Source organism: Sinohyriopsis cumingii, chromosome 1 (genome assembly GCF_028554795.1).
Source record: "Sinohyriopsis cumingii isolate HCF-2022 chromosome 1, ASM2855479v2, whole genome shotgun sequence".
NCBI classification, from domain to species: Eukaryota; Metazoa; Mollusca; class Bivalvia; order Unionida; family Unionidae; genus Sinohyriopsis; species Sinohyriopsis cumingii.
In genome coordinates this window covers 166,191,093-166,325,669 of record NC_142961.1, presented here as the reverse complement: position 1 = coordinate 166,325,669, position 134,577 = coordinate 166,191,093, and the positions used below count along the sequence as shown (strand labels likewise).

At 35.9% G+C, this 134,577-nt stretch overlaps 2 protein-coding genes across 2 annotated transcripts; both read left to right on the top strand.

Annotated features, from left to right (window-relative positions):
* Window positions 1-16,087: 16,087 nt before the first annotated feature.
* On the top strand, window positions 16,088-58,053 carry LOC149808319 (protocadherin Fat 4-like). Its single transcript, XM_089967103.1, has 24 exons — window positions 16,088-16,225; window positions 17,089-17,502; window positions 18,161-18,409; window positions 20,877-21,032; window positions 22,823-22,990; window positions 23,498-23,662; window positions 24,237-24,383; window positions 26,656-26,809; window positions 27,300-27,520; window positions 28,128-28,358; window positions 29,096-29,266; window positions 30,098-30,291; window positions 30,952-31,075; window positions 31,326-31,478; window positions 34,526-34,777; window positions 35,370-35,543; window positions 36,304-36,467; window positions 37,974-38,208; window positions 38,653-38,766; window positions 39,680-39,754; window positions 47,391-47,576; window positions 56,036-56,203; window positions 56,764-56,923; window positions 57,478-58,053. Exons 1-24 carry the CDS (start codon window positions 16,088-16,090, stop codon window positions 57,681-57,683), a joined length of 4,419 nt encoding a protein of 1,472 aa, XP_089823229.1. The 3' UTR covers window positions 57,684-58,053.
* A 322-nt stretch (window positions 58,054-58,375) lies between these two features.
* LOC149808318 (uncharacterized) lies at window positions 58,376-78,046 on the top strand. Its single transcript, XM_089975871.1, has 6 exons — window positions 58,376-58,694; window positions 59,400-59,582; window positions 60,974-62,387; window positions 62,770-62,889; window positions 64,522-64,610; window positions 75,997-78,046. Exons 1-6 carry the CDS (start codon window positions 58,581-58,583, stop codon window positions 76,081-76,083), a joined length of 2,007 nt encoding a protein of 668 aa, XP_089831997.1. The 5' UTR covers window positions 58,376-58,580; the 3' UTR covers window positions 76,084-78,046.
* The last annotated feature ends 56,531 nt before the right edge of the window (window positions 78,047-134,577 follow it).

The window sequence follows — 134,577 nt, the reverse complement described above, 5'->3', positions numbered from 1 at the left end:
AAGGAATATTATTGGTTGAATATTATTAAGGAATATTATTGGTTGAATATTATTAAGGAATATATTGGTTGAATATTATTAAGGAATATATTGGTTGAATATTATTAAGGAATATTATTGGTTGAATATTATTAAGGAATATATTGGTTGAATATTATTAAGGAATATTATTGGTTGAATATTATTAAGGAATATATTGGTTGAATATTATTAAGGAATATATTGGTTGAATATTATTAAGGAATATTATTGGTTGAATATTGTTAAGGAATATATTGGTTGAATATTATTAAGGAATATATTGGTTGAATATTATTAAGGAATATTATTGGTTGAATATTATTAAGGAATATTATTGGTTGAATAAAGGAATATATTGGTTGAATATTATTAAGGAATATTATTGGTTGAATATTATTAAGGAATATATTGGTTGAATATTATTAAGGAATATTATTGGTTGAATATTGTTAAGGAATATTATTGGTTGAATATTGTTAAGGAATATATTGGTTGAATATTATTAAGGAATATATTGGTTGAATATTATTAAGGAATATATTGGTTGAATATTATTAAGGAATATATTGGTTGAATATTATTAAGGAATATTATTGGTTGAATATTATTAAGGAATATATTGGTTGAATATTATTAAGCAATATATTGGTTGAATATTATTAAGGAATATATTGGTTGAATATTGTTAAGGAATATTATTGGTTGAATATTGTTAAGGAATATTATTGGTTGAATAAAGGAATATATTGGTTGAATATTATTAAGGAATATTATTGGTTGAATATTATTAAGGAATATATTGGTTGAATATTATTAAGGAATATTATTGGTTGAATATTATTAAGGAATATATTGGTTGAATATTATTAAGGAATATTATTGGTTGAATATTATTAAGGAATATATTGGTTGAATATTATTAAGGAATATATTGGTTGAATATTATTAAGGAATATATTGGTTGAATATTATTAAGGAATATATTGGTTGAATATTATTAAGGAATATTATTGGTTGAATATTATTAAGGAATATATTGGTTGAATATTATTAAGGAATATATTGGTTGAATATTATTAAGCAATATATTGGTTGAATATTATTAAGGAATATATTGGTTGAATATTATTAAGGAATATTATTGGTTGAATATTATTAAGGAATATATTGGTTGAATATTGTTAAGGAATATTATTGGTTGAATATTGTTAAGGAATATTATTGGTTGAATAAAGGAATATATTGGTTGAATATTATTAAGGAATATTATTGGTTGAATATTATTAAGGAATATATTGGTTGAATATTATTAAGGAATATTATTGGTTGAATATTATTAAGGAATATATTGGTTGAATATTATTAAGGAATATTATTGGTTGAATATTATTAAGGAATATATTGGTTGAATATTATTAAGGAATATATTGGTTGAATATTATTAAGGAATATATTGGTTGAATATTATTAAGGAATATATTGGTTGAATATTATTAAGGAATATTATTGGTTGAATATTATTAAGGAATATATTGGTTGAATATTATTAAGGAATATATTGGTTGAATATTATTAAGCAATATATTGGTTGAATATTATTAAGGAATATTATTGGTTGAATATTATTAAGGAATATTATTGGTTGAATAAAGGAATATATTGGTTGAATATTATTAAGGAATATTATTGGTTGAATATTATTAAGGAATATATTGGTTGAATATTATTAAGGAATATTATTGGTTGAATATTATTAAGGAATATATTGGTTGAATATTATTAAGGAATATTATTGGTTGAATATTATTAAGGAATATATTGGTTGAATATTATTAAGGAATATATTGGTTGAATATTATTAAGGAATATATTGGTTGAATATTATTAAGGAATATATTGGTTGAATATTATTAAGGAATATTATTGGTTGAATATTATTAAGGAATACATTGGTTGAATATTATTAAGGAATATATTGGTTGAATATTATTAAGGAATATTATTGGTTGAATATTATTAAGGAATATATTGGTTGAATATTATTAAGGAATATATTGGTTGAATATTATTAAGGAATATTATTGGTTGAATATTATTAAGGAATATATTGGTTGAATATTATTAAGGAATATATTGGTTGAATATTATTAAGGAATATATTGGTTGAATATTATTAAGGAATATATTGGTTGAATATTATTAAGGAATATTATTGGTTGAATATTATTAAGGAATATTATTGGTTGAATATTATTAAGGAATATATTGGTTGAATATTATTAAGGAATATATTGGTTGAATATTATTAAGGAATATATTGGTTGAATATTATTAAGGAATATTATTGGTTGAATATTATTAAGGAATATATTGGTTGAATATTATTAAGGAATATTATTGGTTGAATATTATTAAGGAATATTATTGGTTGAATATTATTAAGGAATATTATTGGTTGAATATTATTAAGGAATATATTGGTTGAATATTATTAAGGAATATTATTGGTTGAATATTATTAAGGAATATATTGGTTGAATATTATTAAGCAATATATTGGTTGAATATTATTAAGGAATATATTGGTTGAATATTATTAAGGAATATATTGGTTGAATATTATTAAGGAATATATTGGTTGAATATTATTAAGGAATATATTGGTTGAATATTATTAAGGAATATATTGGTTGAATATTATTAAGGAATATTATTGGTTGAATATTATTAAGGAATATATTGGTTGAATATTATTAAGCAATATATTGGTTGAATATTATTAAGGAATATTATTGGTTGAATATTATTAAGGAATATATTGGTTGAATATTATTAAGGAATATATTGGTTGAATATTATTAAGGAATATATTGGTTGAATATTATTAAGGAATATATTGGTTGAATATTATTAAGGAATATATTGGTTGAATATTATTAAGGAATATATTGGTTGAATATTATTAAGGAATATATTGGTTGAATATTATTAAGGAATATTATTGGTTGAATATTATTAAGGAATATATTGGTTGAATATTATTAAGGAATATATTGGTTGAATATTATTAAGGAATATATTGGTTGAATATTATTAAGGAATATTATTGGTTGAATATTATTAAGGAATATATTGGTTGAATATTATTAAGGAATATTATTGGTTGAATATTATTAAGGAATATTATTGGTTGAATATTATTAAGGAATATATTGGTTGAATATTATTAAGGAATATATTGGTTGAATATTATTAAGGAATATATTGGTTGAATATTATTAAGCAATATATTGGTTGAATATTATTAAGGAATATTATTGGTTGAATATTATTAAGGAATATATTGGTTGAATATTATTAAGCAATATATTGGTTGAATATTATTAAGGAATATATTGGTTGAATATTATTAAGGAATATATTGGTTGAATATTATTAAGCAATATATTGGTTGAATATTATTAAGGAATATATTGGTTGAATATTATTAAGCAATATATTGGTTGAATATTATTAAGGAATATATTGGTTGAATATTATTAAGCAATATATTGGTTGAATATTATTAAGGAATATATTGGTTGAATATTATTAAGCAATATATTGGTTGAATATTATTAAGGAATATATTGGTTGAATATTATTAAGGAATATATTGGTTGAATATTATTAAGCAATATATTGGTTGAATATTATTAAGGAATATATTGGTTGAATATTATTAAGCAATATATTGGTTGAATATTATTAAGGAATATTATTGGTTGAATATTATTAAGGAATATATTGGTTGAATATTATTAAGCAATATATTGGTTGAATATTATTAAGGAATATATTGGTTGAATATTATTAAGGAATATATTGGTTGAATATTATTAAGGAATATATTGGTTGAATATTATTAAGGAATATATTGGTTGAATATTATTAAGCAATATATTGGTTGAATATTATTAAGGAATATATTGGTTGAATATTATTAAGGAATATTATTGGTTGAATATTATTAAGGAATATTATTGGTTGAATATTATTAAGGAATATTATTGGTTGAATATTATTAAGCAATATATTGGTTGAATATTATTAAGGAATATATTGGTTGAATATTATTAAGGAATATATTGGTTGAATATTATTAAGGAATATTATTGGTTGAATATTATTAAGCAATATATTGGTTGAATATTATTAAGGAATATATTGGTTGAATATTATTAAGGAATATATTGGTTGAATATTATTAAGGAATATATTGGTTGAATATTATTAAGGAATATTATTGGTTGAATATTATTAAGGAATATATTGGTTGAATATTATTAAGCAATATATTGGTTGAATATTATTAAGGAATATATTGGTTGAATATTATTAAGGAATATTATATAAGATCGTGACCAGTCTTTTCATCTTGTCAAGTACATGTTGAGATCAACAAATAGTTAAAATCAAATACAAAATAATTGTCCCCATTGTTAGCCTAAAGTTTACGTTAGAAAGTACGAACATGAGAGACATAATTTAAATTTCTGCCACCTAAATTTATTTTACCTTCGGACACACGTTATTAACTTATTGTACCTTTTGAAACGTCATAAAATTAAGTAAATAACGCTGAAGGTTTTAGAATAATGTGGCATAATTACAAATGACTGTTACTTAGAACGAACAGACGGTCTCCTCCTTCAACTGAAGTGAGACATGTATCCATTTTCACCTATTGCCTTTCTGTGTGTAAATAATTATCTGGAAAGTTTTACTGCAGGTGCCGGAAAATTCACCTCCTGACACAGTTGTCGGAAGACTGATTTCACAGGATCCAGACAATGTTGTTTCAATAGTTCAGCAGTTTAATTATTCAATTATGAACGATGTCAAAGGAAGGTTCAAGATAGAAAACGATACTCTAAAGGTTGGTTTTGTCGATATACAATCTCAGTCGTATCTATATAAGTAAGATAGTGTTCATTGATATCTTATGAAAGTGTATAGTGTTTATTTATATAGTATGAAAGTGTATAGTGTTTATTTATATAGTATGAAAGTGTATAGTGTTTATTTATATAGTATGAAAGTGTATAGTGTTTATTTATATCGTATGAAAGTGACAGAGTGTTCATTGATATAGTATGAAAGTATATAGAGTATAGAGTTAATATAGAGTTATATAGAGTTAATATCGTTTCAAATTGTAAAGAGTGTTCATTGATATCGTATGAAATTATTTTGTGACACGCTATAATTCTGTCTTCATATCCACCATACATGCATGTTCGGAATATTTCAATTATGATGATGACAACGACGACAACGATGATGATGACAAGGCGCATTTCGTACCTTTTAGAGTACTTTACTAGAATATACTGTGTTTTTTGTAGGATTGGTAGTTTCAAAAGGATAAATATTTACAGGTCGCACGGTCTACACAAATGTGCGGCTCCAGGCAATGTACTCTAGACTTCGAAACGGAAAAAGAAATGAGGATCAGAATGCTAACAACGGACAGTGGTCAGCCTTCATTGTCGCGAGAGGACGAATTTGTCGTAAAAGTTAACAACATGAATGACCCACCTCGTGACATAAGACTGTCTAGCACTTCGGTGCGGGAAAATGAACCCGTTGGAACTGTAATAGGTGTGTATTTGTTCAGAAAACAGTGACTGCCAGAAATTACGTCGACGGATAACTGCTTCTCAGTATGTACGATGGATTGAAAGGTAGTTTGGTAATATTCGTACAAAAATCAATGGCAGAAGAAAAGTTGCTAAATTATGCTAATTGGAGAGACAATTAAGAGGTCAGCTTAATGGTATACTTTTTACATGACGAATAAAAAACTCTTGAGTGGAAGATAAACTTTGAAACAATATTACCTTAGATGCATGATTAATTCTCTTTCTTGAACACAACTTCAGTAGCAAAAGAGCTGAGGAGAGTATATATGTGCATTCTATCAGTAACGTCAAATGCAAGGCATTATCTATGCCTTGCTATTGAAAGTTTAGTTGAAGTTATATGTAGCACATCCAGATGATAAATAACTTCCAATCGTTGCAGGGTATCTATCAGCCGAAGATGATGAAGTTGGTCAGACCTTACTCTTTAGTCTAATAGATGGGGCAGATAAGTTTGCCATTGAGAAAGGAGTCACATTTGCAACAAAAATAATCTTTGACTATGAAGCTGGTGGCAAATATAATGTTACAATGCAGGTAGCTGACGATGGCTCTCCACCTGAAAAGGTGATTATTTGTTTTCATAGAGTTTATGTTTTAAGCAATGTTTCGAGTATAATTATGAAAGAATCCTTTTGTGTAAGGACACATTTTATAGAATTACTGTGGTTTCTCAAATGTTGAGGTTTACATAATACAGCTTTCCCATCTTTAACACAAATATGGGTACTGATTAAATTAGAATAGCTAAATTTCTTTTTCTCATTGCTATTTAATTTATTTCATTTAATTAAATGTTTTTGTTTTCTAATGACAATTCTAACTTAAAAGTAGTTTACACTGTTAAATAACTTAATTTTTGTTGTCTTTCTTTCTGTGCCATAATGACACGGACTTCCGCAAATGGTATCGCTCCACTAATTGAATCAGTCAGTTGCTAGATCATTGTCTGTATTATAGACCTCTCATTTTCTGATCTTCTTCAAGAAAGAATTGCTTACAATTGTGAAGAAGATCTACTTCTTATTGTTTTCAGACTGAAGTAGTTTTGGAAATAAATGTGTTGGACATAAATGAAAAACCAAGGCTAAATATGGACGCGGACATAATCGTTCCAGAAGATTCCGATGTTGGGACGGCTGTCGTCACTGTGGAAGCAATAGACGAAGACAACGAGTCACAACTGATCATCAGCCTGTCTGGAGAGTCGAGTCCATTCAGACTTTCTCAGACCTTTTGTAACAATCGGGTAATGTATACCACTCGGGGGAAAATGTAAAATCTGAAGCTCAACATGTTTAGCTTCCGTTAGGTGAATCATATAAAAACAGTTGTTTCTTGGGGGATATGGGAGTTTCTTTGGGGAAAAGGGATTGGCTCATTAGGAGTTTAAAAGAGTTTATGAAAGATCAAAGGATGAATCACAGTAAGACCGCTAAGCTGACATTTAAATGTAATCACTGTAAGCGTTGAAGTTCATTGCCATAAGCACAAAAGGTATTGACAATATTAAAATTGATGATTTTCAAAATATATTATTAAATAATGGCATTGTAACAACAAATCGTACATAACATCTTGTTCATGGTTAATGTTATATAGTTTGGTCAAGAACTTTGTCTTGTTATAGAATCGCGGTGGTACCAGATGCAATGCAGACGTAATTTTAAACGACGAGCTGGATTTCAACAGGGTGAAGAAGTATACTTTGCAAGTCAGTGTGTACGATTCCAAAGGACTAGGAGATCAAAAGGAACTATCTGTCATTGTGCTAGATACGAACAATAAACCAAAGGTAAAATTAATCACCATTTACAATACTAAAGTTTTATTTTGGTTCTATTCAATTATTCAGCGCCATTATTCAAAGACATAAAGTAGATTATGGGATTCAGATAGCTTTTCATAGGTAAACAGCTGATCTTCGTGTGAATCAATATTATTTAAAGTATATGACGTTGCATTTAACTGTGAATTTTATATTTCATTCCTTGCTTATTCCTTTTCAATAATAATAATAATAATAATAATAATAATAATAGTTTCTCATTTATGCAGAAATGGCGTTTGAATTCCAGTGTAAATTTAATTACAATCCTGTTTCCAAAACAATATATATATATATATATATATATATATATATATATATATATATATATATATATATATATATATATATATATATATATATATGAGAGTTCAGAAAAATTAATTTGTTTTTCCAAACTACGTTCGGTTTTACAAAATTTCATTTCGTATTAATTTCAAGGATATTTTTTTCAACGGCCTGGCATTGTCTGTTTTGGAAGTAGATGAGAATTCACGAGATTTGATTTTGGCAACTTTGACGGTAGTGGACCCTGATATTAACCAGACGCATGTGTTTGCCGTGATGGACGAAGGGCAGTCAATCTTTGAGATAATTGATGACAAATTAATGGTAAGTCAAGTAACCAACTTGAGAGAAATAGACAAGAGAGAGCGAGAGCGAGAGAGACAGAGACAGAGACAGACAGACAGAGAGACAGACAGACAGATAGAGACGCTTAATATTCGAAGAGGCATCATTATATCAATGTTAACCCTTTAGTCGTATGATGGTTTGCTAGCGAATATTTATTTTGTCGTTTATCTGAATGCTTTAAAAAAATGTCATTTAAAGATCTTAAAATTCTTTGCTCTTTAAAGAGTTGTTAATTGTAGACTTGAATATATTCTCAACAGCATAAAGTTACAATTTGAGAATATAGCCTTTTCATACGTGCTGATCGTATATAAACAACAATATTTTCAGGTGTCAGCGACTGCAAATATTAACTACGAGTCAACAAGAAAAGTTAATATTATTCTCACAGCGACAGACGATGGAGTGCCATCCCTTTCTCTGAATAAATCTCTTACAGTTATTATCCGAGATGTCAACGAACCTCCCGAGTCAATAAGACTGATCAATAATCAAGTACGTTTTGGTAGTACTCTTCGCATTAACAAGAGTCTTTGATGCTTTCATGATTACCTGCAGTACGAAAAAAGTTCATTGTTTGCTTCGTCGTACAAATAAAATGGTAGTCATTTTGTTGTAAGATTTTGATATGAATTCGTCAAAACATATTTTAAACATCTGCGTATTCTCTTTCATTTTATGAACAGTTTTTTGAAGTTAGTGTTTCTTTGTTGAACTAGACGAATACAATTTTTAAAAATGCATTAAGTGTGGTACTTAAAATGATTACGTTTTAATGCGCTGACATACTAACGTTTAGCAAATTTTTTTGTTAGATAGTGTACATTAGATAATCAATGGAATATAATAATTAATAATATCCAGAAATAAAAATAATTGATTTATTAAGATTAAAATTGCCCCATTATTTCTAGGTTCCAGAAAATAGTGGAGAAGACACAGTTGTCGGAGGTTTTGAAATAATAGACCCTGACAATGAAGTTACAAAGACGCAGACGTTTAATATAAGCTTGAAAGACAGTGCTGGCGAAATTTTTAAAACTGTGGATAACAATTTGAAGGTATCATTAGCCTCTATTGAAGCTTTCTTCGCATAAATGTTATTCCCACTTTATGTTATTAGCTTCTCTGGACATCTATTTTTCTCGTCCTGTCGGTAGCTTGCGAATGAACAACATACAAGTTTTGCTTTGACGTTAATGTTGACGTACATTTCACTGTGCATTCTAATAAGTAATTAATTATTCAGATACTGATGATGTTTAATAAATTACATATTTAATCTATGCAAATCATTTCATGTGAATTATTAAAAATAACCTTCCTTGTCTGAGATTAAGAGTATAATTTTATTGTCCTATTTGTATTGCGAATTTATAACGCCTGCTAAAGGTATATCAAAATATATACATAATATTTTGTGAGATTTCAAATATAATATAATCTAAACTGCATTATCTCTGCTGTCATCTAACGAAATAGGTGGCCAAATCGAACTCTCAGTGTCTGTTACAAGGCGGCAAGATGTGTGCGCTAAACTACGAAGAACAACAGAAATACGTACTCCAGGTGGTCGTGACCGACAATGGGGTGCCCCCAGCTTCAGCCGAATTTCCAGTGGAAGTTTACGTCATAGATCGAAATGACCCCCCACGAAATTTACAGTTAGATGGTAGTTCAAACATACAAATTCACACAAACACAATATAAATGAATACGCTAAGGACAAACGTGAAACAAGAAAACTACTATAGAACAAACGTTCCAATGAATGATGAAAAAATATGTTCTTCCACTTCAGATGTGTCTATAAGTTAAGTTATTATATTTTCTTTAATATCTCTGAGGAAAATGCAACGAAGTTGTATTTTATCGGATATTAATGTTAAACAATACCACTTAATAATATGCAGACGAACACTATAAAACGTAAGTTTGGAACGAAAGTCACGTTTTCAAGTACAGATTGAATTATGGGTATATAACAAGAAGACAGGAGGCAGTCTAAAGAGTAGCCCTATATTATTTACTTAGCACTTAACTGAATATTGACCTTTTGAATCGTAAATAGGTCACGTGGTAAAAGTAAGCGACCCAGCCGGTACGCGCATAGGAGTATTATCAGTCGATGACGAAGACGCAGGCCAGCCACATGTATACGAGTTACTTTTCGACACAAGCGGCTCTTTTGCTTTGAGCGAAACTGGAAACCTCACGACAAGGACAGAAATCAATCTAAAAGCCGGCAGTCTATATACGATAGAAGTCAAAGTTACAGACAGCAATAGAGGTGAACATTCAAGTGTGAGTAGCGTCTTTACTTTTTAATTTATACATATAAACGAAATCTCAAATGTTTCCTGTCCACGTATGGTAAGACCAGGAGGTTGATTTTGCTGAACACGATCAGAAATTAAAAGTGCTCAGTTAATTTATTAATGCTTTTGCATTTTCTTCATAGCATGATACCATTAAAACGCTACTGTTATTACCAACTTGCTGCTGCTTCTACAACATTCGCTTTTCCTGCCATATGAAGACAAAGAATGAACTACTACTGCTACTACTACTATTTCTAATTCTGCTAAAATACTGCTTCTTGTACTACTACTACTACTACTAATTCTGTTTCTAATTCTACTAAGAATATTGCAACTTGTACTACTACTACCACATCATTTTCTGTTTCTACTGCCACTGCTATTTCTGCTACTACTACTACTACTACTACTACCAGGCCCCGTCAGAGGTTGCGAGAGGCCTGGATCACGTAGAGAGTTTAAGGCCAAAAGGCCCTGATTATATTGATGATTTGGAAATGAATCGAAGGCCAAAACAAGCCCATATAATTTACTATATACAGATTTAAACGACAACTGAGTTCACAACGACGTATATTAATTATTTTCTGAATTGTTTAGGAGCTGTGGCCCGTGGCCATATTTAACCCCTGCCACACCCTCTGATTGGGCCAGACTACTATTACTACTACTACTACTACTACAACGAGTACAATTAGTACTGTTACATGTGCTATTACTGCAATTACTATTACTACTGCTGTTTGTACCTCTTACGATCTATATTGAAAATTCAGGAAAGTTTTCTTTAGCTCCTGAGATGATAAACTTCAAAGCCTGTCGATAAAATAAATAAAAAAATACAGAAATATTATATCTTTCCAATAAATTCAATGTTTTCGTTCTATATGCTCAAAAACTCTTAGTTTCTATAAGGAATGACATAAGCGACGGCTGTAATAAAATAATTTTTATGCTTTTGAGAAACGAATCACCAAAAAAACATCAATGCAGTTGCAATATAATTACATAAAAATATTGGACGATACACACTAGAAAAGAGCAAACGTTAAATTAACAAGAAGCTGCTGAGTACTGGAAAACATAAACTTTAACACTATGTGTTTTTCACATCCTAATGTCATTTGGTTCCGAGAAAATTTGGATCAGTTGATCAGATATTACGTATAATTGTCTGTATGCCACTATCTTTATGAATAGGTCCAAAAGAAATTCACGATTTCTGTCATCGGAGAAGTAACACCGACGTTCATATTAACATCGAAGGGGGCCGACATTAAATATGAAGACAACAACGCTATCGTGAGAGAAAACTCCCCAGTAAACAGTGTAGTCGGCACGTTGACCATTGCATATGATGTGCCAAATACTGAGATGGAATTCAGCTTAAATCAAGAAAACATCAATAAAACATTTGGCATAGACCCCAGTGGAGTTTGCAGCACAATGGTGAGTGTACTTTTTCTTTCCGGATTTTGCGTTCGCGAATTGTGTTGTTAGTTTCTTCACACACAGCACTTTCCATAATCATTATTGCCAGATATAAACTTTTACCTAGTGAGCCTACTTATAAATACCTACTCTACAAAATCTACATAAGCAGGTTAAATGCTCATTTAATTTAATTATCCTAAACATTGAATCCCCTTTCAGGGTTGACGATAGTGACTCTAGTTGATGCATCCAAGTGTATGAAGTCCAAGACAGCTACTGGAGGCAACCTTTGGCCGCGTCCTTTAATGACGCTTACGCTTAGATGGCCTTGGACTGATTAAAAATGCTTGCTATATAACCAAACATTGATTTTGTATTTTAAGGTGTTTACCCTTTATTACCTTTTTCTAAGTTTTTATTCCTTTTTGTTGATGTCTATACTTAGAAGGCACCGTATACCCAGGAGTGTACTGTTGTGCCATTTAACCCCACACATTCACGCTAAATTTTGAAATCAAAATACGATACGATGTGCAGATTTATAGGGAGTCTTTACTTTTCCATCTGAAACCTAATCATGCTGCTCGTCCGTTTATTTCAATTACATCTCATATTCCAAAAATTACTCTTGTATTAACGTGGTAATGGTTTGCTTGGAGGTCGTATTTGTTTCACGTTGTGGTTACAAAAATGAGTATTCAACAAACGCTTTTCACAGATTGATATATCAAGATGCTGCATTGCCGGATCAAGGTCTACGCTGTTTAAGTTTAGTCAATAATTTAAGCGAACTTCGTAGCGCATTACGCGATGGTAGATACAAGTTCATGCTGTTTGCAATTGGTGCGTGTTATACAGTGTGATATTTAGTATCAATTTGAATATTTCCAGAGTCAAACTACAACATGCAAAGTGACTCTAAAAACGGCATCCACTGTAGATTTTGAAGCTAATCAAAGCTTTGATATCACCGTTCAAGTCGATACGAGCGACAGCAAGGAATTCACACACTATTTTACAGTAGCTGTTCAAGACGAAAACGAGCCACCCGTGGTTAGTATTATGAGTGTGCAGTATTCAACAAAAAAATCCAATCTATTTGTAATGTTTTCAAAACAACACTGGTTGCGTAATACTCGATCTACTGAAATTAAAACTTCAGTGATGCGTGTTAAGTATGGACGTATTTTCTTTGGTAAGAGGGTATTGAGTAGACGCAGTCGTATCCAGTTTGCAATTTGATACAATTTAAAAAGAAAAACAAGTCAAAACTCATGAAACTAGGAGTTTGAGTTTCAAACTTGATTACAACTCCAAGCCAATAACAAAGAGATTTTGACTTTTGTTAACATAAAGTTGAAAACTGAAACTCAGAATTAAAAATTTTGTCATCTCCAGCCCATACAACTATTTGATCGGCAGAACGCAAACCGATTAGTAATAAATCTTAAGAAAAAATAACTTTGAAAATATACAACAAATGGGATGGCGAACTGTGCAGGCAAACATGAACACATAAGTATACTATGTGCATGTTATTAATAATATAAAATGTTTGCATTTCACAGTCAACATATTTAAAAATAATTTACATTTTCTAAACACTATATATCATGATGAAGTATGACTGAAATAAGCAGAACATAAAATTGTTTAATAGTGTAAAATACCTTTGGAGTCCGGAAGTATAATAAATAAGACCATTCTTCATTTATTGGAGACCATCTGTTTTAGCACTGTGAATTCTTTCTTAAGTAGTTATGTTTCTCTTGAACACAGGATGTGCTATACAGCGCAGATCGTATATCTGTAATAGAAAACAAGAGATCTCAAGTTTTAGAATCGTTCTTTGCCGCGGATCCTGATTCTGGAGACATATTGACCTTCAGCTTGAAGGACAATGCAGGTGGAAGTTTCCATGTATCAAGCAATGGAGTTTTGTCCACCAGTGCAGGTAATGGGAGATAGACGAAATCTCATGATCATGTTTAAAACTAGAAAATAGCAGTATGTTAGTTGAAGATTTGAGGATGTTACTGATGGTTTGACTGTATTACACTGAACGTGTTTGGAGACACGTCAGCGGAACAGGTAAAATAGATATGGGGACTAAAACCACCGTCTGCATCCTCTAATTTAAGAACATTATACCCTTTCTATTACACTTTAAAAGGTTCTCTTTAAACAACGAATAATGAATGCAAGTATCAGAGGCACCACGTGACGGGGTTAATTATGACGTCACAGTGGTGATACAATTTCCGACAGTTAATCTTTTACTTTACTGCAGCAATTTTTAACCCTTCGGCGAATCAGAAAGCGCGTTAAAGTCGCAGACGTATGAATGCTGAGACTCCATATCTCGACATATTAACATAAGTATATCTGTCTCGTTTTCTGCCTGCACTTATACATTTAGTCTTCGTGTCCTTTTTTTTCCACGCTTGATTATATGAAGTCATTTTTAGTTTTCATATGTCGCACACCAGGCAATATACATGTCCAGCATCATTTGTCTGTTTTTAAGATTTATCGACTGTTATCCAAAACTGCTCCTTCTGGGCTTATAGGTTTGTATAAAATGATGTCGATGCGCCATTTAATATGGTTGTCCTTAACGGTTACAAAATGTTTCATATTTCTTGTAGTCAGTCTCCTGCATAACTAAGGTATGTCATTATGAAGTCCATTAACAAACGTAAGTGTGAATTTGATCTTAAAGTTACGCTTATCTCATTTCCCTAAATGTGATAAACTATTAAAACATTGGATACAAAAATGTCACCAAGTTTTGATAGGAAAATTGCGACATCAGGGTCTCTCAGTTTCATTCAACGTTGAAGTCGATCTGAATGAATCACTGCTAGAATATCAACAAGATTACGAGCTTTTGAACATTTTTAAGAGACTTATGAATTTGGACCCATTTTTATGCGACATTTCTTATTTTGTTAGCCTTTGAAATATAATATAATATAATATAATATAATATAATATAATATAATATAATATAATATAATATAACATATTATAATATAATATAATATAATATTGGCCATTTAATATAGACTCAATCCTCAACTGTACTTAGAATGCATATCCACACACAGCAGGAAAAAATGCTCTTGCATTATGCTGAAATCCTCTACGTGAACAAAATGCTTTTGTTGGCCAGGTTCCTTGCAATGACTTTAAAGACAATCGTTATCAACGAAAAAGAATATTTAACGATCATATAGTGATAATGGCAACGTTCAAAATTAAAATATTTATTTTCTAATAAGAGAGGGACTTGTTATATTAAGCATTATCTATCAAACTGTGTTTAATATTGCCATGTGCCCAAAACATCGCTCAGTTTCAGTTATGGCATCATGTCTTATTAGTTGCTTCCATTAATAATAGGCCTTTAATAAGAAATAATGTGCAAATTTTCACAAAATGGACTCCACAATTTACGTAGATAAATGTCTTTAAAGGTAAAATTTACTTTGCAAACATTAGTTGTTTTCTCAAAACTCACCTTTTATCGACCAAACATTTTTCCTCTCTGAGTTGAACCGTTTATTATTCTTATAAGGAACCCCATTTCACTGTCAATAAAGTATATTGATTTACGTATCTTGTAAATAAAAAAAAGATAACATAAAGTATGATCGATGATATTGTGCCATATTCACGAAATCTACTGAAATAAATAGGTACAACATTCAACTACGAGAGCGATGAGAAATATGCGATAACTGTGACGGTTGCAGACAAAGGTATGCTGGAATTCCAAAAGACTTTCTCTGTTGATATCGTAGATGTTAATGAAGTTCCCGGAGAAGCCACGCTCACTTCAAATGAGGTACACATAAATCTTTAACTTCAAGCAACTTTAAAGAAAATTTATCCGCCCGCTCTATTTATATTTAATGTACAAAATATTTACACCAGTAAGTCAATACTATATCTTGTACAGTTACAATCATGTATTTATAATGGACATCGTATTCAAAACGAATTTATTTAATAAACTAGTCATGCAATTATGTCTTTTTATTTATATGTATTTAACCGAAAGTGAGTAAGTACAATGCGTACATATTGTACACGTTTTATGTATGGTATATAACTGGATTCATTTTTTTCTCCCTTTTCTTCCTTTTAAGGTTGTGGAAATGTCACGGGAGGGAGAAATAATTGGATACATTTCCGCTGAGGACCCAGATAACCTGAGAACCGAAATTCAGACCCTGTCCTATTTGTTACTGGATGATGCGGGCGGTCGATTTGAACTTATTGGAAATGTTCTTAAGGTAACGGGACTACTATATTATTGTTTTATTTGTAAGGCACAGCCAAAAATGCTCAAATCATGGATACAGACATGCCCCCACCTAATGATCTGAACTATCTGAGTTTACGCTATTCACTTTAATTTACGGCAGAATGAAAAGTTTAGACTCAGATCTGCTGGCGCATTATACAACGGGAGATCTGGGTTTTGCTGTTTGCAGATTGGTTCGCATTGTACACGGTTAAATATACCGGGTCATTTAACTTGAGTTGTAATTATTCGTGCCATAAGTAAATTACATCTTTGGACATGCATTGGGTAATTTAAATAATAAAAAATGATGGAGATATTGAAATGTATTCTGAACCTATCTAAAAGTTTGTATTTATATATGGTTGCCGATTACATCGGATGTTTAATATATTATTTAGTATTGCAGCAAATCTGCGAATATTGATAATATATTTGAAAAATGTGTCTACATTTTCTGCTCTATTTTCAACAGTAAAGGTTTATCTTTAAAAACTTTGACCAGTTAAAAGTATTGCCATGTTAATTTCTTTCGTGAAAGGTTGAATAGAAAAGGTGTATTTATAAAAATAATTTTCAATACAAAACTTCATCACTTTTGTACTGTTTAGTCGGACTCAGTAAGTTTTATTTATAAACATTATCCAGAATGTCTACGGAAAGAAGTACGTGTCTTTTTTAGGAGATTAAAAAGTTAAAATTGTATATATTTCTTAAAATTAACTTAAATTATTTGCAGAAAGGTGAAATTACTGGTATTTGTATTCTTCGAACTAGCATTGTTAATGCCGTTTTTGAAAATTTCCTTTGTATATGCATTTCTCATTCTTTTTAATTTGGGAATATTTCCAGGTGAATGCAGTTGGAGCAGGCTGTGTGGACAAAGGAGCGTCGTACTGTCTTCTGGATTATGAATCTCAGCCCAGCCATCAGATTGTAATAAAAGCTGTAGACGACGGGAAACCTGCTCTTAGCAGCACATCAAGGATAATAATTACAGTGAAAGATATCAACGAAAAACCAACTGATTTAGCCTTGTCCACTTTGTTGATTCCGGAAGACTTTCCTCCAGGAAAAGCGTTTAGTGTAATTACAGCAAGAGATGACGATCCAGGACAAGAAATTCTGTTCACTTTATTGACTGGTCATGAACAGTTTAACATACAAGGGGATAATTTAATTCTTGCTCAGAAACTTGATTACGAAGAAGTTCAGTCATATACACTGTCTATACTTGCATCTGATAATGGTACACCTTCGATGAATGTAAGTGAAAGCTGCATACATTATATTATAGTATGACCATTTGATGAACTAGTAAAATAAACCCTTCTCAAGCGTTTTAGGCAAAGTTGCTTTGTTGTTAAGAAATTTACTGCATCTTGTAGCAACTTGTCCTTAGATAATACGGTTGATATTTTACCTATTAACTGAGGTAACGAAAATGTTTTGATTAAGTATGATTTTTGCAAATGGTATATTTTCATGATTGAGATTAACAATATTTTTTGAAACATGTTTCTCATCAGAGTTTATTTTTCAAAATCATAAGTAGGAAAAAGACAGTGATATTTTGTTTCCAAGGATTAAGTTGACAAATCCAGTCCAATGAATGTGCACATTGCAAAATAGACATATAATAAAATTCTGGGTATACAAACACGTACAAAATTTACCTTCTCGACGCAAGGCGATGAAGCAGACTTGAAGCGGATATTGTATCAAATTGTACTATTTTCAGATTAATACAGCCTCATAACGAAATTTAGACCCTCCCATTATACCTAATTGTTTAAACGTATTATGTTTGTATTCCCAAAGATCGATCAAACGCCAATATGTGAAAATGAAAAAATGTGTCCAAGAACAAACTTGTCTGGCTCATTCAGATTTACGAACGCCAGTTTTAAATTTATATTTTCAGACAACAAAGGTGTTTATAATAAACGTTTTGAATGTGAACGAGGAGCCCTACAGTGTAAGCGTCCTTCCATACAACAAAAGTTCCTATTCATTTCTAGCTAACCAGCTAAATGTGTCAGAAAATCTTCCCGTAGCGACACTGGTGGGAGAACTTGTCGCTCTTGATTACGATTCCTCGGACATCATCTCCTTTGCTTCACAAAGTCGTGAAATTTCTATACACAACCAACAATGCTTTCCTGTTACAAAGGTTTGTTGAAATGTGTTAATATTTTTGGTAGAAATACAGTATCATAATGTTATACCTGGTTCATGTCCTTGACATTTCAGAAAAAGAGAAAACAATGAACTTTTGGATTCCATGAAAGTAACATATTCATGAACAATAATGCCTGGTTCTTCTGTGTTTTCTTTTCCCAGTAAAATAATAAGCAGGAAATTTCGAGCATATATTATTTCATACGTAAATAATGGTTATTCATAAACGTGATCTAACAAATACAAATAATAATAATAATAATAATAATAATAATAATAATGAGGACTTTGTATAGCGCCTAATCTTTAGAAGCTCTAAGCGCTTTACAACATTAGACAACACCAATAAGATAAGAAACATGATAATATTATTACAAAAACAAACAACATGAAATTAGAAAAATATTAAAAAATAAAAAACATGCTGAGAATATTTCAGGTAGGAAACATTATTAGGTCTTTAAGTTTGTTCTTGCAGTCGAAATAAGTAAGTTTTGAGAGCCCTCTTGAATGTGAATCACTGTCTCTTTGAGTCTAAGTTCAGTGGGCAATTCATTCCACGTTGCTGGGCCCTGGTATGCGAAAGAACGCTGTCCATATGACTTTGTTTTCATAGTGGAAATAATGAGGATACGATTGTCAGAACAGGAGCGTAAGTATCTTGCTGGTGTGTACACATGAGTGAGGTCAGATAGATATGTTGGACTAGAGTCCGACAGTGAAATGTAGCACAGAGAACAAATTTTGTGTTTGATTCTGGATCAAATGGATAGCCAGTGTAGGGTACAGAGCAGCGGGGAGGTGTGCTCTGATCATGGTACTCTAAGTATGATCCGAGCAGCTGTGTTTTGAACTTTTTGAAGTTTCTGGAGTAGATATTGAGATGAACCAGACAGAACTGAGTTACAATAGTCCAGTCTTGAAAGTACTAATGAACACACAAGTGTTGTAAAATTTAGTCAAAACTATTTTTGGTCTTAAACTATCTTACTTGTGGATAAATATTATAGCTCTCGGCGTCTATTACCAATTATCTTTCTTCATTAAAGATTTTTTCCCTAAACCATTTCTTACGTTAGCCACTAATTGGACAACATAGCTATTACTTCATGTATAAATTATTACGTTGTACACATTGCAAGCAGAATACATTTGCTTTCTTATGCATCACAATTGGAAAGAATCTTAAATCTATTTACTGTCTCTGACCTTTTACAATGTAATGGTGAATAGCAAAATGTACAGCAGACGGTGCAAAGCAAAGATTATAGCAGATGGTACAATGTACTGAATAATATCAAATTGTACGGCAGATGGTTCAATGTAATGGTGAATAGCAAAATGTACAGCAGACGGTACAATGCAAAGTGTATAGCAGATGGTACAATGTAATGGTGAATAGCAAAGTGTACAGCAGACGGTACAATGCAAAGTGTATAGCAGATGGTACAATGTAATGGTTAATAGCAACGTGTACATCAGATATTACAATGTAATGGTTAATATCAAATTGTACAGCAGATGGTTCAATGTAATGGTTAATAGCAAAGTGTACAGCAGACGGTACAATGCAAAGTGTATAGCAGATGGTACAATGTAATGGTTAATAGCAACGTGTACATCAGATATTACAATGTAATGGTTAATATCAAATTGTACAGCAGATGGTTCAATGTAATGGTTAATAGCAAAGTGTACAACAGATGGTACAAAGTAACGGTTAATATCAAGTGTACAGCATATTGGTACAATGTATTGGTTAATAGCAAAGTGTACACCAGAAGATACAATATAATGGTTAATATCAAACTGTACAGCTGATGTTACAATGTAATGGCTAATAGGAAAATGTACAGCAGATGGTACAATGTAATCGTTAATAGCGAATATACATCATAATGGTACAAATTAATGGTGAAGAGCAAAGTGTACAGCAGATGGTACAATGTAATGGTTAATAGTACACAGCAGATGGAAATGAGGATAAGTTAGTTTCCTCTTTTCACGTTCTGGCTTTCTGCCAATAAACATTCCGATCTTATATTTTATGTACTCTTAAATTATCTTTGAAAAATACTGAATACTGAGTATATCCTCTAACGAAGAACAAACCAAAGTAAACAGATGGGAGTAGTAAAGACATATATTTGATTCAGAGTGCTGGTAAAAGAAAGCGATTACAAAGTAAATTTTCGGTGCAATTTGTCTTTGATAAGTTAATTCCTCGATCTCTTTGTTTTACCATATAAAATAGATCTCTTTGTTTTACCATATAAAATAGATCTCTTTGTTTTACCATATAAAATAGATCTCTTTGTTTTACCATAGATACATTTTATTAGGCATTAATGTTGTTTTTCAGCTCACGCGTTTTCACCTTGGAGACCTTTCAGTCGTTTTGTAAATTAAGGATTTTTAAAATAAGTATTTACCTGTATTTTCATCTTTCTTTTTCCAAGGGAACTCGTTGTACAGCTGACGTCAGGACAGGAGAAGTGTATGACTTTGAGTCAGTGTCAGAACTACAGATACTGATTACGGTTACAGACAGAGAAGGGCTATCTATGTCAAAGGCGTTCAGTATTACAGTACAAGACTCAAATGACTATCCCACGGTAGGAATAAGCACAGACAAAAATCAAATATTGACCTCAAGGTATTCAAACGACTTTTGACTACTAAACAAAACAGACTCAAAATAAAGTTGTATCTGATAAGAAATGGAGACGGACAGTGAGATGAAAATCAACTGTTAAAGATGGAGGATGTTTTAGCAACTTAACGTACTATGGTGAAGTTTATTATTTGTTAGAAATTTTAGTTTTATTATAACTTCAAATTAATATTACAAAATACAGACAATTAAATTACAGTTTACAGACCCTGAAGGAAATCGTCAGAGGTTGTGTGTGTGTGTGTGTGTGTGTGTGTGATTTGGACTTTAACGTACCTTTAAAAATTTTTCAGTGGCATCACTACGATGTTGCAGTGTGGCAGTTTATAGTGATGTCTATCACTGGAGCATCATGCCGTAGACATGTAGCATGATGTCCCACCCAGACACATTATCCTGATACCAGGCCGACCAGTCCTAACACTAACAGCTGTTATTACCATTTTTATAAGTCTTTGGTATGACGGCAGGGTTCGAACCCACGAACTCCCGCATCCTACACGGACGCTCTAACCACTAGGTCACCAGTCATGTTACAAATGTTCACTGAAACAAAGTCACAGAAAAACTTGTAACTGATTTCAACTTTCTTCATCTAGCGTTGGCCACGTTAATGAACTTGAACAAACAATGGTTTTGCAATAACAGAATTGCATAAACTGAATTTACCCTTATTATCTCTGTATAAGGTAAATCCATTCAGGTTATTTCGTGTTACACACAAACACACACACACACACACTTATGACCGGTTGACCTGCTTTGGTCGAGAAGGGTTGGAAGAAAGTACATGCAAATCGAAAGTGAAGGTTAGTGTTTAAGATTGAAGGTAATTCCTACTTCTACTGGCGGGAATGTTTTTTTTTACTTCTTCCCTGAGTTGGACACTGCAATATTTCATGTTCTTTCGCTTAAAAAGACTGAAGGTTTTTAGTATTTTAAATTCGCGAATCTTACGTTTACGTTGCAGTACTTCTATATATATATATATATATATATATATATATATATATATATATATATATATATATATATATATATATGTTTGCACACTCGTACAAGCAGATAAATTTATAATGTATTCTAAATGCGTTCTCATTTCAAATGAAAATTGTGGAACAACTTTTTAAGTCGTGCACACCTTTTGATAGCATTAGATCAAAAATGTGAAATTATTCAAGAGGTTTTATACGTTTCATTCAAAATGAGAATAATACCATTCTGTTCATTACATGACGAAACAAAGTGATTTTTTTCTTCAAGGTTAGTATAGTAACGGATAGTGAAAATGTCCCTTAAGCGCCTCACACGTAACGTATTTTATGTACGAAAAACAGAATTGTGCGACGAAACAAATTTATATTAAACGGTTATGATACAAATGAGCACGTCTAAATTGTGTGCAGAAACTTGAATATTAAAGCACATTTTGTATGAAATGATCACATTTATCTATATATATACCTTCAAGTAAGATCTCGTAAGACAATATTGTTCTTTCAGTTGAAAAAAAATAATTTGCGTTGTCACAACATGTTATTATATGATTTATTAACGTAAATAAATGATATGGCTTTATTAATCTAGATAGTAGTGAGAAAAACATATATATATATATATATATATATATATATATATATATATATATATATATATATATATATATATATATATATATATATATATAAGCACGTGTATCAGCTTGTTACAGAAACTCTCTCTTTGATGCAGGGCATACTTTTGAATGGTACTGCAGTGGAGCGACTTTCTGTCTTTGAGAATTCCAGAAGTGGGGTTCTGGCAAGAATCTCAGCTGTCGACCCAGACAAAGGGCAGACACACATAATTTCCATTGCAGATAAAGATAGTTACTTCTACGTCGCAAACAATGAGCTGAGAGTAAGATGTTGAAACTTCCAAGTATAGATTGATTTTACTATAATCATATTAATAAATGGTCTAATATCTTCAGGATACTATATTTTGTTTCTCTTCTCTATTGGTTAAAGACAGGTGCGCATACAAAAGGAAGAGAGAAATAAACTTTAAACTTAAACCAGAATATCGTCTGGGAGTGGTAGTAGTTAATTAGGTAAAGCAGTCAAATGGAAGGAAGACAAAACACACTTTGGTGAATTACATATAGGACATGCCTGATCTTTACTTGTTTAGGAGGCAATTTTTATTATTTTAATTTTTTTAAAAATCGAGAACATTTTGTGACTAGATTCGGATGTAACATAATTCTTCTTTTTCAGGCATAAAATACATGGATGGTTTTTAAATAAATGGTAAATCCACTTTATATTCTTTACAATTCGTTCTTGTCAGGTTCGTATATGTCTAAAGAGCTTTATTTCTTTAAAATAGCATACATTAAAAAACGTTGCACCATTTTATTTCTAGATCTCAACTAATGCCTTCCTTGACTATGAAGCTGAGAAGATCCACGACGTAACGATACAGGTCATAGACAATGGCGATCCTTCACTCTCTTTTGAAAAAAACATTTCCATCGATATTTTAGATGTCAACGAAAAACCAACCGAGATTACACTATCTAACAATCAGGTAAGTAGTTCACTTAGATTTTACGAATAAGTAGTTTACTTAAGTTGTACCTAAATAATGCGATAAATTTAAATACAGGTAAGTATTCCACGTAGGGACAGTGTCATAACAAAAGGTTGCTAAATTGCAACCCAAGTTAAACTGCCTTCCTATTCTCCAGTAACATAATTATAAAAGATGTTTGTTCTGAAACTTTCTGTATCACTTAGTGAAATTTATTGCAAAACCAGTGGATATTTGAACAAGCGACTCGTATATTTTCATCTAAATGTCCTATTACGTATGAATTTTATAAATATGGAAAATATGTATGAAAACAAAAGCGGCTTCAGCGCTCTTCAATTATTGTTGTTGAATACGACGTTTTTTCTTTTCTTCACTTGACGTATGAATTTGCTCAATATTATGATTGGCACCAAATTAGTGTATTGATCCAGCAGGGAAAAGTGGGGGAAGGGGAGTCTTTTAACAAAAGGGTTTACTGAAACGCACAGGATTCCCTAATTTCATTAGAAAATGTGTATCGCGTCACTGCTTCGTGTTCTTTATTTTCTGTACTGTTTTGTTATTTAAGGTTGCAGAAAATGTAAAGCCAGACTTTCTTATTGGAACGCTAACCTCAACAGATCCAGATAATTTAAAAGCAGACGTACAAACCTTTACCTACAAATTAATGGATGACGCTGAAAAAAGGTTTAAAGTAGAAGGAAATAATATTATGGTGAGTGCTACATACAATTTATTTACTGCAAAATACACGCACGTGTCCCTTATATGTGATTTCCTCAGTGACACAAACGTCGTCAAACTTTTGACATTCATGATACCCCAGATTACTAACATCCTCTATCTTAGAGAAAGTACGGATTGCCATACTTTTTCCCCATGATGCACGACGCCAATTAGTCGCACGTTCCCCTCTAACGCGCTCTGCTGCATGCCTTTCAGGAGATACAAATTTTAATAGTTTCCACTCTATGATATTGGACTTGAATTCAACAAAATATGTTGCCCTGATCTTTTTCGCAAAAACGGACTCAAGTCGTGTTATTTAACTATACAGATTTGACCAGTTTTACTTGACGCTTTACCCTTTCAGTGGAATATTCAGGAAGTTTTGGTATACTCGAAAAAGAAAAAAAAAGAGAATATAGTGCAAGCATATTGTACGCGCGGTGCTATGTATGTTTAACCTGTGAACTTGACCTTTGCCGGTGAATGAGGGTTTAAGTTTTTCCTATCTGACTATTGTTATGTTATGTCTACCTGATTTTTGTCACAATTCTAAGTAGTAAACAAGACATTTACTTGACTTTAAGTTCAAGACCTGACCTTGTTTATGAAAATTAGTGATATTTTTGTATTAGAAATGATTGGTATTCCAGGGCATACTGTTGTGTCATAGGTCAGGTGACAGTTTGTATATCAATAGAGGTTTTGTAAACAAAGCCTTCATTCCTGTTTCTTATAAGTCTCTGGGAATCTATATTCAGAATTTGTAGTTAAATCATTCATTGGAACTACTAAATAGCTCATTGACTGGATTACCACTTTAATTTTGGGATTTTTGTGAATTCGCTGAAATACATTCTGGTTGCATAATTTACTTTCAATACTATTGGGACATCAAAACATTCAAGACTCCTGGCGCAACAGGACATTCAAGATATTTGGCATTCATTCAGAACATTTGATACTTTTGGACTTGTAATGGAGCATTTATTATTATTTGTTATTTAATTCACAATACTGTTAGTGTCTTTTGAAAATTTCACTGTGCATTATAGGAATATAAATCATTTGCTGAATTTTATTTAAATTGTTAGTTTCACGTTCTTTCTTTTTAGTTTGAGACCTAATGTCGTAGCATTAGTATGGAGGTTGTCATTTATATAAAGCTTTAGCAATTGTTGCACACTATCATCATATTTCTAGTGTGGACTGTGTCCCAATCATTGACCTTTCGGCTGAAGGTTGTGTCTATCAATCAAATAGTGCATTCCATTGATTCAAGCTGAACTCGGGTGTCAGCTAGGTGTGAACGCGTTCATAAAATGGTGGATGGATAATATCTTGTCCAACAAAGTCGGGGAATTCGATAGGATTTATATCAAGTTTGTACCCTTTATAATTTGACCATTTTTTTAAAAGAAAGTGTTTGTTCTAATCACTGAAAAAGTATTTTAAAAAATGCAAAACGCGCTGGTTGAAGAAATCGGTATGTACATATGCTAATAAATAGGCATAAGATTCTTCGTTTTTACAAAGGGATCAGTAATGCTAATGAAAGGTTACACTTGTAGGCCATGTTGGTCGAACCAAACTATCCAGTTATCGGTGCCACGACGACCTTGAATGGCTGTGTAATTTTTTTACCTTCATCCAGCCATTGACGGATTCTCTTTAGTTTTATAATATATTTAGGTTGCCGGATCTTTAAATTCTACACAAGAAAAGAACACAAAAAGGGAATGAACGTAAACCAAATATTTTCTTTTCTTTAACTTCTAAACAGATTGCAGAAGAGGCAAAAGTTTGGAAAACAATGCCACTAGTGGGTAAATGAACTTCCTAATCAACCAAAAACCGGCATCGATCCATAGAAGTTTTAAGCTCTGTTTACAAATTATGTAGACTTCCCTAGAATACTGTCTTCTCAAATCTCAGGTTGATAAGATTTATTCGCGGACATTTGATAATCATAAAATTGCATGCGTTTTGATGTTGTAAATTATATTTGTCTCGTATACTGCAGTTAGATTCAAACTTTCTTTTCAGAGATCAACATTCCGAAAACAAATGTAAGCAATCAGGATTTTTTAAGTGTAAATTATTACATTTTATTACATTGACATCTTCAATGTTTGATAAGTTAGTGTGAAAATAAATTAGTATTTTGCAAATACGTGATATTGAAATACCGATTCGCTCGCTGATTCTTTTCCAACTTTGTATGGATAACTGAGTCTTAATCATTTTCTTGATTCTAATAGGTGTCGGAACCCAGTTTCAATTTTGAGATCAAGAATGTATACCGCATCATTGTCCAGGTGACAGACAGCGGTCTGCCACCTCAGTCATATGCCACATGTTTGGACATAGTGATTTCAAATGTAAACGACCCTCCATATTCTCTCATTTATACAGGTAGGTACAATATTGTGACTTAGAAAGTTATACTTCAACATGATCAGATCCATGTTAGTAAAATGTAACCATCATCTGCAATACCAATATCGGAACATTATTGATTTCGAACGTTCAGGCAAAAAGGTAAACAAACCCATTTAGTTATTTTTTAACTACTATGAGAATATTTGACCTCTAAGTATTTCTTGGAATATAGATGAAAACATACACAAAAAGTGGTATTGTTTATATCACACTTTGAAAGTTTAGACATGTATCCCTTTAGAGTTTGCATCTCGCGAAATGTTTAAGTCTCTTGTAAATAGTAGTTTTCAATATGACTCAAAATAATGAAATAACGTATCGCTGAGCATATTTACAGAACTTAGCTTCATTGTAACATAAGTTAGAAAAGAATGAACCTTTTGCATTAACATACTAAATACACAATAAGGAAAGAAGTTTTTCTACTTAATTTTCGTATTTTGTCTTATTTTTAAATGTTAAGGAGCTCCAGCACCAGAATCTTTGCCAATTGGATCCTTGGTTGGAAAATTAGAAGCCTATGATGACGACAAAGGACAATCATTGGCGTACTTTCTTGATACCAACTCTTGTTTTGGTGTTGATGGAAATGATGTTATTGTTATAGCATCGTTGGATTTTGAGCGGGAAGCATCAATTACAGTTGAAGCCAGGGTGACTGATGATGGAGACCCACCTCTATCGGTACTTTTTATTCACTATCTCCAAAGTATTGAAAGAATCCATAGGATATAAGTAACTAAACTGCGTGTAGGATGCTGTTTTACCCTATCTTTGATTTACTATCCAAACTTAAATTTGAAATAGAATCTTAGAACAGAAAAATATGTTTTGGTTTAGAAGTAATGATACTTATACTGTTTTTAATGTACATCTTTCACTCATGCATTCAGTAACAGTATCTTTCAGAGGTCTAGATCTCAGTTAAATATGAATACATCAATGATCAGAAAATAAGGTATAATAAAGTATTTTCTGCCATTATGAGGGTGTCTGCAGTACCTGTAAGTTTGTACCATCAACATATGATGTCACTATGATACGACACAGGAATATACGACAAGGAATACAAAATCTACAAATCTGAGTAACATAGATGGGATTGTTTTGTTCTAGCATGCAAATTTTTACAATCTTTCCATCGCTCATTTAAAACAAAGTAATGTTCTGTACGTTCAGGCACTTCAATTTCCTATACGTTTGTATTTCGCTCCTTTTATGTTGTTACCAGTGTGCATTAGAATACACGCTCAGTTCAAAATTAAATCCAGCCACTCAACTTTTTTTGCAGACATCAAGAAATATTACAATCACCATAGAGGATGTGAATGAAGAACCAGTCTTTCTGGAGATGAAACCGACGAGGAACACATCGGCCATATCGGAAGATGACAAGATTAATGACATTATTGGAGTTGTAACGGTACTAGATCAGGATCGGTCTGAACTAATAACTATGCGCATTGGGAATTATTCGGATGATGTGTTTAAGTTAGACCCGACAGGCCCAGTTTGTAAACAGGTGAATGTAATATAATCTTAAGTATTGATTAACAAACCACATGATACATGTAATTAGACACATTTTCCTCAAAATAGTGCTTCCGATGAAATGGCTCATCTAATTAAAAGATGTTACTTTTAAACTTACGGTTATTAGCCTTACATATAATAATCCACGTAATGTGCTTTCATGTTTGACATGTATAGTAGCGGATGGAGGAAATTATACATGCCTTACTGTTCTTCCTATTTACGTTTACTCTAAGTACCAGGCTGTCATTTCTTCATGTGAAATATAAACCATCTTTAATTTCTATTTTTAATGATAAGTAAAATGATATACAAATTATTTTTCAAGTACGTTTTAGTACATATATCATGAAAATCGGTTCATTCAATAAAGAGATGAAATAAATTGAAAAGAGTATAACAAGATGCATTGGATTCAAAGGAAAGCATAAATGTATTTAATTAACAAACAAGCTTGAAGCATATAACCCGTGCATTTGCAAGATAAGCAAAACCACCTAAAGGAAACCTTATCTCACTGATGTATCTCGATTTCGAATACCATTGAACAAGGTCTTTTCTTGACGTGTTGCAACATTGATACTTAATTTTCACTTGACTATTTACACCACTGTAGAACCCTCTTAGAATGTTGTTAAGTTAGATAAATCAGGAAAAAGGGCAAATGTTACATCAAAACTCTTTTCAGAACGCCATGTACGCAGAGTTTATCTTACCATTTTTCAGAACGATGTGCTAGCTACACTTTGTACGATCGATGTTCTGCTTAACAAAGTGGTAGACTATGAGACGATGTCTGAACCTCGGAAACTTATAGTTGAAGTGGAAGACAAAGGCGGCCTCACCCTTTCAAGCAGTTGGTCATTTAGAATCATAAATGCTAATGAACCGCCTCGCGTAAGTGAACATGTCTTATAACAAATAGCCATTCACTGTAGCAATAACTACATAACTCAATAAATCAGAATGAGTTTGTATTTGTGACAATGATTGGTAATGATGCGAAAGGCGTTAGTACCAAGTTCTGTAGCACAGAAGAAGAAGGATTCAAAGAAAACACACACACACACACACACACACACACACACACACACACATATATATATATATATATATATATATATATATATATATATATATATATATATATATATAGAGAGAGAGAGAGAGAGAGAGAGAGAGAGAGAGAGAGATTGGGAGAAACGCTTTTCATATTCGAAGAAAACACATGAATTCACATCATCCTGGGGTATATCATTTCATTTCCACACTGGCTGATTTTAGGGATATTGTATGTGAAAGAATAATTTATTCTCCTAGTCGCTTGTTAAAGCAAGCGATTAGTGCGTGATATGTATTTTGTCAAATCGAGATTGTTTGGTATATCATTGAGGAAAAAAAATAGCATTTGTTGGTATTAGTCTCCGTTTAGTACAAAATGACTTTCGAGGACTTTGCACAGATTTGTAGTCATAAGATGAGTTGAGATTAATAATTTAGCTTCATATATATGCTATTTAGAGGTTTGTTGGCATTTCTGTACGCATACAACCTACTGAGAATAGCATAGTGCTCACGACGAAATAGCGTACTTTGGAGCAAAATCGGAGGTAAATGTACATTTAAGGTGCGATAAACATTTGAGATACTGTCTATTTTAAAGTTACCGATCATTTGTTACAGTAAATTGCATCGTATATTATTAGGCTTTTTGTATCATTTTGAAAGGATATAATGCTGGACAGTGATATAACCAGTATACCGGAAAATGAGGCCAGTTTAGTCATCGGAGCTCTATCAACTGTAGATGACGATACCGAGGATGTACATATCTATCAAGTCTTATCAAACTGGGACATATTTACAATCAACAATGGGACACTTATGACGAGAGCCGCCTTGGACTTCGAAAAGCACGACAGGTTCAGATTTATAAATTTATTCATATCCATTTGTCTCCGAAAGTCTAATTGGAGCAAATTGCTCAAAATGATTGGTGCTGCAGAATATTATAACTTATACCCATTCTCTTCTCGGATTATAAAATTTTATATACATGTACTTTCTGTCTGGATAGACCTAATGATGTGATAAAACTATGTCAACTGTGGCAATCACTTTGACTTGGGAAACATGCAAACATAAATAAAGTTCATGCTTCTTTATTAAATTTAAAACATGAATCTCAACCTCAAACATTATTTTTCAAATTTCGCTTTGTTTTTCACGAGACATTAGTACATAATGCTTGTTAGGTCTGTTGAAATGTTTTACAGTTTTGGTTTTAGCAACCTTTTTTCATTCGATTTGTCTCAACGTTTGCTTTGAAGTAAGTATAACTAATGAAAAATGTGTATTTTTGATCTCGTTCCGTATTCTGCATGAGCTTTTTCTTGCTCTTGATTCAGTTATTTTTGTTCAAAGCATTTACTTTATGCAGGGGCTTATTATTGCTAATGTCTTACTATGTTTCACCAGTAAAAGTTGGTTTGTACATAGAAGAAGAATTAGGATAATAGAGATGACATCATTTAGACAGATGCTACATAAACATTTTGCTAATTATTTACGTAATTTTGCAGATACTCTGTCACCATTCGATCTCAAGACAACGGTGAACCACCCATGTCATACACAAAGACGTTCGAATTCATTGTCACCGACGTGAACGAAGTGCCATATGACATTAAATTGTCACAAAACGAGGTACTTTGATACATTAAACAATACATATATTGCTTAGCTGATGAAATATATCGAACCCGAAATTTCTCATTTTTGTCTTTAAGTTAAATATCTGCTAATTTAAAGAAATATTTTAATATATGGTCAAGTTGTTAATCTAATCTGTTTCAAATAATAATAAAAAGTTGAGAAAGATGTTTTTCAAGATTTGCAAAAATAAGTTATTGTAGATGCTTACGATTCTAACAGTGTTATATTTGTTACAATTTAGATCGATAATTCAGCGGTGATAAATGATATTGTGGCTTTAGTTAGTGTGGAGGATCCAGACAATGCGAGAATCCATGGCAAAGGTCAGAAACATACGTGCAAATTATCTCCCGATGATCTCTTCCTCGTTGACCAGTATTTAATGGCAGTAAAGGTAAGGCAATAATACTTATCCAATCATTATGTCTTTAGTAACAGGTTTTGGAATACACTATTCGTTTTTCAAGATATTTACTAAAATTTGAGTTCAAGACCTGATCTGGTTCACGAGCTTAGAATAATAAGGAAGCGAACTTGATGATAATTTGGTGCAATTTTCCATCAGAAATTTGCGAATTCCAGAACTATCTATTGCGTTGCAGGTGACGGAATTATATATATATATATATATATATATATATATATATATATATATATATATATATATATATATATTATATAACATTTACACTATAATATAATTTGTGTTCAATGTTATTTTTATCTTCAGTAGGATGCCTTTTAAAAACAAATTCTTTTCAGTCAGTTACTTTTTTCGGCTTTACTTTGAAGTAACTGAAATTATTAACCTATATTTGAATGGCATCTTTGTAAATTATTTATGCCTAATATTTATGTTTATTTTATTTTTTCATAGCTATATATGGAACAGTAAAGCGACAAATCCATCGTTTAACTTGAGAAAATACCGGTAGCACATTCTTAGCAACAGTACTTGAGTCAAGAAGGTTTTTGTGTGCGCAGACTGTAGCATACTCATCACAAGATATATAAAATAAACAATTATATGAACAACGAACCTCATTTGCATTTTATAATTCTTATGAATATAAGTTTGAAAACTTTTAGAACAATAAAATTTCACGTAACGACCTCAGAGCTTTTGATGATGTTGCAAAAGAATTTAGCTCAACTGGTCAAAGACTAGAAGAATTTAGGCTATGGCCTGCCATGGTTCGTCCATTCATTCGCATAAGTTTGTGTCCCTATTATTTCTTCAACTACTGGGAGGAATTACTAAAATTGGAAACACATACACACGCACGCACGCACACACACACACACAGTCAGCAGGACTGCGGTCTTGAAAATCGCGTTTACCTACGAATGAAAATATCGACGTAGCATTTTCAATAAAAGACTTTGCATGTCTAGTTGGTTCTAATAAAACTTTTTACTGATCTAACCGCCATTATGGACAGTATGAAGGTTATTTTAAAAATCTTAGTATCACTTCTTCTTCTGAAGGAATAGTTGTGTTAATATAGGGTTTCAACTAAAGGGCCCCTTATTATGGTTGCTAAATGCAAATGAAACCGATCTGACTTCAAACATCGCCGCCATGGTGGTCATCTTGAAAATCGTGTTATCATTAATCCTCCTAAACAGATGGTCGTATCTACACGGGGATTTCACTAAAATATATCTTTAGTATTTAGTTGGTCCAAACTGTGCCACGTGATTGTCATGGTTCTTATTTTGCAAATCTTCCTTTCACTAGTCCTCCTGAACGGATAGTCATACGGATAGACAGATTAAATTAAAATACTTATTAGATATATTGTTGGTTTTGAAAAACGACGGTTCCGATCTGACCTCCAATGTCATGGTAGTCCTCTTGAAAATATTGTATTGCTACTTTTCTTTAACTGCTTGTCATATTGGCAAGAGATGTTTACTAAAACACTTTATACTAAATGTAGTTGATCCAAGTGCAGAATGATGTCGATTTAAGGTTACAAAATGGCTAACAGATCCTCCATCTAGATTTCTCGCTATGGCTATTCTTCCTGAAATAATGGTTTTATTCACATGTGGTTGGCACTAAAACACGTTTGATGATTTGATATGTAATTTGTCAAAAAATGATAATTGTAATGGTCTGATTTATGTTCAAAATCTTGTTGAACATATTATAGTATCAACATAGGGGTTCACTAAAGCACTTCATGCAATTTGTATTTTGTCCTAACTGAAAATTATATCTTTCTGGATTTTCAACATGGCCGACAAAACAGTCATTATGATGATATATTCATTGTTGCTCTGCATGACCGGATGGTAGTATCTAAATTGGGTTTTACTAAAACATTTTTTTTGTGTGGATACACTATATGTGTTTTATCCTAAATAATGCCAATCTGACCTAGAAGAATGGCAGGTTAGACGGCCATCTTAAAAATCACTTTATGCCACTTCTGAGCGGGTCGCCATGTTATTATTGGGTTGTCACGAAAACAAGATAACACTGTTTAGGTGGGTCTGAATGAAAATCATGCTGATTTCATCTCCAGCATCGCAGCTATATTAGCCATCTAAAAAAGTGTTCTTATCACTATTTGTCTTAATCGAATGGTGTCATTCACATTTGAGTTTGTCTTAAATATTCCCGTGGTATATAATTGATGTTGATTCAAAATGGCGTAGATATATGGCAACCAACTGTTGATTAAACCTACTGGATATTTTGGTCATGTCAAATGCCACTGTTTGGATTTTGTATTTCTTTTAGCATATGAACACAATGACTTGAAGATATACAAATGAATTTAACCATGCATTGTAAATAATTGTTTTCCAGTCCTTAGTCTGCACCATGTGATTCATTTTATTGTCAAAGGTCCTGATTTAGGTGTTATATGTAATGGTGTGTGAGCGCGATAACACCAACTTGTATACATTTATCTGTCATCGAACCCAGATTGTGAACCTATATGAAGAATACCTTGAATAATGCCTCCAATAACTTGTTTTCTTTTCTTTTCTCCAAGTAATTTTAATTACGGATTTAGTCAAACATAGTACGAGAGTTTTTCTTGGCCTTGTCTATGACATGTTCAGTGATCTTCTTATCAATGGTGTGAAAGTCAAAGGTCAAATGCCACGACATGATATTTTGTATGGCACTTATGTTGTGATCATGCTTTCTTAGAAAATACCATTGTTTTTTAAGTTCGTATATAGGTGCTTCCTGAGAATTTTTAAGATCGTTTTCAGTGATCAGCAATTGAACGAATATAATGACGGAAGAAACGGCCTTCTCGTGGTGTCATCTGCGTTCCTTTTGGTCAGCAGATCATTAGTCGAAATACTGTTCTTTTAAGATGTGTGTGAAAATGTCAGATCACCAATATCATACAAATAATGTATATTATTACAAATATATATCTAAATAAATGGTTTGACTCCTTTACATTCCAGGTGAAAGGAACAATACCCTTGGACAGTTTAGGATTCCACATTACCATTGAATGCACGGACAATGGGAAGCCATCACTCAGTCTGTCTAAAGATTTTTATATCAATGTCGTGGAGAGGATACATGTTCCAAAGGGCATAAGACTGGACTCAGGAAATGACCTCGAAGAAGTTCATGTTGACGAGAACCAGTATCCCGTTGACCTCGGTCAAATCGAAGTTATTAATCTTCTTTCAAAAAAAAGCATATCGGGGGTAAATAAATTTGTCACAAGTTTATATTTTTACCTGATCTGTTGAATTACTTAAAACATAATCTAAAATGAATCAAGACAAGGCAGTTTGACAAAAAATCACGTTTTGCGTCTGTTTATCTATTTTATAAATAAATGGAGAGAGAGAGAGAGAGAGAGAGAGAGAGATTCATATTGATTTAAGTCGGGCGAGGGTTCTCGTACCTTCAGTTTCTTTAATTTGCAGAATTTTCCACCAGGGGAATTTGTATTCTTTTGCTCCAAGTAAAACAGATCAGTGGGTGTTGTCAACTAATAATCTTGTGAGTTTCAGATAACCTTCTCTGATTATATATGGATCTAAATTCAATCATTAAAATTGACTCCAAGTTTAGGATTTCAGATTTTATAATCATGTGTCATTATATAAATCATCTGTGCGTAATACTACACCACTCGACGTTAAAGATTTAACTACTAGATATTTCCTTTATTCAATCGTTGAAAAGGCTTGACTACTGAGGTAATATTGGAGTCATTTATTTATTATTTTACTGAATTCAGTTCGAACATTTGAGTATGTAATCGATAAGATTGCTTTTGTTCCATTCCAGTCCTTCATTTTCATGCTACAAGGCATTCTTCCAACGCCGTTCTCGATACAGGACAATCGATTGGTAGCGTCTAAATCATTAGACTTTGAATTGCAAGCGGAGTGGATTCTTACAATCCAGGCGAAGGGAGTAGATTCGAATGAAAGAAGCATTGACATAGCTCAAAACATAACGGTATTTAAAAGCTTTTGTTACTGATAGTAACACTTATATTACTATTTTACAGTAACACTTATATTACTATTTTACAGTAACACTTATATTACTATTTTATAGTAACACTTATATTACTATTTTATAGTAACACTTATATTACTATTTTATAGTAACACTTATATTACTATTTTATAGTAACACTTATATTACTATTTTATAGTAACACTTATATTACTATTTTATAGTAACACTTATATTACTATTTTATAGTAACACTTATATTACTACTTTATAGTAACACTTATATTACTATTTTATAGTAACACTTATATTACTATTTTACTATTTGTTCATGTATTTGAAGAAGCTGATCTAAACATGAAAACTTCAGAGACAGCAATCTTAGTGCACCGGGCTAATAAGGAATATTGCTAACTGTTGTCAATTTTCTAAAGTACAGCATGCATTTGATTTAATAGCTATATCGTCATTGAACATTAACATTACTTTATTTGATCTATGATCTTAAGACATAAAAAATATTTGCTGCTGTGATGTGGATATAATCAATGTTGATTATAATATATATATATATATATATATATATATATATATATATATATATATATATATATATATATATATATATATATATATACGAGATCATGAAAAAATGTCAAACAAAATTTATGTGCGACCTTCGGCAACATTGACGCATTTTCTGTTTATGCTTTCGTCTTGATGTTGACATTGTTTAATATCTGTTTCGTCTTAAAAGGTGAAAGTTGACGATGTGAATGAGGCGCCAAACGGTGTTGGCATCTATGGAGGTGGAATTGTCGCAGAAAATAGCCCTGAAGGCACTGTAATAGGTGATCTTTTCACAGATGATTCGGAAAACTATCAAACGTATCAGTATACACTCTGGAATGCTGCCTATGGGTAAAATATGGTTTTAACGTAAAATATTTTTTTTTGCAAATTAGCCTTCAAAAAATAACAGGCCATAAAAAGATGAAGAAAATGTCAATTTTGATCATACCTTACAACTCGCTTATAAGCCGAGTCCAACTACAAACTGCACAGACCAAGATCTGTCGGCGCATCATGCACCGGCAGATCTGCTATCCATGCAGTTTTTTAGGAGTAATCAGTAGAACAAACGACTTATCCCTAATCTGCAGGTACATTTTGCTACGGCAGATCACCCTCGTTGTTGCTTGCAGTTTATCTCGGGTTACAAGAGAGCACAGAAGGTAGATATCTTCTAATAAGTAATACTGTTACCATATACCGCATAGTGAAATATTTTAGCGCTGGAGAAATTTGAGCGATATTGTGATCTTTTTTTGAGAGTGTGAAAATAAATCCCGTGAAAATATTTTATCCGTAGAAAAAAGTATTTTCAAGAATTTTTAACTGTATTAGATTTATGGGGAAAAAACTCCACTAAACATTCTCCGTTCTTAGTATACGAGATGTCCGAAGTAAATTTTTTGTTGTTGAGTTTAATTATAGTGGCGTGCGCACAATTGTGCATGTGCCACTTTTTTCTGACTGCACCGCAGCCTGCTAGTTGCTCCTGGGGAAGGGAATGGTGCCACCTCCCCCAGGCTTTTATGGATTCAAGGAACCCTGATAGTTCCGAAGTAAATATTTATTTTTTCCAAAAGTCATTCCACATAAGCGGAGTATTAATGGCTTTATGACTAATAAGTAAAACTGATGATGAGTATTATTGTTAAAAATTCCACTCAAATTAACATCATCCTACCTTTCTCTCGTCAGAAATTGAACATATTAGTGTGTCAGTTAAATTACACAATCCTACCTTTTGCTCTTCATGATTGTTTACACGATGACTGAATACAAGTCATTTTGACCTGTCCTCATTAGAATCTTGTGTACTGAAGGGTAATTCAACATAACACTAGTGGTATAAACTTCTATTGCTTCGTTCCCGCTAAAATAAAACATTGTTATATCTGCGATCGCTAATATAGAATGCGTTTAAATTAAAATCAGTCTTTTTTTATTACATAAAATTGCAGACTGTTTACGTCGGCAACACTTAACCATATTTAAATTATATTTATCATTTAGAACGCTGTGGAATATTTTAAATACCTTTTTTAAATTTCTTTCAGTGATTACATTTTGCTTTAGTAATCCTTCAAATTGCAATCAAGAGTATGAAGTTTTGAACAAGAAGGCGTCATATTTTTTTCCAGTGAAAATCTTTGATTAAGGCATTTTCATATCTATTATTATGTGTTACAATCATCATGAGGATAGGCCCATGGTCCAACATTGTGTTACAGCAAGTCAACCACCTCAGTTTGGTTTGTTTATGCTTGAACAATTTAATACATTGCACATGTTTGTGTTCATCTTTTCGCCTCTTTACGCAAAGTATTGTGTTTAACTTTAAAAATATGTTATCTTCAGATTGAGTTTAAAAACTGGCACAGAAGGCCTTGTCTTTGCCTTTTACTTGGACGGTCGGTCTCTTAAAGTCGGACCGAAGTTTACGATGATTAATCATGAAATATCAGACACAATAACGCTGCAAGTACAAACCACTGATTCTGGCACGCCACCATTAAGTACCAACGGGACCATACGCATCCGTGTGCTCGATGTAAACGACCCAGCCTCGGATATTCTGCTCAACAATGTAATGGTATGTCAGAGTTTCTTTGCAACATTTTAAGCTATTTAAAAACCAATTAAATGATGCGAGAAAAAATATCATACATACAGTTTAGATTCAGGATCGGGATGAGACTATATACACGCATGTGCTATTTCTTTGCATGAACCTATTCCAAGAACACTTGTATTTTTGTGAATTCTGTAACAAGAATGTTTATTTCACGTTCACTAGAAGTTTATCAGAAACATTTAATATATAGCGCGTAGATTTTTGAAAATTACCAATGCCATATCAAATGTGCAGTTAAATTTTAAAATAATGTACACAAATACAACAACGACAAGCAGAAAATCTAACGGATAATTTAACCACAATGTGATTGTGTGTCATACTACAAGACACCAGTGATTACTTTTTTAAACATGGCGAGGTTAATATACATACCTTACTTTAGACCCCTTTTCTTTCAAGATTGAAGAAAACAGTAGAGAGGGAACCATTGTTGGAACACTTTCCGTTATAGATGAAGATGTGAATCAAAACCACACCTGCGATTTACTTAATTTGAATGATGTACCATTCAAGGTAGTATATTATGTATATGAACTGTTATAGTACACCGTGTACATGAACTTATATAGAACTGTTTATGAGAACTCTTATTGTATTATGCGTGTATGAACTGCTGTAGCAGGGGTCGGCAACCTATTTTACATAGCGTGCCACTTTTTCCGGATTAATTACAAAATGAATGAGCGCGTGCCACTAGTAAGATAGTAACACTGTTAAAATAGAGATTTTTGGCTGCCCTTCGCGTGCTACACAAAACATCTTGATGTGCCATCCTTATGGTACGTGTGCTGTAGGTTGCCGACACCTGTGCTATAGTGTACTGCCTATGAACTGCTATAGTGTACTGTGTACATGAACTGCTATAGTGTACTGTGTACATGAACTGCTATAGTATACTATCAATATGAAATGCTATCACATGGTGCGTTCCTTTTGTGTATTTTACTCTTTTTCTATGAAAAATGTATTTTGAGCCAATTGCTGAACGGTTTTTGAAAAGCTCTAAATAGTCTTGCCTAAGTTATACTGATTTAAAGTTGTTGTTCAGTTCAGATGATGTAGCTGGTTTCTATAATTTTATACCTTAATTTAAAGCGATTTAAATATTTGATCAGGAACAATAGTAAGATATTACTTGAGATGAACAACAGTAAGATATTACTTGAGATGAGCAATAGTAAGATATTACCTGAGATGAACAATAGTAAGATATTACTTGAGATGAACATTAGTTTTAAAATGAAGTTATGCACATAAGCTTGTAATGACTCACTGCTTACGTGACCTACCTCTGGTGGCATGGATACCGGGGGATAAACTATGATCACACTACATTTCGTGAGAGTATGAATTTTAAGTTACATGTTTAATCATGTTCCTCTACACCAAATCATTTGCATTAGAGCTGTATATTTATTTCCGACAGATTGTGAATTCCACAACAATTGTTGTTGCAATGCCAACTCTGGACTTTGAAAAGCAACGTATATATACATTGCAGGTAAATATAAGTAGATATACAAAGCATCGATGATAAAGATAATATTTAAAATTACATCTTTAATTTTATATCCATTGAAATATATTCGACTGAATCAGTGAAATGACTCAAAGTAATTCTGAACGATACGATATCGGTTTGAAAAAAGAGCATAAACTTTTTTCGTTTTGTTGTCAATATTCAGATATATATATATATATATATATATATATATATATATATATATATATATATATATATATATATATATATATATGCTCATTTTTGTCCCCGTTAACTTTACATTGTCAGAATCGTGCAAAATTACCCGATACTGAACCCGCGCGCCAATACACATATAGTATTCACGTGCATAAAGGAACTACTTTCTATTGTAAACAAACCATGGACGCAGACGCCAGCACTTTTGATTTGTAAACAAATCATGTACACTCGCGTAAGAGGCGCTTTACGTTGTAGTGGTTTAAATTTGTTTCTGAATGACCTAAAACATGTTTTGTAGACTGCCACATCCCAGCTGCTTTAACACATTCCGCGTTGATATAATGTTTCGGATTTAGGCTAGCTACAGTATACAACAGACGCAAGAAAGGGTCCTTACAAATAACATACAAGTGGCAAGGCATAAACTGTCTTCTTTAGGTGGTGATAAGAATGGCAAAAAATATACTTACAGTTTTACAACCTGAATTTCCTAAATGAACTTTCTTAGTTCTGCAAATCCGAATTACATGAGCTATGTCATAGGTTTTCAATCTTGATTACACATTTCGAAATTGTACTGTGATTTCGATGATAAGTGCAATTACATCCTCCTTACTGCACTCAAAATGAAATAAGCATTAAATTCCATAGCGTCTTTTTGATAATTGCAATTGAAAGACTTCATATCCCCACATTATGATTTCAAACATTCAATGACAGAAACAGAAACACATTTGCGGATGTCAACACGCTTCTCTCTAGCTTCTTCAGTCCCATCTATTTCATGTGGAATTGTCACATACAAATCCAGTCCATAATCACAAAATTTCGTACAATCGAAAAAATACAAAAATCTATTCATTCCAGATCAAATGGAAAAGTTGCTGCAATGCACATTCATTTACAATATGACTCCAGATTTCACTTTTAACTAAACACGCCATTTTCTTTTGAAAGTTATGTCGAGCGCGCGACTAAGTTCAAATTTTACTGGGCGGAGTTATGTGCGCAGTAATAATGTTATTGTCATGTAATGATGAATATGCGTTTGTGCATTTAGTTTGGAATGCGGCATACATTCGGTTACTTTGTTTCGTCTAGTGTATTTTGTTAATATAATTAAGAATTAGGTAGAATTAAAAAAAATTAGCATTTAATAAAAAGGTTACTGCATTTGTATGGAAAAATATGAACTCATTTTGTCGGATGGATATGTTGCACTCCCAAGTTCGTGCAGTATTTCCATTTGAAAAACTCGTTCATATTTTCCCATACAAATGCAGTAATCTCTCTCTCTCTCTCTCTCTCTCTCTATATATATATATATATATATATATATATATATATATATATATATATATATATATATATATATTAAAAAATAAACAACATGAACATATAGAATGGGTGACCTTCTTTTTGGCGAAGTGGAAAACTACCACTCGGCTGGAAACAAGTAATTGTCACCCCAATCCCTAAACCAGGTAAAGACCCTAATAATAACTTGTATCGTCCCATCTCCCTCACTAATAACATATGTAAAATGATGGAAACAATCCTAGCCAACAGATTAAAACACCACCCAGAAAGTAACAAACTCCAATCAGAAAGCCAATGTGGCTTCCGTAACAGGCGCTCTACCACAGATCAACTTTTAAGACTAGAAGCGGATATCAAACTTGCTTTCAACTCCAAGAGAAAATCAGACAGACAACTTATTGCAGTCTTCCTTGACCTTGAAAAAGCGTTTGATCTTGTCTGGACCAAAGGATTGATTGCAAAACTCAACCACTTCGGAATTACTGGAAGCATGTTTAACTGGATCGAAGACTTCCTAACAGATCGCAGAATAATCACCAGAGTAGGAAACACCACCTCAAAAGAATACCCCCTTGCAAACGGTACCCCACAAGAGAGTGTACTCAGTCCTACGCTATTTAATAACATGATTATCGACCTTGCCCTCAACCTAGCGACAAAACGGGTTAACATTTCCCAGTTCGCTGATGACAGCGGTATCTGGAGGGCAGGAAACCCTGCTAGCAATCAAGTAGTCAAAGAAATCCAGAAAAGCCTAGATAACATAGGGAGATGGGCGGATAAATGGGGTTTTAAGATCTCACATGAAAAAACGATAGCAATAATCTTCTCCCCTAAACGCAATACCCAGATAATTTACCCCGACTTCTATATTCAAAACCAGTTAATCAATTATACTAAGGTAGTAAAATTCCTATTTATGTTCTTCGATAAGCATCTATTTTGGAAACACCAGATTGAACAACTAATTCAAAATTGCAATAAAGATATTAATCTCTTAAGAAATCTTAAAGGGACAACCTGGGGATCCTATCAAGAAACCCTATTAACCATCTATAGATCACTTATAAGGTCGTAGCTAGATTATGGATGCCAAGTTTACAACTCAGCGAAACAAACATTACTGAACAAACTGGATACCATCCAAAGGAAAGCATTATATGCTTGCACTGGCACTCTACCATCGACATCACTGGACGAACTTCAAGTCCTCACCGGTGAACTGCCATTAAAAATAAGAAGACAGGAAATACTCCTCCGATACTCCAATCGATTAACAAATCACCCCGACTCGCATGTTACAAAAGTAACCATTAGCAAATGCAACAAACCGTTTAGCCGCAAACTAGTTCCTAACTCACCCGGTGGCAAACAAATCCTAGAACTCAGGGAAAAGCTGCCAACACTTACTCTACAAGAAGAGTACACTCACTCCCCTGACCCCGTCCCTTGGACAAACCCTATCCCTAGGATCAACACTAAAGTCACCAATTATGGAAACAAATTGGAACAAGAATCTAAACTCAAAAGCATCGTAGCAATGGAAATACAAGACACCTACTCTGGCTTCGTAAAGATTTTCACTGACGGATCCAAAACAACCGAACCCCCCAGAACAGCAGCTGTAGTGGTTATTCCCGAATTCAACATACAAATGGGGTCCAGATTACCAGACCACTTCTCTACTTTCACCACAGAGTCCTGGGCAATAATATATTATTAAAATGGATTAAAGACCAAAAAGTTCCAAAAACAGTTATCATCAGTGACTCACTTAGTGTAATAGAAACTATCAAATCTCACAGCACCAAAGCAAGAGAACAATTCTTGGCTAGAGCTTTTTATATGCTTAAGGAATTATCCACAGCGGATCAGATAGTTGAATTCATGTGGATACCCTCGCATATATGAATCCCTGATAATGAGCTAGCCGACAAAGTCGCAAAAACATGTTTGGGAACCCTAACCCTGCCCCACTCAGATATAGCATAACAGAATCCCAAAGCATAACAAGAAACTATATTAACCAGAAATAGCAGGAGCACTGGAACTCCACTACCAAAGGCAGGATACTATACTCCATTATAAAAGAAACCAATTGGTCCATCAAACCACCCAAAGTGAACAGCCTGGAACAAAACAAAATATCAATCGCATCGTAACCGGAAAAAACCCCCCACAATTAGCAGGAAGTTTTGACAAACATCTAGGACCCAAGCCTGTTAATATCAATTGCTATCCACTGCAAAATCATTGAAGACAGACCTTCCACATATATTCAATAGCTGTTTAAAAAAAAAGGAAGCCAGAATGGAATTTCAAAAAGCTCAAAACAAAATTGGATCCTCTACCACTTACCCAGATTTCCTAAAAAATAACAACTCAAACATAAATATGACCTACCAAAACATATTTAAATTCCTAGACACATCCAAGCTAAAAGAAAAAAATATAAAACACCCTAAAATCATAAAATAAACAACCCGACCTCTCTTAAAATAAATTCCCACTAGCAGACGGGCACCTTTGACAGGTCCTGGTGGACCTGAGTACTCAGCAAGGGTGTCCCTCTAGCTTAAAAATAACAATCTGTAAAACATACATAACCCACCCAAATACTCTCTAAAACCAGTTAAATATACATAGACAGACGGGCGCTTTTATACTTCCCTAGGGACCTCAGTACCCAGCAAAGGTTCCCGTGTTCTTAAATCCCAAATATATCCTTAAATTTTTTTTATAAAAATAATATCTTAAACAAAAATCTTCTCTGCTCTCTTCCTAGCCCTAACATGAAAGACAGCCAAAGTAATACTGCGGCCTAATTCTGTGATACAGACCATACTAACAATAAAGCAGCAAAGAGTTTCCATCCAATGTAATCTAGCTCATCTTTAGAACAATTTCAGATACAAGAACCAAAACTCAAAATTCGTGCAAGTACATCCATTTAGACCAGTACCCTGGAATGAGCGGACTCCTTCCTGCAGATGGTCGCCTGCCCTCGTGGTCACTACCTCCTTTGCCTCAGTCGGACACAAATAAGCGTGCAATGCGCGCATGAAACACCTTACATAAATAAAAGCAATAATAAATGAATAGCGAGTGGCACTATGGTGTCAGAATCCTTACACAATTCTATCAAGAGGCCTACAAGAACTACCCAGTCCAGCAGCTAGTAGAAGCAGCTAAATACAATTTTACACTACACAGCTACCATTTCCCCGAAATTACCTGAAAGGAAAAAGGACTGTGGAGAAATGTAAAGAAGCAGAAGAAAAACGGGGAACTTCTGCTAAAAAAGACCTTCTAAGGGCTACCAATACTGCCTCTTATCCAGGAAACCATTTTGGCTTGGCATCCCGTTTCGATAAAACTATTATTTACACTAACTTGATCCGGTTTAAAATTCAAACCTTTTATGACCTAACAGAGACCAAACTTTTTATATGTCGCTCAGACATATTAGTTATTAAAAGTTTGTAGGGCATCTACAACGTACACTATGTACTAGAATTTTTACGATTGTTAGGACGTAGGAAAATTTTACAATTTGTTTTGATTTGTCCAAATTGCACAGGTGGCTAACACATTATTGGCATTTTGTATTGTCAATTAGTACAACTAGACTAAATTTGACTAAGTACGGACTAACGTTCTTGGGAGTGCACGACATCCATGGCTGGTTTGCCGAGTTCCTTGCTCTCTTGCCTCTCTCGGACATCGTATAACGTTGGAGATGTGGAACAATTTCCATCCGCCTAAAACTAGGTGTCCCAATGTGACGTCATCGTTGCGACCAATCGCAACGGGCGTTACATACTGCTTGGGTCGACACCTAGTACAGACTGAAATCAACTCATTGTTAACATGAGTGTGTGTTGGGCTCATTCCCACACATGAAAGCCCTTCATTCGAGTCGTTAGAGACATATAGTCCTACGTCCTGACGGCTAAATTAGCAGTGCTCCATGAGCACATAAACGCCTGGGGGATGTGGCACTAATTCCTTCCCCCAGGAACATTTAGCATTCCGCTGTGCGGGAATAAACTCGTCGCACATGCCCTTCTGGGCGCACGCGACGTAAATCCAATCAATCAATCAATTAATGTGTGACCGGTTTCGCTTGAATGCTTCATCAGACTGAATTCAATATCTTTGCTTACGTCATTAAATATGTTGTTTCTAAGTGATAAATGAAATAAACAATATGCCATAAACAGGATGACGTCATAGCTTACATTTTTAACCTAATTGTCTTATACTTTAACGAATAACTGACATGGAGATATGCATATACAGCACAGATTAATATTTTAATACATAAAAATACATAAAACTGGATCTTTAAGAAACATATATCTCTATTGATAACTTTATATAAAATTTTATGACTAAACAGAGATAAACAGTTTTATTAATATTTTTATTATGTATAATGCACACTTATTAAAGATACAGAAAATAAATAAATAAATAAATTTAAAAATAAATATATATTATATCTTGTTATATTATTGACGAATGTTCGAATGTTCGATATTTCATCAGAAACCAATTATATATCTTGTTATATTATTGACGAATGTTCGAATGTTCGATATTTCATCAGAAACCAATTTACATAATAAAAATTATGGCGTGCATAATACTTACTATCAAGTATTTTATAAATAATTAAGCATAATTTATTGAGAATTAATTTAAAATGCACTTTCATTTTTAAAGAATTAGTAAACTTATTTTTATGATATTAGTTTATACTTTCACCAATTAAGTTATTTTGCAAAATAGAATAATATAAAAATATTCGTAACTAAATGTAAACAGGGGATATAATTTAAAAAAATGTAAAAAAATATATATAAAAAAAAATAAAAAAATTAAAAAATAATAAAAAAACAACAACAGGATTAATGAATGTCATATAGTATTTTTGAATTTAGACCTTTTTGGATATACCGTATTTCCTTTAGCAGACGTTCCATCTCAAAATCAGCTTTAACAGTAGGTTGGAAAGAGAAATCTTGCAAAGTATGGGAAATTTTGTTAAAATGTGCGGCAACATGAGATGAAAATGATTGATCGATATACTTTTTTTTTATATCTGATCTATGTTGGTTCATACTTTTAGATATTTGTTGACTGGTTTGTCCAATATATTGAATGCCACATTGTTTGCATGTGATCAAAAAATAACATTTGATGTAGCACACTTAGTATCACAACGCATATTAAAAGTTTCTTTCGTTATATTACTATTGAAAGAAGTATTTTCATTAATAAAAGAACAGTGCGAACATCAAGGTCATTATAATAACAAGATATATATATAATTTATTTATTTTCTATATCTTTAATAAATGTGAATAATACATAATAAAATATTAACAATATATATATATATATATATATATATATATATATATATATATATATATATATATATATATATATATATATATATATATATATATATATATATATATATATATATATGTGTGTGTGTGTGTGGTTGTATTGCACATGAATTTGTAAATCGAATCAAAACAAAATAACCTGAATTTCATCCTCAGTTTGTTTGTTTTCATTCCAAAGTTTGTTTTTTTAATTTTCAAAATACAGATTTAAAAACGTCTGTTCACAAGCAGGACATACCTAAATACTCTATCGAAATGTTTGCTGATTGTATTAGTTATTAAAAAAACAGTTGGATTTAACTGTGGTGTTCTCAGTTATACTTGATAGTTGTAGATAAAAGGTATTTATTCAAATGTAACATAAAATATATTGCCACTAAGTCTTTCAAGACCAACAGAATAAAGCAAATAATAATGTAGTTATATAGGGCTTTCATTATCGACGGGCGGTGGGGTGGGGTGGGGTGGTGCACATTAATTTAAAAGGTGCTTGCACGGAAATTTTCTGTTTTTTTTGTGTTTGGTTATTATCAGTGGTTTATAGACCCCACCCCCACCCCACCTCGTAATTTTAACAGTTTTTCTGCATAGTGAAATCTCCATTTAAAATATACTAAGCAGGGGTGTAAAAGAACACATTATGAAATAAACATTGGGATGTTTTCTATTCTAATCATTTATTCCATTCGTAGGTGAGCTGCAAAGATAATGTTGATAAAGCCGTGCCATTACGTCTCAGTCGCACGTTTACGGTCAACGTCACGAACGTGAATGAAGCGCCCTTTAATATCTCTTTGAGCAATCTCGTTATCGAGGAAAACAATATGGTTGGACATGTGGTCGGTGAAATCAAATTTACTGATCCAGACAGTGGAAAGGTATTAACTTAAACATAATATTCCATGACGATGTATGCCACCGTCAGTTGATTTACTTGCTTGATGCTATTCAAGAATACAAAATAAAACCGCCTCACGTAATTTTATACTTATTTGTTTTGAAAAGGTTGTATAACACCTATAGTCACCTTAAGCTCTTCGACATTATACTTTATTTTCAAAGTCTTACATTCTCTACCTGTCATAATATTATAATTTATTTGTTTTAATATGGCTTTAAACAGGTGCAAATTTTCATAGAAGATGTGTTATTTTACATAATGCTTTAAAATAATTTACATGTTTCAAAACATTGATATCGATAAAGAAATGTTCACTACAATAAGAAACTTTAAGCGGTTGTCTATCTATATCTATATCTATCTATCTATCTATCTATCTATATATATATATATATATATATATATATATATATATATATATATATATATATATATATATATACAGCCATACTGTTTATTACAAACAAAGAAATAACAAATATTAAATACTATGATGTAATTGCATGTAGAGCTTGAATAAAGACATGAAGGCGCATGCGCTTTGCCACTTCAGCAGTGAATGAAATAACATAGAATTTAAAAGAAAACGGTGCTGTAACAGATTTACAGAATTTTAAACAATGAACAACACAACGCACTGTGAATGAGCCATTTTTGGAAGATTAATAAGATCCAAAACATTAAATATACTGTGAAATTGTATTCCTATATCCGTCGATTGTTGAACATTCCAGTCTTTATTGTCTTACAGTATTCAGTTGAAACTTTGGATACAAACGGATTGAAAGTTAATGTTTTCTTGTATGTTTCTTTTTCAAATACATTACCCAACCATAATACCTTATGAGAACTACTACTACCTCGCAATTCCAGCCCTTCCAGATAAGACTTTTACCTAAAGGGAGCTAAATGTTGTCTGCCGGCTATGTGTCCGTCTGCCAGAGTGATCTCCCCTTAGGTATAAGACTTGGCGGCGAGGCTTAAGAACCTACCAATTACTATTTTCGCTCATGCTAAGAAGCACGCTCTCGTCACGAGAGACCTCGCAAAACCCAGACGCTACGTGGATATATATCATTACAGGTCGGAGAAGTTTTTCACTTCTAAGGAAATCATACTCCATCTATATTTCCAACTTTTCTCTTTCTATCACGATAAAGTTACGTCTTTATATGTTGCTAACACCTTGGCATCGTCATAACTTTAGGTACTTGCATGGGGAACCTAAGCGACTTAACTTTCAGTTCGGGCTATACCTATTTTATACGTGCTAGTCTCTAACGCTTAAAAAAACTCCCATATCTGGGCGAGTTTTTTTTCCAAGGTATTCGTAGCGTCTGGGCGCCAACTTTAATATATTTATTTGTACCGCCGATCTCTGGACCTTTTTCCCTACAAGTATTGCCTCATACTGGATATTATCAAAGCTAATGTACACGTCTCTATAATGGTGCATCAGTTCCCTGTTAGGTTTTTGTGAGTAATGTAGACATTCGTATACATTTCTGTATTTCTTCCGCTTTGGTCGGACAAGCAGAGGACAGCGCACTATACATGGTTTATTCAGTCACCTCCATGGGTATGCATGTTTCTATAGACGAAACTTGAGTAATGTTTATCTGCATAAACTTCAACTCATATTTCTCGAGCATTTAGTCGCTCGCACGTAGAGCCTATGCGACTTCACAAGTTATGTTCTTGCTACATTATTTATATGCGTGCACGTCTTTACCCTCTTAAGAAACTCCTTATGTGTGTATAATTCCGTCTTTTCTGGTATATACAGATGATTTTCATTCACCACGGTATCTTTGGTCTAGGAATACCACGCTTCAGTGATTCTACCTGTACAGGCCGTCTTTGACCTTCCCTGCAGGTAACGTTTTAATTGAGATTGTCTGCTGTAACCAAGTTTTAGTCGTATGAGTTACTAAAAAGTCATGCAAATACACCCTTTCCTCGCGAGGTGTTGTGGTGGAGAGAAGAACGAAGATGGGAGAGAAGAACGAAGATTCCCTCACGTGACCGAAGGGTATCACGCTGCGGAAGCTTGCCACGCTTGAGGTACGTTTTGAATTACAGTGAACATGCTCTGTCTTGATATTACTATATTTAGTTACCTTAATGCATATATTCTTAAATATCAACGTATCTCTGTCATGATTCTTTGATTAACATGCTTAATTCTTGTAAACTCAGCTGCATTCAGACTCGCGATGTCATTTCAGTACCACACTCTCCAGTGTGCAGGGATGAAAATTACGTCACGAGGCGGGAAACGTTAACGCGTTTTCATTGGTTTACTGAGTTTCCATAAGCTACTGTATTTGTATACGTCTGCATCTACATATGAGAGCTGCTTTCACACAGTGAAACACCGACTTAAGCGGTTGTAATAAAAGAAACATCGCACTATACCATGAAGTTGGATTGAACCACCCATAACAGTATTAGACGAACTATAAACTAATCCTGTTTGGAAACGCATTCCAAATTACCATATTTCTCCATCTATGGAGACATTCTTCTAAAATGTTCTCTCCAATCTTGGCCAACAGTCTCAAAGCAAATATAATACATGTATGCGCAACAATGTAAAGTAAAGGAATTATTGACCTTACAAGCCACAAACATGACATGTTTTGTATTGGGGGCGCCAGAATCTAACCTTGCCTAGGGCGCCAGATAGTCTGGCCGGGTCTGGTGCCGGCCCTGGGTACGCACACACACACACACACACACACACACACACACACACACACACACACATATATATATATATATATATATATATATATATATATATATATATATATATATATATATATATATATATATATATATATATATATATATAATATGACTGTATTGTGTATGTATTTCAAAAATTGTGTAAAATAAATCTTCTATATTTTACTTATCCTGACAGTTTTCTTTTTGTCGAATGCTAGACTGGGACGAACCTTTTTTTGAAAACGTTGTCATTATGTGGATCAAGAAAACGTTAGACTGCTATCACTCCCCCCCCCCCCCCAGGAAACCATCATTTGGTGTAGCTCTGCACACACTGTTTTCAAACATCACACGTGCCGGCTCACAGGCTTATGAACAGGCATTACTGTAATTATGTTATACCTGTATGCTTCCTTGCTTTATTTGACTCTCTGTTACCAATTTCTGGGACACACTTTTAATGAGTTAGCTCAGCACGGATATTCTGTTTTAAAGATAGGTGCAGGGCTACAGTTTAATAGGGTTTGCTCTATCTTGTCTAACAGATTAGAACTAGGAACAAATAACACACAGCTCGGAACGAAGACGTCACCAGTCTGCATAATAACCTTTAGCTCAGTTCTGAAACTTTATCGGGACAACGGAGGTAATTCAACATACCCTTCAGCTACGATGCGACGGATATTAACACGATCTGAAACAGGTTCGGCACTCACGTCATCGCATCAGAGCTCAGCAATTTTGGAGCTCCCTTTACTTGATTCTTCTTGTGGCATAACGAGGGACACAGTTAATAAACAGCCAAGTTCCCTCTCATTCAAAAGACATACGGAAAGGTTTCATGGATCAAACATATCATAACTCGTCCCAACTGATATCTTGATGATATTCTCCTCATGCAGATGGCCTATTTCCGTTGCGATCGGCCTAGGCCATATTCTAATGATCATATAGGGTTAAACATCATTATTACGGGCGCAGTCAATAAATGCCTGGCTTCCGGTACGTCGAACTCGACTTTTGCATATGTGTACAGGGAGCAGTTCCAACCCTCATAGTACCACTAGACACTCATTCGGCACAATACCACGAATGTTTCTCCGGCATCAACATATATCGTTTCGCAGTTTCTCTATACTCAGACACGAGACGAGACTCTTTACCCAGCGACTGTCTTAAATTCACGGTTTCTGATTCAGAGCGTTCTACGAGTTTAATGAGCGACAGACCTCTTTACAATTGCCAGTCTAAAGCGTTATAGGGGGCCTTAGCATCACATCACGCAACCAAGATAATGAAGCTAGTTCTCCAGTACTGTCATCTCTTCTACTCATCAGATGGCATGGGAAAATTCAGACTTCCTAGCCTCCGTTCATGACGTTTTCCCGCCGCCGATGTTTTGTCCTCCTCTTCCCACTCCATCAACAACCTTGGCCAGAGTTCAGCATCTGTTGATTTTACGAGGTAACGGGGGATTCTGACTTCAGTTACGTTCGTAGTCTGGGAGAGTTGCAGACGTTTAAATCCACCTTCATCATCAGTTTGTCGGCGGTTCTACTTTTATCCCCATTAGTCTTTCATTCGGAAACCCACCAGTTGGTGGCACAGTGGTGACTTGTCTCAAACAACGAAAAACCCAATCCTACAATGGTGATTTATCTACAATAACAAAAAAGAGGACTCCATTTCCGAGATGTTAGCGTCATGGTGTAGGACGTTCAGAAGTGGTGTTGTCACTAACAACTCCACATTCATGTTCGCCATATCCCGGGACGCCTCAACGTACTGACTGACTCTTTGTCACGGAACAATCAACTAGTACAGAGGGAATGGTCTCTCCATCTCTCAGTTCTCACTCAGATCTGTACTCGAGGGGACCATCCGTTCGTTGCTGGATCTGTTTGCGACAAGGTGGAATGCCTAAACCCATCCCGGACCGAACAGCTTGTGCAGTCAATGCTCTATCGTTGGATTGGACCAACCTGAACGAATACACCTACCCTCCAACACTTCTGATTCCAAAAGTGATACAAAAAAGCAATGGAATCAGCCTGTCGCTTTATCTCCATCGCACCACTCCAATGGGAGGAGTTGTGGATCAACGACCTCATCAATCTTGCATTGGAAACCTCGTCGGAAATTCTTGTTTTCCCTCATTTACTCAACAAACACGACGGTAGTTGTTCCATCTTTTTCTGGCGCTCCTGAATCTGCACGTCTGGATCATCCCAAACATGCCCTCAGGCTTAAACAATTTTCGCAACCAACCGTGGAGCGAATCGCTCAGTCGTGGCGTCCCTCCACTTTGAAAACATATGAAGTCATATTGCACATTTTCACTCAGTGGTGCACAAATCAACATATATTGCCTCTATAGAATCGATAATGCATATAGCTAACTTCCTCTTGTCACTTCCAAGAGAGCAAATTAGTACGTTCAAACGTTAACGCTCCACGCTCGCTAACAGCTTTCGTTATCAGGGGAGAGAGGATTTCGGACAAATCCAGGACTTATCCGACCTTCTCGCCAACTTTGTTTATACACGGCCAAAAACGTTAACCCTATGCCCACAGTGGAATTCGTCTTGGGTATTAACCTGGCTGGATATAACATCTTATGGATCAATTTCAAGGTAACCTCTGGCGCTCCTTTTCCTACAAGACCTGTTTCCTCATGGTGTTAGCGACTGCAAGTAGAATTCGCGAAATACATGCCCTATTAGCAGACCCGAATCACATGCAAGTTCCGACAAGATGGGTCAACCTTACTCATAATAATAATAATAAAGAGGACTTGTATAGCGCCTAATCTTTCGAAGCTCTAAGCGCTTTACAACATTAGACAACACCTGTAAGATAATAAACATATATAATGATATGATTACAAACACAAACACCATGAAATTAGAAAATATAAAAAACGTACTGAAAATATTTAAGGTTGGAAACATTATTAGGTCTTTAAGTTTGCTTTTGCAGTCGAAATAAGTGAGCTTTAAGAGCACTCTTGAATGGGATCACTCTGTCTTTGTGTCTAAGTTCCACGTTGCTGGGCCTGCAAAAGAACGTTGTCCATATGACTTTGTTTTCATAGTGGGAATAATGAGTATTATATTGTCAGAAGACGAGCGTAAGTATCTTGCTGATGTATACACATGGGTGAGGTCGGATAGGTATGTTGGACTGGAGTCTTGTTAGTGAAACGTAACACAGAGAACAAATTTTGTGTTTGATTTTGGATCAAATGGATAGCCATTGTAGGGTACAGAGCAGCGGGGAGGTGATATTTGATCGTGGTACTCTAAGTATGATCCGAGCAGCTGTGTTTTGAACTTTTTGAAGTTTCTGGAGTAGATATTGAGATGAACCAGACAGAACTGAGTTACCGTAGTCCAGTCTTGAAAGTACTAATGAACACACAAGTGTTTTAGTGGCATCAAATGAAAGATATTTGCGAATGGAGCTGATGCGTCTCAGCTCAAGATATACAGCCTTGCATATATGTTCATGATATTTTGGTGCAATATGAGAGTACTGTCCAGAGTAACACCTAGGTTTCGTACTGACTGTATGAATTTAATGTTGGTGTTGCTGATATTTATTGTTTGAGGTAAATGATGTGAATAAGAAAGTATTTGTTTTGTGATCAGAATGGCCTCAGTTTTATCATCATTCATCTGCAGCTTGTTCCACGTCATCCATGATTTCACATCAGAAATGCACCTCTCTACACATTGGATGGTAGCATCAACTTCAGTTGGGTGGCTATACTTGTATATTTGGGTGTCATCAGCATACAATTGGTAAGACACTGGATGATGATATATGACACTTGAGAGCGGCTGAGTGTATAGAATAAAGAGAACAGGTCCAACACCAGACCCCTATGGAACGCCATAACACAGATTAACATGGATTGGAGTGTATTCCATTTGCAGACACAATGTGTGTCCTGTAGACCAAGTAGGACTTGAACCACAGTAAGGCTGTATCAAGAATACCAATTACATGCTTGAGATGGTGGAATAAAAAATCATGGTATATTGCGTCAAATGCAGCAGACAAATCAAGGAGGGTGAGTACTGTAATCTTTCCGCTATCAAAAGCAGAGAGAATGTCATTAACTACTTTTAGAAGAGTAGTTTCAGTACTGTTGCAAGGGCGATATGCAGATTGTACATTGCTAGAAAGACTGTTTGAATTCAGATGAGATACAAGATGGGATAGAACAACCTTTTATAAGATTGTTTATATGAATGGGAGATTATAATCTGGGGGGTAGTTTTTTTAAATCATAACGGTCTAGTGTTGGTTTCTTCACCTGAGACTTTACAGTGACAGTTTTCAAAAATGATGGGAATTCCCCGGATGAGAGAGAGGTGTTAATAACATCAGTTAGTGAATCCATGACGTCATCCCCTCTCATTGCCGAGAACCTTGTCCCTTCCACAGGTAACTAAACTTTTGTCATGCAACCTCTGTCTCATCCGGAAAACATCAACTAAAGGCAACCTACATGACCCAGTCGTGGCTTTCAGATGATGCTTCGATAAGAATAGATACGTTGCGTTGAGGGAGATCACGCCTGTTTCTGCTTCTCATTAAAGGACAGGATATCTATCAGAACCGAGTATCACGTACTGGAGTAATGAAATTATTCGCTCAGCATAAAGGATACTAACCCCAGCTCAACGAACTTATTACGTACTTTGGTTCACGATGTTCGAGCAATTGCAACAAACTTAGCATCAGGCCGGATATATTCACTATCCGACATCATTCAGGCTGTGGGATTGCGATCGGACCACATTCTCTAGCTTTCATCTCCAAAATGATGGGAGCAATTCGATCTGGTAGGACCTATACACGCAGCTCAACAGGTCACTCTTCCAGCTCGATCTACAGCTTCTTAAGACGCGGCTTCACGACTTCCGCTGGATTTGAGGGGGACAATTTTTTCCCATTTCAAGCCCCTCCCCGACACATGGAGTCCCCTCCAGTCAGGTTACTTTGAAGCTGTCTCAATACCTTAAGGGCAGGAGATGGTATCTCCGGCGTAAGGGGATGTACCTACCTCCACCTCTTACCTATTCGCCTAAGGTATTCAGATTGGGTAACGTATCTGAAGATGAAACAAAATTTTCCTAGTAAAATATCATTCTTCGCGAATACGTACCCAGCCATAATACTCATACACCCTCCCAGCCTCTCCGCAGTTACATCAATAGAGAGCATGCCTTCCGCTCCAGTAGTAACCGATATATTCTTAGGCTTTGCCACCAAGTCTTGTACCTAAGGTAATATCACTCTGCCTGACCACCACATAGGCTGACAGAAAACGTTGAGTTCCCTTTAGAAAAAAGTAGTATCTAGGAGGACTGGATATGTGAGGTATTAATATTTCTCCTAAGGTATTATGATTGGGTAAGTATTCTCGAAGAAACATATTTTTACTAAGAAAAATTGGTTTCACAGCGTGTGAAGCTTCACCTAATGAAATTATGTCTTAATGAAAGATATTTTATTTCGACTGGTTAAATTCCAATATTTCATGAAAATATGGCATAATTGAATATTGTATTCACAAGAGCTTTCTTTATATGATTCACCAGTATTATGATAAATGTACAAGACCGATAATAAAGTCGTAACAAAAAGACAGTCCAATTTTGGTAAATTATGTCTATTTATTTTAATTTAAAGGTGGCATTATCCATACAAGGGAATGCTTCATCGATCTTTTCGATCAAAGGAGACTCAACATTAGTGGCACAGACAGAATTTGATTTTGAAAAGGAACAATCATATTATATAACAATAGAGGCTGTAGATGGTGATGGAGCATCGACGACGGAGAACTTCCTGATAAAGGTAATGTTAATGCTGTACAACCATGTTCTTTGTTGGGCCGACATAAAATTAGAGAGATAATGTCAAGCAGGAATATTACCTCAGTATTCCATTCAAATCAACATTTGACACTTGATGGAAGTATTTTAGGATTATTCATTCGCGGCTGAACTAATCTCTAATGGACTATCACATGTACGTTTTTCACGAACATGTAATTCGCTAATGCGTGCGATGTTTGCAAATTGTCTGTTATAAAAAGGATTCAGTTCAGTAATAATTACAGACTTATGCGATAATGTGCAAATTTATTTTTGTCAAAAATACTGATCTGAGGTAAGAAAAATATGTATGACAACCATTTTTTGAAAAATATTGTATTATTAATATTAAACGTTTTCATTGATAGACACGACTGAAGCACAGACTATTATACCCAACATGTCCTGTTAAAAAGCCATGCATTGCTTTTTTATCATGGCTGTTTGCTAATGGATTTTAAAAAAGGACATTCAGGTGATCTGAACGAAAGATAGATTTAATAATTTTAAGAACTTGAAAATGATTGATGATCTTGACAGATTGCAGATGCAAACGAGGCACCGTTGAATATAACCTTGGACATCACAAGTGTTGCAGAAAACTCAGCGCCAGGGACTGTCATTGGCACACTAAATACCGTGGATCCAGACAAGGGACAAAAGTTCATCTACAGCCTCTTGGATTCAAATGTTACCAACGGTAGGCCATCTCTGATTGTATCAGATTGGCTGCTAAGTAGTACGGTCATATTACCCAGCCATTTTCTTTGCAGGAATCCAGGTCCAGTTCGATTCCATACTTAGTTGCGAGTATTGCAGTCAAATAACATCAGCCATTAAATGTCATTGTACATTTTTGTGTTGCCTTATCTTTGCTGCACAAGTGATTGCATATGTATTAAATATGGTCTTTTTCTTATATTCATTTATCTATAGGATAGGAAATTTAAAATGTCGTGTGGATTATTTTTTTTATACATTCTCGAAACAGACACTTAATTTTCATGTTGTAGTAGTCTACAAGTAACGTAAAGGTACATTTGATAATTAAAAAATCCAGACATTAGTTTTGTTTTATAATTTTTAGATTGTGAAAGACAGGTGTCTATAATAAAATTTATTGAAGACTAAATTTTGTGCAAGACATGTAAGGAGACTCACGTGTGAATATAATGCTACGCATATGTCGTAAAACTTGTCTAATCCATTCACATAACGAATATGAAACCTCTCTTATTTTATTACCTACTTCAGGTTATGTTGACATAAATGGATATAAGCTCATTGTGGGGGAGAAGTCACCTGACTATGAAACCTTGGATAAACTACATGTGTTTGTCAACTCAGCGGACAATGGAATACCTTCAAAGAATGTTCAGGCATTTCCCATCACTCATTTGTCCCAGTTTTCTCTCTCATGCTGTCAGCTTCTCTATAACTGCACACAAAATATATCTTAGAATAACGTCCAATAGACATAGCGGGATTTCAAATTTCAAACAACAAATGGTTGGGAGGAATTTAATATCAAAATTTTAATTCACTTTTAAGATTGTTGCAAAAGTGAGTCATCGTAAATAAAATTTTATATTATTAAAAAATGAAGGTGTTGCCATCTGATAACATTTTTCTTTGATACATAAATAATGTATGTTTTGTATTACATTACATTTGCGTCCCTTTTTTCCGTTCGCTGCCCTGCCAGAGCTTGTTCAAACAATAATTAGCTGAAGTTTCTTGGACGATACCTATTAAGACGAAAGCCGTATTACAAGGGTAGAGAGATTGTACAGATTTGCTTTTAGACCAAGCCATTCTAGGTGATTTACTTTTTATCATGTGTTAAGATTAAATCTAACAAATTAAACATATTTGGCGTGTGAAGATGTTGTAAAAGTTAGGACGCAACTATTATTTAATATTTTTTGCTAATAAATCTTGTTAAGGTATACTGCTCGCTCATTTAATTCTCCATTTAAGATTTCTGAGTAATTGTTTCGCAAAATATCTACAGTGTTACTTTTAAGTTTCATTTCAAAACAGTCAAATGTAGCTTAGAAAATATACGAAGAAAAATAAGAGAAAAACTTTGCAGGAGACCTTTTTAAGGCAGTAAATTACCTTAATTTCTAATCAACATGATGTCTGACTACTAATCTTCATTGCAGGTCGGATTTCTTATAGAAATAATTGATGAAAACGAACCTCCAGAAGACATTATTATCAGCTCCGTTAAGACCGTTCCGGAAAATACTGCAGTACAAACAAGCATAGCAACAATCGAAGTCGATGATCCGGACAAAGGCCAAGAGCATTCATGTCTAATACATCCAGATGGCAGTGTGTTTGGTATTCTAATGGATGAATCCAATCAGATGAACCTCGTTGTTTTGGGGGAGCTCGATTATGAAAGACAGAACATGGTTATAATTGAGATTTATTGCACTGATGGAAAATTTGACATAACAAAGGCATGTGTTGTCATTTTATCAATAAGTCTTTTTTTCATTAGCATAATATCTCCAACAAAGAATGATAAAACTGGTCTAGATGTTTTGCAAAATGAACTTGAATCGCACTTATACTGAACTATTTACAAGTTTAGTATAGAATTGTCGTGAAAATAGTCCTGTCAAGTACCTGACCATGTATTTTCAACAGTTTCTAAATAAAAAAACGTCAACTCAGTTTCAACGTCAGAAAACTTTTATGTTCTGTAACTATCATTAGGATGAATTTATACTTCAGAACTTCCATCTAATAGCAAACTAAATTTTCGGTTACATAGATTTATTCCCAAAATTATATCGAATTTTAGGTTTCTGAGGTCGAACCTAGCTGTAGTACGCAGAATGTTTCGAGAATACATGACATGTTGTGCAACGCATATGGAGATATGTTAACTGAATACGAGTATTCTAGCTTCTAAAACTTTTACGTTACAGTTTCAAAACGTACTTATTTTGTCAATGAAAAGTAACTTGTACCAGTCTAATAAAATGCAGTCCGCACTTCAAATTATATGGATTAATATAAATACGGGCGGTCATATTTGCCACAAACGTTCATGTGACTTTAGAACCATTAAAGATTAGAAACGGTTATGGTGCATAATTAATGTGTACTTCGAGACGAAAATGAATTACGTTGTCCAGAGGTTTTATATTCACTTACAGCAACTATCAATAGACGTGGACAATGTTAATGAGCGACCGGAATCGATACAGATAAGTGGGTCGGGAACGATCGTTGCTGATGCTAACATCGGTTATGTAATTGGAGATCTTTCAGTGGAGGACCCAGACGAAAACCAAACACATTTGTATACGATCACCGGTCCCAACTCAGACTTAGTACAGGTAAGCTTACAATCATCTGAAAACATAATAACTGATTAAAGTAGATACGAACATAATGGTGTAACAGCAAGAATGGTGCGATAATTTTTAAAAATTTATTTAGGGAGAAGGGATTCCAAAGTGCCATCGAGACAATTATGGGCAATGTGGAATTCCACTGAATCCCGCATATAATGAGTACATGTGTATTTGAACAGGTGCCAGTTAGGTGTAATTATGTTATATGTATCTTGCATTCTTGAGTATTTTGTGCATTTAGCTAAAAGTTCATTTTCACTTGGCTAACGAGTAGGTTTCGATTTTGTCTATCCGCTGTTAGGAATATCGCAAGTTGCTGAATGGGTTGGGTCCTCGTGCACGTAGCTAGGTAAAAAAACTGAATTGCTCTTTTGAAGGATTAAAACTTTCAGACCTGTTCGATTTTTATCAGAATTAATTCCATAAATCACTTTTATATGATCAATGATCACTACAAGTACTGTGCTGGACCCAGGGATAACTGCATTCTTCTTTGTGTGCTATACTGCTGAATAGAAATCCACGTGCTTCGTGTATGTAGATGAGATAAAATTTCATCTATCTTAGTGTTTGGGTTCCTTTATTCTTGGAACTCTTGGAGAGAGAGAGAGAGAGAGAGAGAGAGAGAGAGAAACTCAGTAACCCGCAATTGCAAAGTGATACAGCTGGGTTCTGAGCCCATGTATTCTCCAAAAACACGTGATTTTTTCTTGATACAAACAATAATATGTAGTTATACAATAACAGCTTTAATGACGAAGTATGAGTAATCATCTCTCTCACTATGAAAGAAAGCAACATGCCCACTCTGTTATAGGTGAAGTCATTTCGACAGGTACACTAAATATAGATCATTCGCCAAATTGAAGGGGAACTCCGACATAAACCACTGCTCTGCATCTTTTGCACGTCAAATATGTCATAAAACCTAAGATATATGAATCGTAGAAAGGTTTATGGTAAGATAACTTTATAATGGAGGAATCGTCCCTATAAATTGTGCTCACCCCTGCGTGTACTGCTTGATGCATGAGGCTTTGGTAACGTCTTCTAAATCGTAACGAGTAGAATTATTATATACTGTGGATGTAATTGGGGTTGCTTGTAGCTGTGCACAAAACACCCGTATGACTGATTTATAACAAGGGGCGTCGTTAGAGATTGTGGCTTGGAACCGAATTTACGAGGAAGTAAGAAAATTGTGCAAATATGCCTTCCTCCGCAGTAATGCGCATTTCTTGCAGAAAACCTACTAGGTGAACATAAAATGAGAAGTGTTTTATGCAATTTGAGTTGAATTTATAGTCTTGATAAATATGCAGAATTCGTTTCTCATTGATGATGCCAATTTGATTTTTGTTTATTACTTGCAGATGAAAAACGGGACTTATTTGGTCTTGAATAAACAAATTCCAACAGATTTACTTAACAAACCAGATCCAAGCATTGAATTCACTGTGACTGTTGCGGATAATGGTAACCCGATCTTAACTTATCAACAGAATTTCACATTGTCAATTACTCTTATAGGAATAGTTGATCACGAACTACCGCAGATACTTATTAGTAACAATGAACTATTTGTAGATAAACCCATTGGAACAATTATCGGTGAGCTTTACCACAGAAATTTAACTCTCAAAGAAGATATAGTCTTTCTTATAACCAAGGATGAGCGAGGTTTGTTTGAAATTAAAAACAAATCATTGTTAGTTTTAGCTAAGTCTGCGAAGGATGTCGAAGTTACCTCTGTGCACGTGTTAATTACTATGAAGAATATTGAAACATTTGAAACAAACACAGTAGAAATTACTATATATTTGAAGAGATCTAAACTGTGTGAAAAAGATGGTAAAACATGCGATGAAAATGCTACATGTATGACGCTGAACAATACCCATAGCCTGTGCGCATGTAATGCGGACTACGAAGGGGACGGCTTCATATGTATGAAGATAGATAACTGCGAATCGTCACCTCCGTTTGAAGTGGGTCCAAACGAAGAGGTGTGCTTGAGTGGTGGTGTGTGTATAGACGACATAAACAGTTTTGTTTGCCATTGTAACAAGGGCTTTTCAGGTGAGAGATGTGAAATCGATGAAAGCAAAGCTAATCCATGTAATCCGAATCCTTGCGACAATCAAGCCGCCTGTATACCTACCGTTGACTTGGAGACGGGTAGTAACAACAGCGACTTGAAAAAGTTTAAATGTTTATGTGGACCTGGATGGACCGGAGAAAGGTGTTCTGCAAGTGTGGATGACTGTGTACGCGGATTGTGTAATAATGGCGGAATATGTATGGATTCCCATCTTACATATGGTTGTAAGTGCAGTCCTGGATATAAGGGTATCAGATGCCAATATTTTGAGGAAACATGTCTCAATGCGAAATGCAATGATACCCATATATGTGTAGCAAAAGCTAACATAAGAGAAGATTTCTGCATACTTCGAGATCAGTACCTTTTGGACTTAAAACTTCAAAAACTAGCACAAGTTGATAAATTATCTGTCCAAGGAAGATTGTTGGATTTTGTCGAAAACAACGGTCGTCTGGCGGAGAAACTGTCAAGTATTAGTCAGGCAAATATCAGTGACAGAGCAAGACGGGAAGCTGGCGTATTTCCCGAGAGAAACAAAAATGGAAGCGTGGAAGTGTTTGTGTTTGATATAGCAGAGCTTGAAAACGCCTATGAGATCCAGTTCGTGGTACTGGATGAGAAGCAGGAGCCTTTCAGTAAAAGGGAAATCCTTCAGCTGCTGCAAACGACATGTAACGATATCAGTACGTATTTGTTCAAAGCTACTATTGACTTCCTTAGCAAAAACTTAATATATTTGCGTTTCCTATATTTCTTTGTTGACTCGTTATTCTCTCTATTCACCACAACATTTAGGTCACATTAGCTCAATGTAGGAAGTAAATTAAAATTTTCTTTGTAGGTAAAATCTTTTGCGGTCACCGTAAACTTTGCCGACTTGTCTTATTTCTGTTATAATACATGTTTATCCATTTTCGATTTATTTTGTCTTTGTCAGTTGATGTCATCTCGAAGAAATTTGTAAGAACTACTTATCAATTTTCACACTTTATGTTACAGTAAAGAAACATTTATAAATTACTAGCAAGCATAATACGTTGGCCTACACATTTTAAAACTTAACAGATTCAGGTGACCTCAAGGAAGAAGTGTTTTGCCCTGCGATACAAGATGCCTTTACTTCTAAACCACAAGCTTTGATCGATGATAGCAGGTCATCAGCAGGAACAATCGTCGGTACAATAGGTAAGTCTTTGTCATTGGAGAATGCCACCTACCAATATATAAACGAGTAATAAGTAACATTTGCATCATTTTATCAAGATAATCTCATTAGCATATATATATATATATATATATATATATATATATATATATATATATATATATATATATATATATATGATAATATTACGTATTAGGCTATCTTACAGAACGTTGTTGTTGTTGTGGAGTTTAACGCCATTTTTCAGCACATGATAGGCTATGCATAGCGGCCAGTATTAATGGTAGAGGAAGAACCCGGGAAAACCCCGGGAAGAACCACCGACCCACGAGAAGCTACTGGCAAGCTTTCTCAAATACCCACATTAGCAGAATCCTAAACTCGAACCCACGCAGACAGAGGTGAGATGGCAGTGATCCGTAACGGACAGCGCTTGAGACCACTCGGTCACTCGGAGCCCCATTACACAACGTAACAAGAAAAAAGTGAATACAACAATCTTTATGACATTTAACAAATAATTTATTTCCCTCGAAAAAACAAGGTAAAAATGAGAAAAAGGACTTGCCGTTTTACGAATCAAATCCAAAAATAATCCAAGAATTAAAAAATAGAAGTACTATTAATATAAAGTCCTAATGAAACTGAGTTTGAGTCCCGATGAAATCAAAATGAAAGGCGATGACGTATGCTGTGGTTAGCGTCGTACTGATGTGTCAACAGTTCTTTATTAAATCATAGAAAATAATATTCAAGTGTTTGAATTCGGTGTAAATTTCGATAACTGTCTTTGTCCAAGAATGACTTTAGAGCACAAGTATCTCCAGGGAAACATAATCTCTTGAAATCCAAATAATTTGAAGAAAACCAAATAATTAGCCCAAACTCTGGTCACAACATAAACACTTTAACTTCTCAAGTGTTAAGGCAAGTAACGACGATTCTTTCTCAATAATAAATCTAGCTGTGACGCAGAAAAGATGCCCAGATGTGGGTCAATCCTCTGACAAAACCAGTTTGAAACAACTGTTACATGTTATTTGTCACGTACTCCAAGTATGGCCTCGAATCCACTTTATGAATCATACTCTGAGAGAGATTATTTTTAAAAAAAGTTGTTTACTTCAACTCTTACTGGTTCTGAATCAAGGTCAGGAACTAGGTCAGCATTAGATACAACGTTTCTATTATTAGTTGTTTACAAATAACAGGTCAAGCAGAAATGAACTGAATTTATAGACAATGTCATATCCAGTAAATAAAGTTACATTACAATAGCATGTAATGGAATAATTTTAAAAAAAAAACCAACAAACAAACAATTGAATTAAATCAAATACAAATTAAATCAAATAAACATAACAATAGTTATATATATATATATATATATATATATATATATATATATATATATATATATATATATATATATATATATATATATATATATTAGCGCATATGCATACATGTCTACTGGGTCATAATTTATCACGGTTTACTTTACAATGTCATAATTACTTGAATGTGGTCTTTGTTAAGAGATAAAATCATTTCTTCCGTTGATGTAGTTTAATTTTGGCTTCTAGTAATACTTTTACATCAGGATACTGCCAAATTAAATTTAATACATATTTATACATATCATATTTTAGTTGGAATAATACTGGTAGCTTTGATTACTACTGGTGCCATCCTCCTGGTACGGAAGAAGAACAGTGCGAAATATACAGTCAATCCTGAGGTAATGCATTATTTTCCTATAGCAATTAGTTAGCATCTGAACGTTTCACGGAGGAAAATATTAGAAGTATGAACTTTAGCCTTAACAGTTTTTCTTTTCTTTAAAATGAAAAGATTTGTTTTGGTCTTTGACGGCAGTATAGGTTATTTGGTGCGAGCAAATTAGAGTAAGGGGATTTGCCGACTCAGGATAATCAGATGGTTGGATTGGTACCCGCCCCTTCCTGTCGCATGTCCGGTACGCTAACCGTTAAGTCACAATGACTCCTGGCAAATGAAAAGAGAACTTTGTGATATAAATATTTGTCTTCTGCTCGGGATTTCACTTTATAAACGTTTATGATAAAAGGTTTACTTTTTACTCATTGGAAAAATCTGTTTTATTTTCTGTTTCGCTCAAGAAAGGTTTAAGCAAAACATACGGAACAGCAATATTTAATGACAATACTACAGTCTAACGATTGTACATTAAAAAGAGCAGAGAAACGGATAAATATCGACCTGTTTATGGGCATATGCATATTTTTTATGGGATAGACTTTTATACTGTTTCTAACCAATAGGGATACACAAACAGCACAGTCTCTTACTGTTTCCACAACAATATCTAGCTGAATTTGCTGTAGCATTATATACCTGACAGAGATCCAAGCTACATCTGTTTTCAAGTACGAGTAGTTGAAAATAGGTTCCTACAGGAAAAGATGTCGGCAAACACGAGTGCTACTTGTATGCCGTAAATATTCCAAATAATTTAACAATTTCTTCCTCTGGATAGGTTTAATGTATCATGTATTGGACACGTACAATATTGTGAATTATCGAACTGGAATTGTCCGTGTCTATATTTCTGTTATAACTGCCAAATGCCATATGTATGAAGCGGGATAATACTGGAGATGCAATGCCACAAGTCTGAAAAACATGGACAAAGTTCTTTTAAGAGCGTAAAAAAGTAATTTAACTCCGATACTTTGTGCAGCGTGACGCGTAGGCTTTTTGAACACGGGAAAGAGTAAATCATTAATCTAAAGAGGGAACTACAATATAATTTACCCCCACCCATAAACCAATCGCAATATATTTGAAAGATTCCTCTCACGGAAACGGGAGGGTAGAGTTTGGCAATTACCGGAGGTTACACAGATTCCTACGTGTCACTGAAACGCATTGTGCTCAGCTATCATTCTCCTACCTTAATGAAAATGTCATGAACGTTCAGAAGATAGTTAGCAATGACGTGAGCAGAGAGAATAGTAAATACACTTTCTGAATTAGGCAAGACATAGCTCAAATGTGTGTGATTTATAAACTACATAACTCATTTTTGATGTTGTTTCCTATGGTTTTATGGCTGAGACAAGTATTGTAGAGTTCTCATCATCCTCATTGAATTTTCATTCATTAGTCAGAAAATAAACGATAGATAAGAAACGATAACAGAAACAAATCTATGGCGATGAAGTACAAAACAAACCCACTTACCTTTTCAGTAGTATTCCCTCAATTGATATTTCCAGTTTAAGTTATTTTAGGGGAAAATATGCTATGTTTACCAGGAATTGTATCAGAGCATAACTAAAAGGTCTGATTATAACTTCCCGAATGAAACAGGAATAGAGACACACTAATCTCACCATTCTGGATATTTAATACCAGAGACTGTCAACAGGTCCAGTTCTGTTGTGTATCTTCCCATGCCTAATTGAGCCTGGACTAGTCATGCCCTTCTGATAAGGCACGAATATTAAACCAATTAATTAAACCCTTATCTCTAACCCTTACTAAAACAAGGTCAGAGTGATAGGGCAGGCAGTTATGGGCTTGGTACTGTAAGCAACACTGGTCTTTAGTTTTTGTTAATATTTTAGCTTTATTTTACATAAGTTGTAGGACCCTTACTTGGCGTTTGTGTGTCCTTTGAACCCGAATGTAACATTAACATTTTGGTGGCAGCGGTACGGATTCCAACAATTCTGTCTTAATTATTTGGAATTGTTCAGGAGGTTGGAATTGTGTTTGACAATTCTGAAAGCTGTGAATTCAGCGAATCTGTGTGTTATATTAGTAGTGACTGGTTGTACTGTGTATATAAGATACAGTTGTTGATTGCTAAGGGCAAAGTGTGTATCACTGTAACGAGTGTAAACGTATAAGCCCAGAAACTCGTAGATAAGAAAAATTAATCTAGTGGCCGTGAATGCAGCGAGAGAACTTAACGGTATGTACATATAGTTTGTCATTATGTCGGTTGCTGATGACATCGAAGTTGAGAAAGCAATGGTTGCTTCAGGACGAACACGAAGAAAAGTGGCAGCACAGAATTTGATGGAATTTACAGATACTTAGATTCCGGAGTATGAAGAGGAACTTAACCTTGAGCACATGCAACCACCCAAGGAAACAAAGCGAAAACCTAGTACAAAGAAAAATGAAAGAGAATTGGAGTTAAGATAGATTGAATGGGAAATGGAAAGAGAAATTAAGATTAGAAATGAAGCGTTTGGAAACTGAGTTAGAAAGAGTAAAAGGTCCAGAAAATGCGACGGAAAAACATCTTCAGTGCCATTTAAAGTAAAGCTTCAAGCATATGACCATGAACGAGAAGATATTGTGACTTTCCTAGCATAGTTTGAATCAATTGCAAAACATGCTAATTGGTCTGACTAGTTGAAAGTATTACAGCTAAGAACTCTTTTCATAGGTGAGGCTAAATATGTTGCAACCCAATCTTGTGGCGATTAACAGACACCCAGGAAAGGACTGATTGAGCGCTTTGGAAAGAGATTGCATGAACATTTCACTGCGTTGGTGAGCATGAGGAAGGAAAGCACCAAGAGGTATCGTGGTCTGATGTCCAGAACTGATCAACACATTAAACGTTTCTTGGATGATCGTAATCCAAATATTTGTCTTCGTGATTAATTTTTCTTGAAAGCCTTGCCACAAGATCAAGCACAGTGGATTAGGAGGAACAAGGGGTCTAGTCCAGCTGTAGAGGCTGCGGAAGATTATATTCCCACCAATGTATAACAGCAATGGCAGAAGAATAAGTTTCGTCCGAACATAAATGTGAATAGTAACAAGACGAATATTCCGAACTTACAGAAGCAAGCGAAACTAACATCGACGAATGACTAATCCAAACATAAGAACAGGCAGTGTTATCGATGCAAGCTATGGGAACATAGTGCAAGGTATTGTCCAACAGATGATATGAAACATCGTGCCAACCCAGCAACTTGTTTTGATAAGCCAACAGTTGGTAAAAGGCTTATTTCGGAAACAGATGTGTAAAAGGGCGCGAGATCATGTTTATGAAGAACACTGGCTCCGATATGAGCTTGATAAGAAAAGATCTCGTTGACGAGAGTTGCAAGCTGGAGGGGCATAAAGTTACATTATACACTGCTGTGGGTCATCCATTTACCGCACAGTTGGCTGTGGTAAATATCGACACTACGTATTATAAGGGATCAGCCCAAGTGGGTCTTGTTTCAAATTTTTCCGCTGAAGCCCTATTGGGGATGGATATAGTTAGCAAGAAAGGATCATCTGTTGTTACGAGGTCGATGATAAAAAGACTCAACGATGAAAGGACTGTGGAAAATTCTGACCAATGTGAGAATGAGGATAAGAATAAAGTTGTCAACAACAGCATCGAGACAGAAAATACTCATCAGCGTGATGACACTGAAGTTGACAAACTTTCAGCAATGAATGCGGACATGTTGTCGAAACTACAGATTGTGGATATTTCACTGCAAAGTATTAGAGAGAAGTCCTTTGGTGCTCGTGAAGAGGCTGAGGAGGAGCCAGTGGCATTTCTCTTTGTGAATGACAATCTAGTGATGGTTCGCGTGGAGGGGAGCAATATGTTGTACCAGCAGCAAGATTACGAAAAATGGTAATGGAGCGTGCACACGATCGACCCATTGCAGGTCACATGGATTTGGAGCAAACAAAAGTGAGGATTCTCGAATCGTTCTTTTGGCGTGGAATGTTTTCCAATCTAAAGCGATATTGTACATCGTGTCATGAATGTCAGATGACATCAAAGCGGACTGCAGGTGAGAAAGCACCAATGGTTATCCCACTGGTGATAAGAGAACCGTTCTCAAAAATTGCAATGGATATTGTAGGACCGTTATTTAGAACGAAGTCTGGACACAAATACATTTTGACGGTGGTTGGTGACGCAACGAGGTATTCCGAAGCTTGTCCTTTGAAGGATATGGAGACAACGAGTGTAGCTAGAGCACTGATTGAGCTGTTTAGCCTTATTAGTTTTCCAAGGATCATATTAACAGACAAAGGGACCAACTTCACTAGCACCTTATTGAAACATTTGTATGAACTAGTGGGTATCCATGGAGTTACAACAACGCCTTATCACCCACAAGCGAATGGAAAGGTATATAGTTTTAACGGGAAGTTGAAGTCAATGTTGCGGAAGTTCTGTACAGACGACAAGAATGAATGGGATGAGATGTTACCCTTTTTGTTGTTTGTATACCGCGAAGTTCCACATTAGGAAACTGGATTCGCACCCTTTGAGATGTTGTATGTTTGGCCAGTTAGGGGGCAATGCAGATTTTACAAGGCTTGTTTATGGAAGAAGAGGATGTAAGGAAGTCAACTGTGGAGCCTGTTGTGAAAATGCACGAGAAGTTGGCTGACATCGAGGAACTTGTCAAAGATAATCTGTTGAATCGCCAAAGGAAATTCAAAGCACTGTATGATCGGTACACGAAAACACGAGAATTTAGTTCTGGAGATCAAGTACTTATTCTCTTGCCGTCAGGTTCGTCCAACATGAAGGCACAATGGCAGGGACCTTATCGTGTGGTCCGAAAGGTAAACGATGTAAACTACCCGGTAGGCTCGGTACAGTAACCTATAATGTAAACTTACTGCGTGGATGCAAGCGTGCTGTGCTTTTGGCTACGCAGGCAGACGAGAACAATGGTGTGCATATTGATTTTCCTCCAAAGTGCAGGTGATGGTGATGCTGGTGTTAAGCTGGGGGTCAACTTGTCGAAGGAGCAACGAGAGATATTATAAATCTTTGCAACGAATTTAAGGATGTTCTAACAACAAGGCCTAGTCGAACAAACATCTTAACTCGCGGTATCAAGACAACTTCGGAGACACCAATTAAACAACGGCCATAGAGAATATCTTTCGCGCAATGGAAAGAGGTGAAAGCAATATTGGATGAAATACTGGAGCACGGCCTCATTTGGCCCTCAATCAGTCCATGGAATTCGCCTTGTATATCAGTTGACAAGAAAGATGGAACTCTTCTTCGGCTATTTGTAGATTACGGCAAGCTTGATAATATCACCTTATTCGACGCGTATCCAGTCCCATGAATGGATTATCTGTTTAAGAAGATTGGTTATGGACGTTACTTGAGTCAGATAGATCTAACTAAGGGTTACTGGCAAGTTTCTTTAGCTAAAGAATCGAGGCAAAAGTCTGAATTTGTGACTCCATTTGTGCTCTATCAAGTTAACGTTATGCCCTTCGGTACAAAAACAGCACCCACCTGTTTCACCCGACTCATCGACTTACTGGTGTCTGGACTACATAATGCCTCAGCATAATTTGACAACATCATTGTGGCAAGCAAAACTTTGTCAGAACATAAAGAAAATCTGTGTGCCTTGCTGCAATGTATACGGGAAATTGGTCTTATAATAAAGCCGTCAAAATGCGAGTTTGAAGCAGGTGAGATCGAACGTCTTGGGCATATCATTGAAGAAGGAAAAATTATGACATACGTCAATAAAATTAAAGCAATGCGTGAGTTTCCATTATACACAACGGAAAATGGAATACGCTCATTTCTTGGAATGGTTGGATACTACAAAAAATTCATTAAGAACTTTGCCGAAGTAGGAGTACCGTTAATCTCCATGGCACAGAAAGGAAGACCAAATTTACTTGCGTGCACTTTAGACACCGTCCGGTCCTTTAAAATGTTGAAGGATGCTCTTACTAAGACCCCAGTCCTCATTGCACCGGATTTCAGCAGGGAATTCATCATGCAGACGGATGCTAGTGACACAGCAATTGGTGCTGCACTAAGTCAGACAATGGACGGTGAAGAACATGCGGTGGTCTATTTAAGCCGGAAACTTCTTCCCCGAGAGCATGAAATATGCAGCTATCGAGAAGGAATGTCTTGCGATCGTGTGGGCGATTGATTCGCTAAGGTATTACCTGTCAGGGACAGCATTTGAAATCGTGACTGATTACAACCCACTGACATGGTTAAATCAAATGCAAAGCAAGAATCAGCGTCTACTTAGATGGTGTTTGGCACTCCAGTCAAACAACTTTATTATAAAGCACAGGAGCGGCAAACAACATTGGAATGCAGATGAATTATCGTGCATATAATAGAAGTATGTAGGAATTAAACGACAAAAGATACTGGCGTGCTTAGTACACTTCAAAGACGCCGGGAAACCTACTGGAATAACTCAGGATTCCTGGATTTTTCGAACTTCATTGTGTTCTGTTTTTGAGATCATAAGAAATTTATGCGGATATAGACGGTAACCAATCTGTTGGATTTTCCTCATTATTGATGGTCGCTTAAGGAATTCAAGACTCCTTTACAGAGGTTAATAGTAGTACCTCTAAGCTTTATACATTTTGGTAGTAACATAAGCTTTATGCAAGATTTATCATTTTACTGATGCACCAAGCCAGCAAATTATTTTTTTAACAAATTATTGTATCGAAAACATAAAGTTTCCTCTTATGAAGGGAGGTGTTATAAGTATGATTTCACACTCACACTTAGTGCCTGTATCAGATTCTAGCAGATTCTAATTGTTAGTAGTGACAGTTGGCCAGAATATTAATCAAACCTTTCTGGATATTTGCTACCAGAGACTTTCAAAAGGTCCGGTTCCGTTGTTTATCTTCCCATGGCTAATTGAGCCTAGATTAGTCATGCTCTTCAGACAGGGCACAAATGATCAGATTCCTTACTAAAACAAGAGCAGAGTGGTAGAGTAGGCAGTTATGGGCTTGGTACTGTAAGAAACGCTAGGTTTTAGTTTTTGTGAATATTTTAGCTTCATTGTACATAAAGCTGTAGGACCCTTACTTGGTGTTTGTGTGTCCTTTGAACCCGAGTGCAAGTGACCTTGGTCCCATGATTTTTGTTGTTTAATCATGGTCTTTGTCCTGGTTTTGTTCCAATTGTTGCTTTGATGCCAATGATAAAATGTGCACAGTTTGGACAGGTTACAGATGAACATTTTACATTTCTCTTTTGCACAATGTGCTCTGATTGTATAATTGACGTGATGAGCTTAATGTTAAACAATGTAATCCTGGCTGTAGAATTGACGTGATGAGATTAATGTTACACAATGTGATCATGACTGTAGAATTCATGTGATGAGCTTAATGTTACACAATGTGATCCTGACTGTAGAATTGACATGATGAGCTTAATCTTACACCATGTGATCCTGGCTGTAGAATTGACGTGATGAGCTTATTGTTACACAATGTGATCCTGGCTGCAGAATTGACGTGATGAGCCAAATGTTAAACAAGGTGATACAGGCTGTAGAATTGACGCGATGAGCTTAGTGTTACAGAATGTGATCATGGCTGTAGAATAGATGTAATGAGCTTAATGTTACAAAATGTGATCCTGACTGCGGAATTGACGTGATGAGCTTAATGTTACACAATGTGATCCTGACTGTAGAATTGACGTGATGAGCTTAATGTTACACAATGTGATCCTGACTGTAGAATTAACGTGATAAGCTTAATGTTACACAATATGATCCTGATTGTAGAATCGACGTGATGAGCTTAATGTTATACAATGTGATCATGACTGTAGAATTCATGTGATGAGCTTAATGTTACACAATGTGATCCTGACTGTAGACTTGACATGATGAACTTAATCTTACACAATGTGATCCTGACTGTAGATTTGACATGATGAACTTAATCTTACACAATGTGACCCTGACTATAGAATTCACGTGATGAGCTTAGTGTTACACAATGTGATCCAGGCTATAGAATTGACGTGATGAGCTTAAAGTTACACCGTATGATCCAGACTGTAAAATTGACGTGATGAGCTTAATGTTAAACAATGTAATCCTGGCTGTAGAATTGACGTGATGAGATTAATGTTACACAATGTGATCATGACTGTAGAATTCATGTGATGAGCTTAATGTTACACAATGTGATCCTGACTGTAGAATTGACATGATGAGCTTAATCTTACACCATGTGATCCTGGCTGTAGAATTGACGTGATGAGCTTATTGTTACACAATGTGATCCTGGCTGCAGAATTGACGTAATGAGCCAAATGTTAAACAAGGTGATACAGGCTGTAGAATTGACGCGATGAGCTTAGTGTTACAGAATGTGATCATGGCTGTAGAATAGATGTAATGAGCTTAATGTTACAAAATGTGATCCTGACTGTAGAATTGACGTGATGAGCTTAATGTTACACAATGTGATCCTGACTGTAGAATTCATGTGATGAGCTTAATGTTACACAATGTGATCCTGACTGTAGAATTAACGTGATGAGCTTAATGTTACACAATATGATCCTGATTGTAGAATCGACGTGATGAGCTTAATGTTATACAATGTGATCATGACTGTAGAATTCATGTGATGAGCTTAATGTTACACAATGTGATCCTGACTGTAGAATTGACATGATGAGCTTAATCTTACACAATGTGATCCTGACTGTAGACTTGACATGATGAACTTAATCTTACACCATGTGAACCTGGCTGCAGAATTGACGTGATGAGCCTAATGTTAAACAAGGTGATCCAGGCTGTAGAATTGACGCGATGAGCTTAGTGTTACAGAATGTGATCATGGCTGTAGAATAGATGTAATGAGATTAATGTTACGAAATGTGATCCTGACTGTAGTATTGACGTGATGAGCTTAATGTTACACAATATGATCCTGACTGTAGAATTGACTTGATGAGCTTAATGTTACACAATGTTATCCTGACTGTAGAATTGACGTGATGAGCTTAATGTTATACAGTATGATCCTGACTGTAGAATTAACGTGATGAGCTTAATGTTACACAATGTGACCCTGACTATAGAATTCACGTGATGAGCTTAGTGTTACACAATGTGATCCTGGCTATAGAATTGACGTGATGAGCTTAAAGTTACACCGTATGATCCAGACTGTAAAATTGACGTGATGAGCTTAATGTTACCCAATGTGATCCTGGCTGTAGAATTAATGTAATGAGCTTAATGTTACACCACTATGATCCTGGCTGTAGAATTGATGAGAGGACCTTAATGTTACAGTGTGATCCTGGCTATAGAATTGATGTGATGAGCTTAATGTTACCGAATGTGATCCTGACTGTAGAACTGACGTGATGATGTTAATATTACACAATGTGATCCTGGCTGTATAATTAACGTGATGAGCTTATTGTTACACAATGTGATTCTGAATGCAGACTTAACATGATGAGCTTAATGTAACACAATGTGATACTGGCTGTAGAACTGACGTGATGATCTTAATATTACGCAATGTGATCCTGACTGTAGAATTGACGTGATGAGCTTAATGTTACACAATGTGATGCTGACTGTATAATTAGTGTTACAGAATGTGATCATGGCTGTAGAATAGATGTAATGAGTTTAATGTTACAAAATGTGATCCTGACTGTAGAATTGACGTGATGAGCTTAATGTTATCCACTGTGATCCTGACTGTAGAACTGAAGTGATGATCTTAATATTACACAATGTGATCCTGACTGTAGAATTGACGTGATGAGCTTAATGTTACACAATGTGATGCTGACTGTATAATTAACGTGATGAGCTTAATGTTACACTATGTGATCATGGCTTTGGAATTGACGTGATGAGCTTAATATTACACAATGTGATCCTGACTGTAGAATTGACGTGATGAGCTTAATGTTACCCAAGGTGATCCTGGCTGTAAAATTGATGTGATGAGCGTAATGTTACACTATGTGATCCTGGCTGTAGAATTGACTTGATGAGATTAGTGTTACACAATGTAATCCTGGCTGTAGAATTGACGTGATGAGCTTAGTGTTAGATAATGTGATCCTGGTTGTAGAATTGACGTGATGAACTTAATGTTACACGTTATGATCCAGACTGTGGAATTGACGTGATGAGCTTAATGTTACACAACTATGATTCTGGCTGTAGAATTGACGTGATGAACTTAATGGTACACATTATGATCCAGACTGTAGAATTGATGTGATGAGCTTAATGTTACACAGCTATGATCCTGGCTTTAGAATTGATGAGAGGAGCTTAATATTACAGTGTGATCCTGGCTGTAGAATTGACGTGATGAGCTTAATATTACACAATGTGATGCTGATTGTATAATTGACTTGATGAGCTTAATGTTGCACTATGTGATCATGGCTGTGTAATTGACGTGATGATCTTAATATTACACAATGTGTCCTGACTGTAGAATTGACGTGATGAGCTTAATGTTACACAATGTGATCCTGGCTGTAGAATTGATGTGATGATCTTAATGTTACACAATGTGATGCTGACTGTAGAATTGACGTGATGATCTTATTATTACACAATGTGATGCTGACTGTGTAATTGACGTGATGATCTTAATATTACACAATGTGTCCTGACTGTAGAATTGACTTGATGAGCTTAATGTTACACAATGCGATTCTGGCTGTTGAATTGACGTGATGAGCCTAATGTTACACATCGTAATCCTGGCTGTGGAATTGACGTAATGAGCTTAATGTTACACAATGTGATCCTGACTGTAGAATTGACGAGATGAGCTTAATGTTACCCACTGTGATCCTGGCTGTAGAATTGACGCGATAAGCATACTTTTATACATTGCTATCCTGACTGTAGAATTGACGTGATGAGCATAATGTTATACAATGTGATCCTGACTATAGAATTGACGTGATGAGCTTAGTGTTACATAATGTGATCCTGGCTGTAGAATTGATGTGATCCTGACTGTAGAAATAATGCGATGAGCTTAATGTTACACAATGTGATCCCGATGTCAGCTATGTCTAATTTCTTGTTACCGTTTATATGAAATATGATCATCATAGCATGAACTAAAAATATGTTTATGCAAGATGGTTGCCCCACTACAGTGCTTGAAAATTTTACTATAAAAGCAAAATTTGCTGGACGGACAAAATGACGGATGGAGGCTTAATATTGTCTTCGTTACCTTTGTTCTGATGAAGTATAATAATGTGAACATAAAATTCACAGTCCTTGATTAATCATATTACTTTTGTTCAATATTTTCAGCAAAGTCCATCTGTCCCTTTCATGAAACAGAGTTCATCAGCTCAACTGCCGGAACTGCACTCAGACCCTCCACTAGTCCAGAATTGATTAGCGTCAAAGCTATGCCAGAACAGCTAAGCTGTTGATGCTACAGTTGTTGCTGGATGATTTATATTCGTCAGTTACCTAACCTGCATTTATTATACTTTGCAACTTGAGAATTTTCCTAACTACCCTTGCTATACTTCTCTATCAAAGATCTATCAACATATTCATTGATTAAAATCTATATTTTTGTTATCCGCTATTTTGATTAAAACAGAATTATATATATATATATATATATATATATATATATATATATATATATATATATATATATATATATATATAATTTTGACAATATAATGAGAAAGTCGATGGGATGAATGATGATATGTATACATAACACAATGACAAATCCTTAATAATCATTTAGCATGTTATTCCAGGAAATAGCTACTGTCAACTATCCATTCAATTTTTTCATTATAAATGTTCTTAAGATAATTATTTAGAGACATGTGCTTGTTTTTTTCTAGGCTAATCAAATACCTAGTTATTTGTATATATATTGGAATAAAAATGCCATGGAGCCAGTTGGCATTTTATGAAAGTAAATATAGAAATATTGTCTCGGTTATAAAATTAAAACTTTTAAACCAGTCAGGTTTTTATTAAAAATAGACTTTACCAATTGAAACAATGAAGATCTTTGAAAATCAATAGTGAGAAAGGAATTTGTGTGAAAAATGTATGCAGATCATGATTTCTTTCTTTATAAATTCGTATATAATACCAGTATAATATAATTAGAATAGCATATATGAAGGAAGAAAAAAAAACGAAACTAGAAATACATGCGGTTTGTAGCATAATGGATACACGTATATCATTGTATTGAATAATAACTCATAATTCCCGAAAGGGTGATGCAAATGATTTTTTGTTTTGGTCATTCTATAGAAGACGGGCGAGATGATGTGGAATTTGTAGTTTGTATATCAACGTAAGGACTGAGCGTTGCAACGGCCGTCTCCATCAAATGTGAATTTCACTATTCCTGGCGATCCTTGTTGTGTTTGTTGCGTATCAAAAAGAGCGCGATTCTCATCATCTACAGCTAAAACGTGAATTGTATGTTTCTATTCAGTTGATGTATTGGAGTAAGTTTCAGAAACAGACTATGTTCTATCCGCGAAGTGTCTCTTAGGAAGTGGGTACAAGTTGTCTGCTTGGTAGAGAGCAATTCTTGGGTCAGTCCCAGTAGGTGTTATCCAGTCTTTTTCCATCAGTTACTTTGGATGTTGGCTATCATTTATTATGTTTCATACTGAATTTAGAGCATTCCAATATGACACCCTTCTTCACGAATTATATTGATAAATCTAAATATAGCTCATATGTGGAACCTTTGAATACTCATTTGGTTGTTTCATTAGTGTGCCATAACACGTGTATTTTTATTTCCATAATTTCCTTGATAAGATCATAATTTTTTATTCAAACAGTCTACTTTAAATTTCCTTTCAGCACAAATAATGAAGTGGATTTTTAATTGCTAATTATGAGCAAGGCATCTTTATGCTATTTACTTTTTACATACATTTGGACATGGTTTTGTCAAATTATATCCTGCGATTTATTTTTGTTAAAAAAAACGACTTTGATGGCGGTTTATGGTTTTGCTTTAGTAACTTTATTTTGTTGAACATGGACACTAATTTTATTTTTGCAATTACACTTGGAACATGTGCGTAAATTTACATCTATACAAAATGTGTAATAAAAACTTTTTAAAAATTAATCCATGTTGTTAGATCCAAATTATCCCAGTGGAATACGATAAATTATTTGAAGCATTTTTATTCACTTGTGTTAGTTATTGGCAAAGATTGCATTATCCCTCCTCTAAACGTTATACAAAAAAATATGAAGAAACAATTTCAGTGGTACAATGTTAAAGCATGATGAACAGTGTTTGAAAGTTACTGCCTCCAGACAGCCCTAATAAAGCATCGTCGTTGCTACATTTATTGGTACATCTTTATGAAGCGATTGTTTCGTCATTCTTTCCTATGAATGAAAAACTTTCACACTTTGTGAAGACTGTAAGTATATTAATCAGTGTAACTGACCGACTTACCGACCTACCTATCTATCTATCTATCTATCTATCTATCGTTCTTTCTTTCTTTCTTTCTTGCTTGCTTGGTTGCTTGTCTGCCTGTCGGCTTTGTCTGCTTAAATAATGCATCTGGATTAGCACCTGTTACAACATTTTCTTCCGCAAAATATTCCTTATCTGTGAAACATTAATCACGATCTCTGAGCCTCTTTCAGAGAGTCGAAATTATTAAACTTACATATCAAAGGGATGAGAATGTTCCAAAAGTTGTAGTACTTGTGTTTGTATGCTTTTCTTACTCACAAAACCCCATATTGCCATTTCGTTTCGAAATTATGTAAAGCTCATGTTTACAATCTCCATTTGCTTCCGATGCAAGGTGAAATCTGAGTAACATACCATCTGCAGTTTTAGTTTCCAATAAATACAAATATATAAGAATCAGTAAAATACTTTAAGATGTAGAATGCTATATCTACACAAAATAAGCAGTTATTCTGATATAAATGGAATATGTGTGTGATGACAGACTTAATGGGTGAGAGGTTTAATGTAATGACAGTCTTAATGTATGCCATGCTTATTGTATGAAAGGCTTAATATATGTAATGACAGTCTTAATGTATGCAATGCTTAATGTATGACAGGTTTAATATATGTAATAACAGTCTTATAAGTTTATGCCATGCTTATTTTATATGACAGGCTTAATATATGTAATAACAGGTTTAATGTATCACATGCTTATTGTATGACAGGCTTAATATATGTAATAACAGGTTTAATGTATGCCATGCTTATTGTATGGCAGGCTTAATGTAATGACATGTTTAATGTAACGACAGGCTTGATGTATGACAGGCTTAATGTATGTCAGGATTAATATATGTAATGACAGTCTTAAAGAAAGGGATGCTTAATGTATGACAGCTTTAATGTATGACATGTTTAATGTAATTAACAGCATGATGTGTGACAGGCTTAATGTAATGACATGTTTATGTAATGAGAGGCTTGATGTGTGACCGGCATAATGTAATAACAGGTTTAATGTAATGACAGGCTTAATTTGTTCAGGCGCTTAACGTATGACAGGTTTAATGTAATGTTTATAAAACATTTGTGGAGCTTCGTATAGTTGTAGTTACAAAGAAACAATGCAAAAAATAAAAATAAAAACGAACAAACCAAAACAAACAAATAAACAACAACAATAAGAATAAAAACATCCGTTAATACCGAAGATGCACCGAGGTGAGTCACCTTCTGAACACCGTAGCTTACTGTCTGGATGAAATGTGATGATAAATCATATCAGAGATCTCCCAGTTATGACCAAAACGTATCGCCCTAAGAATTATGCATTCATATTTTTTATGTTACTGATGGTTTGCCGATGCTTGTATATTACTGCCACCACTGGGATCCATCCATATTTTACAGTGCGTCCATATATCATTCAACGAGGACGTACAGTTTTAAAAATATTACACTTTGAAGTGAAACATACAGATAATGTAGAAAGCATGCTGCAGTAAGACTCACTGAAAACCATTTTATTTATTCGTCCATAAGGCAAATATATAAAAATAACGGAGACTTCTGAAAGGATTCTCCGCTGAAATCGTCAGGTGGTTATCCTGATAGAACACATGGTCAAATGCATTATGAGTACACAATATAAACTTCATATTATGGAGCCATCGTTCTATCCCGGTGGATGCCGCAAATAATACTGGAACTTTTACGTACATTTTGGATCGATAATATTAAAAAAACTTTTTCTTTTTTATTTCCATTCTCATTAAAGTTCAAAACAAAGATACAACTATCAAGGAACATTATTTTGCAGACAATGCATCGTGCCTACAGCATATCATATGTGAGTTATCAATTGTTTTATATTGGGATTTAAAATACAGGTCTCAAGTGAGAGCAAAATTGTAAACTCCCTCGTTTTCATCATTTTTAATGTAATTACCCTGTAACACAGACTCGTTTTAGATATAATCTATTCATGGAGAGACCGCTCCGGTGACCTAGTGGTTAGATCGTCCGCCCCAGATGCAGGAGGTCGTGGGTTCAAACCCCGGCCGAGTGATACCAAAGACTTCTAAAAAAAAATGGTACTAACAGTTGCATTGCTGGGCGCTCAGCATTAAGAGGTTAGTTGTTGTTTTTGTGGGGCTTAACGCCATATTTCGGCACACGATAGGCTATGCATGGCGGCCATTATTAATGGTGGAGGAAGAACCCGAGAAGAACCACCGACCCACGAGAAGCTACTGGCAAGCTTTCTCACATACCCACGTTAACCGAATCCTAGACTCGAACTCACGCACACAGAGGTGAGATGGCAGTGATCCATAATGGAGAGCGCTTTAGACCACTCGGCCACTCGGGGCCCCTTAAGAGGTTAGTGTTAGGACTGGTCGGCCGGGTGTCAGGATAATGTGACTGGGTGGGACATCCTGCTAGACATCATTGTAAACTGCCACCCTGCAGATATCGTAGCGATATGACTGGTCAATTGTTAAAACTACGTTAAAAATCTAAATCACACACACACATTCATAGAGATTTCTGAATTTTAAGGTTTTAACAACTGTTCAAACTTATCGTGGAAGAAGTCAATATAGAAGAATTGCTCATAGTTTCCTGTTGTTGGATTTAAAACAATATTTGTATTTGCAGTTTGTATATACTTCTTCAAAAAGAATCCACAAATAGATTTTAAATTCCACGTAGTTATTGAGAAATAGTTCGCGAAGAATTATCATTGCTACCAAATGTTGTGTCTATTACACTGGTCAACAGTGAAATCATTACTGACTTGAAAAGGCCCTAATCTGTAGTATTTTGGTGTGCCGAACACGAATATAACCGTGAAAACTTTGTATTGGCTCTCGTTTTGAAGATATTCATATACCTCATTTTCTATGTTTCACTGTGTAAATTTCTCCAGTAGGACTGCAGCAACATCCGGAATAATGATGTAACATTGCATAATACCATCATGCTCACATCATCCACAGTTGATTGCATCATTTTCTGATGCAATGCAATACTAATGCCATGCGGCTGCTGAAGTAAGTTGACGTCAGCAGTGTACTATACATGTGTAGGCCTATTATACTAATGCCAGGCGGCTGCTGAAGCTGACGTAAGCAGTGTACTATATAAAGCCCAATCAGATAGGTTCAGCATTTAAAATATTTTAGACGTTGTGCGAGACAGTTCAAGCTACTGTTACATAAAACTTATTATTTTATCCATTTACGTACAATAAAGAACAGTAATGCCTCGAAAGTGTGTTAATACCGCGGACAATTTTTGCTATATTTGTGGGGAAGTGACATTTGCCAACCAGAAGAAAAGTATCAATTCTCAAGTGAAGAAGGCATATCATCTTTACTTCGGATGCAAGGTTGGTGACCAAGACAAGCCTTGGGCTCCGCATATATGCTGTGCTACATGTACAACACAGCTTTCACAGTGGTTGAATTGCAAAAGGTCATCAATGCCGTTTGCAGTCCCAATGGTGTGGAGAGAGCCAAGCAACCACCTAAATGACTGTTACTTCTGCTTGGTTCCTCCTCTTTCCGGCGGAATAACGAAGCGAAAGAAGTCGAGAATAGTCTATCCAAACATTCCGTCTGCATTGAGACCAGTTCCACATGGTGAGGGACTTCCTATTCCAGAACCTCCAGCAGAATATTCTCTTGATTCATCTGACGAAGACAAAGGTGAGTCGACCTGTTCTTCTCCTGGTCCATCAGCATGCAGTGATCCAGATTTTCACTGTGGTGCATCATCAACCCCACACAGAATAACACAGGAAGAACTAAATGACCTGATTCGTGATTTGGACTTATCAAAGAACAAGGCAGAATTGCTAGGATCAAGACTCCAACAATGGAATCTTCTAGAAGAAGATGTCACAATTACTGCATATCGAAAGCGCCACCAGCAATTGGAGCCTTTCTTCAGAAAGGAAAGTAATCTGATATTCTGTTCCGATATTGAGGGCCTCATGAATGCTTTAAAAATCACTCATGACCCACAAGAATGGAGACTATTTGTGGACTCTTCGAAACTGAGTCTCAAGGCTGTGCTTTTGCACAATGGAAACATTCTTCCATCTATTCCAGTAGCGTATGCTGTCCACATGAAAGAGACATACGATAACTTAAGGCAGCTACTGAATTCCATTGAGTATAACAAGTACAGCTGGCACCTCTGTGGTGATTTGAAGGTAGTTGCCCTTTTAATGGGACTGCAGCAAGGATATACAAAATACATGTGTTTCTTATGCGAGTGGGATAGCCGAGCAAGGGAAATGCACTACATGAGGAAGGAATGGACTCACAGGCAGAATGTAGCCATTGGAGAGAAGAATATCCAACACCCAGCTCTGGTTGAGGCTCAGAAAATCTTGCTACCACCCCTTCACATCAAACTAGGTTTGATGAAGAACTTCGTGAAAGCCATTGACCGGACTTTGCCAGCATTCCGATACCTGCATGAAAAATTCCCTCGACTCAGCGAAGCAAAGATTAAAGAGGGAGTTTTTGTGGGTCCTCAGATTCGAGAGCTTTTCAAAGATGACCGGTTCAACAACTTGCTGGAAGGTGACGCGAAACAAGCATGGAATGCTTTTCGCCTAGTTTCTACAAACTTCCTCGGAAATGTTAGGGCAGAAAACTATAAGGAACTAGTAGAAGACATGTTGATGAAGTATAAGAAACTTGGCTGCAATATGTCTCTAAAGATTCACTTCCTTCATTCCCATTTGGATTTCTTTCCTAGCAACTGTGGTATTGTTAGTGATGAACACGGCGAACGTTTTCATCAAGATATCGCAACAATGGAACAAAGATACCAGGGAAAATGGTCCACTACAATGCTGGCTGACTACTGCTGGACACTCCTCAGAGATGCTCCCGAACAGCTGTACAAGAGACAGGCGAAGAAATCTAAGATGTAGTCAATGACTTGATTTTTTATAGGTAGGCTATTACAGTTGACCTTTTACTATTGGAATGCATTTCGTTATGTAAACATTAATTTCTTGCAGATTACAAAAAAACTAGAGCCAATTTTGCAATTTGACTGTCATATTCGTGTTCAGCACATAAAAATTGATAAGAATTGACTAATTTTATTTCAGTAACATGACTTTTGTAAAAATTTGTTGTCCAGTGTTATATAGTTAAAATTGATCATTTTATGATATATTGAGATCTGACGGCACAGACACACCAAACTATAAAGAAAGCTGCATTAGTCTTATTTATTTTTATTCCTACTATTCCATTGCTGCCGCAATCTTTTTAAACTTAAAGCAAACACTAAATTGGTTTTTGTAACATATAGCAACCCTACCTCTTTTGGGGTCAGTCCTGTCCAACATTTTCAGTTTCGTAAATTTTCCTCAGTGCTGTGTAAATATGCGGGGGAAAGTTTAAAAACGAATCTGAATACTTTGAGAGTTTATGTTCACAAAATATTGTTAACGTCAGTATCCAGGAGATCGAGTATATTGCAACGTCAGTCTCCAGGGGACGGAATATAATGCTACGTCAGTCTCCAGGGGACGGAATATATTGCTGTGTCAGTCTCCAGGAGACGGAATATATTGCTACGTCAGTCTCCAGAAGATCTGCTAAGGTAAGATTCGACTGACATACCTCTTTTCAAATATTGCTTTAATTCAAATATTGCTTTATCTCCAATTCACTGATAAAAAAAGCGCAGAATGTGCACTGCACTCTAAAATAATAAACATGCTCTAAATTGATAACATTGTGAATGAGAATGTATTAGCACACTAGGACCTTAAACCTTGCTTGTAAGCGGCTACCGTATTCTGCCACCTTGCGGTAACAGTAAATATCACCCACAAAATGTCGAAATAAAAATGGGGTGGGAAGGGTCAGTGGAACTATACCACTGTGTAAATACGCATAATTGCATACAATTTTATACATTTAATTTGTTTTTGCTACTTGTAGGCCACCTCTCTTCCAAATGTTAAGACTCTGAGAAATCAGCTGACTCTAATGTGCAATATAAGTCGAATGCTATTTTAACTAAGACACCCAAACATACCGTAAACCTCTTGTTGCTAGGGTCAAGATAGTAGTCATATTGTAAAAAATTGAAGTGTCACAGCGCCATCTGTTTTCATAATGAGGCATTATTTTATGCCAACTTCCGTGATGCTAACTTGTAACGTGCTTGATCCTAAATTGTAATCGTGAGTTTAAAATGTGCAGTCTGTGTAACTTATGATAAAGCAAGTTTATAAACAGAATATACACAACTTGTAATAACTGACATAGCGTTTGCCATACGACAAACAACATAATCATTTCAGTAGTTGGCAAACTGCAAGATACGATGACGCAGAAGGAAAGTAGATCTAAGCACTTGCAAGCAGCCATTTACGGCTTGCACTATTGAAGAATAGAAAATTCACGACTAGAATTATGAATATAACACCTGCATGCAGCCAAAGACAACACTGCAGAAGGAAATTAGCAAAGTAGCACTTGCAAACTGCCACGTACAATCGCATCAATGAAGAATACAATATAAGTAGTAATAGGGGGTTGTTTAGGTTCTATGGAAATCCCAGTCAAAAAGGTCGTGGTTCTGTTTAGGGTCTATGGGAAATTTAACATGAGGCAAAACCTTGGGGTTGTATAGGGTTAATGGAAATCCCAGTCAAAAAGGTGTCCCAGCACTATTTGGTCTTAGGGAATTTAACATGGGTGGGCATGTATAGGGACAACAGGAATTTAACATGGGAATGGCAGCTGGGGAATTGAACATGGGTGACGTCATGGTGTTTATAGGGTCAAAACTGTATATAGGGTGAAATGCATTTATAGGGACAAACGTTAATGGGGACAAACATAGGCATACAGAAACATACAAATACACGTTCAAACAAAGAAGATGGAAACACACAGAAAAGAGGACAGACATGTTCTAAAGAAATACTCGCATGGTATTTTTGAATGTAGCATTCGTGTTCCAAGTCCACGATTTGGCGACAAATGTGACATCGTTTCTTTCCTCGCAAACGTGTAACTTGGCACTATTGGTACGTATGCCTTATCCTCAAGTAGGACATAATCTCAGCAATTGACAAGCACTTTTCTGATGTGAACCTTGCGTCTTTAGATGTTGTTGGTAACAGGTTGGACTGACAAAAATTCGTTGACAAGCAGGGCAATGCACTCGTTCCTGTCCTTCGTCCAGACAGGCTTGAGAGGCGAAACATCCTGAGCATTTTGACCCACAATGTTTGTGTTGCTCTCGATTGTTATAGCCATAGTCACATTTCTCACAGTAATAACAGTATCCCAGGAATGGGGAGATACTGGTAATGGCATCGAAATGTTCATCGTGATGATAGACGTGAATGTATTTTCCGTCTTTGAAATCTTTGCTCGAAACAACAAAGGTCTGCGCACTTCTTGAGGGCGCACTTTTAAGGTGTAGCGTGGAGCCAAGACGTCTTGCAATGTTTTGCATTTCAGGAATGCCACAGGGTGTGTCATTGGATAGCCCCACTTGCTGTAACAGGAGTTCTGCTTCTCTTCGTTGTTGGCTCGGTCCGATTGTCGAATGTTCTCCCAGGCTGTTTTCCATTTTGCTGTGTCGTTATTGTTGGCATACGTTCGTCCCACCATGATGGCACGGGCTAAACACATTTGGTCTTGAGTGTTGTTAATTTGAACGAGGATCTTTCTGGTGCGGCAAAGTTCGTCCACCAATAACGCCTTTTTGCGTCCTGTCCCTTGGGAAAGAGTCAGTGTCAAGTCAAAGATCAAGGTCGTTTGAGCATATCTATGTATCACGACAGTTTGAACTCGCCTGTTTGCCTCGGATTTTAGCACATCTGCATAATTAACTTCTTCCAAACTTTTGAGGGCTATTGAAGACGTGCAGTCGATGAGAGAAAAATTTGACATCACCGATGGAAAAGTGACCATTCATATAGCATACGTTGTACCTCCATGGGAAGATGACGATGACTGCACTTGATCTGCTTACCGATAACTGTACTTAGCAAGATGGACATAACAGCAGACTTACGAATGAAATGGAGTATGTGATGGGAAACATCTATGCTGGGACACAAGTGGAGCTAAACAGATTTTAAACAACGTGTGTGACGGATATAGAGATAAACATGAGCTTTGTCCTATTTGATTGTTTTTACTTGTTTTGTTTTAGCTTTTTCTTACAAATGAACATTTAATGTAAATAAGTTGCATATGAAGTGATTTTTAGAAAGGCGTGAACTTTAATTTTAAAAAGTAGTTTAATAGAACCCAGAACTAAATAACTAATAAATAAGTTTGTTTCATGTCGAAATGTTAACGTATTAAATGGATAGCGCTTAGACCAAAGCACAGGCCAGAGAGCCCATGTATATACTTAAATAAATGTTTTGTACCCATACAATAGACTTTTCTTTTTCGAGTCTCTATTCTATCTGAGTCTTTCTTTAGAAGATGACTGTCCTCTGTTATGTATGTTTCCATCTTCTTTGTTTGAATGTGTATTTGCTTGTTTCTGTATGCCTTTGTTTGTCCCCATCAACCTTTGTCCCTATAAATGCATTTCACCCTATACATAGTTTTGACCCTATAAACACCATGACGTCACATGTGTTCAATTCTCCAGCTGCCATTCCCATGTTAAATTCCCGTTATCCTTATACATGCACACCCATGTTAAATTTCCAAAGACCCCATAGTGTCGGGACACCTTTTTGGCTGGGACTTCCATTGAGCCTATACAACCCCAAGGTTTTGCCCCATGTTCAATTTCCCATAGACCCTAAACAGCCACCATGACCTTTATGGCTGAGATTTCCATAGACCCTAAACAGCTCCGTATTACTGCTAATATACATGGAGAGAATTATGAACGTAGTACCTGCAAGTAGCCATTTACAATAATGCATCAAGGAAGATTAGAAAATGCATGCATATAAATATGGCGGGAATCCCCCTCCATATATTCCTGCCTTCCTATTTAGGTAACTATTAATATAGCTTTAAGCAGTACTGATGGCCATTAGGCGATTATACACTCATTTGTTTCAAATTATAGTGGGGAGAAAACGAAGGGGGTGGGGTGATATCAAATGAATGTGGTGTGGTAGGGGATAATTAATTAGCTCCCCGTCGCTTTGTTTGTAACATTCTCCGATGTGCAGGTGTGGGAAGTACTGTAGGATTTTGCCTGTAACGCTGGTGAATTGTTTCGATGAAGTGTATTTTGTATATGTAAGGGGGAGAGTTGGTAGGATAGAGAGATAGTTTGTATCCATTATGTTACGGTTATTTCCGTTAACCATATGTTTCTTCTTCTCATATCTATAATATTGTATATTTAGTCAAATATTTCTTTAAGTAGTTTGGGTTCATTAATGTTGTTAGTATATAAAAGGTGCATGTCATTGTTGTGGCCCAGTGTATTTTGAATTTTATTTGTGATTTCTTTCATATGTGTTTCTTTTGTCTTGCATTGAAGAATGAGATAGGATTTTTTTAGTCTTGTCTGTGCGTGCATATTGGGCGGGGTGGGGTGTGCTTTTTAGAATCTAGAATCCTCCTTTTGAAGGCATTCTTCCCTGTCCACCTCACATCGTGTAATTATAATAGTAGTCTTGCTTGTTTGTTTTTTTTTTCTTCTTTTTTTTCGCTTTTGTTTGTGTCCATTTTTCCATATTGGATCCCAGTTAATGTTGGGGTTATTGATTTCTACTTTATTTAGCATGTTTTTATGTGTCTTATTGAGAATAGATATTCATATATTTTTTAATTGCCTGTTTGTTTCCATACTTCTTTTTCTTCCCTGTATAGTTTAAATGTGTTGGTTATTCGGTAGACAGTTTTTGGTGGACATAGAGTTTTAGTAATTCTATTGTTCCTATATATTTCCGGTTAGTTTTTCAAAAGAAATCCGAACCAGTATAAGTATATGCTTTTCCATATGTGTCTCGGGCATTGTTGAAGGTTTTGAATGCGGTCTATATAATTGGTCATTTGTTTAATCCTACGGTCGGGTATATTTAAACCCCCCCGTAGTCCCTTGTTTTTGAAGGGCATGCTTGGCGAGTTGGAGTAGTTTTTTTTATTATCTCCCCATATAAAGATGTATTTGAGGGCTTGAACTTGATTTAGAAGGCGATATTCAAAATTAGTTATATCATTTTCATACCAGATGGAGCTAAATATATATGTTTTAGCTATCTGCACTTTTATGATATTGAAATACCTGGAACTCCATATTTGACTGTGATGGTTTTTTCTTCTTAACTTATAAGAGACTGAGATATTTTCTATTTTCGCCAAAGAAACTCCTTAGAGTTTTGACCTGCTTTTCAATTGCGTCTGGAGGGAGAATCGAGTGGTTTCCTTTCCAGTTGCCTGTTAGGAGAATTTCCGTTTTCTGGTGATTGATTTGGAACCTTGAGGCCTTACTGAAAAGTTCATATTGTTTCATAAAAGTTTGGTAAGATTGCTGGTCTGTTATGACGTTTGTACAGTCGTCTGCGTGTTGAAAAGTTTTACGCTCAGCTTTAATTTTGGGAATATAAACCCATTTTATTTCTCCATCTGCTTGTATTGCCCTGCTTCAAGCTTCAGTTCTCAAAACAAGGAGAAGCATGGACAAAGGGCATCCCCGTCTTACTGATCTCTGTATTATGAAGGGTTTGGTTTTCGCTCCATTAGTCTGTACCATCGAGATTATGTTAGAATACAGGGTTTTCACCCATTTTTTAAACTGTTGTCAGAAACAGAAACTTTTGATTACTTCTACACTATAATTACGTTCTATTCTGTCGAAGTCTTTTTCCTGATCTATAAGTATCATGACGCCTCATTTCCTTGTTGTTCTAATAACTCTATTGTTGATTTTATACATAATGTGTTATCCATTATGTGCCTTCCTTTTTCTCCACATGAGTAATGACCGGTTTCACTTTTTTGCTTCTCCAGACTGAATTCAATCTGGAATTAATTATTATCACACAAAATATATACCTACAATTACAATCTGCATAATAGTGTCAGTAAAATAAATATTTTATAAAACGATTGTTCATAATTTATAGCAATTTTATTTCATAACATCTTCTATTATAAAATGTCTTAATAAAATATTATGGGATTAGTTTTAGTCATTTTTCATTATTCTTGGTTTATTTTACAATTATTATAATATTGAATTATTCTTAAATAATCGTCCAAGGAAGCATAATTAAAATCTCACTTCTTAGATTAACGTAGTTTAAAGAATGTAACACATATTTTTTTAAAGTTTAAAAAAAAATGAAATTTGAAATGCAGTTTTAGGTGTTAGTCATCAATAATTTATCAAGATAAAGTATATTATAAAGAATATAATATACATAAAAATATTAATAAAACTGTTTATCTCTATCTATCTATCTATCTATCGTATGTACGCTGTATCAATGATATACCACGAGATGTATATATTTTTCATTAAAAGAAAACGAGGCTTGCCAAGTTTCCTTTTGATGAAAAAATTATACGAGTGGTATATCATTGATACAGCGTACATACTGTACATATATTTTGTTTATATCGCATACAAATACATATATTTGTCATTTGAACGAAGTTAGATTGACGAGAGGCAACTGTGTATTGACTGGGTGAATGAACTCACTTCTCTGCCGAGTGTGTTCGCTACAAAATGTAGTTCTGTTCTTTTGTGTCTATTCACAATCACCTTTTCATATTGATAAGTTGATGGTTTTCATTTTGAGTATCTATTTTTATTCACATTGAATAAATCAATATGAGTTACACTATGATTTATACATGAAAGATGGTTTTAATGAAGAAAGTAGAGTACTAGGTCTACAGACACATTGACTTTTGAAAACTGAATGCTCATCAATGCATTAACGTACAGGCGCATGGAAATTAGCGTGGAATAGAATATAAGCGAAACGACGAACCGACAAGAGGTAATTAAAATGTTTTAATATATTTAAAGTTGATCTAAGTCATTAATATGCTTTAATTAACATTACTACTGACCATAAATTTCTCTCTGTCTGTCTGTCTTTCTCTCGCTCTGTTGTTTGTCGGTTTGACTTAATATTTACCATCTTTCTTCATACTTTCAGAGACGTTGTGGTATTACATAAGCGAAAATCCTGCATAGTCGTCTTTTCAAGGATTTTCGCCCTAATCTTGATACGATGATGAACAGAGAGAGAGAGAGAGAATGAATGGGGGAGGAGGTGGCCTTTGGATATGTTCATATTTAATCAATAATAATCGATTTTAGAACCTTATAACAGGTTTAATAAACAAAAACAAACATAAACCAAGCCTTAAACACATTACATATGTGTGCCCCGTAGCATAGACATTTACCTTACTGTGTCGACCTACAATTGCAACTTTGTATCATTCATTAAATAAACACTTTAGATAGGTCCCAAGTGAACTGTAAACATACCGTTATGAAGAACGGTATTGTAGGTTACTTGGTGCAATTTGGGATACAGTTTCAAGGTTTTGTATCCAGCCCAATTTCTTTTACTTTCTCACTCCAGATTTCTGCACATTTTGTCCATTGTGTATAAGAGGGGAGAGGAAAACGGAAACAAATAGGGATTGGTATTAAATTTGCGTATCTTGTTAAATTCATTTAGAAAACGGGGATTATTACTTTTTATCGTTATTTTCATGCCTCACTAATGATTATTGAGTGGAAATTCATCACTGATCTCTAGGAATAGACCCAGCAGCACACAGTTCCAAAAATATTTATGTATGCGTATTATTGTGCCATGGGTGGGTCACAATTTGATATACCAATAGTACATCAAATTGCTTTATAACAACACTTCAAAAGCCATGTTATTTGTAATGTATGTGATATATATATATATATATATATATATATATATATATATATATATATATATATATATATATATATATATATATATGGATGTATGTATGTATGTGTGTGTGTGTGTGTGTGTGTGTGTGATAAGGAAGACGACGCGTCTGATTGTACAAATTGTAAAATGGTGTACTCATTTACACTAGTATGTGCTGTGTATAGTAGATTGATCATTTATTAACTCATTCGGCCCTGGACATTTTTTGTCGTTTTCGCCTGAAATGCGAATAGGAGAGAAATTTTGGGGGCTATTTCTGAATACATCCTAATACATCATTTTCCGTTGGCTATTTTGCTTGCGAATGAGCAGAAGGGTAAAAGTTGGATATTTTTTTTTTGTTGCTTAATGGACCCATCATTTTCGTATGGAGACCACTCTTTATTCCATATACCCACATTATCTTAGTTGTTCCATAGGTTCATCTGTCTGTGTGCAGTTCAGACCGGTCTGCCTTAGATCTAAGGCCAAAAGGTCTAAAATCCGGACACAAAATCGGATTACGACCAAGAGCGAATTTTGAGTGAAAAAAGACGGGTCCAAAAAATAGGTTTTTCCCTTTGTATTTTGTAGTGCAACTAGAACGTCCAGATTATTTGGTATCATTGTAGACCTATACCTGTCTGCGTTTTTGTAATACCACCCACTTTCGTGTATCTTAAATGACCTTGATGCTGCAGAGCTCGGAAGTAAGGTACAGTCTCATCACGCCTACAGGTAGGATTGGGGCTGAATGAGTTAATAATCGAACACGTGTCTCATTTGTTCAGTGCTAGTCTTTCTCTACAAGGAGTATAAAACAATGTGTCCTGCATTACGAACCAGGTTTTATTATAACTTTAAATGACACTTAAAACAGAGCGCCCTGACTTGTTTTGAAAAACAGATACGAAGTATCAAGATACGCCTTTTATACTCCACGTTTCTTTCAAATAAAAGGACAATTAGTCATCAATACATTGACAGCTATGGACCAATAGATATTGTAAATGTAATAAGTTTTCTTGTTGCTAATAAATTAATTGCTGAATACTTCCAACACATTAAAGTTATATATCTGTTAATGTATTACTTTAAAACAATGAGACCAGATGGAACCAAGGTTTAAAGTCACAAATAAAATATGTACTAAACTGGCCGGACTGGGTATAAGTTTGAAGTCGTGCTCATAAAGTAAATGGAGCTGGTAAATTGCTCAGTGGTTGCACTGCAATACACGCATCAGCAAATGAAATGGAACACCAGCTACCAACGTTGTCGTTATTTCTAAAATTAATAAAGCAGCTTGATTGGGGATGATGAAAAGCATGTTACGTTGCTAAATGGTTTGGTGATTGTATATTTGTGTTGATGCAGCATAGAAATATTTTGACCATTATGTTGGATCAGTCCGGTGGCCTGGTGGTTAGGGCGTCCGCCTCGGATGCGGGAAGTCGCGGGTTAGAACCTCGGCCGAGTCATATCAAAGACTTAAAAAATGGTACTGGCAGATACCTCGCTTGGCGTTCAGCATCAAGAGGTTAGTGTTAGGTTACTGGTGGGCTTGGTGTCATGATAACCTGACTGTGTGGGACATGATGCTACAAGTCTGCGGAATGATGCCCCAGTGCTAGACTGAATCTTGTTACTTAAAATGTATGTTAATATGGTGGAAATGTGCCATTTGTCTATGTGAAGCGACCCTCTTGGCAAGTTAATGCACTGGTGCAGGGGATTTAGACAGTTGTTTGTCTGAAGCGACCCTCTTGGCAAGTTAATGCAGTGGTGCAGGGGATTTAGCAGTTGTCTGTCTAAAGCGATCCTCTTGGCGAGTTAATGCAGTGGTGCAAGGGATTTAGCAATTGTCTGTCTAAAGCGACCCTCTTGGCAAGTTAATGGAGTGGTGCAGGGGATTTAGCAGTTGGTGCAGTTTACTTACGAATTACATTGGAAGTTTTCTTTTTACGGCCATGATTTACTATTAATGGTCCTAATATGAAAAACCAACCAAAAAAAGATTGGAAAAAAATTAACGTACTTCCCTTAGATTACGCTCCACAGTTTTTGCATAATTTCACTTTCTGCCACGTGTATCATATGCTTGAGAAATAATTCTGAAGGTGATAACCGCCCAAAACTTTTCATTTCCAACGATACAAAATGAAACTCTCTATAAGCTGACTAGTTATTGTATCGTAGTTTTGAGTCAAACGTATTCCTCCTCCGTTTAAATCTAGCTTAAGAAGCAGCGAAAATGCTTTCAAAATAGCTGAAATTCAGTGTTTGGGTGCCTGTCCCTGTTCTGACAAACAACTTTTCCTACAATAAACTTGTGTGGAAATTTAAATATCTTTAATTTTCTTTCTGTCGCCGAAATCTGCGGAATATCCAAATGTTTAATCTTTTTAAATGTCATGTCAAAATTTGGAAAGTATTTTTGCTATCCATACCTAGTCGTTCATTCTGAGCACATCGTTAGGTATTCGAGGCACGTGACAATCATGTACCCGTACCATGTGGTATATATTGATTGTTTAAATGATATAGATTCATGCCAACACAATCATTAGCGGATTCATCGTTAAATAGCTTTCTGTACAAATTTAATTTGCAAAATGCGAAATAGTGCAGTGGAACATCGTTAGTACATCGATGTCGAGAAAAGCCTAGGCGTTACTGAGCGTGCATTTGTCGGTAAGTCATATTTTTATCTGATATGCAAGGGATTGTGTATACCTAAAATCAATATTCTTGTCATATAAACGAATTGTTGCATCAAGCTTTAGCTTGCATGACAGAGGGTTAAAATTAAGTGCATGGGGTCGATAATCTTGCCTGGAGATAAAGTAGCTCTGTAAATAATAATCCAATCAAGTTTATATCTACGGATATTATCGTTGATGGTTCTCAATACCCGTCTAAAGATAATGAAAGGTACTTGACATTAGCAAATTATCCTGCATAAACCTTATATGTATGCATATATGGAATTTTCTTCGAAGTGTGTTCCATTTCTTTAGTACACCAAGTACAGCAAAGTAAATTACATCATCTTAAGAACTCACTTAACCCTATTCCTTCTTGTCCTTGACATTGCAAATGACTGGTTCTATCATAGAATAAAATACAGACGAGAGAGATACGGTAACATACTTTTCAGAACTGTTTGGCTGTTGCTGAAGACTTTTGCTGATAGCATTAAAGAACATAAAGACTTTTTTCTAGGAACAGTAAGCGTTAAATGTTGTTCAGCTGTACTATGCAATTTGATACAAGATCGTGGAGCGACGTCTGAACATTACGAACAAAATCTGCAAAACAATTTTGTACAATTCTGCAATGGCGGTACTAAAAAGTCAATACTAGGGTCAAGATTATTAATAGTTTTATCCATGATAGTTTCTTATTTTAAGACATAATCGTAAATCATGCTTCTCTGAATCTAAAGTACTGAACAATTATATGAAATCTGGCGTTGCTATTGGAAACTATTTCACAACTGAAGGGCGATTTGCAGTTTATCACCCATTTATTGTGATCAAACCTTATTTAATGTCCTCGAATCTGTTGTCCCGAGAGACCGATACTGCCAAAACAAAACTGAAAAATTGCACAAGAGGGCTACACTTTATGTTTTCAGTGAAAACACGTAACCATATTGTGTCTCCTAGATGTTGCTAATGTCGTCACCATTTATACTGGAATATTAAAGACCGTATCGCTTGAAGTCTTCAAAGCTAGATTTTAAATGTACCACGCTCAATCTATTTAAATCAAACTGAATTTCTACAAATTCTTCTTACATTTATATTTTATTTATTTATTTCAATTGCCATACTAGTATTCACAATTCCCCGGTATCACAGCTAGACAGTGTGAACTGTTGTCATACTAGGTGTTCGCAATTCCCTTGTATCACAGCAAGACGGTTTGAATTGCCATGCGAAGTATACACTATTGTCCTGTATCACAACATGATATTTTGAACTACCATACTAAGTGTTCATTTACCCAGTATCAAAGCAAGTATTTTGAATTGCCATGCGAAGTGTACAAAATTGCCCGGTATCAAAGCAAGACATTTTGAATTGGCATATTAAGTGTTCACAATACCCCTGTATCACATCAAGACAGTTTGAACTGGCACACTAAGTGTACACAATCCCTTTATATCGCAACAAGGAAGTTTGAATTGGCATACTAAATGTTCACACATAGATCTAATAAAACCGATACGTTTTCCAACTGCATCAGCACACATTTGTAATTGATTTAATACAGCCATGGTGCTGAATTCTGTAGATTTGAATTTCCATTGAGTGGAAAATATATGTGCAATTTTAGACATTCCTTGCATAACTTTTTCAGATATTAAAAAGACTGCATGTGTCAAAATTGGCATGAAAGGTAAATTGGTCACAAAACTCTCTATACCATGAAGAATACAAGTCATTCGGGACTGATGAAAAGTCGTTATGTAGTGGGTTACCTTTATACTTTCCACCGGTCCTTCTACGATTTCGAAATTCTAGCCACAAACCTAATATTAAAACGGATATATATGAAGGTGAGGTGGCTACAGAGAGATTTGTTTGCAACTTTCGTTAAAGAAATAATTTGCTCCTAGTTCATGATGAACACTTTGCATTTGTTTTTTTAATTGTACTAGTGTATTAGAGAAAAATATATTGAAATACACCTAGGTATGCCAGTCCATTTTTAGAAAAATTCTATAGATCAATTTCTTCTGAAATTCCACAGCTTATTTACCATTTATTAGCTAGACAACAACCTGTACTTAACGTGTGACAGTTATACTTGAACAAATGCATTGCGCTCCAATATAGTGGCGTTTTCTGTATGTATTATATGACAGTACTTAAATTATTGAAATAACTGAAAAATAAATTTATTTCGATTTCCACCTGTGGAGAGATGATATTGTAATGTCCTTTTCAGTTGTACAACATAGTGACTTTGTGTTAAGCTATAAGGTCATTTTGCTCCGGCAACATTGTCTTCGGTTACGTTGACTCTACAGATTGAAATTTAGCCGCCATTAAAATAAAATTGGTATTTAAACACTGACCACGCGGGTTTCTGTGCTTCAGATCTGTGAATTTCATTGGAAGCTGTTTAAATTTGAACACTGTTCCGACGTGATGGAGTCACGAGGAGCACACAGCTTGAATGGACTGATAAATAAACAATTTTCCACTGCCGGTCTTTGTTTGCACAAATACCTTTCATTCAAGCCATACATAGCCATAGGTTCGAAGCTGAACTTATAAAGTATCCTTTTTAGGTCAGTTACTTAGTTGTCATAACATACTAAGGGATGCAACATATGAAATCCAATAGATGTCGCTAGGACTAAGCACCAATATAGCTGTTCGATCCTCAAAGGTGCAGATGGAGTTGTCGGAACCTTGGCTAGCGAAGATGGCTACTTTTAAGCGTACGGTCATTTACACGTTGCGTTACATCTGCCGTAATTGTAAACTGTCCTATTGTGGCTCCCTAGTTGTATAAGTATAGAATATGTGCATGACTTGTCTACTTGATCTTGTGAGGTAGGAACACTTGAATGAAGTCAAGACATATTCTTGCTAAGTTATAATAGCGGGATACTAAGGCATTAAAGAAATGTCTTAGTTGCAAAGAAAACAACGAGTATTGTAGTAATAATAATATTATTAAATTTTGTGAAAAATGGGGGGTATTCGAATGATTGAATGATTTTTAAACTTTGATTATACTAAAGCAAAATGCTTTGCAAAAAGTCGAAATAGTTGCTTTGATTTTACGAAGTACATACACATAAAGGATTTATCAATCGTATATATATATATATATATATATATATATATATATATATATATATATATATATATATATATATAGTTAGTTAGTTAGTTAGTTAGAATATGTTGTTTTCATGTTAAAGGGTGCAAAGTTTAAAATCGTGAATGATATTATTTGTTTTTGTGTACACTTAACCTGAAGGGTCAACAATCAATGATGACTAATCTTCTAAAATTGGTATACGATTAATCGAAAATTACTTAGAAATCATCATATCAAGGTATTTTGACTTTTTCTGGCCGGTGATTTCAGTAATAGATTTAATACTTTTTGCCGTTTAATTCGGGATGATAATCTCGATTAACTCTTTAGTGATGTATCCTATAATGGAGAATGCTTTTCTATCCCTGGAAAGTCTAAACGATTTTAATGATTGTAAAACTTACGCGGCAAAACCTTTATTGAGGTTATGCTGCATGTATGAGGTATTCATTGTGAATGGAAGTCACTTTCATGATACGGATGGTAATTACACCTTTTTTTTGCTAATAATGGTGCCAGTGTTAAATAAATTGCAGCGTAAACAGAATTCTCTTTTTGTGGAAGAGAGTGGCGTACCTGCTCACTTCCTTGTATCATGACGATGAAAGTAACTCCAGAAGCTCACAGTTCCGACAATATCATAACTAAAAATGATTATCATTGCAATGTAACAGATATTGTGAAATTTAAAAGAAAATTGTGAACTTTTGGGGGGGAATAGTGAAGTTGAGAGGTATTTTTACTTTGAGTTGTGTAACAATGTTGAAAGATGAAACGAAACGTATATATATATATATATATATATATATATATATATATATATATATATATATATATATATAGTAAAACTGACGTGCTTTACTGGTTAAACCAGGGTCCTATGAAAAGAGTAAACATTGTCCCTGTTGGGATGTATAATAAATGTATATTAAAATAGACTCATAAGCAATGCAAATAATAATTTGAAAACTGCATGTATGACTCCGGAGATCAATGTATAGTTTGCATTTTTTACTGGTTCATGTGCATTTCTAGTACATTTAACTGGCAGATAAATCAAAAATACCTTTTCGATTTGCCTGACTATATCAGAGTCATTTTCCTGGGCAGCTAAGGAAAGGAACATGAAAAGCTACGGAAAGGGACATGGAAAGCTAGGGAAAAGGACATGAACTTTTTCTGGAATGGTGTGTGAGTGTGATTTGGATTTTTAATGCAGCTTTAACAATTTTTAACAATGTTTCAGTCATATCGCTACGATGTCTGCAGTGTGGCAGTTTGCAGTGATGTCTAGCAATAGGGCATCATGCTGCAGACATGTAGCATCATATCCCACCCAGCCATATTATCCTGACACAAGTCCGACCAGTCCTAACTCTAACCTTTTAATGCTGAGTGCGTAGCGAGGCAGCCGCTAGTATCATTTTTATAAAGTCTTTGGTATGATTCGGCAGGGGTTTGAACCCACGACCTCCCGCATCCGAGGCAAACGCTTGAACCACTATACCACTGGAATCAAAATATGAGTTATATCGTAGATGTCTTCTTCGAGCTCATAGTTTTTGTAATTTCTCCACCGGAAGCAGACAATTCATAATGTCCTCGGCAAGAGTAACATCTTCATCCAACAATGAGGTGATGTCGCTGGCGATGCTTCTCACTTCCTTAGTAACTATATCATAACGATATCAGCCTTAAACAGCAGGCTGCAATTCCAGGAACCTTTCAATCAAGTATACAACGGAATTCCACCTGGTAGAGGCTTCTTGAACCGGTTTACGTTTGTAATTCAGATTAATTAGTATTGCCTTTAAGTACAGCATCAGCTGTATTGCTCATGTGAAAAGATGGCACAATCCTTCTAATCTGATCAAGAATGCTTGACACGTCGATGATAATTAACATTTGCGCACTAGGTTTAGATTGTGAGCATTACAGCCTATATGAGGGTTGCATCCAGACTCTAAAGCAGTCACAGCCATATTAAAGGCGTTGTCCGTCTTTAAGGGGTTCTTGTAGAGACTCCATTCCTCAACAGCATCCATTAATACTTAAGCAATATTCAAGCTAGTGTGACTCTCTGGAAGCTCACTGGTCAGTATGACGAAAGACTCAGATCCGTGTCCTCTTATAAGATTGAAACGGTGATAAGATTCGGTGGCTCTGCTGGTTCGGCAGTATGTGGTAAGTAGTATAGGCTCATTCGTGAGACTTGTTTCAATCATGTCTCTACAAGCTTTATACGTGTCCGGCACCACTTCTTCGGAGAAGCACGTGCGCGACGGTTAAGTCATATCGAGATCCAAAACCCAAACCATTTCTTTGAAACCAACAACGCTGAAAGCTTGCAGAACTTTTACGATAAATCTAGCGATGGCACTTGTCATGTTCTTATGTCGAACACTTATGTATTTGTACAAAGATGTAGGTGCAACTACAAATATTGCAGGAATTGTTTTGTGTCATTTTCACTATGGTCGAAATACTACCAGTGGATGATCCAGCTACTGATGCTGTCAACCCTGCTATCTTGATGTGCTTCGTTAGACGGGTACTTAAACTGGTCGACCCATCACTATAAAGTACTTCAGTATTGCAATTCTTGCATACGGCAATACGTTCTTACATTTTGTCACTACTCTTTCTTATCTTTTAACCGAAAAATTCTCACTCTGCACTCTTAGCTTTTTTTTGGAAATCATTTTAAAATCCAATGTTTGAAACAAAAAAATTTCTGAAAATTAAAATTAAGCTTTACACGCCTGTCAACTAACTTGAAAAATGAGTGACGCTAGTTGATATTTGGAGACAAGAAAAGGAAGTTAACATGACGTAAGCACTTTCATCTAAGCAAGCATCTATTTCACATGGAAAACATAGATGCGGCCGCTATTTGGTTAAATGTTTTGTTTTCCTTTTGTTCTTCGAAGCTAAAATATAAATCATAATAGCAGATGTTGCATGTTTTGTTGTATGTACATTACGGGCATTGGATATAAAAATAAAATAAACATTGCCCGAATAATGGCACTGTGTATCCCGTTTTACATTCTCTTGCAATCTGGTGCATTTCGGGAAAACAAAATGTGGTTCTTGAATTAAATTGGAAAAATTGTGTGGCATACCGATAAAAAGCAAGAATGTGAAAAAAGAGGTACTTGAAACAGTAATGAAGTTATATAATGCCGGAACAACAAACCGCAATGTATACCGGTATACCGGTATATTGTTGCACACCTACAAACAAGTGTATTAATCGCAACCTTACCTTCAAGTTGATAACTTCATAGTAATAAATTAATACCATGAATGGGTAATGAAATCATCTCTCCTACAATTGCTTGTCCTGTGATAACGTCTGATGACACATCAACACAGCAGAGATGAACTTTAACAATGCCGCATTCTACTCCAAGAATGTGAACACTTTCACCAAAAAAAAACTTCTCAGACAAAGGCAAAGTACATGGTAATAAAAGACTACGAGAAGCTGATGTGTCTCTTAATATTTATTATTAGGATCGGTTTGGCAAAGTCACCAACAATTGAAAAAGAACCTTTCGATGTGAATGGTTCCTAATTCTCCATAATAAAGTAAGACTGGGGTTTATTTTACTCAACAAATGTATTGCATTTATTACATGACCGTGACCGTGAACTCTTAGAAATAAGAGAATTTGGAAGAACTCTGTTTTTATTATATTGCTCATTTTTCAACCCGTAGCAATTAGAAATATCGTACCCTTTGTTTCTTACAATAGGTGCAGGTAGGAAGAGATAAGGATTTCTGATTAGTTTTATCAGAAGTTTTGATTCATAGAAGTTGTGCGAGTCTGAGATTTGGAAGTTTTCGGTGAGATTTAAATGTTTTTTTTTAACATAAACATGCTGAAAGGAAGATTTATCGATAAAAAAAACTTTGTGAGTCAAGGAATAGTCATCGGGTGTACTACCAACCGTTTGTAAAGTCTCGACCTTTGTCTCGTCAATGGACGCAATTCTTGAACTCTTCAATAACATAATGTTGTTATCTTAATTACCATCATTGATGCACACCACCTGTCAAATGGTTTGTCCTTTTCCCATGCAATCTCGACATGGATTTGTCCACCTTTTTTCTACAATTCCTGAACTTTTGATGATATGTCGCTGGTAACAACTCGTAATCCTTCAAGATACATTCCTGAACCACACAATACTTAGCATTTCGTTATACGGAACGTGAAGAACCAAATACAGACTTACTAATCAAACCCAAAACACTTTTGTCAAGAATACTCTTTCCACTAAATAATGAACCAAACTATTTTTGCCTCGTTAAAGAAGCCTTCGCTTAAGTAAGATCATTATGTTTGGCATGCTGAAGAAACTCGTCTTTTCTGAACGACTCAAACCTTCCTATAAGTAAGTAAGTAAGTAAGTAAGTAAGTATGTATGTATGTATGTATGTATGTATGTATGTATGTATTTTTGTATGTATGTATGTATGTATGTATGTATGTATGTATGTGTGTGTGTGTGTGTGTGTGTGTGTGTGTATGTATGTATGTATGTATGTATGCATGTATGTGTATGTATGTATGTATGTATGTATGTATGTATGTATGTATATATGTATGTATGTTTCTATTATGGTCCTATTCCTCCCACTGATCTTAGGACGTGAGAATGGTTAGCACGGTACTTAGGCTGACTAATATATAGCTAAGTAAGCTGTAGACAATTGTAAGTACGTCACCGTTTTGACTAACGCATGGATTAATAAAGCAATCGACTGGACATATTATTCAAATGTTTCATTATTCGGTACGTATACATATTGATTTCTTGACTATGTTAGGACTTTACACAAGAGATAAATCGACCGTGTTGTTGGTTACTCTTACCTATGATACGTGTAGTTGTGCGACTGCAGTAGTGAAATTCCCTACGTCTGTAGTTATAATTATGACCTTTCTATGACAGAAGATGCTTGATAGCCCCTGCATATCACAAGGAGACAAAGATAATATCCGGAAAACAGTTTGCAACGAAGACGATTCGTGGTACTTTTCCTTGTACTATAAAGAACCTTTTTAATTGCAGTCATGTTGGAATACAAGTTATTTCGAAACTAATTTAAATATATGCCTGGTATCGATCTAATAAGTAATTATAAACTGATTTGTTTGTTGCATACTGTATTAACCGGAACGCAATCCATTCGAGAGAGAACGCACTTTACAACTCCATGAACCTGACTTTTCCGTATGTATGTATGTATGTATGTATGTATGTTGTTGTGAGGTTTAACGCCATTTTTCAGCAAACGAGAGGCTATGCATTGCGGCCAGTATTAATGGTGGAGAAAGAACCCGGTAAAACCCCAGGAAGAACCACCGACCCACGAGAAGTTACTGGCAAGCTTTCTCACATACCCACATTGGCCGAATCCTAGACTACAACTCACGCAGACAGAGGTGAAATGGCAGTGATCCGTAACTGAGAGCGCTTTAGACCACACGGCCACTCTAGGCCCCATGTATGTATGTATGTATGTATGTATGTATGTATGAAGAGTATGGAAAACAATACCAGTATTGGTCCAGAGAGAGAGATGTGTTTACTTAGCCCGGGCGACTATATATAGAAGACAGACATTTTATGATCACAATGACCCCAAGAATATTGTTCCATTGAGACTGGGAGATGTGTAACTGAAATATATATCCGTGAAAGTTTATTTCATTGCATATTCAAAAATATCTGAATATACTTAAGGGTCATAGGTGTATGTGTACTGAACCAATCATTGCCGCCTTGTGCGGTGGGGCTGATGGTCTGGGCCTCGGAGTACCTTGTACTCTGTTTACTTCTGGGGATAAGCACATGACATCATTTATAAATGTCGGTGATGATTAAATACGTCACCTAAACATATATCGAGATTGGGTTTTTCGATGCGACATACGCCGTGGTTGTGTTCACATTATATAAATATGAATAAATTGTTCCGAATAGATTTGCATATTTCTGTTACGTGTACCCTACATTTACGTCCAAATGGATCCTTGACGTACATACAAGGCAATGTATATATTACATACTTCTCTATTGCGTCATCTATATTATAAATGCCAAACAACTTCAAGGTCAGTATATGGGCTTGGACATTGATTGTTTTCAAATTAATCAAATGGCAGTAATCCCTACCAGCAGCAGGGGGGGGGGGGGCGAATCGGACATTTTGTCCAATCGTTATTTTGCTTAATTATTACTTCTGCACTCAGCGGATCCGGTGTAGTCAGCGCTGGTAAAAAAAAACGACGTCGGTCCATCCTACACGATGGTGACGTCATTTGGTTTAATGCGAGCCGATCCCAGCGTCGTCAGCGTCCGGTAAGCACAGCGACGACCGCGTCGATGTCATTTCCCCCCCCCCCCCCGCTGCTAAGAAGTTATTTACAACTAACCGAATATTTGGTCAAGTCCAATACGATATCGTGTCCGAGGATCATGTAAATTTATCGTTACAAATCCATGTGGGGTTGACTGAGCATGACTAAAAAAGTTTCGAAAACCATTAAAGTCCATGTCACCGCCACACCAAGTTTGCCAGATATTTCTTAGCGTGTGTGTATCAACGCCGTTGAATACAGCAAGAATATTACAGTTGTCTCTGATTACTTTTGGAATCTGAGTGTATCGTTGAGTGACATATATCACGTCGGTGTTTTTATGCCTGCCTCTGGAAAATATCCTAGCTGGGTTTTTTTGATTGTCTAACATAACATCATCGTACACGACTAGATTGTTAACGTCGCCATCAATATCATCAATACCTGGTGCATCATTGATATCTGTAATAAACTCAATAACATTTTTTTCAGCGATCGCTGATGCATTCTCGTTAAAATCTTTCAACACCTCGTAGCATCGTTGATCATCTACGCTAGGGGCGATTAAATACAACTTATCCCACTTCATCCATCTCATTATTAAATTGAGTAACAATTGCGTCTTGCCGGATCCAGATGGTCCGATGATAATCATCCGGATCGAGTTTGGTAACGCTGCAACATGCTTAACTGGTTCTCTCGTTTTAGTTGCCGAAAAATCAATTATATTCATATCTCTATACATAAATTATGGATCTATATTGTGTGAAGTGTAGAGTGCGTACTGGCACAAATGATATGACAACCGTTACAACAAGAAATAATAGATCGGCGCTTACTGGTAAGTGTGTACAATGCGGTACAAAGAAATTTAGATTTATTTCTGCTAGACCCGGGGATGCTTTAAAAAAAAGCGAGGAGGTGATATTGCAGCCAAGTTATCAAAACTCCCCGGAACACCGTGGGCAAAGTATCCAGGAGAAAAGCACCTCCCAGGATATAGCTACTGTGGCCCCGGAACACGATTAGATATCAGACTCGATGATCAAAATCAGCCGCGACCCGGTGAGTATCCAATAAACGCTATCGACGAAGCATGTCGGATACATGATATAGCTTATCGTAGCGGTGATTTGCAACAGCGTCATATCGCGGATGTAAAATTAATTCACGCGTTAAATGCTATTCCTGATAAATCCGTCAAAGAAAAATTAGCCTCATGGTTGGTAAAATCGGCTATGAAAGGTAAATTAATGATTGGAAGCGGAGCTTCTCGCGCTGGTAATTGAATACGCTAGCGTTTATAATAACAACATGGAATCCATCTATTATTCTCCGAGAGGATACTGGAAAGGAAAGGCCGCAATTGGTAAACTCGCAAGCGCTGCAAAGGTAACAAAGGCCACTGCGGCTAATTGGTTATCCAAACAGGCTATATGGCAAATCTATCTACCACCGCCTAAACAAATCAACTTTTCGCGCTTTGATGTCAGCGTACCTAATGAAGTTCATCAAGCTGATATACTATTTCTGCCGCATGACAACGGTTACAAATACGCGCTAACCGTAGTTGATGTTGCGAGTCGATACAAACAAGCGGAGCCGTTAAAAACAAAGTCAGCAACTGAAGTATCCGATGCGTTTGAGCGGATTTACCGAAGAGGTCCTCTGCGCTGGCCAAATCTATTACAAGTTGATCCTGGTAGTGAATTTCGCGGCGCTGTTTTATCAACGCTGAAACATCATAGCGTCGCGATACGACGAGGTCATACTGCGCTACATCGTGATCAGGCAATTGTTGAACGATTCAATCGGACTCTTGCTGAACGGTTATTTGGATATCAATACGCGAAGGAATTCATCCAAGAAAAACGATCTCGTGAATGGGTCAAAAGGTTGCCAGGCGTAATTGCAGCGTTAAATAACGAGATTACCCGAGCAATCAACATGAAGCCCAGCGACGCGATTAAATACGAGTACATACCCGGAAGATCAAAAATAGATAGCGTTTCCAAGCCGATTCTCGGCGATGTCACTGTTAGATATCTGTATGAACCAGGAGAGCTTGAAGGCGGTAAAAAAAGAGCTACTGATCCTATTTGGAGTGTTACCACACATAACATATCAACGATAACACGATCAACTGGTAGACCACCGATCTATAGACTGGATTCAACTGCTCCTCAGCGCGGATTTACTCGCGAGCAACTACAAGTGATACCTGACGATACTCAATTACCCCCGCGTGGTCTTAACTAGCGCCGTTGCGTCTATTGCACTCAAGATAGGTCAACCTGACATTGTTTTTGACATGACCGAGACTGTTATCGATCCTGTCCACGATAAATTGGCGAGCGTCTTTATCCGAATAACGCCAGCGCATTATACAATTGCAACTCGCACAGTGATTATTCTGTTGTTGTCGTAACGCAATTATTAATTCGGCATCAATATCAAAACGCCGCTGTTTTTTTTTTATCCTGTTGGCGGTAACCCGAGAGTTTTCTATCAATGACGCTTGCATCGATGATGTCGTCGGTGACTCCGTCAGTGACTCCGTCACCGGCTTCGTCAATAACAATTCTTCGAAGCTGATTTATCCTCCGTACTCGGGACACTGCAAGATAGACTAGATTTGACCATTCGATGCGATTATCAACTATCCAAACAATTGTATCCGTGATGGTTAGTCCCTGCGAGGAATGTATTGTTGTTGCGTATCCTAGCGTCCACGGGGATTTATCAGCACGTAGCGCGTCCTCGACGACGCTGATATCAACGAGCACAATATCATTCAGCACAAGAATTTGTTTTTTTATCCCTGACGCTGTCGGGCCCGGGATTTCAACTTCAATGTTCTACCGCCGTGTATCCGCGGGTCTATAACATAACGGCACTGGGCGCGTTGGAAACTTTTCCTTATGCAACGTAAACAACTTCCGCTGAAGTGTGTCTCTGACTATCTTTCTCCTCGCTACAATCAAATCGTTTGGTCTCCATGTTTCCCAGAATTCATTTAACGGCGTTTCCGGAATCACCTCGCGGATTATTTCACATTGAACTCTATCCGGCTATAATCTGATTAATTTTTTAACCTCGCGCAGTTGTTCATCAAGTGCTCGGTAATCAGTATCGGTTTCTTCATAATAGTCCACAAAACCCTTTAACCAATCATGTGGACCCTCGCCGACAAATGGTGGTGGTTGGCCATGGTCGCCACACATGATTACCGCTGTATTCGCGCGCAGCAACCACTCAAGAAACATTTGTAAAGTATCTAACGAAACAGTACATATCTCATCCCAGATGATAACCTCAGGAATAAATTTTTCCCCCATTCGATCAGGAGTCCACTCACCGCCGCTGTATCGAAAAAAGCTGTGATAAGTAACGGCGTCAACATTTCGTTGTTTTATCTCTCGCGCTAGTCTATGGGTCGGTGTAAGCACGATTATACTTGCCCGCGTTCGAAATAATTCAATTGCCCGAGTCGTCTTTCCTGACCCGCCACAGCCGCTTAAATAAACTGTTTTATATCTACAAATTGGATCAGAACACGGTGGTGCATTAGACCATCCTGATAAATTATCACCGCGTAAGTAATTGTTTTCAACGGTGACATCTGCTGACGGGGAATAATCGCGTCGTATTTCATTTTTAATTCTCCATATACCCCAACTCTCGTCCGGACTAGTAAACTCGGCTATGTTTTCCTTGTACTTTACGTCTATATAAAATGAATCAACGGCTACTCTAACCGCGGTGTCGGGGAATCTATTTATCATCGAGAATAAATTGATAGCGGCGTAACCCAACATAGACGCCCTCAAATGCGGATACGCGGGGCTGTCTCCATCAAAGTAGGTAACAACTGTACCCAACTTTGTTCCATTGGACAAGAAAGCTGTTTTGCAGTTCACGTATCTATTTTTTGCCACTGCGTCCTTGATTACGAAATCATATTCTGCGTCATCTATAATCAGCCGTGAGCAATATCGTTTGTAGTCGTGGTTTTTTCCACCTTGTGTGAACTTACCGATTATTCTTCTACCGAGATCTTTTGCCTCTCTGTTTCGTTGGTTGAATATCCTCCTGGACCATTCGATGATATATTCCTCGTCGGCATCAATCTGTTTTCTGGATTCGTCAATTATGCTATCTAGACGCTCCGGTTCTGGTAACCAGACTTCAGTCTGCGCCCGGTATGATATAATCGCGTCACTGACAATCAACGATACAAGCATGCTACAATCAATCATATACCGTAGCAGCACTATTGGCAGCCACTTCTTTTCAGCCATGTGTCTACCGATCCAAATATAACAACAGCGATGAAGTCCTGCCGCGAATTCAAATGATACTATGCGAGCGAATCCGGTTAAATCAAAATCAGGCAGTGGTCCATTAATAGCAACACGAGTCATTTCATGTCTGGGGTGTCCAAATCGTTTGAAATACTCAGCGGCGGATCCATACCCGAGAAAACTCGCTGGATAACAGGCAATCATATCAACGGAAATCATAGCGTCGCGGTTGTATTCAGTGTTCCATAGTCCACCGTGATAATATTCCAAACAACTGGATTGTACATCCGGTAGAAATTCCTTGCGCGTTGGTCTCCACGCATTTTTCCTTGCTGCAACATGAGCTACAACCGATGGAATCGTAAAACAATTTGTTAGCAGTTGTTCATCATGCTCTTCAAATTCCATGGCGGTTTTTTTCATCTTGTTGTGAAACGCTTCAGTGCGATATAATTCACCGTTTGGTCTTACAAACTGATCAAAGGTATCCATGTCGTTTTCAGCGCTGCGAAGTAACCACACTGATACAGGGTCGTTTTTACACAAGCAGGCAATAGCATCAAATAGTTTCCTCTCTGCGAGAAAACCATCCTGTATAAATTCCCCCGGGATATACTTTACTGTTCTATCCCGTGGAAATATTGTGACCGCGGGCGTCCACGCGTGTTCGTTATGATCAATAATTTTGATTGGGGCTCCCTTTGATTTATACTTTGATTCATATAATACTTCACCGGTTATCGTTGTAACGGTTATTGGAAATCTCAGCGACGTTTCTAATTTCGCTATGTCGCTGATGGTTGCTCCTCGCTCGCGCACTGTCTTCTCCCATTGGTTTATTTTACTACGTCGTAAATCAGTCAATTTGTTTCCTCGACACGCATTTGTAAAATGCTCTATTACTCGTTCTGCTACACAATTTATCCCCGTTGACTGTTTCATCGGCGCTAGTTTTCCGATATCAGGTTTCTTATTTAACGGGTATATTCCATAGACAACTGCTGTTTCAGGATACGCTCGTTCATAGTATGGTCTGTCAACTCCGGTTAACAGCCCTGGCTTGGAGTCGCGGCTAACAATGACTGTTTTCTTATCGCTGAGAACCGGTTCAAATTTATCACGTATGATCCAATTACCTGATTCCACCCGGACAATGAATTTTACTCTGAAGAAATACCTTTTACCGTCAAGTTGTGATATTATCGTTGCTGCGCGGTTGTCGTTCATGGTAGCATCAACAACACCATCAATTCGAAATGTTGACCAACTATGAGATGTACCATCACGCTTGAATTCATTGATACAGTCGCGTATTTTATTCAACAGGGTTCTATCGTTTATTAACGCTTTTGGTGCGTCCTTGAGGGCTCTATCGAGATTGAACTTAATATTTTTCCAGGGCTTAATTGCTGCTAATCTCTCGAACTCCTCCATATAATTAAAACAAGTATTTAAATGAAAGAATATAGTATAATGAATCACTGCAAATGGTTGATGATTGGGTCGATAACCCCGTGCAATAAATCATGTAGAGGTGAATTCTGCGGGTATCATTTACAAAGCGTTCGTAATGGTTCTCTTGGCCCCCTCCCGTGCTTGGTTTGCCACGTTGGTGTAAGAGGAAAATCGCAGTTGTGTATCAATTGTGGCGGAAAGCGTTACAGAGAGTTAAAACGTTATTATGATAAACGAATAAAAAAATGCCGTCATTGACCCCACCGCAGACTTCGTCATCAAAACTCCTCAGGACTACATTGCAAGGTTTATAATTAAACCAAATAATGAATTAGACAAGTAGTATTATTATACAAATGAACCAAGAATTTCAGCCGCATCCCGTCCTCGTTAATTACGAGGCATCTCGCGACGGCGTTGTTAGAAATTGTAGGCTGAAGAAGCCGGTTGGATGGAAAAATAATCACGGATACTTGATGTTTGGTGCCGGAAAGAAGAAGTATTATGTTCATAGGGTGGTATTTGAAGCATTCAACGGATTAATCGAGGACGGTCTCGTTATTGATCATATTGATGGATGTCCTCAAAATAATTCTCTTATAAACCTGCAAGCTATCTCTCAGAGTGAAAATAGTAAAAAAGGCCAAACTGGTAAATGCTCAAAAAAAGCAAAAAGCGTAAAGTCATTTGATACAACAACTCACGAGGAAAAAATATTTCAGTCGATGAATGAGGCAGGAAAATATTTCGATATTTGTAGAGCCTCAATACAATTTGTTGCAGAACGAGTATATCAAACAGCGATCACAAAAAAGACGGGTTACAGAATTCGATTTTCGTATATAGATACGAAGTCACCGTGACAAGGTCACGTCTGTTCCGGAAGAAAATAAATTATCCTACGGTTAACACACCTCGGGATTGATACGCGGGGTTTCATTTTTTTTTTTGATATTAGAAATAAGATGTTTTATAAGAATATGAATATCGAAGACATCAATAATATATTAACCGAGATTTTAAAATTAAAAAATGAAGGAATTGAATTATCTGATAAGCTTGATAACCAAAAAATATTGTCCGATTATGAAATTATTAACGAGCAATCAAAGAAAGGTCGATATACCTTGCCACGCGAGTATTCTTTTATAAAGCGATTACAATATACGATCAATGAAAACTTGTATGGCAATGACGTAAATGCATTTATTGGACTATTTACTGCCGTTGAGACAGTACGAAAAAAACTCGGACAGGCTTTTGAACGACGTCGAGAAATCTCTAATAAAATTAAAAACATTAGAAGGATTATAGACGAAAACTCCCTGGAGCCCCTGGGACATATCCCCCCCGCCACACTCGGCGGGAAATTAGAAATTACGGAGCAATTGCAATAATGGTAGGCGAATCACTTACTACTCGGCTAGCCAGAGAGCGGCTAGTAGCGCTTAAAAAGTTCATACCGTTACGAGACAGGGTTCGAAAACAACTTCAAACGCGGCAACAACTACAAACTGATTTTGCTGTTGGAAGCGAACAACTCTTTGCTCCGGTAACTAAAGATGTTACGGCGGCAACTGTGCCCGTCCTCGGTGCGCTTGAAAAGATAGCGGCTCAGACCGAGCAAACAAAAAAGTCTCTGGAAACACTCCCTGCGAAAATAGCGGCTGCTACAACACGGAGGCCGCCACCACTCGCTATAACGGACCCACAAGAACCTTATGTTACAATGGCCGACGAGGAAAAACCAGGCGCCACCGCAAGAGAACCAGAAGAAGAAATACCGGAAGAACTACCGGAAGAAATACCGGAAAAAATAGAGAAAAAGCAGAATATACCCCGTAATGTTCTTAAAAAGAGCACAATAGATCAAATCAGAGCCTTCGACAGCGATGACGAATTAGTTAATTTTACTGTTACAAATTTTGCTAAGGGCACACGAAATGAGCATATCAATAGCGGCTACGAGAAAAATATAAGGTCGTTAAAGGATTGGACAAGAATAGTGTATTTAGCAGGTATATATAAAGATGCATTACCACATCGTGGTGATCCCAATTACGACGCATTCCACAAGGAAGTTGAAAGTAAAAAATCAAAAAAAGGAAAAGGATACTCTGTTGGTAAAGAATCCTACGGCGTTACCTGTCCTGGTAGTGTTCTCAGTGATATATCACGGCTGGAAATACTAATCGGAGGAAAACGAGCCGGAAATAACTCTCCGGAAATAATCAATGAGGCCGCTGATATTTGCAGGCGGTTATTTGCCGGTGGTATCATGGACATTAATGCATATCGAACGCTCATAGACGAACTCGTGGACCACGGTCATTACAGCGATTGACCAATCACTGGTGATCAATCACTAATTGGAAAACACTGGTGTTTTTTATAATAAAGATGATTATACACTACAACCATGATTAACCAGTACTCGTCTACGTGGTAAACTCGCGATTGCCTGTTTACCGCGCGTGGTACGGAGACGGTCTCGGTAGCACCATTGCGGGGTTATTTACAAGAATGGCTCCAAAAGTAGCGCCGTTAGCCAAACAATTAGGAATGAAGGCTATTGATGTTATTCGTGATAAGGGAATCAGCGCTATTGGAGATGTTGCCTGAAAGGCGCTTTCAGCCGCGCGGAACAAACTAATGTCGTTGGTGAGGAGAAAAAAACAAATGCCATCAACGACAGTGATGCCTGCAAATGTCAGTAAAGTAATAAATAACGCCGTGGAAGAAAAATTAGAGTCGTTGGCGGCGACTTCGCCATCCGCCGATGCGTCAACCAACGCGATCATTAACGCAATAGCGGGGAGTGGTCTACGACGAAAACGACGTTGATGGATTTCAATTGAAAACACCGACATGAATAATAATAGAAATGTTTGCGCGAACCGCTGACCCCGCGTTTGATATGGATGCCCCAGTGCGCAGGGATGATTCTGTCCGTGATTATCAATATTATTCTTATTATGCAGCGCAACCTGACCTACGATCGCGAATTGAACTTCAAGTCCAAGATACCAGTAAATATTTTTTGCCGTGTGAAGCGTTTATCGAAATCGAGGGAGAACTCGTGACAAATGCTGCCGATAATGCACCAAACGCAGATGACGATCGTGTTCGAGTTGGCTTCGTTAACAACGGTATCATGGCGTTATTTGAGAGCGCCAGATATCTTATTGACGGGCGAGAAATTGAATCAATAGAACGCGAGGTTGATGTTGCAACGACGATAATTGGGTTAGCGAGGTATTCAGATGATTATACAAGATCGGCGGGCCCATCTATGATGTTCGCAAAGGACACCACTAATAACGCTGATCATCTTCAGTACGTTAACGTGCTAGTGGAAAGAGATACCGCAGTTGACCCACAGGCTGAAGCAAATAACCCAGACCGCAGAGCAAGACCAGGCGCTAATTTCAATATTATAAAGAGTATCAACAATGATTACAATCTAGGATTCGCAACACGAGTAGGGATGTTGCAAAGACAACACCGGCAGTTTTCATGCGCGATTCCACTCCATCACATATTTGGATTCTGCAGAAATGTTAGAAAAGTTATCTATGGGGCTAAGCATACAATCGCGCTGACGCGAAGGGGCGATGATAACAATGCAATATGGCATGCTGCTGGCGTCGCTGCCGGTAAAGTCGTTTTAACTAAAATGGCATTGTGGATGCCGGTGTTGACTCCATCAGTTACCACGGAAGCACGATTGTTAGCATTTATGGAACAGGGAGGAAAATCGTTGTTGAGTTGGCTAGCGGTAACAACTGATGCTAAAGAGGATAACGTCGCCGATACGTTTACATGGCACTTGGCATCAAAACAGGGTGGTTCAGCCCCGCGTCATATATTCATAGCGCTACAGAATAGTGAACGATTGGGTAATCAAGAACGCAGCCATATGATATTTGATCGATTAGGAGTCAGGGAGGTTTCGCTGAGAATAAACGGACAACAGGAACCATCCGAGGATATACAGCTTAATTACGGTGACAACCATGTCGCACGTGTGTATCATCGATTGCTGTCATATATGGGTCGTGATCAAAACGTCGACACTGGTCTGCAAATATCACAACTTGATTTTAAAAACCTGTATCCGATTTATTATTTTTCGTTGGAACATCTTGATTTAACGAGACAATCCGTCGTTGATATACACTTCAGAGCTCGTATAGCGGTTGCTGTCATTCTCAGCGATAAATCAATGCTGTTGGAAGGCGTTGGTGGACGAATGAGAATCGTTGATGCACCAGTGGAAAACATGTAATTGAAAACATAAACGCGTTTACAATAAAATGTCGTATAGTGTCGTCAGTGTAGAGTTGACTGATGGTCAAGTCAAGAAATTACGATCAAAGTCGGCTAAACAATGTGGAACCACAATAACGCTGAAGCCGTCACAGATGGCAGGTGGTAATCATAAGATATCGTTGACGGCGCGTCAAATAAAACATTTCAATAATGCGATGAAGAATAAAAAGGGTGTTCAAATAGATTTTTCGGCCGCAGCGATTAAAAACATGGAAAAGACCGGTGGGATATTTCCGCTGTTAGCTGCGATTCCAGCGTTGATTTCCGCGGCGGCCCCAGCAGTGGCGAAGGCGGCGGCGTTGGGGGCCGTTGGTACCGCGGCGGGAATGGCATTGAAGAAGGCAACCGGGAAAGGCTATAAAAAAACCGACCCGTAGCCGGAAAGGGTCTAAGACTACCGGGAACCCCGTATTCATGGTACTCGGGGAAGGGTCTAAGACTACCGGGAACCGTTTAATGACTCCAATGTCTAATTTTGATTTAATAGATGCCGCAAACGCGTTAGCGATAAAAAACTTCAGAGGTGTTTTTATGAGGGATCAATTACCGACAAAACCAAGGAATATTGAAACCGGTATAATTAACCTCGATGGGTCCTCCGGAGCGGGAACTCATTGGGTTGCATACGCAATTGATCCGCGTGCGATCGTCTATTTTGATTCATACGGGTTAGCCCCGCCAAACGAGTTCATGCGGTATATCCGGGCGTGTTCAGCCCCGGTTTTTTATTCCACGCTGCCAACACAACAATTAAGTGACCCACCGATATGCGGCCGTGAGGTATTGAACGTACTCGCGGCGATTTCATCATCGCGGAAACCACCTCATGTGGTTGTAAACGAATACACTAGTGGGGTCGTAGAGGCCCGGCGGGTTAATTAGAATCGCTGTTTTTTTTTACAATAATAATGATTGATATCTGGGGACGACCGGTTTCGGCGCTGAAAAAGCCCACGGAAACGCTCGCCACCGATGACATAAAAAAACTAATTGAGGATGAAATCGCTGATACGTTAAATTTAACCAGTGTTGACCCGGGCGAAATAGTTGTATTTCAAGACCGCCAGGGTAAACTGAAATCCAGTAATGTGTCGCTGAATGACGTTTTAACACGAAATAATGATGCCTCCGAGGACACTATCGCGCTGTATACCGGCGACGGACGACTTAAATCAGGTGAATCCATCTTGACGATAAATGGAAAAATAAGTACACTTGACAACAATTATATATCCGTGTCGAATTTGTTAAAAAATACTATTTCGGAGTTTACAACGCTGTCGGGCCAATTTTACACGTTACGAAAAAATTTTAACAGGGCTGATAACACCATTGATAAATTCTTTGGTAAAAAAAATACCAAACCGGAAGAAATTACAATAACTATAAATGATATCACTGCGTATGGACAGGAAATAGGAACAATCAAAACTGATGTTGCAACGAACAAAGCGGGGTTATACGTTCATATACAGGAAATAGGAACAGTCAAAACTAATATTGCAGCGAACAAAAAAAATATAAACGCGCATACACAGGAAATAGAAACAATCAAAACTGATGTTGAAACGATCAAAAAGAGTGTAAACGCGCATGAAGTTCTCATAAAAGCATTCAGCGTTAATGTTGAAGCGAACAAAGGGGGTATAGAAACGCATACACAGGAAATAGAAACAATCAAAGATGATGTTAAAGAGAACAAACTTGCTGTAAACGCGCATGAAGCTCTCATAAAAGCATTCAGCGTTAATAATATAGCGAACAAAAGGAGTATAGACGCGCATACACAGGAAATAGGAACAATCAGAGCTGATGTTACAGCGATTAAAGACAGACTACCGGAGGTGACAAAAATAAAAATCCCTCATGAAAACATCATCAACTCGGTATACACAATTCGGCATGAAACATTTATCTGGACTCCTACGAATAATACAGTAAATATCACCGCAACTGTTAAGGGCATTTATCGATTGACACTGGTTTCAATGATGCAGTTTAATATATTATCGTCGAGTTCATCCGGGGTTAACAATATAATATCAACAATTATAAACAAGGACGCAACTGAACAGTTTACAATTAGAGCCGTTGATAGAAATTTAACCTTGTCAAACATTACATGGTATGTGGAATTTGTAGCGGATCTAAGTAATTAAAAACACTAGCTCTTTTAAAATAAAAATGACCACCAAGGTAATTGAATCAGAGGTATCACCGACGTCACATCAATATCGATTCAATACCGTAAAAGAATTCTCCGCGAATTTGAAAACGCTTTCCGAACAATACCGTGTAAAAATAAAAAAATACCGTCGAAAAATAACCACCATCGACGCGGTCGTGTACTCGGTGTCAGGTATAGTAGCCGGTACCGGTGTTATTTTATCCACGGTAACCATGATAGCCCCGATCGCTGTTCCAATCGCTATCTCCGCGGCGACAACAATTGCTGGAGTCGCCAACGCAATCACTAGAAAGATATCATCGTGTTCTCAGAAAAAACTCAACGAGTATACAGTAAAACATCAAATAGTATCCGACACGTACTCGAAATTATCCGGGTTGATCTCGTTGGCGATAGATAATTCGTTTATATCCGATGCTGAATTCTCCACGATGGTCCAGTTGTATGACTCCGCGATGTCAAAAATCGAGGATTTTCAACTGGAAGCTGGAAACCACGTCGCTGAAACAACTTCAATGGGCTTAAAACATTCTCCTGAAACAACTTCAATGGGCTTAAAACAAGCAGGTTGTTAATATTAAACACTAGAAACGACGAATAATAATAATGTCGCTGAACCCCGAAGGGTTTCAATTGCTTCAACGGATCGCGGAGAACACCACTCCGGTACAAACAAGTATGATATCGATAACGTCAACGAAGCCAGAATTCAATGTAAACTTCCCTTCTCCGATTCCAGTAAAGGAAATAGCGCTGGCAAAATTGCGAATATATCACAGTTGGCCTAATATCCGAGCGGAAGCATTTAACGGACAACAACCTAATAACTCGCTGGTTTTTGCATGGACAAATAAACCCGATGGGACCCCAGACTGGAATGAGGTTACAATACCAACTGGGTCATACCAAGTAGAACAAATCAATAAAGAATTTCAACGCAGGATAAAATCGATCACAGGAAAAGAATCAAAAATCGATATTACGGTTCATGAGCCGACGTTATCGTCGACGATTGAAATAAGCACACCGGGGTATATGGTTGATATTTATAACAGTTCAATAAGAACCATACTAGGTTGGCCCGAGAATCCACCTAATGAAATCCCCGCGTATTTGCACACGAATGCGCAATCGTATCATGAGATTAATCCCAGTTATCTGGATGATTTGTCTATTATAAGAAACACGTTATTACCCAGCGAGTTTATATTTCAAGACAGGAATACCATGCAATGGTTTTTTCCGTATAAGAAAACTCCTGAATCGTCCGCCACGGTCACAGTTCGTTTAGATGATATCACTGGTGCGTTTGCCGAGATTAATCGTAATTACCAATCACAACTAGAACAGCTACGGAAAACAAAAGCACGAAAACACGTTGAGGTGTTAAATCAACTTATATCAGACATGGAATATATTAATGAGCGAATCGTTAAGACAATATCCGATAGCAGCGATGATAATAAACAAAAATTCCTAACCGGGTATAATATCACAGAAGCCGATTTACCCGATTTCAAGTTTCCAGGATACAACGCGCCAGAACTAAGAAAGTCTCTTAATGATTTTCTCAGTCCATCAACTTATATCCTCAGACACGATAACGGAGATGGTGGTAGGCATATTGCTCCATACAACGTAAATATCGCGTCGGTGATAGCAATCAATCTAGTGTGTGATGTTATCGAAGGGAGTTACCAGGTAGATACCAATCAATCAAATCAAGCTCAACAGGGGTATATCCTTTATTCATTTTCACCAACAGCCCCTCCCGGATTCTTAATCGTTGAGAGCCCAATTAATCCGGTCTATATGCGATGCCATAATCGGTTTTTAACGAGAATTAATTTTAGACTTACCGATCAGTCAAATAACCTAATTGATCTACAAGAGGAGGAGTTAGTGATCACTCTGTTTGTTAGATCATTGTAAATAACTTCTTAGCAGCGGGGGGGGGGGGGGGGAAATGACATCGACGCGGTCGTCGCTGTGCTTACCGGACGCTGACGACGCTGGGATCGGCTCGCATTAAACCAAATGACGTCACCATCGTGTAGGATGGACCGACGTCGTTTTTTTTTTTACCAGCGCTGACTACACCGGATCCGCTGAGTGCAGAAGTAATAATTAAGCAAAATAACGATTGGACAAAATGTCCGATTCGCCCCCCCCCCCCCTGCTGCTCTACCTGCTTTTACTGCTGTTACTAATAATTGGAACGTTACAATACTATACCCGAAGAATGCTACACTCCTGGATTATTTTATTCCTTTACAAGCAATAAATTCTTCTCAAATTAAACAGTGTATTATTTTTTATTTTAATCGCAAGTTTCGTAACAATAATAATTTTTCCTGGTTAGGGATTAGTTATGTCTTCAAACTGCCATTATAGAAAAACCTGGATGATATAGATCTTTATTGCCTCAAAAAAATCGAGTTCGTAGTGATTTGTTAAAATGTATCGCAAGATTATGCGTTTGTGTGGGTGTGGGTGGGTGTGGGTGAGAGAAAGTATATGGGTGTCCAACTAAAAGACAATGTCTTTAGTGTTTATTATTAAAACTGTAGGTACATTTCGGGAAAATAGACAGCAGTGATACCAAACAATGACATAATTGTATAACGGGCAGGTAGCCAATAAATTGAATGTCTGATATCGGGAAATTTGTCATTCATACTTCAGTTGCCACGATCTCTGACCAATTATTTTCTTAAGAGTATGCCCAACAATTTTCTTCAAGAGGCTTTTTCAGCTGTAAAACGTAAAGACCTTTCCATACGAAAAACTACTAACTTAGACAATGTTCCAAGCAAATGTCTAGACGATCACATGAACGGGAAGATAACCATGAAACCAGCAAGACCACATTAGAAGCTGACACCGAAGAAGAGGAGCTTTCAATAAATGAAGTATATGTCAAGTCATGGTTTCGCCGTGAAATCGATAGTCATAACTTGTGTTCATTAGTGAAAACATTGTAAACGCCGTATTCAAGTTTGCGCTGGCCAAAGTGACAAATAGTTAAGATATTTTACTGCCCGCTACCGAAACGTTCAGAGACGGAACCACAGAAACAAGACAGAAGTCAACAGAGATCGGCAAACTAACATGTTATGGGCCAGTACTTTGAACTGCTGTCAGAGACTCTGTCGTCTGGTATTGTATGGAAAATTGAATTACGTTTAACTGTATTGATACATGCTGGAGCAGAATGGTGGGAAGTGGCCAATAAGTATTTGCTGTTAATGGTAAAAATTCCTTTCAGCACGAGCACAAATCACACTATTGCACACCTGTATTTATCAGGTAATGGAAGAATTATTCCTGCATTTTTGAAATTTTAATCTTCTTATAAACTATAAAGATGATATCCCTGGAAATTAGTTGCATGGCACATGTCCAAGTGGGTAATTGGACACAGATTTATTTAAACTTTGCTTTAAAAAGATTTCTATTCCTAATTGTTGCAGATCCCGTCCAGTCCCATTGCTATTTGACAATAATGGCAGCCATATCATCCTGGGATGTTTTTGAATATGCAAGGAACAATTGAATTGACCTTCTTGAACTGCCACATCATACTACACATTTTGCAGCCAACTTTAACTGTTAAAGAACAAGTTTTCGAATCCTGCAGTTAATCTTGGCTGTGCCAATAAATTTCAAATTATTGGTCAATCAGCATTTCCGGTAGCTTTATCTTATTCAATAGACCAGTTCTGTTCATCAATTCACATGTCAAAGAAGCATTCTGAAAGAACGACAGCATTCCCCTCAATGGGGTCCCCAGTGGCCGATTGGTCTAAAGCGCACTCCGTCACGGATCACTGCCATCTCACCTCTGTCTGCGTAGGTTCGAGTCTCGGATTCGGCCAATGTGGTTATGTAAGAAAGCTTGCCAGTAGCTTCTCGTGTGTCGGTGGTTCTTCCCGGGTTTCCCCGGGTTCTTCCTCATCCATTAATACTGGCTGCCATGCATAGCCTATCCTGTGCTGAAAAAATGGCGTTAAACCCTACAACAACAGCATTCCCATCAGCCATAATGCTGTTGAAAAATCTCTGCTAGTGAAGAGCCGTCAACTAACAGTATCAGCAGACGATTCGCACTGTAAACGCACATTGCCCACCCGGACACTCATTGTTGGTCGTCACCCTCCCTGCTGCTGTAGTGTGTGAGTAATTAAATCATTATTATATCAATAATGGAATCTCACACAGCTAGATTAGCTCGAGAGAAACTAGAGGCAATTAAAAATATATCCCCTTACATGATTCTGTCAAGCAACAAGTACAAGAGCGTTAGGAGTCTCAGGTAGAACTTGCAGAAGGTGCAGAACAATTATTTAAACCGGTTACGAAGGCTACCGAAGTAGTTACAAAGGCTACCGAAAGTCTTCTTCCCACGTTAGAGCAAACCGCTAAAGTAACTGGAAAAATTTCAGAAAGAAATTTAAGGAAACCCAAGATTTTCAGTGAACTTCCATGTGAAATACCAGAACCAGAATCAGAATCAAGTAAGAACTGAATTGAATGATACATTGATTGAAGAGTATATTCCTCCATAAAATATATTAGCATGGAAAAAATTACCTGTGTTTGCCGTGCGCAGTTTTGATCAGAGAGAAAAATTTGTAAAACCCGAGTACGCTAATTTATACTGTAAGTCGTGAAACCTGGTACAAATGGATATTTCGTGTACATTACAAAATTGATCGGGTCCGAAGTGATGATCTAATATATACTGCATTTATCAGTGGAAAAACTAAATATATTGTACAAAAACAACAACAACAACAATAACCACAGCCAGTATTACAACAAGCAAACAAAAATAAAAATAAAAGCAACCAGTCCAAATAACAAGTGAGGAAGAAGAAGGATGGCAGGATGCAAGTTCTACCCCCGGCGCCACTGGAAGTGGCATTGGTTCAGGTACATGGGGGAGTGGTCTTATTATTCCATGTCCCAGCAACATCCTTGCCGACGTTGAACGACTAGAAATTTTGATTGGCGGAAAAAGAGCTGATAACGAGCCGGTAATAATTCCCCATAAATTATTAATGAAGCAGCTGATATTTGTCAATGATTATTTATAGGCGGTATCATGAACATTACTGTTTATCGGTCTCTCATCGATGAATTCGTTGATGATGAACACAGTGATTGAGGTTATGTAATTAGATCAGTGACAATAAGATGATCAATCATAATGGTCAACGTGGACCGGTCATGGTCAGGGTGATAGATTCACGATTACCAACCTATCACCAACCTATAAAGCGATCTACGTTATGGTCTCGGTGATGTTGTTAAGGGTGTATTTAGAAGGATAGCCCAAAAGCAATACCGATTGCAAAAACAATTATCAACGAAAGCTATTGGAGTTGTTCGTGATAAAGGTATTGGTGCTCTTGGTGATGTTGCTAGTAAAGCATTCTTAGCAATCAAGGACAGACTGGCACTATTAAAAGGTCGAAAACCGCAGCCACTAAAATTACACAGCACTGAAGCGATGCCTGCAAATCTTGGTAAAATCAAGTTGCAAATAAAAAATAAGCAGAGTTGGCTGGTGTAATGCTATCAAAAAAAGAAAAAATATAACTGCTAGTCTGATAGCAAGAAGTGGTCATCGTGTTAGACGATAACAATTATAATACAATGTTCAAGCGTGTATCCGATTTAGCGTTTGACATGGATGCACCAATTCTCAAAGATGAATCTGTGCGCGATTATCAATAATATTCTTATGACGCACGACAGCCAAATCAGAGTTGGCGATTTGAGCTGCAAGTTCATGACACAAGCATATATTTCTTACCCGCTGAAGCATTTTATTGTAGTTGAAGGTGACATTTTAAAAACAGATAATACTGAATATGGAGCTGATGGTAGTGTTGAATTTGTTCAATAATGGTCTTGTGGCGTTATTCGACAGTGCTACGTATATCATTGACGGAGGAAATATTGAATCAATTCAGAAAGACGTCGTCGTTGCCACGATGTTATTGGGTCTAGAAGATATTCTGATAATTATTCAAGATCGGCTGGTCCATCGATGATGTTTGTGAAGGGTACTTCTAACCACTCTGATAACGGACCGTATGATATCAGACGACAAAGAAACGCCGCCGACGACGCTGCGGTGTTGTGTGGCCGGTGGTTCATGGTGCTAATCCAAATTTCAACTTAGGATTCGCAGTACGTCTATCAATGCTGAAAGATGGAAGTAGAAGATTTTCATGTGCAATTACACTGTCCGACATCTTCGGATTTTGTAGAAATGTCAGAAAAGTTATTTTCAGAGAAAAGCATACAGTGGAAGATAGCATCCCAACAAGGTGTTTCTGCACCGTAACATATATGTGTTGCTTTCCAAAATACTGAACGAATAAATTCCCAAACACTCAGTATAATGATATTTGACAAACTTGGTATTGCTGAAGTTTCAGGGATAATAAATGGACATCAAGAACCATCCGAAGATATATTATTGAATTTTGAGAATAATCATGTAGCACGTGCATATTATCGTTTGATGACATTCATGGGACGTGATCAAACTATTGATTCCGGTGTACAAATATCACAACTAAATTTTACAACACTGTATTCGATCTATTACTTTTCCCTGGAACACCTGGATTTATTTAGACAATCTGTCGTTGATATACACTTTCGAGCTTGTATGGAAAGAGGAACTTTAGCTAATTTCAGACAATCGCTGTTATACTCTCAGACAAAGCAATGCTGCTTGAATGTGTTGGTGGACGAATGAGAGTCATTGATGCCTCAGTGGAAGGCATGTAATTAAATCGCTAATGATATTATAATATCATACCATTATGTTAGTGTTACTCTGACTCCTGGTCAGATTAAAAACTTCAATCGAAATCAGTAAAAAACTGTGGAATAAAAATATCACTAAAAAAGAACAGATTGCAGGTGGTCCAAATAAATTACCATTGACTGAACGTCAACTCACGCGCTTCACTGACTCCAAACAATCAAAGACCGGTGATAGAATTATTTTTTCTGCGTGTGCCATTAAGCACGCAGTCAAGACGGGTGGTGTATTTCCACTTCTTGCAGCTATACCAGCGTTAATAGCCGCTGTAGCTCCAGCTGTTGTGAAAGCAGCTGCACTTGGTGCTGTTGAAACTGCTACTGGGATGGCACTAAAGAAAGCAACAAGTATCGGAATAAAGACTTCCAAAAAAGGTAAATGGTCTAAGACTGCCAGGAATCCCTCATTCGTGGTACGGTCAAGGTCTGAGACTTCACGGGACACTTCATTAGACGCAAATCTACTTCATATGTCCAATTTACTTGATGCTGCTAACACATTAAACATAAAAAAACGTAAGAGATGTTTTTATGCGTGACCAATTACCAAAACAATCAAACGGTGTTGAAACCGGTATCATGAATTTCGATGGAAGTTCTGGAAAAGGTACTCATTGGGTTTCATACGCGATTGATCCACGTATACTTGTTTATTTCGATTCGTATGGGTTGGCAACACCAAAGAACTTTTTTAATATGTCGGCAGAGTGCAAATCACTCATCTTCATAAAACTCCCGTCTGGTATTCAAAATTACCAACACAGACAATAACAGATCCACAAATATGTGGCCGTGAAGTAATTGTTGTACTCGACACTGTGTCAAGGTCGCTGACACCACCTCATAAAGTCGTGCACGAGTATACAAGTAGACTGTATAGCCGTCCATCGTCGTTTCAAACGGATCTTAAAGTATAATGGTCGATATTTACGGAAGATCTACTCTTAGTAAGACTCAGTGCGAACCTCTAAGCGATGCATCTAAATATACAAATGTAGACCAAAATAAAATCGTTGTTTTCAGGATAAACAATGACGAATAAAGACGAGTAGTATCCCGTTGACAGATATTATTCTGCGGGTTCAAGATCCGACTGAAGATAACTTAGTGGTGTTTAATATAAACGGTAAAATTAAAAACTCGGAGGAATAGATTTTAACACTCATGGGAGAGATTACTGGACGTATCAGAAGAATTGGAGATATTATATTTGGTGATCTCAACATCAGTAAAAATACAATTATTAATGTGAGAGAACCAAAATCAGACGATGATGTGGCAACAAAAAGGTACGTAGACAGCAACAACAAAACAATCAGAACCAAGATCAATGATCGTTACCTAACCGCAGGTGATACAATGACTGGTTCTTTCAATATGACCAATAACAAAATTACTGGTCTTGGAGAACCAGAATCAATCGATGATACTGCAACAACAAAGAAATACGTCGATGATAACAAAATTCCGATGATGAACTCGTTAATGGCAATCAGTGATGGAATAATCATCCTCTGCATCTATGTTAGCGATTTTGGAGCAAAACCACGAGGAAACATTTGTGGTGGAACCCAAAACATAATTATGTTTGTTTTACTATTGGTGTCTTGAATTAGTTGCTTAACTTCCACCTACTTAAAATACAATGAGCTCCCCAATCAACCTTCAACATTACAGCTACAATCAAGTATGTGAGTGGCAAACCAAACTGAAAAATAGCGCTGACGATTATACAGTAAAAGTATTAAAAAATAGCGCAGACGTGTAGTTGTCGTTGACATAATTGTGTAATCAGCGTCCGTTGTTATCGCTGGAACCGGCGTATTGCTATCAACAATAACAATGACATCACTAGCTGTTTTAAAAATTTGTGTTTCAGCTGCGACAGCAATTGCTAGTGTCCTTAATATCATCGCAAAAAAATATACATGTACTAATACAAAATTGCATGAATATACAATAAAGTTGTATACAGCGACGCTAGCATACTCCAAATTATCTTCGTTGATATCATCAGGTCGTAGCGATCAGTAATATCATATACTGAGTTCACATAAATGATTAAGTTTTACATCGAGACAATGACTGTGTCAGAATCGACGTCCAATTTCGAAAATCGGGATTTAGAATCCTGATTTAAGATCAGGGGTTATAAATAATGTCGTCATCGCAATAATTACTACAATAGATCGTCGCTAATACAACTTCGTGTAAAACCACGATGATATCAGCAAGCTCAACCAATCCTAAGTTCAGCGTTAACTTTGTAACTGCGATTCCAGCGAAAGAAATAGCACTAGGGCAAGTACGAGTATATCATAGTTGGCCTAATATTAGATCAAAATCATTTGGTGGATTACAAGCAAACAATTCACTGGTATATTCGTGCAAAAATAAACATGATGGAATCCCAGATTGGCAAGTTGTGAGTATACCCACGGGCTATTATCAAGTCAAATAGATCAACGACGAGTTCGAGCACAGAATTAAATCTAATACAGCAAAATAATCAAAATAACAGCCACTGTTCATGAACCAAAGGTATCAGCCACGATAGAAATAAATACGCTAGAATACGCCGTACTTATATATCAATCATCGATCAAAACTATGTTAGGATAGCCAGATGTTCCATCGGGTTATCAAGTACAATCAGAGCCGAAACGAGCTTATTTTACAACAGGTAAAAAGAATATTTTGGAGTAGACTACATAGAATACTGAAATATGGTTGTTTATAAGAAAGGATCCTGCGTCCAAACCATATATAGATAAAAAGATAGGTTGGAATTTTCAATTTGATCATTATGAACGTACATATAGTTTTGATATGATTAAAGATTTTTTAATTATATTCTTTCATGTTCAATATATGCATAAACTGCGCGATAAATTTCACAATTACGTAATAGAATGTCCCAATGAAAAATTTTGTGAAGAAATTATTTCAGAGATAGCACATATACATAAAATCGAAGATAATCTTAAATTTTCCAATAATAAACTTTTACAATCTGTTATTGATTTAGCAGATAACAAACAAGAGTTTTCAAAGATGCTGATTTACCAAAATTCAAATTTTATGGAGATCTTTACAAAGTCCACGATATCATCGATGAATACTACCCAAAAATTCTTGCCGCATGGAGAAAAATAAATCCACGGGCAGGTATTCTCAAGTATAACAATGAGCCATTCGGCAGCGGCAGGCATATTTCACCAGGAATTGTCAATATAATATCAATAGTCGCAGTCAATCTTGTATGTGATGCGATTGATGGCAACTATCAAAAAGATCTTGAAAAATCCAGTCAGGCTCAACAGGGATATATTTTATATACATTTACACCTTAAGCATCCCCTAGATATTATCATTGTGTTCGAATCCGTGAATCTGGTTGATTTGCGATGTTACAATCCACTATTATCAAGGATATATTTCAGACTTACTGACCAAACCCGACACCTGCTTGATTTGCGATATATATATATATATATATATATATATATATATATATATATATATATATATATATATATATATATATATATATATATATATATATATATATATATATATATATACATACATACATACATATATATATATATATATATATATATATATATATATATATATATATATATATATATATATATATATATATATATATATATATATATATATATATATATGTTTGAGAGATTATCTACAATCGAACCTTTTAAAGCTAGATTCGATCTTGCCAGAAGAAACCCTGACTTGCCAAAGCGAGCTCCCGTTGATCCGACGAAAACTCTGATTAAAAGTATTCATGGTGCCAGGGAAGAATTTCGCGGCGATGGTGCATCTCATGTGTGGTCAACATTCAGCACCATGCGCAACACCGAAGATGTTATCGATGCTACAATGAATGACCAACGAGCGGCGACGATTATTAATTATCTCGACAATCAGAGATATTTTTCGAGCAAAATTTATTGTAGCGGTAGATAGCGCCAAAGTAAACAATACTTGAATTATCTGTGACAAACGTGACCCTGTTCGATTACACCACGGTACTTGGAACGCTGTAGGAAATATTGTTACGTTAAATAAAAATTCCAAACCAGGAAATATTGACTGGTATTGACAAATCGTACTATGAACGATCGTATCATGTGGCCGCAGTTATTTATGCAATATATCCGCTGATTGATAAGCCTTGTGTTGATGATCGAAAACCAATGAAATTTTCGAAAATAAATTGTGTAGCCGAGCGAGTTATAGGTCATTTTACAATTGCGATACGTGGAAATGCCTTAAGGGATCTAAAACGTAAAAGAATGAACGAGTAGGCAGAAACAGTTAAAGATACCAGAGCGTCTATCAAAGACGTCACTGAACGTGGTAAGAAATTAAAATTTCCAATAATGATAAAAAGAATAACCGGAGAGATATTGTACGAACCGAAATATAAATCGAAAGGAGCTCCGCTAAATATTATTGATCGTACCGCGCATGCGTGGACTTCGGCTATAACAATATTTCCACGAAATCGAACTGTTAAATTCTATGGTGGTGATATGTTCGATTTTATCAGAAATATCAGTAAAAGCGATTCTGTATCCATGTGGTATCACGGTACCAATTGTTTTTCCATATACCTCAATGCTAATGTTTTGTGAAATAAATATACTTTCTGTCCTACTTGGGCATGCATGTCACACACTGTCATATAGAACAATGCTAGATTGTCAATTTGACAATGACATAACCAGGTACTCCATTGCATTTAAGAGAGATAACTCTACTGGAACTAGACAGGGGTAAGAGTTATCTAGTCACAACAAGCACATTTTCAGCCATGTGTACCATATTTTAAAAAATCCTAAAAAATACAAAATATGATCTAGATAGAAATTAACACAAACTCACATGTTGCCAAGAGGCTCAACATTTTTTTAAGCCAAACAGAAAGTACAACTCTTACATAATGCACCAATCACAGCTAGTGTTGTTCTTTAATTCTGAATACAATGTTCCATACACCTTAAGGTCCGCCCACCTGGACTTGCGCAATTGGTACCGTTATACCATGTGGATGTTTCAAAGTTCCGATGATGGAAACTATGATCAATTTTTACGACCTAATGGAGATATTTATCATACAGAATCTCTCCACGAAGAAATAAAAAATCTTGCGTTGAAATATACCTATGACGATACTGAACAATTACTGAGTAATTGTTTTACCGTTCCGTCAGTTGCTGGTCATTTTGCTCAGAAGGAAAATTCCTAGAAACCAACACGATTAGAATTTCTTGAAGAAATGCAATGCCGTTGTGTGGAATACGGCATGGCGGATTGGGGAATACTAAATACGATTATATGGATGCTCTCTCGGTTGATATGGTTGCATGCTATCCCGGAAGTTTTCTTGGAATAGGAGAGTGTTCTGCATATTTTAAGAGATTTGGATATCCAACACACGAGATGACCAGAGTTGCGATATACGGATCTTTACCAGACTTTAACTTGACTGGATTTGCGTGTATCAAATCATTCGAATTAGCACCGATAAACGTTCATCCGATTGTCGCTGTTTGGTTTGCAAAACATTTTAGCGACCGCGGTTGGACTACAATAGTTTTATTACGATATATGCTTGACGTAAAAATATTGATATCATTGATTGTAAGTGAAGCAATTATATCATAAAGTCCGCAAAAACAAGATTGGTTACCAAAATAAAAGAAATATTCTGATGAATAAAATCGCAAGAGATATTGGCAGAAAAATAATTGGCAAATTTACCCAAGGAGGATCATATAATCATAAACAACATGGTATAAGATTAATTATAGCTGATGCTGAACTCGATTTTATAGTTACTGATACAACAAAGAGAGGACATTTATAATTCGAAATAATGTTAACTTATCGGACGGAACTAAATTAAGTACAATTGTGAGTGACACTGATGGTGAGTCACCGCAGTTTACTCATTTAAGATCTTCAAAGCTCGCATACATTTCGAAAAACTTATTATCGATGATAAATAGATTTCCTAATGTTTCTGTTAGAGTGGTCACAAATTCGTTTTATGTCAATAAAAAATACAAAATTGCTAGAACAACTACATATCGGTACTGATGCATCACGGGGCGACTGGGGAATAAAACAAGAAAAGATACTTAGTTATTATGAATCTGGAGAAGTTGAAATTAATGATATTTATTACAAAAATAATCAAATATTAAAATTACATAAGACTGTTTATCTCAATGGACCAGGAGATTCAGGTAAAACAACAAATGTGATCGAATTATTTCGTGGACTTGATATAATTGTGTTAACCCCTACACATAGACTAGCCAGAGAAATGAACGAACGAGGAATTAAATCTCATTCTTATCACAGCTTCTTCCGATGAAAGGGAGATACATGGACTCCTGAACAAACGGGTGAAAAATATATTCCAAAGATTGTTATCTGGGATGAAATATTACAGTGTCGCTGGAGAGATTACAATATGTATTGATTGGTTGTTGACCAAAATTACTGCTGTGATAATGTGTGGTGATCATTATCAACCGCCACTTTTTGTTGGATTTTCTCCACAAGAATCGTTAAAAAGTTCGTAGATTATTATAAGCAGATAACTGATGATCATAGAGCGCTTGATCCAGAATTAAGAGAGCATGATAAATTAATCAGACTACAACCAAATAAAATTAATTGGGAAATAATGCGTGAGATAATTTCAGAAACTCCTATGAACAATTTTTTGAATTTATGGAGACCAGATGATTTGATAGTTGCAAGTAGAAAGATAGCTCGTTTTACACTTCAACAACAGTTATTTCTGTTACATAAAGTAAAATTTTCAAATCTACTCGTACTATTGTGTTATCGCTCAACAGATACTCAACGGCTTAATATCAACGTTGAAATTCCAGGTTGTGGTAGTAAACAAAATGTTGTGTTAAATGTTATTGTTTTAGTTCCTGTAAGTGTTGATGAGAGCGCGTTAACAATGGACAAAACTCTATGGACACCATGATAGGCTATAACGATTCATTCTTCAGAAGGATTAACTATTTCGGATACTTATATTTGGGTTGTTGATGATCGTATCGAACGGTCAACGTTAATTTATCTCGCAGTGTCTCGAGTCAGAAGAATATCCGAGCTGCGGAGGGATATCCTAGACTTCACAGAAAATAATAATCAAACTCAGGAAATTAACGATGATATAATAAGAAAATAAAATAGTGAGTTATAAACAGTGTGGCAAAAAAATTACAAACACGACTTTGATATCGATGCTGAAATTATCATGACATTGAAACAACAGAATAATCATTGTGCGAGCTGTAAGACAGTAATGTTGTTCAGTATTCAAATAATAATCCAAGCAGTTTACCTTAGATAGAATTAGTAGTAGTCTTGGTCACACACGCGAAAATATGATGCTGACCTGACTTGATTGTAATCGATATCGAGGCGCTAGTTCACAAAAGTGAACGCGGTGGTAATTGCGTATCTTCAGGAATTACTTGCAATTGTTCACGTACAAATCCACGTTGAGGAGCAGCTGAATCTAGTCTGTAGATTGCTGGTCTACCCGTGGATCTTACCACGCTGGAAATGTTATGTGTTGTCACACTCCAAATAGGATCAGTTGCTCTCTTTTACCCCCTTCCAAGTCCACCAGGTATATATGTAAATATCTTACAGTCACGTTACCTAGTACTGGTTGTTCTGAGCAGGAGTCATGACGATGTATTGGCATATATTTTTTGTGATCACGTTAATGGGTTTCATAGAAATTGCACAAGTAATTTCATTATTTAATGCAGCTATTACACTTGGTAGTCTTGCAACCCATTCACGAGATCTCACATCCTTCTGAACTTTGTTCAGGGATATTTCCTGCTTATACTGATTTTTTTGGGGTTTTTTTTTGTTGTTGTTGTTTAACGCCAGCTAGAAAGCTAGCAAGTTTTTCTCTGAGAGATTTTTTTTAATGGAATTTAACGAGTGAATCAACTTGATATCTGCAATATGTCGTTGTTTAAAATCTCTATTTCTATACGCTGCATCATGAACCTGTCATGCTAGATCAATCGCATTTATTTGATATTCTCCAGGTCTTGGTTGATCTCGGTCGCCAAGTCGGATATCAAGTCGGTTCCAGGACCACAATAATTATATCCAGGAAGATGTTTTCTCCTGGGTATTTAGCCCATGGAACTCCTGGTGATTTTCCCAGTAAGGTTGCGATATCACTGCCAGACACTTTGTGTCCTGAAATAAATTTGTATTTTTTTGGTACCACATTTCAAACACTTGCCTGTAAGTGCGCCCTTTTCGTTTTTTGTTATCATTGTTTTTAATCCACTGGTAGGGGTGGGTGCTCTGCATCGAATACAATATAAATCCATGCTATTTATTATATTTCTACAACATGGATGTCATTGATTTTTCAGCGACACGAAAGCAAGAGCCAGTCAAACATCATGCAAAGCTAACACATTCTATTGGAGCAATTATCATAGGTCCATCAAGGTCTGGTAAGACGCAATTGTTGCTTAGTCAGATAATGAGATAGCTCAAGTGGGATAAGTTATATTTAGTGGCACCATCCGTAGATGATCAGCGATGCTACCATGTGCTTAAAGATTTTAATAAAAATGGAAACTTGTTAGACGAGGATGGAAATGATATTATTGATTTTATCAAGGATATTGATGAAGCCCCATCTGTAGACGACCTCGATGGATTTATCAATAATCTCGTAGTATATGATGATGTGATGCTAGCCAAACTATCAAATCCAGCTCGGACATTTGTTCGAGGCAGACACAAAAAGACAGAACGTGATTTATGTTACTAAGCGATATGCACAAATACCTAAAGTGATCAGAGATAAATGCAATATTTTAGTTGTGTTTAATGGAGTTGATACACATACTCTGCGAAATATTCATCAGATTTGGTGCTCAGGGGATATGGACATGATGAAGTTCAAAACTTGTTTTCACAAGCACAAGCTACCCGACACGGATTTGTCACGATAAATATATATGATCATCGGTCGCGATATCATGTATGTCTTGATAACTTTTTCGGTTAAGAAACAGCAACAGGGAGGGTGACGACCAACAGTGATTGTTCGGATAGGTAAACAAACATGTATAATCAGTTAACCCCATGAGAGTAAATCTCGGTTGGTTAGAGGATTTGATTTGACGTTATTGACCTTGTATTTTCATTTGTTTCTTAGGAAGTTTTATTTCAAAGAAGACTTGCTCCAAAATTGGTATGTTCACCCTCCCTGCTGCTCCTGCTGCTTTTATTGTATTTTACTTTTTGTATAAGGTAGTGTGTAACATAAATACTCATTCCCTTCTTTACACCTGAAGAAGAATTGGTCTTTAAGTTGTGTTCAGTTATTATCTGGGAGAATTTTTTTACATTATTCATTTGAATTACAAAGTGCTCATTGACTGCAGGATAAATAACTATTTTGAAATTGCAGTTAATTCATTTAAATACAGTTTGGATTATATCATTATGATACACGATGAATGCTAGCCTATCAAGGCTACTGGCACTTCAGCACAAGTGATTAAACTTCATTCGGAACACCACTGGAACTCATTTGGAATATTCTTTACTTTTGGATTGTGATGTAACTTTATGACCTTTGGAATTTAAATACACAATACTGGAAGGTCTTTTTAAATTTTCACTTTAAATTTTATATAAAAAAATATCTGTTTAAGTTTACAAAACTTGTTGGTTGTCGCCTTTTTCTGCAATTTTGTTTAAGACCACAGAGTCGTAACACTTCTGTGCTATATTGTATGTGTGCTATCGATGAGTATGTTTCTCTTGTGTTCCAGTATGAGTGCTGTAGATATGTGTGTTTCTCTTGTGTTCCATTGGGGTGGGTGCGGGGTGGTTATTTTCTTTGTTTTAGATTTGAGTTTTGATTCTTGTTATTTGTGCTGGCAATTTATTTTCTGTTTTAGTACTAAGGTGGACTATTGAGCTCTTTTTCTTTCTTGATTATGGCTTTCAAGATACATATTCATCTTTATTTCTTGTCTTCTCTCGTCCTCTTCTCTTGTGGTTTTATTTTTCTCCTTACTTCCACGTGTCTTCTTTATGCTCGGCCTTAGAGGTCTCTTGTCTTCTGTTTCTTCTTTCCAGATCACTTTTAGTTCTGCTCTTTGTCCACTGTATTTGTCCCTTTGCTTGCGTTGTTGTTGCCTTTACCTGATTGTTCATTTGGTTGATTAACGTTAATTGCCTATTTTGTTTTGGTCATTATTTTTTCCTTTCACCATTTGTTATCCTTTGTGTTTCCAAACTTTGGTATAATTATGTATGATCCTGGATTTTTAGTTTGTTAACATTGTTTAGGTATTTTCCTTAAATCAACCATTAATATTTTTTGCGTTGTTATTAATGTTAGTATTATCGTTATGATTATTTACCCTTTCGTCCTCTCTACTTGACCTTCGGTCTATCTCTTCGACATAGCGTGCCTTGTGTTTGGGGTGGGTGGCTGGAATCTTGTTTAAGTACTAGTTCTCGCCGTGGCGGAACTAGTATTACCAGTCCCCTTCCTCTCGGGTTTGCATTGATTGTATAATGGCGATAATGTTTTATTGTGACGGTTCTATCTGGGTGTCCTGCTAAATTTCTCTTTGTTTGCAGTACATTTGGTCTGTCTCTTCGCCAAAGCGAATTATATGATTGGGGTCATTACGTTTAAGTTGATGTTATTGTTTTATAATCTCGGTATATCTCTTCGAAAAAGCTAATCTTAGGATCATTCATTTAACTACAGTTGGGATGTTTAAGTTGATGTCATTATTTTATCTTTTTTTATTATATATATAATACCTCATTACTCGCTTGACCTTCGACCTATCTCTTCAACATAGCGAGGCTTTGGCGGGGGGTGGGCGAAATGGTATCTTGTTTAATAACTAGTTCTCGCCATGGCGAGCCTAATATTACTAGTCTCATCCCCCTCGGAGTTGGCGTTTTAATTTTTAAATTTGTCCTCTTGTTCCTGTTTTAGCTATAAATTCCATGTTATGATATGTTCAGCCCCGGTTTTTAATTTTTGGCCTTTAGTAACCAATGATGTGTGCTTTGTTCTCATATGCGTTTTTGTTCTGTATGAAATTCTGCCCTTTCCTGGCAGTGTTAGGATAATGTTTAGCACGTGGGGGAGTGTTTCCGGAGTTGGGCATTGTGGACAATTTGTACTTGTTAGCCCCTTAACGTATTTGATTACACATCTTGCCAATAGGATTCTACTTGTTGTTTTTTTTCCCTTCTATTTATTAGAGTCGTGTCGAATACAGTTTTGAAAGTCGAGTATTTTATTTTCCTAGCTGTTTTGTTTTCTCTTAAGTATGGTTGTATACCTGTGGTCAACGTGACCGACAATTCTTGCCAATTTGCATTAATTTTTTTCCTGATGATGCTATTTATTCTGTGACTCTGTATGCGATGTATTTGACCATGTATCAATTGAGATTGCTTTTCACCTCTGTGTACGCTCTTTCCTTTACCGGATTCTACTTTCTTTCATTGGTGTGTCTTATTTATTTAAGTAGATATAAGGCGTGACTTGTCATATTGTGTCTACTTATTGAATAGTCGGATGCAAGGATTATAGGACGCTGTGCGAATTAGTGCTTCGGCGCTCGCTGATACACAGCCCTGGTCAGATTTAGCCCGTATTAGAGCTTGTAGAGGGTTAAGAACTTTCCCTGATCGATCCCCCAGTTTCCGCCCCTGAAGTTGCTGATCAAGCTGATATCTCGACTGCATCGTTTTACGAGCTCTTTAATGTGGGTCACCCACGTTAGCGTTTCATTCAGTAATATACCTAAGAAAGTTGTCTGTTTTTCAAACTTAATGGTTACTCCATTAAGAAATAGTTCTGGTGAGGGTGGATGGTCTTGGTCTACTGTTCGGAACAATGCTTCTGTCGTTTTGTTGTGGAGCTAGTGGTGCTAATTGTCATTTATCTGCCCCTTTCCCTTCCTCATTTATCGCTTTGTGTATTTGTCTGATTACTGCTTTGCTTATATGGTTCACAGCTTTCCATA

Coding starts and splice junctions, on each gene's coding strand:
- LOC149808318 (XM_089975871.1), top strand. CDS start 58,581: ATGGATGAATCCAATCAGATGAACCTCGTTGTTTTGGGGGAGCTCGAT. Junction 58,695..59,399: donor GAAAATTTGACATAACAAAG/GCATGTGTTGTC, acceptor ATTCACTTACAG/CAACTATCAATAGACGTGGA. Junction 59,583..60,973: donor CCAACTCAGACTTAGTACAG/GTAAGCTTACAA, acceptor TATTACTTGCAG/ATGAAAAACGGGACTTATTT.
- LOC149808319 (XM_089967103.1), top strand. CDS start 16,088: ATGTCACGGGAGGGAGAAATAATTGGATACATTTCCGCTGAGGACCCA. Junction 21,033..22,822: donor ACTCAAATGACTATCCCACG/GTAGGAATAAGC, acceptor TCTTTGATGCAG/GGCATACTTTTGAATGGTAC. Junction 34,778..35,369: donor CAAAAAAAAGCATATCGGGG/GTAAATAAATTT, acceptor GTTCCATTCCAG/TCCTTCATTTTCATGCTACA.